At 45.5% G+C, this 129421-nt stretch overlaps 1 protein-coding gene across 3 annotated transcripts; it reads left to right on the top strand.

Moving 5' to 3' along the window:
• The first annotated feature begins 3946 nt into the window (after nucleotides 1-3946).
• Nucleotides 3947-110018, top strand: GLCE (glucuronic acid epimerase). 3 transcript variants are annotated; one of them, XM_038767370.1, is made up of 5 exons: nucleotides 3947-4070; nucleotides 50630-50721; nucleotides 97505-98100; nucleotides 101367-101612; nucleotides 106710-110018. In XM_038767370.1, the coding sequence occupies exons 3-5, from the start codon at nucleotides 97518-97520 to the stop codon at nucleotides 107732-107734; spliced, it is 1854 nt and encodes a 617-aa protein (XP_038623298.1). In that variant the 5' UTR covers nucleotides 3947-4070; nucleotides 50630-50721; nucleotides 97505-97517; the 3' UTR covers nucleotides 107735-110018. The 3 variants fall into 3 exon arrangements, with proteins under 3 accessions (XP_038623298.1, XP_038623301.1, XP_038623299.1); XM_038767373.1 differs by having other exon boundaries at nucleotides 106778-107455; XM_038767371.1 differs by lacking the exons at nucleotides 3947-4070; nucleotides 50630-50721 and adding an exon at nucleotides 89292-89319.
• Nucleotides 110019-129421: the final 19403 nt, after the last annotated feature.

The raw sequence follows: 129421 nt of genomic DNA on the forward strand, positions 1-129421 counted from the left end.
GGAGAGGAAGGGGAGGGGGAATTTTAGCTCTATGAGGTACATGGGGTCTGCTGCTCTGTGATCACAATGTGCGGCACTGGGGCCAGGGAATGTGGATGGCTCAATGCAACCCATCACTGCTACTGCTGAAGTCATCAATTAATCAATCAGTGGTATTGATTAGCTTAGCACTGTACTAAGCACTTGGGAGAGCGTAATATAACAAAATTGGTAGACACATTCCCTGCCCACAAGGAGCTTACAGTCTAGAGGGGGAGGTCCTACTGGTGATGCGACAGACCTTTCCCTCTTTTAATCACCAGGGTACCATGCTATTCAGGTGAACACTGTTCAGACCCTGGTTGTTAAAAACGTGTACTACTGTACTTTCACAGACAAAGTGTGCTAGGATTTTCTCCCAGTGACGCACTCTTAAGGATGAAGTCTCACAGTTGGGAGTGTTGCATGCAGTGTGTCACCAAATCCTGTCAGTTCGACCTTCCCTACATCGCTAAAATTAGCCCTTTCCTCTTCATCCAAACTACTACCCAATTAATCCAAGTATTTTTTGTATCACGCCTTGATTACTGTATCAGCCTCCTCACTGGCCTCCCTGCCTCCTGTCTCTCCCCACCCTAGCCCTTACTTCACCCTGCTGCCTGTACCATTTTTCTAGAAAAATGCTCAGCCCATGTCTCTCCACTCCTCAGAAACCTCCAGTGGCTGCCCAGCCACTTCCGCATCAAACAGAAACTCCTCACCATCGGCTTTAAAGCACTCCATCAGGTCTCCCCCTCCTACCTCACCTTGCTAATCTCCTACTACAGCCCAGCCTGCATGCTTCGCTCTTCTAACTCTAACCTGTTCACGGTACCTCCATCTAATCTATCTTATCACTGACCCCTGGCCTACATCCTTCCTCTGGCCTGGATCTCTCTCCCCCTTCATATATGGCAGATCACCCCTCTCCTTACCTTTAAAGCCTTACTAAAATTGTAGCCTAGTGAATAGATTCTGGGCCTGGGAGTCAGAAGGATTGGGGTTCTAGTCCAGACTCTGCTATGTGTCTATTAGGTGTGGCCTCGGGCAAGTCTCTGTGCCTCAGTTATTTCATCTTTAAAATGGGGGTTAAGATGGTGAGCCCCAGGTGGGACAAGGACTGTGTCCAACCTGATTAACTTGTATCTACCCCAGGGTTTAGAACAGTGCCTGGGACATAATAAGTGCTTAACAACATGGCATAGTGGATAGAGCATGGTCCTGGTAGTTGGAAGATCATGGGTTCTAATCCTGTCTCTGCCACTTGTCTGCTGTGTGGCCTTGGGCAAGTCACTTCCCTTCTCGGTGCCTCAGTTATTTCATCTGTCAAATGGGGATTAAGAATTTGAGCCCCATGTGGGACACGGACTGTGTCCAACCTGATTAACATTTGTGTACCTCAGTGCTTAGAACAGTGCTTGTCACCTAGTAAGTGCTTAACAGCATGGCATAGTAAGATACAACATGGGCCTGGGAGTCAGAAGGTCATGGGTTCTAATTTCTACCCTTCTCTGTGCCTAAGTTATTCCATCTGCAAAATGGGGATTAAGGTGGTGAGCCCCATGTGGGACAGGGATTGTGTCCGACCTGATTAACTTGCATCTATCCCAGTGCTTAGAACAGTGCTTGGCACAGGGTAAGCACTGAATAAGTACCATCATCATCATTATTATTATCCTTGGGGTGGGCAGGCATCCGTGGAAGCGACCTTGGGTGGCGGGAGGCCTGCAGGAGCAGAGCGGGGCGCGGACCCCACATTCATTCATTCATTCAGTTGTATTTATTGAATGCTTACTGTGTGCAGAGCACTGTACTAAGCACTTGGGAAGTACAATTCAGCAGCAAAGACAATCCCTACCCAGTCACGGGCTCACAGTCTAGAAGGGGGGAAATAGACAACAAAGCAAAAAAAAAATCAAGTAAACAGGCACCAATAGCATCCGTATAAATAAATAGAATTATAGATATATCGACATCATGAATAAAATGAATAGAATAATAAATATGTACATATATACCCAAGTGCTGTGGGGGTGGGGAAGGGGTTAGAGCAGAGGAAGGGAGTCTGGCGATATGGAATGCCCTCCCTCCACACATCCACTAAACTAGTTCTCTTCCTCCCTGCAGAGCCCTACTGAGAGCTCACCTCCTCCAGGAAGCCTTCCTTTATTGAGCCCCCCATTTTCCTCTGCTTCTCCTCCCCTCCCCATCGCCCCCACTCCTTTCCTCTGCCTTACCCCCCTGCCTCCCCACAGCACTTGTATATATTTGTACATATTTATTAACTCTCATTAATGATGTGTATATATCTATAGTTCTATTTATCTATCTCGATGCTATTGATGCCTGTCTACTTGTTTTGTTTTATTGTTTGTCTCCCCCTTCTAGACAGCGAGCCCACTGTTGGGTAGGGATTGTAGGGATTGTGGGGATTGTAGAGAAGCAGTGTGGCTCAGTGGAAAGAGCAAGGGCTTGGGAGCCAGAGGTCATGGGTTCTAATACTGGCTCCGCCACTTGTCAGCTGTGTGACTTTGGGCAAGTCACAACATCTCTGGGCCTCAGTTACCTCATCTGTCAAATGGGGATTAAAACTGTGAGCCCCACGTGGGACAACCTGATCACCTTGTATCCCCCCCAGGGTTCAAAATAGTGCTTCACACACAGTAAGCGCTTAACAAACACCATCATCATCATTATTATTATTGTCGCTGTTGCCGAATTGTACTTTCCAAGCGCTTAGTCCAGTGCTCTGCACACAGTAAGCGCTAAATAAATACAACTGAATGAATTAAGGGGGAGGGGGGCAGAGGCTTGTCTACCTGTTTTGTCTTCTGTCTCCCGCTTCTAGACTGTGAGCCCCTTGTTGGGGAGGGGCTGTCCCTATCTATTGCTGAAACGTACTTCCCAAGCGCTTAGTATAGTGCTCCGCACACAGTAAGCACTCAATAAATACGATTGACTGACTTTGAGACAGAGGAAAGGGCTAAAACCCATCTGTCCTGGCTATAATAGGACAGAGGGGTCCAATCTGTTCAGATCAATGATTATACCATATGATAATAATAATGATAATAGTATTTGTTAAGCACTTACTATGTGCAAAGCACTGTTCTAAGCGCTGGGGGGATACAAGGTGATCAGGTTGTCCCACGTGGGGCTCACAGTCTTATTCCCCGTTTTACAGATGAGGTAACTGAGGCACGGAGAAGTGAAGTGACTTGCCCAAAGTCACACAGCTGACAGTTGGCGGAGCCGGGATTTGAACGCCTGACCTCTGACTCCAAAGCCCGGGCTCTTCCACTGAGCCACGCTGCTTCTCTGTCAACTCATTGTACTTTCGAAGCGCTTAGTCCAGTGCTCCGCATCATCATCATCATTATCAATCATCAATCGTATTTATTGAGCGCTTACTATGTGCAGAGCACTGTACTAAGCGCTTGGGGAGTACAAATTGGCAACATATAGAGACAGTCCCTACGCAACAGTGGGCTCACAGTCTAAAAGGCACAGTCCGCACACAGTAAGGGCTCAATAAGTAGGATTGAATGACTGAGTGGAGGAGCGGGGGTGGGGGTGGGGGCTCAGTCCGGGAAGGCTTCCCGGAGGAGGTGAGCGGTGCCGCACTGTGCCGGGGCGCCCCCTGCCGGTCCCCGCCTCCGCAGCGCCTCCTTCCGGGCTCCCCATTGGCGGAGGGGGCCGCCTTTCCGCGGTTCCTATTGGCCGCCGGAGGAGCCCGCCCTCCCACCACCGCGCGGCGATTGGTGGGAGGGGCCGTCGCTCCGGAATCCCCGCCCCTCCGCGCCCTCCCCCCGGCCTGGATCTCGCGGGAAGAGGGGCGGGGGCGGGGCGCGGAGGGGCGCGGAGCGGAGGGGGCGGGGCACGGCAGGCGCGCTACATTGCGCGCCACAGTGCGCGGTGCACTGCGTGGGATGCTGTGGCCGGCGCTGCTGCCTTCTGGAGCTGCTGGAGCTGCAGCAGCCGCAGGCCCTTCCCGACCCCCATCCAGCCCCTGCTGCTGCTACCGTTGCTGCTGGTGCTCGGGGCCCGTGCAGGTACGGGGGGCGGAGGAGGGAGCCCAGCGGCCCCCGCTCCCCCCTCTGCTAAGGGAGGGAGCGGGGGAGCGGGGCCCCGGGGGCATGGAGCGCTGTAGGGAAAACTAGGGGCGTATCCGGGGGCAGGGGGCGTTGTAGTGAGGACTGGGGGTCTGTCCGGGGGGAGAGAGCGTTATAGCGAAGACCCGGGGTCTGTCCGGGAGACGGGAGCGTTGTAGCGAGGACTGGGGGTGTATGCGGGGGTAGGGGTAGGTGTAGCGAGGACCCGGGGTCTGTCCGGGGGAAGGGAGCGGTGTAGTGAGGACTGGGGGTCTGTCCGGGGGAAGGAGGTGGTGTAACGGGGAGCTGGGGTCTGTCCTGGGGGAGGGGGTGTTGTAGCGAGGACCCGGAGTCTGTCCGGGCGAACGGGGGTCTGTCCGGGGGGAGGGAGCGTTGTAGCGAAGACCCGGGGTCTGTCCGGGGGAAGGGAGCGGTGTAGTGAGGACTGGGGGGTCTGTCCGGGGGCAGGGGGCGGTGTAGCGAGGACCCGGGGTCTGTCCGGGGAAAGGGGCGTTGTAGCGAGGACCCGGGGTCTGTCCGGGCGAACGGAGCGGTGTAGCGAGGACTGGGGGGGGGGGGGGGGGGGGGATCTGTCCGGGGGGAGGGAGCGTTGTAGCGAAGACCCGGGGTCTGTCCGGGAGAAGGGAGCGTTGTAGCGAGGACTGGGGGGTGTGTGCGGGGGAAGGGAGCGGTGTAGCGAGGACCCAAGGTCTGTCCGGTGGGAGGGGGCGTTGTAGGGAAGACCCGGGGTCTGTCCGGGGGGAGGAGGCGTTGTAGGGAAGACCTGGGGTCTGTGCGGGGGAAGGGAGCGTTGTAGCGAGGACTGGGGGGTGTATGCGGGGGCAGGGGGCGGTGTAGCGAGGCCCCAAGGTCTTTCCGGGGGAAGGGGGCGGTGTAGTGAGCACTGGGGTGGCTGTCCAGGGGGAGGGAGGGTTGTAGTGGGGACCCGGGGTCTATCCGGGAGGAGGGGACGTTGTAGTGAGGACTGGGGGTGTATCCGGGGGCAGGGGGCGGTGTAACGGGGAGCTGGGGTCTCTCCGGGGGGAGGGGGCGTTGTAGGGAGGACCCGGGGTCTGTCCGGGGGAAGGGAGCGGTGTAGCGAGGACTGGGGGTGTATCCGGGGGTAGGGGATGGTGTAGCGAGGACCCAAGGTCTGTCCGGGAGGAGGGAGCGTTGTAGTGAGGACTGGGGGTGTATCCGGGGGCAGGGGGCGGTGTAACGGGGAGCTGGGGTCTGTCCGGGGGGAGAGGGCGGTGTAGCGAGGACCCAGGGGTCTGTCCTGGGGGAGGGAGCTGTGTAGCGAGGACCCAGGGTCTGTCCAGGGGCAGGGAGCGCTGTAGTGAGGACTGGGGGGTCTGTCCGGGGAGAGGGAATGCTGTACTGAGGACCAGGGGTGTGTCCGGGGGGAGGAGGCGGTGTAAAGGGGAGTTGGGGTTTGTTCCGGGGGAAGGGAGCGTTGTAGCGAGGACTGGGGGTCCATCCGGGAGAAGGGGGCGTTGTAGCGAGGACCCGGGGTCTGTCCGGGGGCAGGGAGCGTTGTAGCGAGGACCACGGGTGTGTCCAGGGGGAAGGAGCATTGTAGCGAGGACCGGAGGGTCTGTCTAGGGGCAGGGGCGGTGTAACCGGAACCGGGGGTCTGACCAGGAGAATGGGGCGTTGTAGTGAGGACCGGGAGTCTGTCCAGAGGCAGGGGGCCATGCAGTAAGGACTCAGGGGGTCTTCGGGGCAGGGGGCGGTGCAGCGAGGCCCCTGGGATCTGTCCGGGTGGGAGGGGGAGTTGTAGGGGAGAGTGGGGGTCTGCCCGGGGGGAGGGGGCGTTGTAGTGAAAACTGGGGGTGTATTTAGGGGGAGGGGGCGTTGTAGGGGAGAGCTGGGGTCTGTCTGGGTGGAGGGGGCGTTGTAGGGGAGAGCTGGGGTCTGTCCAGGGGGAGGGGGGCATTGTAGGAGAGACCTGGGGTCTGTCGGGGGGAGTGGGCGATGTAGGGGAGAGCTGGGGTCTGTCGGGGGGTGGGGGGCGTTGTAGGAGAGACCTGGGGTCTGTTGGGGGAGGGGGCGTTGTAGGGGAGAGCTGGGGTCTGTCTGGGGGGAGGGGGCGTTGTAGGGGAGACCTGGGGTCTGTCCAGGTGAAGTGGGGTTGTAGGGGAGAGCTGGGGTCTGCCCTGGGGGTCGGAGGGGAGGAGGGGGGCGATGCCAGCAGCCCCCCGTGCTAGACTCCTGGAGCCCGGCCAACCTGCTCAGAGCCGAGGAAAGGCCCCAGAAGTCTGCCCCCCATCCCTCCTACCTCTTCCAATCAATCAATCTATCGTATTTATTGAGCGCTTACTGTGTGCAGAGCACTGTACTAAGCGCTTGGGAAGTACAAGTTGGCAACATATAGAGACAGTCCCTACCCAACAGTGGGCTCACAGTCCAGAAACCTGGGCTGATGGACTCTTCAAAGTGCTGATGCTCCAAGCGCTGACCGCAGTGCTCGCACTCGTCAGTGCTCAATAAGTACTGTCGCTTGGCCGATTGAGGCTGGGAAAAGGGGGCAGGGGGAGGAGGAGTGGGCGCTGGTAAGGCCCCTCTTACAGGTGGCACGTCGGGATTTCAAGTCGTGGACCCAGGAGATGGGGAAAGCCGAGCTCGGCTGAAAAATCGTCTCCCTTCCGGCTTGAGGATGCGGAGGGAGACGGAGTTCTCTCCCTAATCTCATTCCTTCTGGGATCCGTGGTCAGCCTTCCTTTGGGATATTTGATTATTCCAAGAGGAGAAAGCTTGAGAGAGTTTGCAGCTCTTCGAGGGGACACCCAAGTTTATAGGAAACAAGCCCAAGGGAAAATTACCTGTTTTTCAAGTGATGAGCTGGTCAAGGGAGGATTTGGTATCAGGCTACTTGAAATTCCTACTTGCGGAATCAGTCAGTGGTATTTATCGAGTGCTTACCCTGTGCAGAGCACTGTACTAAGTGGTTGGGAGAGGACAGTACAACTGAGTTAGCAAAAGAGTGGAGTCCTGAAAATGGAGATTGAGGTAAAGGGCCGTCATGGTGTTAATTCTAAAATTTTGGCTTATAGACATATCTTCGAATTTCCACCCTTGCATTTCTGTTGGTGGCAGTTGCTAGATTGACATGCCAGTTGATGGGTTTAAGAAGATCTGTAGTGTCGACCGTGGAATTGGGATGTTTGGAAATATGAACAAATATAATCATTTTCAAAGCTTAATCAACAAAACTCAATCCACAGTGAAAACTGACAGTATTTTTTTTCTTAAAATGAGTTTTTCTCCTGTTACTAAAAACATTCAGGTACTCTGTTGAGCCATAACTATAAAAGGGCAAGACCAGTTCAGCAAACATGTGGAGGAGGACCCTTTAAATGTCTTTTATTTCGGCAGCTGTTGATGGTAATAGGGTAAAAAAGATTTTAATTAGTGGAAGAGATTTTGTAAAGTATGGGTGGTGTCAGTATTCTGTTTGGTTTATTTATTAGGCATCAAAACATGCTCGGTACAAGCAACTTTCTTATTATGATACCTCTTACTGTTTTTAATAAGATGGCAATAATGGAGAATGTATTTAGGAAGCTTCTTGATTGAAATGCAGTTGCGACTTTACACGAGGACGAAATACTATATTGTTTTTATGGTATTTGTAAAGCGCTCACTATAAACTAAACAAAACCTTGCTGCTCTTAGTTTTAATATGTACCAAATACTGTTTTTTGTATAGAAGCTGCAAAAAGCCTGGAATTTAAAAAGTACCAATATAAAATGACCCAGATAAAGAGTATGGCTTTGCTTTCTCTGGTTTATAGAGTATTGCTTTAGACAACTAACATGATTCTTTGATGTGTATGTAAATAAGGGCTTTTGAAGTGTCTTTAGAATCTCTGAGAGCCAAGCTAGATGCCCCTGAGCAGAGGTTGGCAAGGTAGCACTTGCCCAGGTGGTTAGACCACTTTAGGTTGGCTGCCTTAACCAGGAGATGTCGTGGTGGTGTTTGTTGCTTTTGGTAGTTGTAAAGCACCTTACTGCGTGCCCGGCACTGTACTAAAATGCTAGGATAGATACAAATTAATTGGGTTGGACAACACAGTCCCTGCCGTGTGTAAGACTCACAGTCTTAATCCCCATTTAACAGGTGAGTTAACTGAGGCCCAGAGAGGCAAAGTGACTTGCCCAAGTCACACAGCAGACATCGTGGCTCTGCCACTTTAGAACCGAGGTCCTTCTGTCTCCCAGGCTTTATCCACTAGGCTGTGCTTTTCCTGGCACCTGGGAAGGTGGGCAAGATGAGTGACGGCCCCGAGCTTGGCACTCAAACTTTGGCTACCTCGCCAGCCCAGGAAGAACCCAGCTGCCGGGTTATCCTGGGCATGAGAATTCCGAGTTCATCTTGTCGAGTCTCCTGCCTCTGAGCAAGAAACCAACCAATCGTTCAGGATAGCTGGCAGTTCTTTTCTGTAAGACATCCAGAGATGGCTATTTCTGTGATAGCCATGGTTCAGAGTTTGGTCAATGCATTTTTCCTTTCGGCCATCCCAGATTGCTTGCTTTTATTTCAGGCTCATTTCAGTTTGTTTAGTCGCCTTAGTCGATTATTGTCTTCTTCAAAAACCCCTTCATTTATTTGAAACAGTTGACACCCTTCAGCCTTTTCCTTTTCAGGAGAAGCCTCCCCAGTTCCTTTAACTTCTTCTGCCCTTAAAAACCCCATCACCTGACCCTTGTGAGTTTCAAAAACCAGGTCATTTTCCATAACTTACCCCAACTCCTTGTGTAGTGCAGGATGTATGTCCTTAGACTTTACCTATTTAAATACCTACCATTTTTCATGCTACCGTTATGCATTTCTTTCCCTGTTCTACTTCAACTTGCCATTCTTCCACCAGAAGAGGGACTGGTTTTGCTCAAAAGTTCACTGTTGATCTTTTTTGAGGAGAGTAGGGGAAGAAAGCCTTAAAAGTCTGTGTCTTCTCAGTCAACTGTTATCAGATTTTCTTTCCTGTCCATCAAGGAGATGACATTTTCTGTGGTATTCCTGGTTCACCTCTAACAATAGGGGGAGAAAAAAAACAACCTAGTGGCTTTTATATCTTAGTCTAACTGCAACTCCTTTCCAGCTTTTGCTCTACTAATCATTTCTCTACACAGCTGTGTTTATATCTTTATACTTCTCTTTAGTGATATGGCCTTATTCCTGCATTTTTAAACTTCCTCATTTTAATTTTTGACATTTTTAACATCATTCATTCATTCATATAATTGTATTTATTGAGGACTTTCTGTGTGCAGGGCACTGTACTAAGTGCTTGGAAAGTACAGTTCGGCAACAGATGGAGACAATCCCTACCCAACAATGGGCTCAGTCTAGAGAAGCAGCGTGGCTTAGTGGAAAGAGCACAGGCTTGGGAGTCAGAGGTCATGGATTCAAATCCTGGCTCCGCTGCTTGTCAGCTGTGTGACTTTGGGCAAGTCACTTAACTTCTCTGTGCCTGTTACCTCATCTGTAAAAGGGGATTAAGATTGTGAGCCCCACATGGGACAACCTGATCACCTTGTATCTTCCCCAGTGCTTAGAACAGTGCTTTGCACATAGGAAGTGCTTAACAAATACCAAAATTATTATTATTAGAAGGGGGAGACAGACAACAAAATCTCGGGTTTGTTGTGGGATTCACCATCCTGTTATTTTGTTACCCTCAGAGTAACTTTGCCGAGATAGATACAGTCCATTCTCCCACAGAGAGTGTTTACAGTACACGTTCTGGAGGGAAGGCGATTTAAGGAGTCGGGGAACGGAACATTCCTCTGTCATCACGCATCCATCTGGGTAGAAGGCGGATGTGGATCGTTTCGTTTGAGGTGCTTGCGCGGAAGTGGGAGCATTCCCCCTTTATGGTATTTGCTAAGCACTTACTCTGTGCCAGACACTGTACTAAGCGCTTGGGTAGATACAAGATAGGTTGGACGTAGTCCCTGTCTCACATGGGACTCACAGGCGAAATCCCCATTTTGCAGGTGAGGTGACTGAAGCACAAAGAAGTTAAGGTTTTTTTTTAATGGTATTTGTTAAATGCTTACTATGCGCCAGGCACTGTTCTAAATCTGGGGTAGATGCAAGATAAGCGGGTTGGATGCAGTCCCTGTCCTATATAGGGCTCACAGTCTTACTCCCCATTTTACAGATGAGGGAACTGAGGCCCAGAGAAGTTAAGTGACTTGCCCTGGGTCATGCAGCAGACAAGTGGCAGGGCCGGAATTAGAACCCAGATCTTCTGACTCCCAGACCTGTGCTCTGTCTACTAAACCATGCTGCCTTTGCCCAAGGTCACACAGCAGGGAAGTGGTGGAGCTGGAACTAGAACAAAGGTTCAAGATCATCCCCCTGCTGTTTTGAGGAAACTGACTGTGTTGCAACTGTTGCATTGGTTACAGGAGCAGAACCCTTTGGGACAGAATAGGATACCTCAGCGTGGTTTAGTGGAAAGAGCACGGGCTTGGGAGTCAGAGGTCATGGGTTCTAATTCTGTCTCTGCCACTTGTCAGCTATGTGACTTTGGTCAAGTCACTTAACTTCTCTGTGCCTCAGTTACCTAATCAGTAAAATGGGAATTAAGACTCTGAGCCCCATGTGGGACAATCTCATAACCTTGTCTCTCCTCCAGTGCTTAGCACAGTGCTTGGCACATAGGGAGCGCTTAACAAATACCATCATTATTACTATTATTATTATTGTTATTATTATTATTATTGAGGGGGGCATTCCCAAGATGGCTGAGTGTAGTTCTCAGAACAGATGAATAGCACTAGTCACTTCTTCTCCCTCCAGTTACCTGGTGGCTTGCAAAGTTGGCATAAACCGTTTGTGGCCCCAGGGACTTGGCTGGGAATGGAAGAGGGTGGGCTGAACTAAAGCAGGATCGCTGGCGACCATTTCAGCAGTCGGGTTTGGGGTATGGAGAGATGGGGAAGCAATGTGGCCTAGTGGAAGGAGCACAGGCCTGGAAGTAAGAGGTCCTGGGTTCTAATGCCAGCTCTGCCAGTTGCTTACTGTGTCACCTTGGTCAAGTCACTTCAATTCTCTGGGCCTCAGTTTCCTCAACTGTAAAACAGGGATTCAATACCTGTTGTCCCACCTACTTAGACTGTGATTAAGTCCCTGCTCTGATGCTTTGGAGAGTCTTCTGTTTCAGATCATTTGAAAATTTGCCTAGGGGATTGGTTGATTGGTTGTTTTTTTGTTTTTGTTTTTTAGTTTCACTGTGTGATCAGTCAGTAAGTGCTCAATAAATATATAGGGAAGCAGCATGGCTTAGTGGAAGGAGCACGGGCTTGGGAGTCAAAGGTCGTGAGTTCTAATCCCGGCTCTGCCTCTTGTCAGGTGTGTGACTTTGGGCAAGTCACTTAACTTCTCTGTGCCTCAGTTACCTCATCTGGAAAATGGGGATTAAGACCGTGAGCCCCACGTGAAACAACCTGATAACCTTGTATCTATCCTGGTGCTTAGAACAGTGCTTGGCACATAGTAAGCACCTAACAAATTCCACCATTAATTAATTAATTAAGGCATTTGTCTGTGCCTCAGTTTTCTCAACTGTAAAATGGGGATTAAATTCTACTCCCTCCTACCTAGAAAGTGGGACTGTCTCCAACCTGATATACTCCAGTGCTTAGAACAGTGTATGACGAGCTTGTGTGGGCAGAGAATGTGCCTGTTGTTGTATTGTGCTCTCCTAAGCGCTTAGTACAGTGCTCTGCACAGGGTAAGCGCTCAATAAATATTATTGAATGAATGTGAGCCTCATGCGGAACAGGGACTGTGCGTGACCTAATTAATTTGTACGTACCCCAACGCTTAGAATAGTGTCTGACACATGCTAAGTGCTTAACAAATACCATGAAGGAAAAAAAAAATTAGGATTCGGTAATGAGTTCAGCCTTTTCAAGGCCTGGTCCTGGATCGATGTTCTTGAAGGGTTTGCTCTTGAATCTGTAGAATTGCTTTGGGAAGAGCAGCCAACTACCATAGCCTCCTTTACCTCATTGGCCTTTTAATCTATCAATCCCTAACTTCAATCAATCAATCAATCAGTCATATTTATTGAGCGCTTACTGTGTGCAGAGCACTGTGCTAAGCGCTTGGGAAGTGCAAGTTGGCAACATATAGAGACAGTCCCTACCCAACAGTGGGCTCACAGTCTAAAAGGGGGAACTTCGTAACTTGGACTGTACCAAGGACTAAGCCTGTTCATACTCGTTTTCCTTGAGTTCATGTTTTTTAATCCTGCTGACTACTCCCCCTCCCCGTAGAATCATGTTTATATTCATCTTGCGATTGGTTTCACGAATCTGCTTTTGAATACTTTAGTAGGGAAATCAGGGAATTTTGTTCATGCATCTGTTTAAATAGCAGTACCTAAGGAATATTAGGAAGGGGATTATCTATTTAATGTGGTGTCCCTTGGAGGTTTTTTTTTTCCCTTTTAGCATTTAATCTGGAAAACTAAGTTGGTTTTGGTGGAGAAAATATTTTAAACACATAATACTATTCAAAGATGCATTGATGTCTGAAAGTTGTATCCCCATGTGCTTTTAATCTAATAATAATCATGGCATCTGTTAAACACTTATTGTGTGCTAAGCACGGGGATAGATGCAAGGTTGTCAGGCCAGTCACAATCCCTTTCCCACCTGGTGTTTATAATCTGTCTCATTCCCATTTTCAGGCCTCTAAATTCAGTCTCTCTGTGGGCAGGGATCGTGTCTACCAATTCTGTTGTACTCTCCCAAATGCTTAGTCCGGTGCCCAATGCACAATAAGAGCTCAAATATCATGGATTAGGGAACCGTGGCCTTAATTGGCAGTTGCGATTTGCCCAGGATCCCACAGTGGGCCAGTGACAGAGCTGAGACTGGAACCAAAGTCTCCTAATTTCCTGTCCCGTGCTGCTCAGTGTTGATAGAATCTAAACTCTGTTCTTAAACTGGCTATTGAGGTTGTTGAATCATCTGAGCATCCCTCTCCCCCTTAGGAAGTATCCCTTTTAGACTGAGCCCACTGTTGGGTAGGGACTGTCTCTATATGTTGCCAACTTGTACTTCCCAAGCGCTTAGTACAGTGCTCTGCACACAGTAAGCGCTCAATAAATATGATTGATGATGATGATGATGAGGTATCACCTAAACATCTTTGTAACTATATATTTAACCCTCTCCATTGCCAATAGGATCACTGGGAGGGTGCCCCTGAAGATGTTAGTTGCTGAGGCTCACCTGTTGGGTCCCCAGATCTTTTCTTTTCCACAGACAAGGTGCTGTTATGACATTCAGCCTCTTCCATCGGTATCGGGTTCAGTTCAGGGTCTCCTTATGCTGGATGGGCACTAAATTCCAAGCCGACGTTAGAGTCCAATATTCTGTAGCTTTAAAGCGGGAAGAGATAGCATGGTTTAATGGAAAAAGCCCTGCTCTGGAAGCTGGGTTGATGGGTTCTAGTCCTGGCTCTACCACATTCCTGCTGTGTGAGCTTGAGCAAGACAATTAACTTCTCTGTGCTTGTTTCCTCATCTGTTAAATGGGGATAAAATCCCTCCCTCGTAGAGCCCCACATGGGACAGGCTGTGCCTGATTTGATTATCTTGTAAATACCCCAGAGCTTAGCAAAGTGCTTGAGATATACATAATAGTAAGTGCTTAATAAATAGCATTATTATTATTTGTGAGGGTGAGTCCTTTCCTGCACCCATATTTACAATGCTTGAAGCTCCAGGGAGACTTGCTGTTGCCTCTGTGAACTACGTATGGTTTCAGTGAGCCCATTGCTAACCTAGTGTAGCAAGTCTGATATTGAAGAGGGATTGATGATGGTATTAAGTGATTACTGTGTCAAGCACTGTTTTAAAAGACTGTGCCACATCGGGCCCACAGTCTTCCACCCCATTTTACAGATGGGGGGACTGAGGCCCAGAGAAGTTGTGATTTGCCCAAGGTCACAGTGCTCACAAGTGGCAGAGCTAGGATTAGAACCCAGGTCCTTCTGACTCCCAGGGCCCTGGCTCTGACTGTGGCACTGGCCCCTTCCCCAAGTCCTCCCCACCCCTAGCAAGATCCTTAAGTATTCATCTGTTTAGGTAGATATTTCTGAGAGATTTATTTTGCTATTATAATTTTTAACACCCAGTCTACATTTTAATAGGTGTGATCTAAACATCTCTGAAAATTCCAGATGTGGAGCAAGACCTTTGTTTTGTTCAAGCAGTGCTTCATTTCCTGTTACTCAAATAAAAGCGAGGTTCCTCTAGCATTTTAGTCCCCAGAATACATGCTCTGTTCCGGCCGGTAAAATAGCCCACAGATGTTCTGCCCATCTTGTAGGCAGAAGTAATTGATTTAAAAATTTATCCCCTGTAGATAAAATGAGAGGAAGAGAGATTCTGCAGAAATTATCTTTAGTGGTGAGTGAAAAGTTGAGATTACATTCTTCAGTTTACCAGTTCGCTTTAACCCTAAGGAAAAAACGAGCCTTCTCTGTAGGCATCAGGTTCTTGAAAGTCTAAAGTGGTTTGTTAGAAAAAGAAAGAAACCTTAGGATACAGCTCATAAAATTTCCTCAGAAAGGAAGGGAAACATCATGGCCAAGCGGGCCTGGGAGTCAGAGGGCTTGGATTACAATTGTGGCTCTGCCTCTCATCTGCTGTAAAGTTTTGGGCAAGTCACTCTGTGCCATTTTTCTCATCTGTAAAGTGGGGATTAAATGTCTGTTCTCCCTCCCACATGGAGTCCCATGTGAGACGGGGACTATGTCCGACCTGATTTTTTTTTGTACCTACCCCAGCGCTCGGCACATAGAAAGCGCTTAGCAAATACCATTATTATTCTGACCACTGAACAGGCAACATGCTAGTCAATTAGTTAAGACCCATTCCCAATGCTCTCCGGACATGTGGGAACAATACTCTTCCCACAGTAAGCACTCAGTAAATACCATTGATTGGTGCAATGCAGGCATTAGAGTCAGCTGTATTGGATGGCCTACTCCATAGCGAACTGTGCATTGGGTGATTGGGGAAACAGAGAAACAAATTAAGTCGAGATGCCCCAACCCTTGAGGCATTTCCACAGAAATAGGGGAGAAGGTAAGCTTGAGTTGTTAAATTGACCCAAGTTAAGGATAAAAGAATTGTGGAGACACAAGGGAGTGAGTCAGTCAGTAGCAAAGGAGTAGGTAAGTCCTCAAGCCGCAGTGGGATGGATTGAGCTGGAGGAAGGTTGGGGAAATCAATCAGGGCATGCTGCCTGAAGGAGGGGGTGGGGATGGGGGGAGAGTCTCCTTGGGAAGGAGCATTGCAGATGGGGTTACAGATGTGTGTAAGCTCCCTGTAGACTGTAAGATTGTCCGGGCCAGGGAATGTGTCCATTTATTGTATTGTAGTGTACCAGTTACTTAGTACAGTACTCTGCACACAGTAAGCACTCAACAAGCACTCAACAAATACAACTGAATAAATTGAATGAAAGTCAATAGAGCCAAAGTGATTAGTCTGTAAGGCATCTTTTAAGCAGGACAAAAATGTGTGAGAAACTTCATGGCATGGCATTTTGCTACTCGGGGGCTTGGACCACTAATTTTTCAAGCCCTTATTTAGAAAGCCTTTATTCGAGCTTCCTTAGTCAAAACCATGTAGAATTCCATTTCTAGCTGATTGTCCAGGCCCCTGGCTTCTCTTTTTCTTTTCCCCTCTCTCCTGCTTTGCACACTTTTTGGCATTTTTTTTAGACTGTGAGCCCTTCTAGACTGTGAGCCCATTGTTGGGTAGGGATCGTCTCTATATGTTGCCGACTTGTACTCCCCAAGTGCTTAGTACATTGCTGTGCACACAGTAAGCGCTCAGTGAATACGATTGAATAAATTTTATTTAGCAATGGAATGACCAGTCAATCAATTGTATTTTTTGAGTGCTTACTGGGTGCAGAGTACTGAAGCACTTAGGGTAGAACAACAGGGTCGATAGATACGTTCCCTGTGCACATCGATCATACATTCTAGGGATGAGCCTACCATCAGAAGATTGGAAGGCAAAGTCGGGGGGAAAAGATGAAATACTATTTTACCATCTTCATCTGGTGAACCCTGGTCCTTGTCTACATCTGCCTTGACCATTTTGAACCCTTCTTGGACACAGACAAACAGGAAGTGTCCTTTCCGACTGTTCCATTTCTATTCCCTAGCAATTAGGATATTTTCTTTTCTCTTTTATAGTTTTGAAAGAATTTCTATAAATTCTCTAAGCGCAACTAGCCATCTAAAATGGAAATGCCAGGAAAAGCCCTGAATCTATTTCCAGTTAGCATTTTCTGTCGGTTATGTTTTGAAGTGATCTGTGCCAAGGCTTTCTCTAGAGCGTAGTACTAAGTGCTTAGTACAAGGCTGTAAACATAGTAAGCGCCCGGTAAATACCAGTGATTGAGCGATTGATTGGTGTTGACTGTGGCTGGGCAGAAAGAGGAAGGTCCGTTTGAACAGTTTCATGAATCAGAACAAATAATTACAAGAAATTTTTGTGAAGCTCAGCTTGGCCTAGTGGAAAGAGCGTGGGCCTGGGAGTCAGAGAACTTGGGTTCTTACCCCAGCTCTGTCACTTATCTGCTGGTTGACCCTGGGCAAGTTGCTTCATTTCTCTGGGCCTCATCGATAAAATGGAGATTTAGATTGAGCCCTATGTAGGATAGGGACCATGTCCAACCGATTCGATTGTATCTCCCCCTGTGCTTGGTACAGTGCCTGACACATAGAAAGCGCTAAACAAATACCATTGAAAAAGAGAGAGCAATAGCTTCATTTTCTTTACCTCTTTGGTTTTGATCACTAATGCCTCCAGATCAAAATTAATAGTTCAGATTGGGAAGAACAGACACATAAGCTTGTTGAGGGCAGGGAATGTGTCTGCCAACTCTGTTGTATTTTAGTTTCCCAAGCGCTTAGCTCAGTGCTCTGCACATAATAATCACTCAATAAATATCACCGATTGATTGATACTTAGTAAAGTAGGGAGGATTTAATTAGCGAAAGTCAATTTCCATTGTGGTGAACTGCAACTCTTGGGTGCTGTCCTGATGATGTTATTTAGTGGTTAAAATAGTCCCTACTTCCAGAGTGGGTCCTATTTATTCATCTTAAGACTTGTTGTGAAGTTTAACTTGAAAATTTTCATGCCTGTTGGCAGCTTTCAATTTTTGTCGATACTTCAAAAGACTCTAATTCGCATCTTGCATTCTTTAATTTCTTAGGTTAAAAAATGTGCTGGCTGTTCAAACTTGTTGGCTGATGGAGTGATATTCGTAGCTCAGTGTCTTGCTTAGCGACTGCTGTGCTCATTCAGTGTTACCAGTTAAAGAAGTACTTTTAACCTCAGCACATTTTGGTAGTTTTATGCTCCTCTTCGTTTTGAAATGGGATTGACTTTTCGGGCATTAGGATGGGTGGGATAGATGCTTGCAGGGGGAAAAATAAAAAAAAAAATAATCTCCCTTTTTGGAGAAAGAAGCTTCAGAAGGCTCCTGCCCTTTATTTTAAAGTAAAAGCCTCAGGTCCTTCAACTTGGATGAAGATCATATTATTTTGGATTTTTTTTTTAAATGACCAAGGCATTAGAAGGCTGTGAAAGAAAGTTCACTAAAAAACTGCCTGGGGAAAGCTGCCACAGATGTTATTGTGCACTATACTACATGGCTAGAAATTAGAAAAATGATTAGTATCTGGCCAGGGGCCCAGAAAGAAGAAAAGGCAGGGTCTGGCAACATTTGGCAGTAATTTTCTAGAAGACAAGTGGCCTTAGCTCTTTTTATTATCGAATCGATTCCTTGACAATAGCGCTTCTGTTTATAATCCGGAGTCTCCAGCGCCACTTCAGTAAGGAAAGCCGGGCTCGTGAAAACGAGCCAATTGGTACCTGATGGAGACTTTTCCAAGGGCGGGAAAAATGGTTCACCACCATTTGGGAAGGGGCAATCTTTGAGGGAGAAGATGAAGGGAGAATTGACTGACATACCTTTACATGCCTGTACATCTTGTGGCTTTGTTGGCTCAACGGCAACTAAGCACTCTGGGTCGAATTTCCATTATTTCATTGCCACCCGATTCAGTGAAAAGTTGGCTCGAATAACTGAAGGCAAAAATTAAGTGAACTTCCACACCCCATCCTTCTAAAGTAAAAATGAATGAACCAGCAGATAAGGCGATTCCTTTCATCTACCTCCTTTAGAAGATGTGTTTCTCAAAAAGGTTATTGTCTTGAAGGAGTTTCAGATTTTTCAGTAGCGTCCATGCTACCTTAAAGACTGTTTTGAGCTTCCATGGGGCTGTGTTTAAAAGGTTGATGATTTCAATGCCAGGAGCTTTGAGTGTTACTCAGATTCTCTAGAGTACCAAAGTTTCTGGGAAGAGAATTGTATTTTTTGGGGTTGGTTCTTCTTTGAGGATGCTAATACCTTGCAAGCTCAAATTTTTTGGAGCATTTAAACTCTTGTAATCAGGTCTGTGTTTCCATTTTGAAATGTTCCCATGAATCTAGTGCCTGGCACATAGTAAGCACTTAACAAATGCCATAATTATTATTATTATAATTATAATTGTTAATTTCTCAGAACTCTAAAGCACATTAACTTTTAGTGTTTTAAGGGAAAATGAGTCCCCCGCCCCCTTTTTTTTCTTTGTGGAATTTGGCCAAATTGGGAATGAAACTAAGGGTATTAAAACCATAGTAACTAGATTATGGACAAGACCATTCACTCAAATTCAGAGGGAAACCAGATTCAAATTAGCGTGATATGGGCCACAGGCTTTATATGGGGCCCTTCCAAAATTTGGTCCTTACCCCATACTAAAATTTTGCCTTTCATGACTTCCTACCTTCCCCAGCGGGATCAAAGGCTAAAATTTGCCTGAGTTGAGTTTGGCTTTCAGAGGATTAAGACCAAACTCTGAGTCCTAAACTAAGTGTTGTGGGCCTTGAAAAAAATGTTTTTTTTTAAGGCATTCCTAAGGCCAGGGTTGAGTCATTACTTAACGTGAAGAGGTGCTGCCCCTGTAGCTCTAGCCTGTTCTTACTGTATACCATATTTTGCTCAGTCTCTCAAATGATACCTTCATTTTCAAGAGCTGATGGTTAAACTACTTGACCTGGCCTCTTCCTCTGGCTTGCCAGTATTGGATTCAGCCGAGGCTACATTTCACCGGGTAGTTTTTCCTGAGAGTACTTTACTCTTGTTGGCACTTAATGGAAAGGGTGATTGCAAAGCCAGGGAATTATGGGTTTGAGCTTTGTTTTTATTGAGAGGTATAGGCTATTAATCTCTAGAGCTGTCACTTTGGAAACTTTCATATCATCAATTTTACTTTTCAAGAAAATAAAGTTGCAGAGGGGAATTGGAGGTTGGAAAACTACCGGCCTGTCAATGCTCAGAGAAGCTTTAAAGCTTGGAATTTCCTTAAGATTAGAGAAGAAAGATTTAGCAGAAGAGGGACCTAATTTTAGAAAAAGTTCATTTTTTTTTTCCTTTTGGAAAAGTGCATTTTCATCCAGTGAGTGGAATGCGTGTTGAAATCGCTGATCTTGGAAAGAACTTATTGGCAGAATTTTTTCTTTCGAATCACAGACCCACTTTACTTCCCAGATCTGGAATCAGAATGGGGATTTTGGGTGGGGTTTTCTGCTCATTTCACAGGGGATCAAGAAGACCCTCTGAGTAGTAGAGCTGGCGGGAGCAAGTGCATATCAATCGATCACTGAGAAGGAGCGAGGTCAAATGGATAGGGCCCAGGCCTGTAAATCAGAAGGGCCTGGGTTCTAATTCTGGCTCCACCACTTGTCTGCTGTGGGACCTTGGGCAAGTCACTTCACTTGTCTGTGCCTCAGTTCCCTCCTCTGTAAAATGGGAATGAAGACTGTGAGCCCCATGCAGGGCCTGCATTGTGTCCAACCTGATTAGCTTGTATCTACCCCAGCACTCAGTACAGTGCCTAGCACATAGTAAGTGCTTAACAAGTAGCATTAAAAAAATGTGAGTCAGTGGTTTTTATTGAGTGGTAAGTGTGTGCAGAGCAGTGTACTAAACACTTGGGAGAGTACAATTCAACAGATTTGGTAGAAATGTTCCCTGCCCACTAGAAGCAGCGTGACTTAGTGGGCAGAGCCCGGGCCTGGGAGTCAGAGGACTTCATTCACTCATTCATTCATATTTATTGAGCACTTACTGTGTGCAGAAACACTGTACTAAGTTCTTGGAAAGTACAGTTCGGCAACAGAGGAGACAATACAACAACGGGCTCACAGTCTAGAAGGGAGACTTGAGTTCTAGTCCCAGCTCTGCCACTTGTCTGCTGTGTGACCTTGGGCAAATCACTTAATAATAATATGATGGCATTTATTAAGTGCTTACTATGTGCAAAGCACTGTTTTAAGCGCTTGGGGGATACAAGGTGATCAGTTTGTCCCACGTGGGGCTCACAGTCTTAATCCCCATTTTACAGATGAGGGAACTGAGGCCCAGAGAAGTTAAGTGACTTGCCCAAAGTCACACAGCTGACAAGTGGCCGAACCGGCATTTGAACCCATGACCTCTGACTCCAAAGCCCAGGCTCTTTCCACTGAGCCATGCTGCTTCACTTAACATCTCTGGGCCTCACTTCCCGCATGTGGGAATTAAAAATGGGAATAAAGACTGAGTGACATATGGGGCATGAACTGTGTCCAAACTAATTACCTTGTTTCTACCCCAGCACTTAGAACAACGCCAGGAACATTGTAAACGCTTAACAATTATGATAAAAAAAAACCCCAAAACTTAAAGGGTACAGTCACCATTGGGCCATGCGTTGTGGACCAGGTGTTTCCAGGTCTGGGTCGGCCAGCTCTGGAGAGGCTTAGAGAGAAGCAGTCAGGGATGCCCAGCCTGGGCTGGAGTCTTCATTCATCCTTTCGACTGCATTTATTGAGCACTTACTGTGTGCAGAGCACTGTACTAAGCACATGGGATAGTCTTTTGCTGTCACGTTGTCTCTTACCCTCACTGAAAATCCAATTTCTAAAGAGATATTTAAAATTTATTTTCTTTAGGCTCGGAACTGAGAGGATCAACAGGACTGAATTTTACAATCTTTTATGATAAAGTTATCAGAGTAATAAATGTGAATGTGCTCAAGTTGTTCCCAATAGAAATGACTTAAGAACCAGCTGTGAATTGTAAAAAGTGATTGTATTTATTACTTTAAGTGTCTCTTTCCTTTTCTGCAGGAAGCTGTGTAAAGTTTGCTGATTGCCAGAGTTCATCAATTTATCAATTCAGTGGTATTTACTGAGCTCTTACTGGGTGCAGAGCACTGTACTGAGCGCTTGGGAGAGTACAGTACAAGAGGTGGTAGACACATTCCCTCCCCACAGAGAGTTGTTTACAGTCTAGAAGCTCATGCAGGATTTTCTCTTCACTTTCAACTGCTCTGATTTAGAACCAGTTATCTTAGTTAAAATACTACATGGGTAGTCCAATCTTTAAGGAAATGTGGATGGATCAACATCCCTCTATAAATCAAATCTGTTCTCCTTCCTACTTAAATGGTAAAGCCCCAAATGGGACCTGATTATCTCATCTCTTCCCCCAGCGTTTAGTACAGTCCCTGGCGCCTACTAAGCACTTAACAAATACCACAGTTATTAAATCAGAGAAATTAATATCAGTTGGAACCTGACCACGAAAAAGAGCCTGTTAACTTCTAGTTTAGCTTTCGTTCTATAATATGGCATTCTTTCCAGCACTTAGTTTGGTTCCTGGCACATAGTAAGCGCTTAACAAATACCATACTTATTATTTTCCTTCAAACATGCTTTAGGTCTTCCTCTGTCTTTTAATTTCATTTGTGGTGTATTAGAGTTGGAAGTTAAGCGGATAAATTGACAAAACGATGCAATGTCAACACAGGGAAATTTAATCAAACTCTCTCCGAGTTGAAGAACTTAAGGGAGAGAGTCAACATATCCTTCAATGTTGTGTGTCTTATGTATGATTCTAGTCTCCTGGTGACTGTCATTTCTGAGAATGGAATTTAATGGAAGTCGTGCGTGAATCTTAGGTTAAAGATTTAAATCTCTATGGGTTGAGTTGAAAAATACCATTCTGAAAGGAATTACTTGCTATTGTGCTATCATATTTTCAGGAAAATTGCCACCTGTTTAGGATGAAGAAGCAATTTTGGAGAACTGCAGTCAAACACCACCAATATGAGATTACTGAGTACCAAATTTAAGCAAAACATGCTCGACTGGTAAAGTTGAAGTTATTGATTTTTTTTCCTTGTATTTAAAATACCCAATTCCTCTTGGTAAATGAGAATCGGGAAGAGTGTGTGACGTCTTTGTTATTGGAGGTCTCTCATTTTCTCCTTTGAGTAATTTCCGACAACTGAATGTAGTAAGTATGTTCTTTTGCAACCAAAAAGGCCAACCTAATGTGGGACACAACAACAACAGTAATAACAACTGTGGTATTTAAACACTTACTAAACACTGTGTTAAGAGCTGGGGTAGAAACAAGATCGAGATGGACACAGTCCTTGTCCCACATGGGGCTCACCATTTAAGTAGGAGAGCAAAATCAGGTATTTAATACCTATTTTACAGATTAGTCAATCAGTGGTCATTGTGGGCAGGGAATGTCACTTGTACTTTCCCAAATGCTTAGTATAGTGCTCTGCACACAGTAAGCGCTCAATAAATATTGAATGAATGGTATTTGAGTGCTTACTGCATATAGATCACTGTATTAAGTGCTTGGGAGAGTACAATATAGCATTTGGCCAGCCCATAACAAGTTTATAGCCTAGACGATGAGGGAACTGGGGTACAGAGAAGTTGTGATTTGTCCATTGTCACACAGCGGGCAGGTGGCAGATCCAGGACTAGAACCCAGATCCTCTGAACCCCAGGCCTTTGCTCTTTCCACTAATCCATGCTACTCCTCTAATTGAAGACATTTTGTCACTGGGTAAGAAGCAGCATAGCTACTGGATAGAGCCCGGGCCTGGGAGTCAGAAGGACCTGGGTTCTAATCCTGGCTCATCTACTCGTCTGATGTGTGATTTGGGCAAGTCATTTCACTTCTCTGGGCCTCTACCTCATCTGTAAAGTGAGGATTAAGACTATGAGCCCCCATATGGGACATTCATTCATTCATTCAATCATATTTATTGAGCGCTTACTGTGTGCAGAGCACTGTACTAAGCGCTTGACAGGGACTGTGCCCAACCTGATTAGCATGTATCTACCCCAGCACTTAGAACAGTGCGTGGCACATAGTAAGTGCTTAGCAAATACCATTTTTTTAAATGTAAAACTACCGCATGCCCACACCTGGAATACTGTGAGGAATGGAGGGTTCCCCCATTTTAAGAAGGCTGTAGGAGTGTTAAAGAACAGAGAAAGGCAACAAGATGGTTGGACAACAACTGTGGCAGACTCAAAAGACCATTCATTCATTCATTCAATCGTATTTATTGAGCACTTTATGCAGAGCACTGTACTAAGCACTTGGAAAGTACAAATCGGCAACGTATAGAGACGGTCCCTACCCAAAATGGGCTCACAGTCTAGAAGGGGCAGACGGACAAAAAAAAACCCTCAAAACAAAAAACAAGTAGACAGGTGTCAATACCAACAGAATAAATAGAATTATAGCTATATACACATCATTAATAAAATAGAGTAATACATATGTACAAATATACACAAGTGCTGTGGGGAGGGGAAAGGGGAAGGGCAGTTGGGATGGGGGGAGGAGGAGGAGAGGAAAAAAGGCTTTTAATCAGTGGTATTTACTGAGCACTTATTGTGTGCAGAGCCCTGTACTAAGCACTTGAGAGAGTACAGTACAACAGAATTAGCGGGCATGTTCCCTGCCCCTAACGAGTTTACAGTCTAGAGGGATTAGAACTCTGCGGACCTGGAAAGTCGAAGGCCAAGAGTATACGTGACTGAAGCCCTCAGGAACACGAAGGAGGTGGGCAGAATTTATTGTTCTCTGAAGCAGTGGGGTCTGGGAGTCAGAAGTACATATACCAGTTGGCCAGCCCATAACAAGCCTACAGCCTAGACGGTGAGGGAACTGGGGCTCCACCACTTGTCTGCTGGGCAAGCCATTAACTTCTCTACGCCTCAGTTACCTCATCTTTAAAATGGGGATTAAGACTGTGAGCCCCACGTGGGACAACTTGATCACCTTGTATCCACCCCCCCCCCCCCCGCCAGCGCTTAGAACAGTGCTTTGTACTCAGAAGCAGCGTGGCTCAGTGGAAAGAGCACGGGCTTCAGAGTCAGAGGTCATGGGTTCGAATCCCAGCTCTGCCAATTGTCAGCTGTGTGACTCTGGGCAAGTCACTTCACTTCTCTGGGCCTCAGTTTCCTCATCTTTAAAATGGGGATTAAGACTGTGAGCCCCACGTGGGACAACCTGATCACCTTATACTTATTACAAGCACTTAGAACAGTGCTTTGCACATAGTAAGCACTTAACAAATGCCATCATTATTATTATTATATGGGACCTGGACTGTGTCCACCTGTTTAGCTTGCACCTACCCCAGTGCTTAATACAGTGCCTGGCGCATATTAAGCACTTAGCAAATTCCACAAAAAAACCCAAAAACGGACAAGCAGGCATTCCCCTGCAGCAGTGTGGCCTAGTGGATAGAGCATGGGCCTGGGAGTTAGAAGGACCTGAGTTCTAATCCTGGCTCGACCACATGTCTGCTGTGTGACCTTGGGCGAGTCACCTAACTTCTTTTTGCTTCTCTTACCTCATCTGAAAAATGGGGAAAAGAGTGTGAGCCCCTTGTGGAGCAGGAACTGTGTCCAACCTGATCAACTTGTACCTACCCCAGTGCTTTGAATAGGGCTTGGTGCATAGTAAGCGCTTAAGAGGTACATTAATTATTATTATTACCACCTGATTACCCTGGGCCGAAATCCTGGTTGAAAAGCTCAATTGTCCCAGCTCAACACCGTGGCATACAGGTTCCCAAGTGGTTGTGGAAAGTAGGTCAGTTATTTTCCAAGAGTCATGATTATTTCATCAGTGCCATTATGGTATAGAGACAACCTGGTTTTAGAGACTCATTATGACGGTTCAAAGTGTGATTACTAAAAAGTGGTGCCGACTCTTTGGAGAAGCAGATTTTATTATTATTATTATTATTATTATTATTATTATTATTATTATTATTATTTGTCTGGGAAATAGAGGAAGGCCATGGCACACAAAGGAAACACAGTATTTCTCATCCTAAGGCAGAGATGCTACACACAGGAGCATCTCCTTTAAAGACTGAGAGACGCCTCTCGGTTAGGTTTCTCTACTAAAACTTATGCTCCTTGAGGGCAGGGATAATAATAATAATTATTCTTTTTATGGTATTTGTTAAGCACTTACTGTGTGCCAGGCACTGTTCTAAACGGTGGATCCCATCTACCAACTGTATTGTTTTGTAAGTGTGGTATTTAAGCGCTTACTATGTCACTTGTCTACTGTGACCCTGGGCAAGTCGCTTCACTTTTCTGTGCCTCAGTTACCTCATCTGTAAAACAAGGATTAAGACTTGAGCCCCATGTGGGACAGGGACTGTGTTCAACCAGATTACCTTGTATATCTATCCTGGTGCTTAGTACAATGTTTGGAATATAGTAAGTGCTTCCCTGTTTCCTGTCTTGTACCCAGTTGTCATGCTTTTCCCGGAATGGCCTCAATTCTCTGCTGCCAGAAAAATGAACAATTCTACCTCCCAGGCTCCAGTGAGGAATGGGTGTGGAACCATAATAATAATGATGATCGTATTTGTTAGGCACTTACAATATGTCAAGCACTGTTCTAAGCTCTGGGTTAGATGTAAGCTAATCAACTTGGACGTAGCCCCTGTCCCACATGCGACCCGCAGTCTTAATCCCCATTTTACAGGTGAGGTTACTGAGGCACAGAGAAGTAAAGTGACTTGTTCACAGTCATGCAACAGCAAGTGGTGGAGGCAGGATTAGAACCCAGGTCCTTCTGACTCCCAGGGCCAGGCTCTATCCACCAGGCCATGCTGTGGGAGAGAGGCTTCTTGGAGTTGGAAGAATTGACTCAACATGGGATAGTTCAGAAGCGTTTCAGACCAGGAACGAAGTAGACCTAAGAGGTAAATGTTCCAATTCAAGGGGTCAAAAGCTCACTATGCTTCCTATACCTACTTAGGCCAGTTATCAATCAATGGTAATGATTGCTAACTGTGTGCAGAGCACTGTACTAAGTGCTCGGGAGAGTTGGTAGACACATTCCCTGCCCACAAAGAGCTTACAGTCTACCATTTTATTTTATTATTTTTATTACCATTATGGAGCTAGCATTCAGATGACCTATTGATAATACCAATTCTTTTTAAATCAATCACTCATTTATTGAGCGCTTACTGTGTCCAGAGCACTGTACTAAGTGCTTAGGAGAGTACAAGATAACAGAATTGATGACAACATTCCCTGCTCGCAACAAAGGTTTACCCTCCGCCGCACTCCAGTATCATTCCCCATTGAGGGTTTTTTGATTAGAACAGGTGAGAACCTCTGAGCTTGAAAGTATTTGTTGAAGTGACAGACCCTGTGTCCATCTTCATTGCATTTTTTTTAAATTAACCTCTCTGAGTGAAGTTTCCCTTTTGGCTTGTGCAGTCAGATCATGTAAAGGGAAGAAGTGTAGCTTAGTGGATAGAGCACAGGCCTAGGAGTCAGAAGGACCTGGGTTCTAATCCTGGCTCCTCCACTCATCTTCTGGGTGACCGTGGGCAAATCATTTCCCTTTTCTGGGCCTCAGTTACCTCATCTGTAAAATGGGGATTAAAGACGATCCCCATGTGGGACAGGGACTGTGTCCAACCTGATTACCGTGAATCTACCCCAGTGCTTAGAACAGTGCTTGACAAATAATAAGCCACTTAACAAATACAAGCATCATCATCATCATCCCAGGATACTACCTATGAGTCTGTAGAATCACTGAAAGGCTGGTTCTTAATAAATGTTCTAGTAGTGCCTAAAAAACAACATTCTTTAGTCTCTAAGTTGCCTTTGACAGGCAGCCTAAAAATAACCTTCCCCTCCCTAACTTTTAACTCAGTCCCTGCTCTGATGCTTTGGAAATTCTTCTGTTTCAGATCATTTGAAAATTTGCCTAGGGGTTGGTTGATTGTTTTTTTTTGTTTGTTTCACTGTGTGTGATCAGTCAGTCAGTAAGCGCTCAATAAATAAATAGAGAAGCAGCGTGGCTTAATGGAAAGTGCACGGGCTTGGGAGTCATAAGTCATGGGTTCTAATCCCGGCTCCACCACTTGTCAGCTGTGTGACTTTGGGTAAGTCACTTAACTTCTCTATGCCTCAGTTACCTCATCTGGAAAATGGGGATTAAGGCTGTGAGCCCCACGTGAGACAACCTGATAACCTTGTATCTGTCCTAGTGCTTAGAACAGTGCTTGGCACATAGTAAGCACTTAACAAATTCCACCATTAATTAATTAAGGCACTTGTCTGTGCCTCAGTTTTCTGAACTGTAAAATGGGGATTAAATTCTACTCCCTCCTACTTAGAAAATGGGAGTCTCCAGCCTGATATACTCCAGTGCTTAGAACAGTGTGTGATGAGCTCATGTGGGCAGAGAATGTGTCTGTTTGTTGTTGTATTGCATTCTTCTAAGTGCTTAATACAGTGCTCTGCACACAGTAAGCACTCAATACATACGATTGAATGAACATACCATTTAAAAAAAAGTTAAAACTCTTTGGGTAGTGATGTGAACATAAAGTTGGTAGAAAAAGGGAGGTGGAAATGCAAATGAACCTTTCAGCCTAGAGTAAACAATCAATGAATGGAATTTATTGAGCGCCTACTGTGTGCAGAACACTGGGAGAATACCTTATAACAGTTGGTAGACACAGTCCCTGCCCAAAACAAGCTTGGAACATGTACCCAATGCCACAAACCCAGTGTTAATTAGACAAGCTATGTTGAAAGCTGGCAGGTGACCAGAGTGCGTGAGTTTGTGCCAGCTTTTTGAAATGAAGCGATTGAATGAAAGAAACATGTTTTAGCTGTGAACCCCAGGTTCTCAATGTTTGCATGATGCTCAAGTCTCCACATAGTTAAAGCAGTTTTTGTTCTGAAGCTGTTTCAATCTGCTCATCTTTTGTGAATGGAAGCATTTCTCTGAGTTGCTAATTCATGGAGATGATTACAAACAAATTCTTGCACTGTAAGGTTGCAGAGAGGATATTTCTAACAATGAAAGAGGTTGATGACTTTTTCATTACCATTCTGCGATTTTTTTTTAACTTTTTTTTGAGACCTCAAAAAGCTTAATTGAACTGTGTTGGTTACATTTAAGTGGCATTTCACAAAATTATATGTAGAATTAAGTGAATGTGGGGGGTTTGGTTTGTTGGGTAGCTTTGGGGCTATCAAATTTTCCTGTTCAAGTATTTGGAACAAAGCTAATTTTGAGTGGAATGATTTGGAGCCAAGTAAAATGAAATGGGAACGGCTTTTGAGAGGATTTGGGTGAATGTCCTGCTTCTCAAAGTGGTTTCAAAGTGGTTGGAGAAGCAGCGTGGCTCAATGGAAAGAGCACGGGCTTTGGAGTCAGAGGTCATGGGTTCGAATCCCGGCTCTGCCACATGTCTGCTGTGTGACCTTGGGCAAGTCACTTAACTTCTCTGAGCCTCAGTTACCTCATCTGTAAAATGGGGATGAAGACTGTGAGCCCCATGTGGGACAACCTGATCACCTTGTATCCACCCAGCGCTTAGAACAGTGCTTTGCACATAGTAAGCACTTAACAAATGCCATTATTATTATTATTATTATTATTATTATTATTATTATTATTTCATGTTTTTGAGTTGCTGTTCATGTTGAAACATTGTACTTTCATGTGGTATGTTCCACAAAAGTAAAACTTCTCTCTCTGCTCTGGTCTTCTGTCTGGAACAGCTTGGAAAAAAAAGTGTTTGCTGTGCATATAGAGGTAGTTTACAGAGACCGTATCTAACTTAGTTTTCAGAAACCTTTTCTTGTTGCCTCACCATCGCAGAATGCAGTGCGCATTTAAACTGGAAACTTTTTTTTAAATTGAGCACTTACTATGTACCAGGCATGTACTAAGCTCTGGGGTAGTTACAAGCCAGTCAGGTTGGACGCAGTCAGTGTCCCACAGAGAGCCCACAGTCTTAATCCCCATTTTCCAGATGAGATAACTGAGGCCCAGAGACATGAAGTAACTTGCCCAAGGTCACACAGCTGACAGGTGGCGGAGCCGGGTTTAGAGCCCAGGTCCTCTAACTCCCAGGCCTGGACTCTATCCACTAGGCCACACTGCTTGTACGTGCTGCATCGCCTGCTTGTGAGGACCAGCTCAGAATGGGCAGGCCCAGCTTGTTGTGGACAGGGGATTAATCTGTTTATTGTTCTATTGTAATAATAATAATGATAGTAAATATGGTATTTGTAAAAGTGCTTACTATGTGCCAGGCACTGTACTAAGTCCTGGGGTGGATACAAGCAAATCCCGTTGGACATAGTCCATTTCCCATGTGAGGCTCACAGTCTCAATCCCCATTTTACAGATGAGGTAACGGAGGCCCAGAGCAGTGAAGTGACTTGCCCAAGGTCACACAGCAGGCAAGTGATGGAGCTGGGATTAGAACCCCTGACCTCCTGAATCCCAGACCCAAGCTCTAGCCACTCCACCATGCCCAAGCACTTAGTACAGTGCTCTGCCCACAGTAAACCCTCAAGAAATCTGATTGATGGGTTTGAGCCCATCTTACCTTTTGGATTCCATTGGTGGCTCAGTGGTAGAATTCCTGTTTGCCACGCAGGAGGCCCGGGTTCGATTTCCAGCCAATGCAACAATTGTTTTCTATAGAAAGCAGCGTGGTGTAGTGGCTAGAGCACAGGCCCAGGAGTCAGAGGTCATGGATTCTAATCCCGGCTCTGCCACTTGTCTACTGTGTGACCTTGGGCAAGTCATTTCACTTCTCTGGGCCTCAGTTACCCCCTCTATAAAATGGGGATTGAGACTGTGAGCCTCTTATGGGACAGGGACTGTGTCCAACCTGATTTGCTTGTATTCACCCTGGGGCTTAGTACAGTGCCTGGCACATAATAAGCACTTAACAAATATCGCAGTTATTATTAGTAGTATTATCTTCTCCAAGGCTTTAAAAGGCTTCCCCGTTTTCCCTGGACTCTTCCTAGCATTAGTGTCTTCTCCAGAGAACTAGTCCTCCTAATGATGTGTCCAAAATTTGCTAATCTAAGTTGAATCATTAGGCCTTCCAAAGACCACATTGGTTTAATTTGCTCCAAAATCCATTTGTTTGTTTTTCGGGCAGTCCGTGGTATTCACAAAAGCCTTCTCCAACACAACATTTCAAAAGAATCAATGTTCTTTCTATCCTGTTTTTTCACTGTCCAGCTTTTGGATTCGTTCACTGTCACTGGAAACACCATAGAATTGACAGTTTGTATTTTCGTGGCAGTTGTTACATCAGCACATTTCATGATTTTTTCCATGCCCTTCATAGCAGTCCACTGCTATTGCACATGGTGTTGGTTAAGCACTTACGATGTGCCAGGCACTGTACTATGCGGTTGGGTGGATGCAAACAAAGTGGGTTGGACTCAGTCCCTGTCCCACATGGGGCTTACATTCTCATTTGAGGCTGTGGTCAGTGGATCTTTAGCGTGGTCTAGTAGATAGGGCATGGGCCTGGGAGTCAGAAGGACCTGGGTTCTAATCCTAGCTCCGCCACTTGTTTGCTGGCTGACCTTGGGCAAGTCATTTCACCACTCTGGGCCTCAGTCACCACATCTATAAAATGGGGATCAAGGCTGTGAGCCCCAAGTGGGATATTGGTTGTGTCCAACCTGATTACCTCTGCCAACTGTCAGCTGTGTGACTTTGGGTAAGTCACTTAACTTCTCTGGGCCTCAGTTACCTCATCTGTAAAATGGGGATTAAAATTGTGAGCCCCCCGTGGGACAACCTGATCACCTTGTATCCTCCCCAGTGCTTAGAACAGTGCTTTGCACATAGTAAGAGCTTAACAAATGCCATCATAATTATTACCTTGTATCTATGCCAGCACTTAGAACAGTGCCTGGCACACAGCAAAAGCTTAACAAGTACTTAAAAAAAATTAGTGTGCCCTCCTGTTTTGTAGTCTTCAGCTCACCATAAAACAGGTTTTTGGGGTTTTGCCGGGGAGGCAGGGAGGGAGAGACTATCACCCATTTGTGTCATTGGTAAACTGACTGCATTCTACGTTCTTTTTTATTATTATTATTGGTATTTGTTAAGTACTTACTATAGGCCAGCTGCTCTTCTAAACATTATGGTAGACTCAGAATAATCAAGTTGGACACAGACCACGCCTCATAAGGGATTCACAGTCTTAATCCCCATTTTTCAGATGAGGTAACTGAGGCACAGAGCAGCGAAGTGATTTGACCAAGGTCACCCAGCAGAGAAGTGATGGAGCTGGGATTAGAACCCAGGTCCTCTGACTCCTATTAAGTGGCTCTTAAGGGACTGTACTAAGTGCTGGGAAAGAAGAGACACGGTCCCTGGCCCCATCGGGCTCTCAGTCTAAGAACAAGTGAGGACAGACACGTAAGTAAGGAGAGATGAAACCAAACTAGAGGGAGAAAAGGACTCCCAGGCCCATGCTCTATCCATTGGACAGCTCTGCATTTGCAACGTGATTAACGCTTGTTTTCCATGTCTTCTCATGTGGGTATCTCTCGAGCCTCAGTCTTCTGCTTTGCACAGTTACTGAACCACAATCTCAAAGACTTTTGAAGGTGCTCTTAGCCCATTGAGCTGGAAGAGATTCTAAGTGGGTCAGAAGCAGGGTTTGATTCCAACTTGCTGGTTTCCAGTTACATCTTCAAACAGTGGCCTCATAGAGTAGGATGATTTCATTCATTCAGTTGTAATTATTGAGCACTCACCATGTGCAGAGCACTGTACTAGGTGCTTGGGAGAGTACAATGCAACAATAAGCAGACACATTCCCTGCTCACAAGGAGCTTACAGTCTAGAAGGGGAAACAGACATTAATATAAGGCTAAGTCCCAACACCCAGCCTAGCTTCACTCTGACCGTAAATGGGGATAAGGCCAAGTGGAGGATCTTCAACGCTGACTCCATCAACCATTTTGTCATGAAGACATTGGCAAATTTCTCAGGACTGTCCGATTCACTTTTCAACCATTCTGTCTGGGTTGGAAACTAAGTGGCAGGGAGACGCTTAATAATGGGATTGTAGAGACTGTGTATTGAGTCTCTAAGTTGATCCATCTAGGCGGAACTCTAAATTCCATTAGGTTAAGTGGTTTTCTTTCATGTTTAGTAATCGGGAAAGCAGCCCCTGGGAACCCCGCATGATTGGATCCCTCATATAGTCCGTAATATATTATCTTGGTTTGAAACTTTACTGAAAAGATTACATTAACTCACACATAAAATTATAATCCCCATTTCATGATATCTTCACGCTTTAATATAAATGAAATGTAGTCCTTAAAAAAAGGCACCTTAAAGGAAAGCAATTAAATGAAATGTCGGCTTTAAACATTTTAAAATACAGCTTAATAATAATTATTATTAGCAATAATAATAATTATGGTATGTGTTAAGCACTTACTGTGTGCCAAGCACTGTACAAAGCACTGGGATGGATACAAGTCACAGGTTGGACACAGTCCATGTCCCACGTGGGCTCACAGTCTCAATCCCCATTTTACAGATGAGGTAACTGAAGCCCAGAGAAGTGAAGTGAAGACAAGTGGCATAGTCAGGATTAAAACCCATTACCCTCTGACTCCCGGGCCCGTGCTCTATCCACTACGCCATGCTGCTTAATCACAGACGGGAGAAATAATAGAGTATAAGGATATGTACGTAAGTGCTGTGCAAACTTGGCTTTTGTAAAATCCACCCAGACCATATTAAGACCACCTGCTGAACTTGTGGGAGTTTCATGTCCTGAAATTATTGCACAGCAATTTGTAGTAACTACCTTGTAAAAGTGCTTACGTACAAAAAAAGTTGGTTGGTATGTCTGTTAAATAAGCAGATGCCTGTAGTCAAAAGCATAGGTTTGAACTTTCATAAACAAAATAAGTCCTTGATTATGGCAATTTAATAAATGATGGCCTTTTTAGGCATCCTGTTATTGAAGGACTTTGGATTAGCCACGAATTTAGCATTGAAAATGGGCCCCTGGCACCAGTCTGATCCTTTCTGGGCAATTTTTGGTTCAGATTTTATTTGATCTACATTGGAAAGCACTTATGCACTTACTAGTGTTTGTGAATTAAAAATAGCCAACAAGGGGTGTAGCCTGTGACAAACATATCAGCATGTCAAGAGGCAATCCTTAAATGCACACAGTGAGGAATCATTCAGTCATTAATATTTATTGTGTGCCTGCTGTGTGGCTATTACTCTATTTATCATTTATAGATATGTACCTGAGTGCTATGGGGCTGAGGGTAGGGCAAGTAACAGATAGCCAAAGGGCACAGATCCAAATTGTTGAAGGGACACAACAGTGGTAAAAGACCCTGGTTCTGCCCTCAAGGAGGCTATGCCCTCTAGATTGCAAGCTCCTTGTGGGCAGGGAATGTGTCCGGTGTATTGTGTTGTACTCTCCCAAGCGCTCAGTACAGTTCCCTGAACACAGTAAGCGCTCAATAAATACAACTGATGGATTATGATCTAATGAGAGGGACAAAATAACTTCCAAGAGGAGAGCAAAGTGTTTCGACAGTAGAGTGTGTACTTTGCTATATATCAAAGAGCTACATTCTTTCATTCATTTAGCCGTATTTATGGAGTGCTTATTGTGTTCAGAGAACTGCACAAAGCACTTGGAAAGTACAACAGTACAGTAATAAAGAGAGACCATTCTTGCCCACAACGGGCTCACAGTCTAGATGGGGGGGTTATGCAAGAGGTTATGGGTGAAAAGTGCTGAGATCATAGTAGTTGAGATAATCTGATCTGAGGAGTAATAATAATAATAATGATGGCATTTATTAAGCGCTTACTATGTGCAAAATACTGTTCTAAGCGCTGGGGAGGTTATAAGGTGATCAGGTTGTCCCGGGGGGGCTCACAGTCTTAATCCCCATTTTACAGATGAGGTAACTGAGGCCCAGAGAAGTTAAGTGACTTGCCCAAAGTCACACAGCTGACAAGTGGCGGAGGCAGAATTTGAACCCATGACCTCTGACTCCAAAGCCTAGGCTCTTTCCACTGTGCCACGCTGCCAAAACTTGCTGCTGTCAGCTCTGGCCTTACAACTGACCAATAACTGTTTTTCAGAAAGAAGTCCCAGAAAGACTTTAAAATGAAGTAAATCTCATCATCTTTTTTCATAAACAATTTTGAAGAGAAAGCTAAGGATATAAACATAATCCAAAGTGAATCTGGAAAAACCTTCTGGAAGAGGTGGGATTTCAGAAGGACTTGGAAGATTGGGGAGAACCGAGGTCTGGTAGATTGGGGTTCTGGGCAGGAGGGGGAATGTAAGCCAGCTCTCAGAGGTGGGAGAGTTGAGAAAATGAGGCACAGTTACAAATTGAATTAATACGATGGATTGCAATGAATGAACTCCTTGGAAGACGTCACAAGACTCTCAAAATACGCTTGCTATAAATTGGAGGCCATCGTGAACTTTAACACCTTCCAGCGAAAAGGACGCCACAACACTCAAATATCTTCGCTGATGTATAATTGTAGGCTTTTTTTTAGAGGCTTGTAAAAATTGGTTCGCACCGCCTAGGCAATCATGGTCGAGTTCTGACCTTTTAAAATGAATGTAGTTCTCTGAAGTCTCTCATCAAAATTTTTTTTGTTCTTTAAATTTCCTCAGGGAGAGAGAAAGAAAGCGGAGGTGTAGTGATGCAGGCAGCGGAAAGAAGCTGTTAGCAGCCCCCCATGGGGGATTGAGCTCCGGAGCCTTTAGTGAAGAATCTAGAAATATCAAGGCAGTTTTTTTCCATTGAAGAATAATTTATAGGGGACATTTTACAGATCTTGCCTTCCTCTCTTGAACCTTTGAAGATGCCTCCTTCTCAGTCAAATGTCGGTGATGGCGATTTTCCCTTGTTCAGGGGAGAACCTTTGGCATCCCGGACGTGGGAATTGGGCTCAGATTTGATTCTTTTCCACTCCTATTTGATGGTTTCTCTGCAAGGCTCTCAGCCCCTCTTCAAAAAATCTGTTTTGCCGAGTGGTTCTTTTCTGTGATATTTCAATTTAGAGAGGGTTAACGTGTTTTGGGGAGTAGCTTGTTGTGGGCAGGAAACGTATCTGCCACTTCTGTTGTATTGGACTCTCCCAAGGGTTAGTCCAGTACTCTACACATAGTAAGTGCTTAACAAATACCATTATTATTATTATTAATAAATGATATTAATTTATTTACATTAATGTCTCTCTCCCCCTCTAGACTGTAAGCTCACTGTGGGTAGGGAATGTGTCTGTTTATTGTTATATTGTACTTGCCCAAGCACTTAATACAGTGCTCTACACACAGTAAGCGCTCAATAAATATGATTGAATGAATTAATTGATGGATTATTGGGTAACAACTAGGCATATGATGAATTTTCTTGTATTGTCTCAAACCAGAGAAAGCAAAAATTTGGAGGCATGTAAGATTTCTGTAGCTAATATGCGTTATTTAGAGAAGTAGCTTGGCCTAGTGGATAGATAACGGGTCTGGGAGTCAGAAGGATCTGGGTTCTAATCCTGAGCTGCCATTTTCTGTATGACCAAGGGCAAGTCACTTCACTTCTCTGCCTCAGCTCCCCTATCTGTAAAATGAGGATTAAGACAGCCCCATGTGGGACCGAGTCCAAACTGATTAGCTTGTATCTACCGCAGCACTTAGTACAGTGCCTGCCACATGGTAAGCACTGAACACATACCACAATTTTTTTTCCTTCTCCTTCCTCCCTCCTTTCCTTTTTGTAGTTATATGTTATATATTACCTTGTGGAATAATGTTTCTTTAATATGCTTGTTTATGGGATGAACAGAGAATATATACATGCATTTATGTATGTATATTTATACACACACATATATATGTATATAATAATAATAATGTTGGTATTTGCGCCAAGCACTGTTCTAAGCATTGGGGTAGATACAGCATAATCAGGTTGTCCCACATTGGGCTCATAGTCTTCATCCCCATTTTACAGATTCATTCATTCAATCATATTTATTGAGCGCTTACTGTGTGCAGAGCACTGTACTAAGTGCTTGGGAAGTACAAGTTGTCAACATATAGAGACAGTCCCTACCCAACAGCGGGCTCAAGGTCTAGAAGGGGGAGACAGACAACAAAACAAAACATATTAACAAAATAAAATAAATAGAATAGTAAATATGTACAAGTAAAATAGAGTAATAAATATGTACAAACATATATACGGGTGCTGTGGGGAGGGGAAGGCGTAAGGCAGGGGGATGGGGAGGAGGAGGAGAGGAGGGGGCTCAGTCTGGGAAGGCCTCCTGGAGGAGGTGAGCTCTCACTAGGGTTTGAAGGGAGGAAGAGAGCTAGCTTGGCCGATGTGCGGAGGGAGGGCATTCCAGGCCAGGGGGAGGACATGGGCCGGGCGTCGACAGCGGGGCAGGTGAGAACGAGGCACAGTGAGGAGGTTAGTGGCAGAGGAGCGGAGGGTGCGGGCTGGGCTGTAGAAGGAAAGATGGGAGGTGAGGTAGGAGGGGGCGAGGTGATGGAGAGCCTTGAAGCCGAGAGTGAGGAGTTTTTGCCTGATGCGTAGGTTGATTGGTAGCCACTGGATATTTTTGAGGAGGGGAGTAACATGCCCAGAGCGTTTCTGCACAAAGATGATCCGGGCAGCAGCGTGAATTATAGACTGAAGTAGGGAGAAACAGGAGGATGGGAGATCAGAGAGGAGGCTGAAGCAGTAATCCAGTCGAGATAGAATGAGAGATTGAATGAGTAGGGTAGCGGTTTGGATGGAGAGGAAAGGGCAGATCTTGGCGATGTTGCCTAGGTGAGACCGGCAGGTTTTGATGACAGCTTGGATGTGAGGAGTGAATGAGAGAGCGGAGTCAAGGATGACACCAAGGTTGCGGGCTTGTGAGACGGGAAGGATGGTAGTGCCGTCAACAGTGATGGGAAAGTCAGGGAGAGGGCAGGGTTTGGGAGAGAAGACCTTTTAGACTGTGAGCCCACTCTTTTAGACTGTGAGCCCACTGTTGGGTAGGGACTGTCTCTATATGTTGCCAATTTGTACTTCCCAAGCACTTAGTACAGTGCTCTGCACATAGCGCTCAATAAATACGATTGATGATAAGGAGTTCAGTCTTGGACATGTTGAGTTTTAGATGGCGGGCAGACATCCAGATGGAGATGTCTTGAAGGCAGGAGGAGACATGAGCCTGAAGGGAGGGAGAGAGAGCAGGGGCAGAGATGTAGATTTGGGTGTCATCAGCGTAGAGGTGATAGTTGAAGCCGTGGTAGCGAATGAGTTCACCAAGGGAGTGAGTGTAGATAGAGAACAGAAAGGGACCAAGAACTGACCCTTGGGGAACCCCTACAGTAAGGGGATGGGAGGGGGAAGAGGAGCTCGCAAATGAGAGATAAGAGGAGAACGAGGAGAGGAGATTGTGTGTGTGTGTGTGTGTGTGTGTGTGTGTGTGTGTGTGTGTACACATACACACACATTTTTAAAATGATATTTAGTGGTATATTCACACACACACCCTTCTCCACCGCACTTATGGACATATCCACAATATATTCTAATTTCTGTCTCCCCCTCTAACCTGTAAATTTGTTTTGGGCAGGGAATGTATCTACCAACTCTGTTGTATGGTATTCTCCCCAAGCGCTTGATAAAGTGCTCTGCACACAGTGAGCTCTCACATACCATTCATCGATTGATTCATTCAGTCAATCATATATATTGAGCTCTTACCATATGCAGAGTACTGTACTAAATGCTTGAGAGAGTACACTGTAACAATAAGCAGACACCTTCCCTGCCCACAATGAGCGTGCTAAGTATGTGTCGTCAAACACAATATCCCAGTGCCACTTTTCCTTAGCGAGGGCTTTTGCGAGAATACATCGCCATGTCCCAGGAGTATGGATTGATAGAGTCTCATTTTCCTTTTTGCTGTAATGATTTTCTGACCCTCCTTTAAAATGCTTTAAATGCCCCCTCGTTGTCTGATGTAGGTTGATGCGAGAACCCGTGCGGAATCGAGTCAAGAGTCCTGGGTTTTCTCAAGCCGGGAGGTGGCAGGGAGGTGCTTTAGCTCAAGACCTGGGCTCCATCCCATCTCCTGCTCCCTGGCCTCTCCGCTCTCTCCTTACCTCCTTTGTCTTTCTTCACAGCTGTGACAGAGCCATAGTACAGTGCTGTGCACACAGTAAGCACTCAATAAATACGATTGAATGAATGTGTGCAAAATCAACTGAGCCTGAAAACAATTCGACTGACCAAAAGGAATCAGACTGCAGTTCATTAAGAACTTTCCCAAATTAAAAATGAATCTTCATGTCACTAATGCTCCCAATCAATCAGTTGTATTTATTGAGCGCTTACTATGTGCAGAGAACTGTATAAGGATTTGGGAGAGTACAATACAACAATAAACAATTCTCAATTCCCTGCCCACAAGTACAACATAGCAGTATGCCACCTATTACTTTCAGGTGCACCACTAGAAAAGCAGCCAGGCCTTGTGGATAAAGCGTGAGCCAGAGAGTCAGAGGACCTGAGTTCTAATTCCAGCTCCGCCCTTTGCCTGCTGTGTGACTTTGGGCAAGTCACTTAACTTTTCTATACCTCAGTTCCCTCATCTGCAAAAATGGGGATTCACTACCAGTTCTTTCTTCTACTTAGACTGTGAGCCCCGTATGGGGCAGGGACTGTCTTGATTAATTTGTATCTACCCCAGTGCTTAGAACAGTGTTGTATGCAGTAAGTACTTAACAAATATTATAAGAATAAAAAAAAATATTAAGTATTAGGTAAAGGTGGAAAAGGCTACCTGTCCTCTACTTTATTGGACTACATCTCCTCCAGGAGGCCTTCCCTGACTAAGCTCCCCCACCCTTTCCTCTTCTCCCACCTTATTCTGCATCACCCTGACTTGCTCCCTTTGTTCTTCCCCCTTCCCAGACCCACAGCACTTATGTCCATACAGCATGGTGTAGGGGATAGAGGACGGGCCTGGAGGTAAGAAGGTCACGGGTTCTTATTCTGGCTCTGCTACTTGTCTGCTATGTGACTTGACTTCACTTTCCTGGGCCTTCGTTACCTAATCTGTAAAATGGGGAGGGAGACTGTAAGCCCTGCGTAGGACAGGGACTGTGTTCAACCCGATTTGCTTGTATCCACCCCACTGCTTAGTTCAATGCCTGGCATATAGTAAGAGCTTAACAAATACCCCAATTATTATTATTGATTTATTTATATTAATGTCTGCTCACCCCCCACCCCTTAGCCTTTAAATTCATTGTGGACAAGGAATGTGCCTGTTTATTATTGTAGTGTGGTCTCCCAAGTGCTTAGTACAGTGCCGTCCATCCGTTCATTCATTCAGTTGTATTTGAGTGCTTACTGTGTGCAGAGCACTATGCTAAGTGCTTGGAAAGTACAATTCGGCAACGGAGACAATCCGTACCCAACAATGGGCTCACAGTCTAGAAGGGGGGAGACAGACAAAACAAGTAGACAGGCATCAGTAGCATCAATATAAATAAATAGAATTATAGATATATACACATCATTAATAAAATAAATAGAATAATAAATATGTACATATATACACAAGTGCTCTGTGTATACGCTCTGCACACAGTAAGCCCTCAATAAATACGTTTGAATGAATGAATGACTAGTAGGCAGTTTTTATGTCAGCTGATAAACTATCTACAAATCTGATGGCTAGCCTGAAATTGGCAATCTCAGATGTGGCTTTTTGCCCTGGGCTTTGTCCCAAATCAAAGGGCTAATGGGACGCTAGCATCGTGTCATTCTCAGGAGATAGTGGAGTTGTCTTTAATGAGAGCCATTGGGTGAACAGCTGTACTCTGTCTCTGTTTATCTCTTCCAGAAGAAATAAATGCAGCAAAGGAAAAAACATTTGTTTGACCAAAAAAGTTGTTAATATCACTACCAGGAGTATTCAACACTGTTACTCTAGTAAAATAAGTCTGGCTATTGCCCTTGGCTACTACTCAGAAATCAGCCCTTGTATTCATTAATATTCGTGCCCATAAGCACGTCTAAAATCATCCTGTCAACCTCTGAACTTTCCCCATCAGTCAAGTTCTGGATAGAACATAGACATCAGGCCATTTCCAATTAGATGTCCTCCTGGCATCTCGTACTTATACCGATGAGGGTGATCCTGTTCCTTTTTTTTTTCCCCCTCAGAGCCTTCCCTGAGCTCAGTTTTGAGTTTCAGTGGGCAGATTCACCCTTTTGCCCACCTCATAAGCAGGAAATCTTCATTCCATTTTGGTTAGTAACTATCTTCCATCCTTCTGAATCCCACTGATGTGTTTGAAGCATCTAGTGTTTCTTTTCCCTTCATTTTCCCTACAAAAGTGTTCCACCAGCTACAGGTACCTTTTGTCAGTACTTCTTACCTCCCTTCTTCCCACATTCTCCATCCATGCTTACATTACCTTCTCATCAGTCTGTGAAGTTAAAGTGTCATCAACTTCAGCTTCTTTGACCATGTTCCACTTCTGGTTACATGCTTGTAGAAGGGAAGGTTGGGTTTTTTTTTTTTTAAATGGTATTTAGATGCTTATTGTAGAACAGACCTGGACATACATGCTGGGGATTAGCTGGGATTAGAATCCAGGTCCTCTGACTCCCAGGCTTATATAAGATCATTGTGGGCAGGGAAGGTGTCTGTTTATTGTTGTATTGTAATAATGATGGTATTTGTTAAATGCTATGTGCAAAGCACTGTTCTAAGAACTGGGGGTAGATGCAAGGTGATCAGGTTGTCCCATGTGGGGCTCACAGGCTTAATCCCCATTTTACAGATGGGTAACTGAGTCCCAGAGAAGTTAAGTGACTTGCCCAAAGTCACACAGCTGACAAGTAAGCACTTAGTATGGTGTCCTGCACACAGTAAGGGCTCAATAAATATGATTGACTGGCTGATAATAATAGAAGCAGTATGTTGCAGTGGAGAGAGCACCGGCCTGAGAGTTAGAAGGACCTGGATTCTAATCTAGTCTCTACCACTTATCTGCAGTGTGACCTCAGGCAAGTCACTTAACTTCTCTGTGCCTGTTACCTCATGTGTAAAAAATGGGGATTAAGAGTGTGAGTCCAGTGTGGGATGGGGACTGTGTCCATCCTGGTTAACTTGTATTTACCCCAGTGCTTGCAACAGTGCTTGGCACATAGTAAGTGCTTTACAAGTACCCTAATTATTATTATAATTCTAGCATTTGTGAAGTGTGTACTGTTTGTAAAGCACTGTACTAAGGGTTGGGGCAGGTACAAGGAAATCAGGTTGGGCACAGTCCCTGCTCCACGTGGGGCTCACAAGTCTCAATCCCCATTTTACAAATGAGGTAACTGAAGCACAGAGAAGTGAAGTGCTTTGCCCAAAGTCACACAGCAGGTAAATAGCTGAGCTGGGAGTAGAACCCAAGCCCTTCTGACTCCCAGGCCTGTGCTCTATCCACTAGGCAACACTGCTTTTCCCCTAGGGCTAGCTAATACATGAGCTCTTATCCTAGCATGGGGAAAGCAGGCAAATAGGAAATCTTCTGCACTGTAGCTTTCTCAACTGTGGCCTTTTTAGGAGAAAATTCTTGTTGAAATTGTGGTGTTGGTTAAGTGCTTACTGTATACCAACCAGAGCTTAGAACAGTGCCAGTGCTTAGAACAGTGCTTGGCACATAGTAAACGCTTAACAAATACCATCATTATTGTTATTATTATTAATAATAAGCACTGGGTTACGTAAAACATAACCAGATCAGACACAGCTCCTGTCCCACATGGGGCTCAAAATCTCAGTAAGATGGAGAACAGGCCTTAAATCTTCATTTTTAAAGATGAAGAAACTGAGGCACTGAGAGACTGCAACTTGCCCTGTGTCACGCAGCAGAGCCAGGATTAGAACATAAGTCCTTTGACCCCCCAGGCCCGTGCTCTTCCCACTAGGCCACATTGTTGCCCACACTGCTATGAAAATCTTTGAAAATAAATACCCTTAAAAGAAGTTAAAAAAAAAAAGTTGGAACTACTTTTGTTCTTTGAATTAGAAAGCCCTTGTCTTGAAAAGGAGGAAATAAGAATCTTGGCACATAGATGGTTTCATAACACAGTTTTGAACGTGCCGTTGTTATCCGACTCCACATTCCACAAAATATGAAGCGCTGCTGCTATAGGGAAAAGGAAATTTCCAGGTTCTGCCATCTTTTTCTCAGGGTGGCTTTTTTTTTGCCAGTTTATATAGGTTAAATGGGTGAAATCTTTCTTGAAGGTATTCCTTCCTTTGATCCAGCTTTTTCTTAGAAGTGAATCAACTGTTTTGTTTTCTCAATCAATAAGCAGCTTGGCTCAGTGGGAAAAGCACGGGTTTGGGAGGCAGAGGTAGTGGGTTCTAATCCTGGCTCTGCCACTTACGAGCTGTGTGACTTTGGGCAAGTCATTTTACTGCTCTGGGCCTCAGTTTCCTCATCTGTAAAATGGGGATGAAGACTGTGAGCCCCACGTGGGACAACCTGATCACCTTGTATCCACCTTGTATCCAGAACAGTGCTTTGCACATAGTAAGCGCTTAACAAATGCCATTATTATTATTATTATTGAGCGTTTACTGTGTGCAGAGCACTGAACTGAAATAAACACTGGGGAGAGAAGAGAACAATGGAGTTGGTAGACACATTCCCCTGCCCGCAGAGTGATAACTTCCTTTCCAGCCTTTCCTTAAGCATGACTTTCAAAGCAGTTCTTAAGTTGATGTTTTCATATTAATTTCAGTAGTGGCTTCCCAAGTGTCCTTTCCCCTCCCCTCCCACCAAAGCGTGAATTCTTCCTTTTAGCTTAGAAAGCAAGCATCTTAAAATCAAGGTGTTAATTAAATGCAAAGTCAACATTCAGTGTATTGATACATCTAGAAGCTTTGTTCTCTCTTTTCCAACTACACAGTCCATTGGCTACTGTGTACTTGCAAATACTGTGCTAATGAAGAGTAGGATTAGGTAGGTGATTAGAAAGCAATCCATAATTCTCCTATGGTCTCCTTTGCACTTTTCTCCATTAGCATTAAGAAACTCAATCAGCTCTCCCCCTTCTATTTAACCTCCGACCTCTCCCACTGCAACCCAGCCTTCATACTTCGATCCCCGAACACCAACTCACTTTCTGTACCTCAATCTCGTCTATCTTGCCGCCGACCCCTTGCCCATGCCCTTCCTCCTGCCTGGAGCTCCCTCCGTCCTCGGATTCTGACTGACCACCTCACTCTCCGTCCTGAAGGCCTCACTGAAATCCTATTTCCTCCAAGAAGCCTTCCCTGATTAACCTCTCTTCTCTCAGCTCTATTTTCCCTCCCTTCTGCCTCTCTCAGGCACTAGGGTCTCTGTCCTCTAAGCCCTTCAATACTCACTCCACCCTCAGCCCCACAGTGCTTATTCTCTGCCCCATCACTTATCTGCCTCCTCCACTTGATTGTAAGCGCCTTGTTAGCAGAAATCATGTCTAATTCAAGCACATATTCTAACTTGCCATGATTACTCCATCAGCCTCCTTGCTGACCTCCCAGCCTCCTTTCTCTCCCCATTCCAGTCTGTATTTGACTCTGCTGCCCGGATCACTTTTCTGCAAAACTGTGCAGTCCGTGTTTCCCCACTCCTTAAGAACCTCCAGTGGCTGCCCATCAAACAGAGACTCCTCACCATTATCTTTAAAGACTCAATCACCTTGTCCCCTCTTATCTTACCTAGCTGCTCTACTACTGCAATCCAACCCGCACACTTACCTCCTCTCATGCTAACTTCACTGTACCTCGATCTCTATCTCACCACCAACCCCTTGCTCATGTTCTGCCTCTGGCCTGTAATGCCCTCTCTCTTCATACCTTTCAGACCATCACTTTCCTCACCTTCAAAGGCTTATTGAAGGCACACTTCCTCCAAGAGGCCTTCCCTAACTAAGCCCTCATATTCTGTTCTCCCACTCCCTCCTCCTTCACCCTTGCACTTGGATATGTACCATTCATTTACCCCTCCCTCAGGCTTGCAGCAGCTATGTACATATGATAATATATTTATGTTAATGTCTTTCTTCCCTTCTAGACTGTAAGCTCATTTTTTAATGGTATATAAGTGCTTACTATGTGTCAGGCACTGTTCTAATGGGTTAGATACAAGCGAATTGGTTTGGACAGTCCCTGTCCCACATGGGGCTCACAGCTTTAATCCTCATTTTACTGATTAAATTACAGGCCCAGAGAAGTAAAGTGATTTGCCCAAGGTCACACAGCAGACAAGTGGCAGAGCTGGGCGTTCTGACTCCCAGACCCTTGCTCTAATTTCCATTGATTGATAATTACTGAGTGACTAGAGAAGCAGCATGGCCTACTGGATAGAGGCCAGGCCTGAGAGTCAGAAGGATCTGGGTTCTAATCCTGGATCTGCCACTTGTCTGCTGTGTGACCTTGGACAAGTTGTTTCATTTCTCTGGGCCTCAGATCTGTCATCTCCAAAATGGGGATTCATCACCTGTTCTCCCTCCTACTTATTCTATGAGTCTCATGTAGTACCTGATTGTCCTGTGTTTATCCCAGTGCCTGGTACAGTGCTTGACATATAGTAAGTGTTTCACAAATACTGCAGATATTATTATTTTAAATTAATGATATTTGCTGAATGCCTACTCAGGGCTCTCTACTATACTAAGTGCTTTAGGAGATCTCATACAGCAAACCCAAGACAACATTCCACTCAATCAGTAATGTGTAATGATCATACTCAGTGCCAGGCACTGTACTAAGCGCTTGAGAGAGTGCAGCAGTAGCAAGGCACATAGTCCCTATCCTCAAGGAACATCCAATCAAATAATAATTCTGGTATTTAAGTGCTTACTACGTGCCAGGCACTGTACAAGTGTTAGATGAAGGGGTGATGCTGTTTTAGAAAAGCTTTTAGAGAACCTAGTTCTGAGTATCTTAAAAATAAAGACGATTTCAGAGTTATGATTTCTTCTTCCTGCTGTGATTGAGAATGTGGGAGTGTTTTTTTCCCCCTGCTAGCTGCCGACTTAAATTAAGGGAGCTAAAAGTGAGCAGAATATGAGGTCCATCCTCGGATATGTGCACGGTATTGATTTGCTGTTTTTGAAAAGTTTCACTGCTTAACTTCTCTAATCTCAACCCTGCTGCTGCCTCCTCTCTTCATTCATGTTAGAGTACCTTGATGGCTTTCATAGAAAGAATGGTCTCTTGAAAAAACTCCCCCCCCACCCCCCCGCCATGCTCTTTTCCCTTCTCTATCTAGTTTGTAATTCAGTCATGGTAAGAACAGACTGGAACCACCTAGAAAGCTTGTGGAAGAGATGCTCTCAGTTAAACCACAAAGACTCTTCAGCCTTGCTGTGATTAATCTGCACTTCTTACCCCATTTCCTCTGCTCTCATCCCTCTGTGCTTTTCATTTTCCAAAGGGGGCGATGAATTAGTGGATTTTTTTATGGTATTTAAGTGCTTACTATATGCCAGATGTTGGGGTAGATACAAGCTAATGAGGTTGGATGCAGTCCATGTCCCATGTGGGGCTGACAGTCTTCATCCCCATTTTACAGATGAGGTAACTGAGGCCCAGAGAAGTGAAGTGACTTGTCCAAGGTCACATCCCAGGTCCTTCTGACTCCCAGGTCCATGCTCTATCCACTGGTACACCCTGCTTCTCAATTTCAGAGTCTGGACTCGGTGATCGTGTCGGTTGAAATCAAATCCAGGCCCAGTCCGATTCCTTCAAAAAGACTGTAATTATTTTTTTGCAGCGAAAGGTCAAGTCTCTGCAGGGGAAAGCTGCACTGTGGGCAGGGAATGCTTCTACCAAAACAGTTCTATTATCCTCTATGGTGCACACAGGAAGCGCTCAGTAAGTCCCACTGATTGATCTGCAAACCTGCAATCTGAAAGAGTTTCCACCATCCTTCTGGGATTGAGACATCCAGATGATGGTGCTGCTCAGAAATTTTGTGAAATGAAGCCATCTTGTTGAGAAAAAAACTGAGCTCATTCACAGACTTAATTGCAATGCCAGCAAGTGCGGAGGGGCTTGAGGACGGAATGGCTCCGTGTCAGTAAGAGAAAACACACACATACACACACAGACCCTGTCCCTCTCTGTTTCTCTCTCTGTCTCTTTCTCTGCTTTCTGTGTCCATCTCTCTGTCTCTCTGTCTTTCTCTCTGTGTCTCCCTCTGACTCTCTCTCTCTGTGTCTCTGGCTCTTTTAACAGTGCCGGCATTTTTCTTTCCATAGCAGGAGATGAGAAAACCATTTATTCACCAATTAGTCAATCCATGGGATTTATTAAGTACTTACCGTGTTCAGAACGCTGTACTAGGGGGTTAGGAGAGTACAGTACAATAGAGTCAATAAACATAAATGTTCCCTGCCCACAACTAGCTTACAGTCTGGAGGACTATCTTTTGGATCAGTAATGAACATTTAAGCCAACGGGTAGATTTCTGTTATGCTTGTTAATATATCTGAATTATATATATATATTTTTAAACTGGAAAAGACATTGGTACAAGAACATTCTGTAATCGACAAGAGTCAACTGTCTGGTGTTTTGACTTCCCTATGCCTTTTCTGGTTTGGAAAGCTGACTATAAAAGTATGCAGCCTAATAGCATTGGCTTCAATTTAGAAATAAGGCAGAAAACAGATGACTGTGAAAGCGAGTTAGCGCATTTTCAAAACACACTCCAGAAAAAGTGGCAATTTAACACACTGTAAGAGGTAATAATAACGATACTGCTGTAGTTTTACTTAATCCTTTCCAGTGGAGAAAGGGTCACTGTAGTTATCCACATCCAGAACACAGTCAGGCCAACGCCTGTGCTAAAGCCTTGGAGAGACTGAAGAAATTTAAAAAGAAAAAAAGCCACTGACAGGCAAGGCATATTTTTGAAAGAAAGATTGAAATGATTCAAGCTGCCTTCGTTTGGGACCTGGAGACTCTAGTGAGAAGGTTGCATGGGGAGTGGGCAGGAAGTGTGACCACAGACATCACTTTAAAATGGGTGTCGGAACGAAACGGACCTCAACATACTCCTGCAGTCAGTATGTGAAACCAGCTCCAAACTCAAAGAAAGCAAGCAAACAGACAAAAAAAAACACCCTTAAAAAACAAAAGTCAACACCTGGTCCCTAACGTAGGACTGCTTCATGGTGATATTAAACCCAAATTCTTGAAGGGGATCACTTTGTTTCCAATTGAAGGGCAATTAGGAAATTAGACGAAGGACTTCGGACAGCTAACTTTTTTGGTTTTTTATTATTTTTAATGGCAACTACAATAATAATAATTAATAATAATAATAATTGTGGTATATGTTAAGCGATACGTGCCAGGCACTCTACTAAGTGCTGAAGTAGATATGAGGTAATTAGGCTGCACACAGTCCCTGTCCCACATGAGTCTCCCAGTCTTAATCCCCATTTTATGGATGAGGTTAGCCGAGGTCCAGAGAAGTGAAGTGACTTGCTTAAGTTCACTTAGCCAACAAGTGGCAGAGCTGGGATTAAGACCCAGGTCCTTCTGACTCCTAGGCCCATGCTCTACCCTAAAGGGCATACTGCTTCCCGTTTCTTCAGTTTTGAGTCAAGGAAGGAGTGCAGATAACTGCAGTCAAGAAGAGAGAGCTAAATGAGTATATAATGAGAAGCAGCATGGCTTAGTGGAAAGAGCCTGGGCTTGGGAGTCAGAGGTCGTGGGTTCTAATCCCAGCTCCGCCATTTATCAGCTTGTGTGACTTTTGACAAGTCACTTCAGTTCTCTGTGCCTCAATTCCTTAAATCTGTGAGCCCTACGTGGGACAACCTGATTACCTTGTATCTACCCCAGCACTTAAAACAGTGCTTGGCACATAGTAAAGCGCTTAATAAATACCAGTATTATTATATAACTATGGCCGGATCTGCCATAGTGGACTTTAGAATTTAACTGGCTTAAGGGAAATAAAACTCTGTAGACTGTTCAGGCCGCCATGACTCAGGTCTGAGAAACTGGGAGCCAGGCGCGTTCCACCGCCCCTCCATAACTAGGGGGACCAAGGCTTGTGACACCGAGACAATTTTGTGTCCCCCCCCCCTTTTTTTTAAATTGTACTTGTTAAGCACTTACTATGCACCAGACATTATACTAAGTGCTGGGGTAGATGCAAGATCATCAGTTTGGACATAGTCCCTGTCCCACATGGGGCTCACAGTCTTAATCCCCATTTTACAGATGAGGGATCTGAGGCTCAGAGAAGTGAAGCGACTTGCCCAAGTTCACACAGCAGGCAAGTGGTGGAGCGGAATTAGAGCCCAGGTCCTTCTGACTCCCAGGCTTGGGCTCTACCCATTAGGCCACCTTCCTTCCAGAAAAGAAAGGAAAGGAAAGATAGTGAAATAAGGGATAGTCATCTGCTGTCCCCGTGGATGTTTAACAGTACTTTACAAGTGCTTAGTACAGTGCTCTGCATACAGTAAGTGCTCAATATATACAATTGAATGAATGAATGAATAAAAGATATATTTCTGCAAATATTTTCCAGAATCTGGAAAGGTCATTTGAAATAGCTTGAATAACACTTGAAATCAGCTTGATTTAGAACCTATCAATTAATAAATGGTGTATTTTATAGAGTGTTTATCGGGTATAGAGCACTGTACTAAGTACTGAAAGTTTCCTCCTGTTTAAACTGTAAGCTCGTTTTGGGCAGGGAATGTCACTGTCTTTTATTCTATTGTACTTTTCCAAGTGCTTAATTCAACACTCTGCACACAGTAAGTGCTCAATAAATACAATTGTTTGAATGAATGAATGAATGAATGAGTTCTGGTGGGAACCTCCGAATGAATCCAGCAATTGTGTGCAGGTAGTAAGAAATGAACTGCAAACAGTAAATAAGGGTTAAGACTGAGCCCCATGTGGGACATGGACTGTGTCCAACCTGATTACTTTGTATCTACCCCAGAGCTTAAAACAGTGTCTGGCAAAACAAAACAAAAAACCAGCAGTAGCTTGGAATCTGTTATCAGAGTAAATGACCAGTGTAATAATAATCATGAATGATAATTGTGGGATTTGCTTAGTGCTTAGTATGTGCCAAGCACTGGGATAGATACAAGCAGTTGAGTTGGTCACCGTCCCTATAATAATAATAATAATAGCATTTATTAAGTGCTTACTATGTGCAAAGCACTGTTCTAAGCACTGGGGAGGTTACAAGGTGATCAGGTTGTCCCACAGGGTGGGCTCACAGTCTTAATCCCCATTTTCCAGATGAGGTAACTGAGGCACAAAGAAGTTAAGTGACTTGCCCAAAGTCAAACAGCTGGCAGATGACAGAGCTGGGATTTGAACCCATGACCTCTGACCCCAAAGTCCATGCTCTTTCCACTCAGCCACGCTGGGATCCCAGTCTTAATCCCCATTTTCCAGATGAGGTAACTGAGACCCAGAGAAGTGAAGTGACTTGCCCACAGTTACACAGCAGACAAGTGGTGAAGCCGGGATTAGAACTCAGGTCTTCTGCCTCCCAGGGCCAGCTTCTGTAAAGAAGTTGTTTTAAATGGAAGCTGCTGTGAAACATCATATTCTCAGATTTGGTTCCTCTCAATCATTCTTTCACTACTCTCATCATTCTAATTGAGGGTGGGGGTTTTTTTTGTTTTGTCTCCAGAGTACAGAAAGGCCTTATTATTATTTTAGTTTTTCATTTTCAGAATACTCCTGCAACTTGAAATAGACCAAATAACCTTGGCTTTTTATTCCCCCTCCCTGCAATCCTCTAAATACTGGGTGGAAATCAGAATACTTCAGAATGTTTAATGAAAGCTCTGTCTTTGTGATGCCACTAAGCAGATGTCAGGATTTACTCTTCAATTAGGTGGGATGGGCAGGGGAAAGCAGATTAAACTCCTTTGCAGTTGATGAGCAGCTTGGAGGAACTGACATTTACGCAGGAGTCTCTGTCACTGATCCTGCGTTTCAGGGGATCCGAGTCTGGAAATTCGTCACTATATCTTAAAAGCAGACAGAGCAGAATAAAAGGATTTTTGCTGACTAAAATCTAAAGGACACAGTAAGCCAGAAAAAAAAAAACTGCCATCACTTAAAATCATTTTCCTTCTTTTTTTTAGGTGTTCAGATAGAGACTGATTATTTGATTCAAATCTACTTCGAGTTTGAAATCAGAGATGCGATAGAGTTTGGAGTCTTTCATTTGATTAAGGTAAGATGGTATTTCCAAACCGCATTTGGAAAGGCTAAATTTTCTGTGTAGTCTGTGTCCAGAGTGTGAGGTTTTTGAAGTGTGCTGTTGAAAATGAACCACTGAAATAGGTAATGTTCCATTTAATGGCCTCCAGCTGCAAGGAGAAGATGATTGTGTGTCCACTGAAAGGGCTTGGTGGTGATGACCAAACTCAGTTGCTCATCGGAATGAAAGTGAAATGCCTGCTTATCACCAGAGCTAAGTAATTATGGGGGATGCAAGATTGAGATACTGGTTGTAGTGTACAGTTGTTCGTTTTGAGCAGGAAACGTTTCTGCTCATTCTGTTATATTGTACTCTCCCAAGCGCCTACTACAGCCCTCTGCACATAGGAAGTGCTCAATAAATGCCATTGATTGATTTATTTGACTATCGTGTCTGAAGAGGATTTGGAGATTAAAAAAATAAGTATCGGAAAAACAAGACTGGTAAACTTCTGGAAGTGAAGGAATCATTCATATCTGATTCACTTTTATGTTATAAAGTATTTATATTAATGTCTGTCTCCCTTGTAGACTGTTAGCTCGTGGGGAGGGAACATGTCTCCTAACTTGGCTGTATTGTGCACTCTCAAGCGCTTAGTACAGTGCTGTGCACATAGTAAGCACCCAGTAAATACCATTGTTGATGATGATGATTCATTACTAAGCTAATTTTGTGAAAGGGAAGCGGTGTGGCTCATTGGAAAAAGCACGGGCCTGGAAGTCAGAGGACCTGGGTTTTAATTCCGGCTCCACCACTTGCCTTGATGTATGATTTTGGGCCAGTCACTTCCCTTTTCTGGGTCTCAGTTTCCCTCAATTGTAAAATGGAGATTCAGCGCCTGACGTCGCTCCTACATAGACTGTGAGCCCCATGTGGGACAGGTCCCGTGTCTGACCTGATGAACTTGTACCCGCCCCTGTGTTTAGAACAGCATAGTAAGCATTTAACAAATGCTATCACTATTAGTTAAGTTTTTATTAATAATAATGTAAAACGGGGTTGGGTAAGTTAGAATTAAAGATACAACAGTACAGTTACGTAAATATTAAGTGTGGGTTTTTTAATTGCTCCATATTTGTTTATTGGGGGTTTCATTGCTGAACAGGGCAAAATGATTGAACAGTTTGTAACTGCCATTTTCACCTCATTGCTCATATGAGGGAGTATGATTTTCTTTTATTTCCTGATAGACTAAAATGTAGCTTTCAGTTCATCTTTTGGAGAAGGACTTTGAAGTGCTTTTAAGCATATGGTTTAGGATAGAAGGTCTAGAGAAAGTGAAGATTTTAAAGAAAATGTGATAGCTTTTTTGGTGGTTTTTTTTTTTTGGTTAGTGATAACCTATACTTCAAATCTTGAGGAATAAACTGAGTATTGCTCACCTGTTTCAGGTACAGTATAAAACAAATATCTAGGGAAAAAGGCTAAATCATGAAAAGGAGAGCCTGAAAAAGATGTATGGAAATCATTTATCAGGCTTCTCTGTTATCAGATGGGTAAAAAGAGCACAGAATTGTATTATATCATTAAAAAAAGTCTGAATGTACTACAATGTAGTACTAAGGAACTCGCCCACATTTTCCAAGCAAAGTGAGACCGTAGAAGCTCTCTGCTGAATGCCAGCAACAGATTTTAGCCAAAATTAAGTGGGGATTTTCTTTAATCTTGACTCATAGGAAAAAAACATTGAAGAGAGCAGTCCTTTTAATCCTTGGTTTATGCATATATCTTGAGTCATATTGGATTTCCTAATTGGCTTGTATGATCTGTTGCTGTGCCTGCCTGCCTCCACATAAAATAAATTTAAACATGATGTTTCTATTTGTAAAATGCGGGGATCTGGAACGAGCCTCCATCAAGTCAGTGCTGTAGCTCTTTTTATGGTGGAAAAAAATCAAGCCGGTAACCAGGGTAATCTTAGTAGTAGCAACAGTAAGAAAAAAATGGTGATGAAAGACTGTTTCATAACCTCTCTTATTACACTACGTCTTATTTATGCCCTTTTGCATCTGATACGGCCGACGTAAAATTCCTTAGTGCAGCGACTGAAGTATATAGCATCCAATTGGTTTGATTTGTCATTCCTTCAGTAAGTCCAAGTCATTACTGACCTTTGCCAGAAACCTGCTCCCACATGGTTAGGCAAATAATTGTTTAGGGTGGGAGGTGGAGGGGGAAGGGTGTGTGCCCCCGATTCTACTGTAGTGTTAGGGTGGTATTGTTTCCGGGCCCTGCTATATAGGGAAATGGCATTTTTAAATTATTTTTATTGTTTTGATGGCATTTAAATGCCTACTATATGCCATAGTACGCTCTGGGGTGGACTCAAGATGTCAAGGTGGACACAGTCCCTGTCCCACATGGGGCTTAAACTATTAATCCCCATTTTACAGATGAGGGAACTGAGGCTCAGAGAAGTGAAGCGACTTGCCCAATGTCACACAGCAGACAAGTGGCGGAGCCAGGATTAGAACCCAGTTCGTTCTGACTCCAAGGCCCGGTCCCTAGCTACTAGGCCATGCTGCTTCTTGCGGCCTAGCACTCCCTCTGTGTTTGCCACAGACACGAGAGCAGCCATTCCCTCCGAAGCGATGTGGCACTGCTTCCGGACGAGACAACGCGTGTTGGAAAACAGTTTTCCCTAACTTTGCCCCCGTGTTCTGTTCTAGCCGAGCTGACTGTATAATATGTTTTAAATCGTTTTTCCCTCCCCCCCCCCCCCCGCCCCGCCATCATTGGGATAATGAAGTTGGAGAAGGTGTACTTTTTGTTAGAAAGTTTGGCTCTGGGTTCTTCAATGTGCTTTGCAATCTGCTTTCACGGGCATCATGAGTTCTACATTTAAATTGCAATGATTTGGGGATGAAAGTGTCTTCAGATTTGAATTGGGAGAGATGGGTGAAATTAATTGCTCAAGAGATGGGAATCTTGAGAGCTTTAGTGTGCTTGGCATTATACATATTTAGAAACAGTCTAGATTGAATCCTGTAGAAAACGTGCTGTTATTTGTAGGCTGGTGCCTTGAAAGAGTTTCCTTATAAATGATGGATGTTGCCAAATTTTAATATAAAACTACTCAAATTTTCCTGCCAAAGGAAAGGTCTCTTTTTCTTAATTGCCCTTCATTCAATTTCAGCTAAATATATTGTGAAATAGGGACGAAATAATAAGATACTTCAACTTTGCAGGTATATTTTTTTCTTCCATTTCATTGGGTTGTATTTTCAAATGTGGTTATTTTTTTGAAAACAGTGCTGTGAGTCATCTACAATGTGCAAATGAGAGAGAAATAGATTCGTGTGTGTGTGTTTCCTCTGGTGGAATCCTCCTCTATCTTAACAGCTAAGAGATACCTCAGTGAGAACAACCATAGATGAGGTTTTGTTGTTTGTTCTAAGTAGCATTGGTTAAGCACTTATGCATCAATCACGGTTCTAATTTCAGGGGGAGATGCAAGTTAATCAGGTCAGACACCGTCCTTATCCTACACGAGGCTCTCATTCTAAATAGGAGAAGCAGAGAGGCCTAGTGGAAATAGTATGGGCTTGGGAGTCAATGGACCTGGGTTCTGATGCCGTCTCTGCCAATTGCTTGCTGTTGGACAAGTTACTGAACTTCTCTGTTCCTCAGTTTCCTGTAAAATTGGGATTAAATCCTTCTTCCTCCTACTTAGAGTGTGAGCTCAGGTGAACAGGGATTGACTTGTATCTACCCCAGCACTTAGGACAGTGTTTGACACATAGTAAGTGCTTAACAAATATCACAAAAAAAGAGGGAGAAGAGGCACTGAACTCCCATTTTGTGGTTGAGGAAACTGAGGCACAGAGAAGTTGTGACTTGCCCAAGGTCAGCAGGCCAGTTTTCAGATTCTCCTTTCCTCACGTCCCCGGAGAGATTTTAAACTAAAAAAGAGTTCTAATTCCTTAAGCATTGCAAACCTTGATCTGTGTCAGTGTGGCTCCTTTGAAGCATTAAGGCTGCTGGCTTAGAAACCAGCCCTTGAATCTACAAGGAATTAGCCTCAAAGGAGATTTCTGTAATAGCAAGGCATTTCTTGCTTGCAGAGATTTTTTTTTTTAAACAAGGATCTTATTATTGTTTCAAATATGTTCTTATGTAACAGTCTTTTTCTGATGGCTAAAGGACCAGTTTTTCTTTTATAAGGATCTTATTAGTGTTTTAAATATGTTCTTATGCAACAATCTCTGGTTGTTAAAAGACCTGTTTTTCTTTTCATTACATATATTCTCTCTCTCTCTCTCTCTCTCTCTCTCTCTCTCTCACACACACACACACACACACACACACACACACACACACACACACACACACACTTTAAAGGAAGACTCTTCAAAAACAGGTGTTCAAATATCTTGTATCTAACCCAGTACTTAGAGCAGATCTCGACACACAGTAAGCACTTAACAAATGCCATTAATAATGATAGCTATTATTATTATTATTTTTAATTGGTCGGTTTGAAGGATATCTTTTCTGTAGAAGGGTATATAAACTCCAGGCATCGATCTTCGTTGTATTTACCCTAGGCCCAATAGAATAAAAATTTATAAGGCCTTTCCCCAGTCCAGGAAAAGTCCTCCTCTTCACCCCATTCCAAAATTCAGTCATGAAAGGTAGGTCTGTGTCCTGGAAGATTCTTGTAATTTTCTTTTGACACAACATGGAATCCAGTCTTGGGTCACATCCTACACATAGGAATCTTATGGCATGGCAGTTGGTTGGTGAGCTCTACCTGATGTTGCTTGTTCTGTGTTTTTAAAAGTGAACCTCCAGAAAGAAGCAGGGTTTCCTAGTGTTTAGAGCATGGGCCTGGGCGTCATAAGGACCTGGGTTCCAATCCCAGCCCTGCCACTTGTGTGTTGCGTGACCTTGAGTATGTTACTTATCTTCTCTGAGCCTCAGTTCCTCCATCTGAAAAATGGGGATAAAGATTGTGAGCTACATATGGGACATAGTCTGTGCCCATTCTGATTACTTTGTATCTACCCTCAGTGCTTAGAACAGTGCATGGCACATAGTAAGCACTTAACAAATACCATAAAAAAAGCAAAACAAAAAAACATTCATTCATTCGTATTTATTGATTTCTTATTTTGTGCAAAGCACTGTACTGAGCACTTGGGAGAGTACAGTATAGCAGTCAGTTTAACATCTCATTTTTCTGCATGTCTGGATACTCTTCCAACAAGATCTTCTCCAGCCTGTTATTGCTCTGTGCCAACTCCTTTATTCTAGACACTGAGACACATCTGGCTTAGGAAGAATTTGTCAGCAGGGAACACGTCTACCAATTCTGCTCTGATGTACTCCCCCAGGTGCTTAGTACCATGCACCCACAGTAAGCACTCAGAAAATATGATTGATGGAATGATTCATATTCTGCTAAGGTAACCCTCTCCTACTTTGTTTTTCTCCTTCACATCGTGGCCACTTCCCCCACAGAGCCAGCCACGGGACATCGAGGCTGGCACATTTGAATCATAGACAGTTTTCGGGCTGAAAATTACCTTCTCCCAAATGGGACTTCTCAGAAATGTTTTCAGCAGAAGGTGCTCCTACACAGAAATTTGCATCAAAGCCTGTTTGCTTTGATGTAGTGCGCTGTGCTTTGACTATTTCCCAGGGGAGATGAATCTGGCTGCATTTCAAGGGCAGCCACTGAGTAAACATCCCTGTAATTATTAGCATGCCACATCACCAGAATTCAGGTCCCCTGGAGGGAAAACTGTAACTAGAGGTAATTCAGTAAATATCGGACGAGGTGCCATGGAACTGAAACACTGGAATACATTTTTTTCCCAGTGGTATTTAAGTGCTTACTCTGTGTCAGGCACTGTATAAGCGCTGGGGTAGATACAAGATAATCAGGTTGGATGCAGTTCATGTCCCACGTGGGGCTCACAATCTTCATCTCCATTTTACAGATGAGATAACTGAGGTCCGGAGAAGTGAACTGATTTGCCCAAGGTCACACAGCAGACAAGAGGCGGAGCCGGGATTAGAACCCAGGTCCTTCTGACTCCCAGGCCCAAGCTCTATCCTCTGTGCTTCCCATTGGCAATTTCTGTGTGTTATCGTGGCACAAACAAGCCAGCAAACTGAAATCACCTTATCTGCTGTCACTTCACTTTTCTGGGCCTCACGTCCCAAATCTGTAAAATGCGGATTAAGACCGTGAGCCCCATGTAGGACCTGGACTGTGTCCAACCTGATTAGGTTGTTTCTACGCCAGTGCTTTGTACAGTGCTTGACAGAGTAAGTGCTTAACAAATACCATTAAAAAAAAAAGCCTGGCAAGGAAACAGGCGCAGTCAGGTTAGAAATCGGAGCATGAGGAATTAGGATTACTAATAGGCAAAGAAAAGCAATTGTGAAGGGAAATTTTGATTGAAATGTTTTAAACGTTGGAAAATGTGGCATGCATTTACCAGCTCTGTTGCACTGTACTTTTCCCAAGCGCTTGATACAGTTCTCTGAGTACAGAAAGTGCTCAAGAAATACCTTTGATTGATGGACATATCAGGTTGTGGGGGAATTGACTCCTTAAATCACAGTTGCATTCTTCCATTCTGGGAATAGGTCGATCTGGGCGTCTTTATTGTCTGCATCCTGAAGATCCGAGTCCTGTGAATCTTTCCTTTTCTCCAACTGGGAGATTACGAGCTCCCAAAGAGACAGGGACCAGGTCTAACTCCCAACTGTGTATTCTCTTTCCCAGCGATTAGTACAGTGCTTGGCATACAGTCAGCATTTAATTATGCTATTACTGTTACTGCTTTTGAGTCTCTGTTTTGTTGTGAACCACTGCTACGTTTCACCAACTGAAGAGTAACAGGATCATTTCAATCAGTTGTATTAAATGGGTACGTACTGTATGCAGGGCACTGGAGAGAGTACAAACAGCAATATAACAAGCACATTCCCTGCCCACAACGAGTTTACAGTCCAGAGGGGGGATGTAAAATGGACAGTAGGTAAAATATATCGTATTTTTCGTATGTAAAATGAATATTCCCTACTGGAAGTTGGGTGCGCTCTCACTAAAATCCACAGCCTCTTCCCTCGCTCCCTCCACCCCCACCAATATCCTTTCCTTGAACTGAATTAATTAGGGTGGTATCAAATACTTGTCACCTGGCTTTTTGCAAGTCAAAGCGCAGTGCTGAATAACATGTAAATTAGAACAGTTAATTGAATTTGGGGCTTAAATATAGCTTCTCAAGACTGAAGTAAAAAACAGTTTTGGTTTTAGGGGTAGGATCTGCAAAAAGCCCTTTGTTAAGCCTTTAGTGTACTTTATGAAAACATTCATTTTGATGGGAAAAGTCAAATGACCTTTACTCCTGGCAATAAGCCAGGGCGCTGGGGTGGATACAAGTTAATTGGGTTGGACACAGTCCCTGCCCGACGTGGGGCTCCCAGTCTAACTCGGGTGGGAGAACAGGTATCTCTTCCCCCATTTGACTTTGTTAAATGTTAAGCCTTTAGTGTACTTTATGAAAACATTCATTTTGATCGGAAAAGTCAAGTGACCTTTACTCCTGGCATTAAGCCTTTTGAAATTAATCAGCACAGAATAACTCCAACATGGTCTAGTATTCATTCATTCAGTCGTATTTGAGTGCTTTCTGTGTGCAGTGCAGTGTACTAAGCGCTTGGGAAGTACAAGTTGGCAACATAGAGAGGCAGTCCCTACCCAACAACTGGCTCACAGTCTAGAAAGCGGAGACAGACAACAAAACAAAACATGTAGACAGGTGTCAAAATAGTCAGAACAAATAGAATTAAAGCTATACGCACATCATTAACAAAATAAATAGAAGTAAAATAGAGTAATAAATCTGTACAAATATATACAAGTGCTGTGGGGAGGGGAAGGAGTTGGGGAGGGGAAGGAGGTAGGGTGGGGGGGATGGGGAGGAGGAGAGGAAAAAGGGGGCTCAGTCTGGGAAGGCCTCCTGGAGGAGGTGAGCTCTCAGTAGGGCTTTGAAGGGAGGAAGAGAGCTAGTGTGGTAGATGTGCGGAAGGAGGGCATTCCAGGCCAGGAGAAGGATGTGGGCTGGGGGTTAACGGTGGGACAGGCAAGAACGAGGCACAGTGAAGAGGAAGTTAGTGGCAGAGGAGTGGAGGGTGCGGACTGGGCTGTAGAAGGAGAGAAGGGAGGTGAGGTAGGAGGGGGCGAGGTGATGGAGAGCCTTGAAGCCGGGAGTGAGGAGTTTTTACTTGATTCGTAGGTTGACAGGCAGCCACTGGAGATTTTTGAGGAGGAGAGTAACATGCCCAGAGCATTAGTATTGCAACCAAAGCATTCTGATGTCATTCAGTAAATGGCTGCTTTCTAAAGTTTTCTCTCCCAATGCTAGGTATAAGATTGGCAAGCTTTGATGTGTGATAATAAAACAATATTACTGCTCACTTGAATTTATGTGGCATCCATCTTCCTAAGAGACCTTTGGCTTTGACACTACTTACTAGTAATAATAATAATAATGAGCACTTATTTGTACAAAACACTGTACTAAGTGCTGGGATCGATTAGATATTAGCATAATTGGACACAGTCCTTGTCCCATATGAGGCAGATAAAAAAAAAATAATAATGATGGCATTTATTAAGCACTTACTATGTGCAAAGCACTGTTCTAAGTGGTGGGGAGGTTACAAGGTGATCAGGTTGTCCCACGGGGGGCTCACAGTCTTAATCCCCATTTTACAGATGAGGCACCTGAGGCATAGAGAAGTTAAGTGACTTGCCCAAAGTCACACAGCTGACAATTGGCGGAGGCGGGATTTGAACCCATGACCTCTGACTCCAAAGCCTGTGCTGTTTCCATTTAGCCACACTGCTTCACTTCTGTGCCTCAGTGACCTCACTTGAAAATGGGGATTAAGACTATGAGCCCCATGTGGGACACGGACTGTGTTCAACCTGGCACAAAGTAGTTGCTTAACAAATGCCATGATTGTTTTTATTAGTAGTATTGTCATGCAGTAAGCAAGCAAGATTGAAACAGTGTCTTTCAGACTTCAGTGATAGGGCTAGCAGTGAACTCTGGCTGCATATGTTGTTGACTTGTGATTGTCTGTACTGGCATTTGTTTTTTAATGGCATTTAAGGGCTTACTGTGTGCCAAACAGTGTTCTAAGTGCTGGGGGACATGCAAACTAATCAGGTTGGACACAGTCCATGTCCACATGGGGCTCACAGTCTTAATCATTATTCATCTTAACCAAATACCATTTTCAAAAAACCTAATTAAGCAGTGGTATTTATTGAGTGCTTAAAGCATGCAGAGCACTGTACCAAGTGCTTGGGAGAGTACAGTACAACAGAGTTAGCAGTCACATTCCCTGCCTGAATTGAGCTTGCAGTCTAGAGGGTGAGACAGACATGAATGTTTGCTGTATGACCTTGGGCAAGTCACTTAACTTCCCTGTGCCGCAGTTACCTCATCTGTAAAATGGGGATTAAGACGGTGAGCCCCATGTGAGACAACTTTGTAACTATGTGCTTGGCACGTAGTAAGCCCTTAACAAATACCATAATAATAATAATAATAATAATAATAATTAGTAATGTATACTATATAATTTAAAGATATGTACATGAATGCAGTGGATTACCTTGTGTCTACCCCAGTGCATGGTACAGTACTATTGTTATTACATTATTATTAGTATTTGGAACACGGTTGCCTACGGGAAGTCACTGGTGTGCAGTGTGGGAGAGGATCAGTGAAAATACAGATTAAAATAAAAATCTGTCAAGCATCATTTCTAGAAGTAGAATCCACTTAGGGCAATAGAACTTTGTAATGGCTTGTAGTGTATTTGTTGACTTCCAATTGTATCTTCGGGGCTTGTATTTCCAAGGGGACAAGGGGGGAAAAAGGTTATTTTTCAGTTTATTTACCCAACGTTTCAAGGTAATTTATTTCAAGTTGGGAAGTGAGTGAGTTTAGAAGCCATTTAAGGGAATATATTCTCAAAACAGGAAATAGTAATTATTTGGAAAGGCCAAATAAGCCGGGAATGCTTCCCATACATTTTGAGACCCGCAGAAAGGGAGCTCGGGTGAGGCATTATACAGTTATAGCTCCAGCCCTGTGCAGTTTCCTCTCTCAACTCTAAAAGAGTGACAATTTTTGCAGGGCCTGGTTTTCTGATTGATACCGCAAGTTCCCCTGTAATGTCACTGGCGGCTATTAAGAATTCTCTTGTTAAACAGAAGTCACTCCCAAGTGCTGAGTTGGGATTAGGTATTAATGTCAGCCACACATCAGATCTGCTGGTCTGAAAGGCCTAACGAAGCATATTTCTGAAAGTGACTTTTTACAGTTTAATCTTAATTACACTCTTACAAATGGAATTGGCTACAGTATTTGCAAAACAAACTTGTATTTTTTTAGATAATGCTTTAAACCGTTTTGCCAATAAGCTCATTTTATGGCAGATCGATAGGTTCCATTTGTAGTGATTTAACAGTCTTTAACTTAATAGCTCTTTCCTCTCTGCCTGAAGAAATGTTATATTGTCAAGATTAATGGCTCAAGTATCGTATTGTTGTCAGTTTCAACACATTTTTGCTAGAAGTATTTTCATTAGACGAATGGCCTTATTGTCCTGAATATGCAAATTTGTCCCGAGCCCAGTTATGATGCATCGGTTTCTATAATATTTGAGATCTATTTAAAATTTACTAATAAATAAAATTGTTGCAAAATGAAATCCACTTATACATTTTTTAAGGGGCTGTAGTTTTCAAATGTCTCCTGCAGGATTGGTGTTAGACGGGGCGAGTGACTTTGTCTAGTTCGAAGGCAGGTTGCTTCGTACACCTCAGAGTTTGGGCTGATCTGCAGACCGGTTGTGGAAATGAATGGTTCTAGCCACTGGGCTGCATTGGACTGTAGAGAGACCATATTAGATGACCGTCTTGGGTCTCCTACCTTGAGCCAACCCTCTTCAGTTTTTCCATTACATCTCTTCCAAGAGGCCGCCTCCAGTAAGCCCTCATCTCTCTCCCTTCTGCCTCTCCTATGCACTTTAATCTGTGTCTGTTAAACACTGGATATTCACCCATCCTCTCATTCATTCATTCAGTCATATTTATTGAGCACTTACTGTGTGCAGAGCACTGTAGTAAGCTCTTGGGAAACTACAGCACAGCAAAAAAGAAAGACAATTACATTCACATCCATAGTTGACTTTAATGCTGGTCTACCCCTCTAGACTGTAAGCTCCTGGTGGGCTGTATTGAATTCTCCCAAGTTCTCTGTAAACACTTGGTAAATACCATTGATTAGTTGATTGGGGGGAGTTCTGAACCTCCTTGGCTAGGTTTTGAGGTAGGGTGGCAAACACGTTCCATTGGAGCCTAAACTAGAGAGGAAGTGGAGAAGACAGCAAGCACAAATCCCCTGTCCCAACTTCCTCCCAGCTCTGGAGTGACTATGATCGATCGTATTTATTGGCTCAGTGGAAAGAGCGCAGGCTTTAGAGTTAGAGGTCATGGGTTCAAATTCCGCTCCACCACATGTCTGCTGGGTGACGTTGGGCAAGTCACTTAACTTCTCTGAGCCTCAGTTACCTCATCTGTAAAATGGGGATCAAGACTTTGAGCCCCACATGGATCAACCTGATCACCTTGTATTCCCCCCCAGCGCTTAGAACAGTGCTTTGCATATAGTAAGCACTTAACAAATGCCATCATTATTATTATTATTTTTTTTTTACTAAGTGCTTAGGAGAGCACATTACCCCTATATGAGAGTTGGTATGCACAGTTCCTGCCCACAACAAATCTAAAGGGGGAGACAGACATTGATATAGATAAATTATGGCTATGTACATGAGTTCTAAGAGGCCGGCAGCTTTTTTTTTTTTAGGTATAGGGCTTACAATAACCAGGTATACTAAACACTGGGGTAGATAGAAACTAGTCAGATTGGACATAGTTCCTGTCCCACATTGGGCTCACAGTCTGCACCCCCATTTTTCACATAAGGTCCCTGAGGCCCAGAGAAATTAGGTGACTTGCCAAGGTCCCATAGCAGACAAGTGGCCGAGGTGGGATTAGAACCCAGGTCCTTTTGACTCCCAGGCCCATGCTCTGTCCACTAGGCCACACTGCTTCTTATGCAGAACCTTTCAGAGGAAGTGGGTGTTCACTGTTCCGGTCCTCTGGGAACCAGAATGCTGAGTCTGAGCCTCCCATACTGGGTCAGGATCCACTATTGTGTTGGGAGGTTTGATCACCCTGCTCCACCCTCCCTTTTTATGGCATTTGTAAACATTTATTATGTGCCAGGCACTGTACTAAGCACTGGGGTAGATCCAACCTAATCAGCTCACGTCCCACGTGGGGCTCATATTCTTAATCCCCATTTTACAGATGAGGGAACTGAGGCACGGAGAAGTGCAGTGACATGCCAAAGGTCACCGAGCAGACAGGTGGCAGAGCCAGGATTAGAATTTAGGTCTTTCTGACTCTCAGGCCTGTACTCTACCCCCTAGGTAACACTGCTTCTCCCAAATTAACCTTCTGTCCATATTTTCCCCTTTAACCTTCCGCCTCTCTCCTTTTGCTCCGACTGTCCCCTTAGTCTAGGATACCTCCCCACTCTCCTCGCCCAATCCAACAAACCACAGCTCTTCTCCTTGTTCAGAATCCTAAAGGCCCCCTTTCCCCAATAAGCCTTCCTCAGTTAATATTCAGCGTCCAAAATCTCTCCCAAGTGCTCACTCCAGTGCTCTGCACAGTAACTGCTCAATAAATAGGATTGACTACCAAAATCTCCTTTTCCCACTTATGTATTTATTTATAGCCTAATGCCTTTCTGCGTATATATGTGTGACCAAATGAATGGCTGACTATTTCATTCTGAAGACTGTATTTGCCAATATCTTTATGTCTGTTTCCCTGTTAATGTGGAAGCGGTTTATGAGCAGGGAACAAGACTCAGTCCTTCTATTGTACTTTCCCAAGTGTTTAATACAATTCATTCCCCTAAGGGGTTGCTCAATAAATACCATTACTATGACAAAATGCATGGTTTTTAATCGATTAAAAAGGATGCCAAATATAATTATTTCAGGTACAAGCTTTCAGGAGCCTACTTCAATCCAAATCAGTAAACGTTAGTCTGAAATGTGGTAGTTTAGTTGAAATACATATTAAGGATTAAGCAGTTAGCCTTCCAAATATTCCTTGCAAGTTGCAATTCTAGGGGTATAACTATGTGCAAGCTATTACCCAAGTCATTCACCTCTTCAGACCAAGCAAAGAAGACTAAAATCATCCAGTAGTATTTACTGACCGCTTACTGTGTGCAAAGCCCTGTACTGAGCGATTGGGAGAGTACAGTGTAACTACAGACAGACAGACAGACACATTCCTGCCCACACCGGGCTTACATCCCTAATACTAGAATTAGGGATAAGACAAGGTGTGTCTTCACACAATGGGTGATTATATCCAGCGCTTAGAACAGTGCTTGGCATGGAGTAAGCACTTAACAAATACCACCATTATTATTATCATTATTATTATTATAATTGAACTTGTTACCACAGGTTATTGTACAGACAGAAAATATCCTTTGATTTAAGAGGGTTTAGAGAATTTTTTAGAACGCTTGATAATCACCCCACCCTCAGCTAACGGCACGCACACACTCACACACAGACACACAGACACACACACACACACAATTTATTTTAATTGTGGACAAGGAATTTACCAACTCTATTGTATTGGACTCCCCTGAGCACTTTATGCAGTGCCCTAGCTCTAGCTCCTTGTGAACAGGGAACTTATCTACCAACTCATTCTGTTGTATTGGACTCCCCTGAGCACTTTACCCAGTGCCCTGCCCACAGAATGTGCTCAATAAATACCATTGATTGATGACTTAGAGGGTAGATTGTCCTTTTAGTGAGGCAAACAACTCATTTTACCTCCAAGCATCCTTCAAAGCCACTGTTGAAGTCAGGCTTCTGTCCTCAGTAGCCAAGTTTTGGGGCTAGTACGGCATTTCTTTTGTTTATTAAACCCTGAAAGTCAACTGAGCCAATAGGCAGCTCTTTTCCATTTGCCACTGAACATCCAGAGTTCTCAGAACCTCTGAAGGAGGAGATGATTCGCCTTAAAGATCTCGACCTGACTACACATTCCCCCTACTCCTGGCCCACCAGCTGAGCTGTTTGAAAAGTAATTCTGTAAAACTCTATCTGTTTTTGATTATTTTCCCCACCAATTATTTTGCCTTCCACACTACAAGGGAAAATGAGATAAATAAAATACAGATTCCCTGGGAGCCAGGCATTCATTCATTCATTCAATCGTATTTATTGAGCGCTTACTGTGTGCAGAGCACTGTACTAAGCGCTTGGGAAGTACAAGTTGGCAACAGATAGAGACAGTCCCTACCCAACAGTGGGCTCACAGTCTAGAAGGGGGAGACAGAGAACAAAACAAAACATATTAACAAAATAAAATAAATAGAATATGTACAAGTAAAATAAATAGAGTAATAAATACATACAAATGTATATACCTATATACAGGTGCTGTGGGGAAGGGAAGGAGGTAAGGCGGGGGGGCATGGAGAGGGGGAGGAGGGGAAGAGGAAGGAGGGGGCTCAGTCTGGGAAGGCCTCCTGGAGGAGGTGAGCTCTCAGTAGGTCCTTGAAGGGAGAAAGAGAGCTAGCTTGGCGGATGTATGGAGGGAGGGCATTCCAGGCCAGGGGGATGACGTGGGCCGGGGTTCAACGGCGGGACAGGTGAGAACGAGGCACGGTGAGGAGATTAGCCGCAGAGGAGCATAGGGTGCAGGCTGGGCTGTAGAAGGAGAGAAGGGTGGTGAGGTAGGAGGGGGGCGAGGTGATGGAGAGCCTTGAAGCCAAGGGTGAGGAGTTTCTGCCTGATGTGTAGGTTGATTGGTAGCCACTGGAGATATTTTGAGGAGGGGAGTAACATGCCCAGAGCGTTTCTGGACAAAGACAATCTGGGCAGCGGCGTGAAGTATGGATTGAAGTGGGGAGAGACAGGAGGATGGGAGATCGGAGAGGAGGCTGATACAGTAATCCAGACGGGATAGGATGAGAGCTTGAATGAGCAGGGTTGCGGTTTGGATGGAGAGGAAAGTGCAGATCTTGCCAATGTTGCGGAGGTGAGACCAGCAGGTTTTGGTTCATGTGGAATCCCAATAGAATGTGAGCTCCTTGAAGGTAGGATTTGAATGAGAAGTAGCATGGCGTAATGGATAGAGCACAAGGTTGGGAGTGGGAACATTATGGGTTTTAATCCTTAATGAATGAAGAAATGAAAAGATTCTCACCCAACTTAAAGTCGTTGCCAAATTGCCAACATTTAGGGGCTTACAGCTAATAATAATAATTTTGGTACTTGTTGAGCACTTATGTGCCAAGGGCTGTTCTAAGTGCTGGAGTAAATACAAGTTAATTAGGTTGGTCACAGTCCCTGTCCCATATGTGACTCATAGTCTTCATCCTCATTTTCCGATGAGGTAACTGAGGCCCAAGGAAGTGATCCTCCCAAGATCACACAGCAGACATGTGGCAGAGCTGGGATTGAGAAACTAGGTCCTTCTGTCTCCCAGGCCCATGCTGTATCCACTAAGCCATGCTGCGTGTAGATTGTACTCTGAAACTGCACGTGATCATTAGACTATGTTGTGAATCTAGGCCTTTCCCTCTAAAACACCTCATCTTTGAACAGGGTAGGGTTGGTAAATCTATTGGTTCAAATGCCACTTGGTTTCTTGATCTTCAACACTTCTGAACTCTGTTCCGTGAGTAACGGACATGACATTTAGTTGGCTTTGGCTGCGTTCCCAACCCTGCTGTTCGGCAGTGACAGGCCAGAGAGTGATGGGCATTTTGTAATGAAATTGGAGCACTCTCTGCCTGTTAGATTTCCTCCAAGTCACCGCACGGACCTTCACCTTCAGGTCAGTGGGAATGTCTTCATGCTGCTTCCGAACAGGAAGGGGGAAAGATGAGGTGTTACCTGGTCTAACAAACAGAGCTTTTAACCTCTTTTATAGAAATTTGCATGCTTGTTAATAAACTTTAGGGAAAACAGGCAGCCTAGGAACAATTGATCAATCAGTGATATTTATTGAGCGCTTTCTTTTTTTTATGGTATTTAAGTGCTTTTATGTGCCAGGCAGTGGGGTAGATACAAGGTAATCAGGTTGGACACAGTCCAAGTCCTTCGTGGGGCTCACAGTCTTAATCCCCATTTTACAGATGAGGGAACTGAGGCACAGAGAAGTGAAATGACTTGCCCAAAGTCACACAGCAGATAAGTGGCGGAGCTGGGACTAGAACCCAGGTCCTTCTGAGTCCCAGGCATGTGCTCTATCCACTAGGTGCAGAGTACTCTACGAAGCCTTTGGGAGTATAGTATATAGTATATAGTACTCTATAGAGTTGATAGACATATTTCCTACCTGCAACTAGCTTACAGTCTAGAGAGTACACATACCAAGAGAAAGTAGGTAAATGACTAAATCCAAGTCTAAAAGTTAGTTAAACTATGGCCCAGTTTATGATGTAAAGCAGAAGAAAGGCTAATTACTAATACATATTCCTAAATCTGCAAATATGAAATTCAGAATACAGTTTGCAGCCTACTTTATATAGATCTGCTGATTGGACTGTTCCTACTATACAATATTAGAGAAACATTTTGTGTTCTAAGCACCAGGGTTGCATTTGAACCAAATATTGTCCCTTTTAATCAAATTAATACCGGTCAGTTGTTTAAATATAGTTTTGTACCTGCACTCTGAAAAACAAATCTCAGTTAAAGGTGTGAATTTACAGTTTGAAAATTTACAGTTTAGAGATACACACCATCTGTGGTTAGGCTATTGGTGCATATTGTCCCTTAAATTTATTACCATAGTTTAAAAAAATAGTTTGACTGTTAGAGAAATTCCATGAGTATGTATGAATTGTAGGAAAAAGGGTTTCATATTAATGTCAACCACTCAGGATTTAGGTGACCATTAGAAATGTGACTTTTAAGGATATTCTAAGGATTGTAGCCTGTGTCCCCTGATTCGTAGCCTGGTTTCCTCATTTCTTTGTCTTAGTAGACATGTTGATTTTAGTAGTATTTTTAAATTTACTTAAAGGCAGATTGGAAGACCTGAGTGGGGCAGGGAATGTATCCATTTTACTTGATTATCTTCACTCAGTCAATCGGTGGTATTTTTTTTTTGAGCACTTACAGTGTGCAGAGCCCTTTATTAAGCACTTGAGAGAGAACAGTATGACAGAGTTGGTTTAGACATATTCCCTGCCCATAAGGAGCTTACAGTCAGGTTAGAGGGAAACTTTGAAGTTTTTATGCCATTCAACTGTATCTACAAAGTATATATTTTTTTTGGTATTTGTTAAGCGCATAGTCTGTGCTACTAAGCACTGAGGTGGATAAAAAAGCAACCAGATTGGACATAGTCCATATCCCACATGGGACTCACGATCTTAATCCCCATTTTACAGATGAGGGAACTGAGGCCCAGGAAAGTGAAAGGACTAGCCCAAGGTCACACAGCAGACGAGGGGCAGAGCTGGGATTGGAACTCTGGTCCTTCTGACTCCTCGGCCCATGCTGTATCCACCAGCGTGGCTCAGTGGAAAGAGCCCGGGCTTGGGAGTCAAAAGTCGCGGGTTCTAGTTCCGACTCTGCCGCTTGTCAGCTGTGTGACTTTGGATAAGTCACTTCACTTCTCTGGGCCTCAGTGACCTCATCTGTAAAATGGGAGTTAAGACTGTGAGCCCCTCATGGGACAACCTGATCACCTTGTATCCTCCCCAGCACTTAGAACAGTGCTTTGCACATAGTAAGCACTTAACAAATGGCATCATCATCACTAAGCCATGCTGAAGCAGTGTGGCCTAGTGGATGCTGAAAGCACCCAAAGAGTTAGTACTCGGTCTTTAAGGTCTAGAGATGTAGTCCACTAGACGGGTGTAGATGGGCTTTCTGGGCTCGAGCAGGAAGCACCAGTCCCCAAAATGGAGCCGCTGGAAGTGGTCTCCCTTGGATGGGTCAGACAAGGCCGCTGGCAGCAACTAAACAGAGCCACGATGAGGTGGGAAAGAAGAACGTCATGAATAGTCATCCTTGCGCTGGACTTGGGGAACTGTGGCAAGAAGCAGAGTCATTGCGTTCACACCTGATGGGGCTTTTTCACTTAAAACTTTGCGAAAAGATTATCTGTTGTTGTTGTATTGTACTCTCCCAAGCGCTTAGTACAGTGCTCTGCACACAGTAAGCGCTCAATAAATGTAGTTGAATGAGTGAAAGAGCCTGGGCCTGGGAGTCAGAAGGACCTGAGTTCTAATCCCAGCTCTGGCACTCATCTGCTGGGTGGCCTTGGACAAGTCACTTCACTTCTCAGGGCCTCAGAGACCTCATCTGTAAAATGGGGATTGAGACCATGAGCCCCAGGGGAGACAGGGACTGCATCAAAACCTGATTAACTTGGATCTACCCCAGTGCCTAGTACAGTGTGGCACTTAAACGCTTAACAAATACCATTTTAAAAATTGCCAATATGAGGAAGCACCAGGCCAGAGTGCCTTATTTAAACACCACCCGCCCTTTTCTTCCCAACCCGAAGCATCCCAGGAGTGTTGAGCCAGCCGAGACACATTCCCATTTTAATGGGAAATGACTCCTCCTTGGTCATGCTTGATTTAGTCATGCTTGATGTGGCCCTGTGGAGGAACAACACTTTAGGAGATCATTAACTAATTAACACTTGCCCTTGGAAAGTTCACGTCAGGAGCCGACTCCAGGGTGATCCGGTCTTTGTAAAAACGAAGCAGGGGATTTAGTCGTGTTAAGACCGGACTCTTCTCGTCCACCCTTTTACCTTTCTTGTGGTAGTTCTTTCTTTATCGTTTATTCTGCGAGGTGGGCCACCTTCCGGAGAAAGCACCTCAACCGTAACATCACGAGGATTGCCTTTTCCTGCACTGCCAGTCCTGAATAATCAGCAATTACAATGAGGCTGTCTTAGCCAACATTTCCGCCGCATCAGATCCCTCTAGCACCCTTGCCCTCTCTAAAAGTGTGCAGATAATCCAGTCAGACTGCTGACTGCTGAAATATCACTTTGTTTCATCACGGAAGAGCTCAGTCTTTTTAAATGGTTAGTTGATCCTGGACACTTGTATTGAATTTCCCCTGTAAAAGCTCTGACTGTGATGTAGCCTAGATTTCCCAGCTAGACTTCTTTGGTAATGCAGAGGGAAAAAATCAGGTAACTTAGCTCCAGACGGGAGGAAATTGTGTCTTGTCACTCGGATTGAGCCCTGCTTTTTCGTTGTGTCTTATAGATTTCTTTAAAGAGAACCCAGTAAAGGGGCTGTTTACCTCTCTTAAAAAGGAAAGCAGTGGGATGTCGAATGGTTTTCAATTAGGCCGTTAATTTGATTCCAACTACTCCTGGACAGAGTAGTGAGAAGTGAGAGAGACAGAGAGAAAGGAGAGGAGAGAAGAGAAGAAAAAAAAAATGAATTCCCTGGAATAATAATGATGGTATTGGTAAAGCGCTTACTATGTGCCAGGCGCTGTTCTAAGTGCCGGGGTAGATACAAGCAAATCAGGTTGGACACAGTCCCTGTCGCATGTGGGGCTCCAGTCTCAATCCCCATTTTGTAGATGAGGTAACTGAGGCCCAGAGAAGTGAAGTGACTTGCCCAGGGCATACAAGTGGCAGAGCTGGAATTAGAATCCTTGACCGTTTGACTCCAGGGCCCGTGCTGTATCCACTACGCCTTGGAGCTCCTTTTTCGGGGGGCGAGGAGGGGGGGAAGAGGTGTGTGTAGGTGTGTGTGTGTGTGTGTGTGTGTGTGTGTGTGTGGAGAGAGAACGAACGCACTCACGCCTGTAGGGACAGCTCCTTTGTTTCTGTCCGTGGAACTTTTCCAACTTGTTGAACAGTTGAGTGTCCCAGTGCATCCCCAATCATCAAAGATAAGATGTAAAGGACACAGCTGCTGCAAGATGCTGGGTTGTCAAAATGAGCAGCAAGATGTCACGGAAGGCAGAATTTCTGATTTTCCCATTGGTAGGCATTTTAAAAACTGGTGCTAAAGGGAAAATTTAAAGTCCTCTGTGTTGGGCACATTTCAGTGATCCAAATCAGGGCTGGAGGCACAAGTGGTCAGCGTGCCTTGAAATTGCTGTGTCTATGTCTCCCTAGTGAGAGCAAGGAAGCAACTACTCTCGTTTCCAGGGATTTGAGATATTATTTTACACCCCCATTTTACCTAAATGAAGTGAGGACTCGTCTGGCAATGGAATTTCCCTCTCAAAAATGATGGAGAGAGCCTATGAAGGGAGACTCATTTGAGAGTTTTGAATTTAAAATGTCATTCAATATAGTCATTTGGGGTCTTTTTTTTTCCCTGTATCAACTCTTATGAAGTGAAATCTTTCAACTTGTCACCAGACTTTGCCTAAACTTTATTGTTTTTTGGCCACTAAAGTTGCATCTGTTCTCAAGCTCAAGAGTTGGCACTTTTAGTACCCTGAGAAAACCATGGTCTAGTGGAAAGAGAACAGGACATGGAGCCCAGGAGATCTGGATTCTCATCCCGGCTCCACTGTGACTCAGTTTCCTCACCTGAAAAAAAAATACCTATTCTCCATTGCCTTTAGCATGGGAGCCCAGTGTGGGATGGGATGGTGTCCAGTTTGATTATCCTTATATCTTTTCAGCCCAGCATGTAGCATAGTACTTTTAATAAATAATGCATATGGTATTTGTTGAGCATGTACTGTGTGCCAAATATTATAAGAAGTGCTGAGGTAGATGCTGTACAATCAGATCAGACGGTCTCAGTCCCACATGGAGCCATTCCAAGAGGGAGGGAGAACAGATATTTGACTCCCATTTGACAGATGAGGAAACTCAGGCACAGAGATGTTAAATGACTGGCCAAATGTAGCATAGAGCTGACCTTTAAAGCCAGTAATGGAGAGCCTTGTCTTTAGGTCCAGCATAAAGCTTATACTTTTTTTTAAATGGTATTTGTTAAATGCTTACTGTGTGCCAGGCACTGTTCTAAGTGGTAGGATAGATACAAGCTAATCAGGTTGGGCACGGTCCTTGTCCCACATGGGGCTCACAGTCTTCATCCCCATTTGGCGGATGAAGTCACTGAGGCCCAGAGAAGTGAAATGACTTGCCCAAGGTCACACATCAGGCACGGGGAGGAGCCAGGATTAGAACTCAGGTCCTGCTGACTCGTGCTGTACTCGTACTTCTGACTCAGGTCCCGTACTCTAAGAGAGTTGGAAAACTTTCAGTATTTAGTAATTGGTTTACAAGGTGATTTGATGTAGTAGCATGTTAGAAGTATTTTTGTTACCAAATAAGTCAAACAATTAGATGGTAACTAAATTGTACCACTTCCAGAACTTACTGCTATCATTTCAGCAAAGTGCCCAACTAAGCAGGCGCTTGGTAAATAAATGAGTTGAGAGAGGAATCTCATTCTTCCCGGCTGTTTGATTCCTCAACTCATTAGGAAAACCAAGAGGAAAAAAAGCTTAATGATGTGTTTACTCTTTATAGTTCATGCATGGAGTGGGATTTGCTATGCAAATTGGTTGAAAAAATTCTAGGAACTGCCAGAGAGGAGCAGGCTGTTAATAGGCAATTTCAAAATGTGTTTCATTTTGGGACTTGGAATGACATGACAAAAAGTGAGAAAGTTCACCACTTGTTTGCTCCCAGAGGTAGCATAGAGAAAATCCAACAGCCAAGTATAAAATACCAAGTTTTGGGGGAAGGAGGTGAGATGTATGTGGTGTGTGGAAAGAGCCCCCCCCCCCCCCCCCCCCCCCACCTCCCCAAAGTCAATCAGGGCTATCAGATTCGACGTGTTCAGCAGTCCTTAAAATGACGAGAATGAAGGAGTTGTTCTGAAGGGAAACTGAAATTAATGCTAACTAATTGGTTGAATGAACAGACATGAAGAAGAGCCATGTTTGACCTTAATCCATCTGCTTCTTATGAAAGTTGGGAAAACTATTGTAGAATGTAGGGGCCCAGGTTTTGGAGAAACACTATATGTGCTTCTATTTTAGATACCCCTGCCCCGACTTTAGGAAACTTACTTGTTGAAAGAAATTTCAAGATTTTAACATTTACCTTTTCACTTAAGAATCAGAAGGGCCATTCCCACAAAACAGTGTCTCCGTCCATTCATCAATATTTATTGAATATGTTCCATGTGCAGAGCTGTGTCTTAGATGCTTGGGAGCAAATTATGGTCTAGGGGATAGAGCCCGGGCCTAGATATCAGAAGGTCCTTGGTTCTGATTCTGGCTCCGCCACTTGTCTGCTGTGTGACCTTGGGCAATTCACCTCATTTCTCTGTTGCTTCAGTTACCTCATCTGTAAAATGGGGATTAAGACAGAGCCCCCTGCGGGACTTGGACTGTGTCCAACCTGATCACTTCGTATCTACCCCAGTGCTTAGAACAGTGCCTGGCACCCAGTAAGCACCCAGCAAATACCCTAAAGGAAAAAAGGCTAATCTGCCCTCCCCATATCATGGTGTAGGTAAGGATTCCATACTTCATGCTGCTGCCCGGATTATCTTTGTCCAGAAACGCTCTGGGCATATTACTCCCCTCCTCAAAAATCTCCAGTGGCTACCAATCAATCTGCGCATCAGGCAGAAACTCCTCACCCTGGGCTTCAAGGCTCTCCATCACCTCGCCCCCTCCTACCTCACCTCCCTTCTCTTCTTCTACTGCCCAGCCCGCAACCTCCGCTCCTCCACCGCTAATCTCCTCACTGTACCTCGTTCTCGCCTGTCCCGCCGTCGACCCCCGGCCCACGTCATCCCCCGGGCCTGGAATGCCCTCCCTCTGCCCCTCCGCCAAGCTAGCTCTCTTCCTCCCTTCAAGGCCCTGCTGAGAGCTCACCTCCTCCAGGAGGCCTTCCCAGACTGAGCCCCTTCCTTCCTCTCCCCCTCGTCCCCCTCTCCATCCCCCCACCTTACCTCCTTCCCTTCCCCATAGCACCTGTATATATGTATATATGGTTGTACATATTTATTACTCTATTTATTTATTTATTTATTTATTTTACTTGTACATTTCTATCCTATTTTATTTTGTTGGTATGTTTGGTTCTGTTCTCTGTCTCCCCCTTTTAGACTGTGAGCCCACTGTTGGGTAGGGACTGTTCTATGTGTTGCCAATTTGTACTTCCCAAGCGCTTAGTACAGTGCTCTGCACATAGTAAGTGCTCAATAAATACGATTGATTGATTGATTGATTGATTTCCTCTTCCATTGAAATGCTTTTGGTCTGATTAAAACTTTACTTTTTGTGCAGTGTTATTTTCCCCTAGTTTTTATATGAGTTATAGCAATTGTGGTTATTTGTTAAGCACTTACTATGTGCCAAGCACCGTACTAAGCACAGGGTTAGATACAGGCTAATCCAGTCCCACATGGAGCTCACAGTCTGAGGGAGAACAGATATTGAATCCCCAGAGAAGTGTAGTGACTTGCCCAAGGTCATACAGCAGACAGAGCACCCAGGTCCTCTGACTCCCAGGTCCGGGCTCTTTCCACTAAGCCACCCTGCTCTCACTTTATCTTTACAGCATCTCTAGAACTCCAGGCTCCTGACCCCCAATTTCACACTTGTTCCCCTAGGCCATGCAGCCTCTACTCTTAATAAACTGACAGGAACAGCAGACCAAAAGACTGGGATTCAACATACTTAGTTCTTTCTGAATTTCAGGTCAAACTATGTACTGATAAAGAAAGAGTACTTCTTCACTCGAGTAGCAAAGTACGTTAGATTCTCACAGGCTGAAGGGCAGAATTAGCGGTGATTGCATTACATCGATGTTTGGTATGTTCTGCTTTTGAAAAGAGGAAATCTCTTTCAGATCAGCTGACATAATATGCCATGCATGGAGATCTTCCAAAGTAAGTAATTCTAGGGTAAAATAACATGCCTATTTAACTGTTTGCAAACAGGATCCATAAATGGGAAGGGCTGGACTAAATGTTGTTCTTGGATGGGGGGAAACAATATAGTACTTGTTAAGTAATTACTATGTACCAAGCACTGTTTAAACGCTGGGGTAGATACAAGCTAATCAGGTTGGACCCAATCCCTGTCCCACATGGGGCTCACTTTTTTAATCCCCATTTTGCAGATGAGGGAACTGAGACCCAGAGAAGTGACTTGCCCAAGGCCGCCCAGGAGACTTGGTGGGGCTGGGTTTAGAACCCAGGTCCTACTAACTCCCAGGCCTGTGCTATATCCACTAAGCAGTGCTGCTTCCAAAAGTTGCTCGTTTGAAGCCTTGCTCTTGATGCCTACTTGTTCTGTTTTGTTGTCTGTCTCCCCCTTCTAGACTGTTGCTGGCTAGAGATTGTCTCCATTTGTTGCCAAGTTGTACTTTCCAAACACTTAGTATAGTGCTCTGCACACAGTAAGTGCTCAATAAATGCAACTGAATGAATGAATGAAGCCTTCCAAGGCTGTAAACTCATTAAGGTCAGGGACCATTTCTTCTAATTCTGTTTCTCCCAAGTGCTTAGAACAGGGCTCTGCACAAAGTAAACACTCAGTAAATACTATTGATTGATTGAGTGTGTTTGGCCCCAAACAAGTCCCATCGTTATTATAACTACTGTTATATGATTATGTCATTATAATGTAATATTATTATAATGTATAGCATATTATAAAGACAATCATAAATGAGAAGGGTCTAGGCCAGACCTGCAGAGCCCTGCCCAGAGTCAGAAGGACCTGGGTTCTAATCCTACTCCTCCGCTAGTCTGCTGTGTGACTTTGGGAAAGTCACTGCGTTTCTGTGCCTCACTTTCCTCATCTGTAAAATGGGGGTGAAGACTGTAAGCTGTATGTGGGACACGGACTATATCCAACCTGATTAGCTTGTATCTACCTCAGTGCTTAGTACAGTGCCTGGTGTATTGTAAGCACGTAACAAATACCATAAATAAAGAAACAAATGTTCACCAATGAACAAGAAAGGCTAGCCTTTACTCAGTTCAATTGTAAAACTCTTTCTGCACTTTGGCGTTCTGTCGTCAACCACTTGTTCCTTGCCTTTCGTGCTGACTGTTGTAAGGCATTTTCCATTCTGTATTTGGTTTCTAAGCAACATATGCTTGGTATTATGTTTAATAAATATGTATTGAAATAAATCTCTGGAGAGGCATTTTTCTCCTGTACTAAAAAGCTTGCTCTAATGGGCAGGTGTCACAGAAGCTTAAAGTAAATAAAGTGTTTATTACGACTTCTCAGAAACCCTGGCCTTAACTTTAAAAATGGCTTTCCTCTCTAACTCCAAGTAAACAGAAGGGCCAACCTTCAAGTCTGTTTGGAGATTGGAGAAATTCTCTAAGGGCCAATCTTTTCTGTTAGAGTAGAAGCAAATTTCCTTCCTTCTCAATTCTCTAATGTTCGGAGACCTTGGGCATTTTTACTTGGGAGATTCAGTTAATACTACATGTTTACTATCACATCTGTCTGTCCTCTAGGATGGAGCTAACTTTTGAGGTGTACATGTTTATAGGAACCTTTGAATCCTCGATTTTTCTTCATTTTCTTGCTCCAGCCACAATTTTTGACATTCTGAATGGAAACTAACTTCCCCAAACTGGTGCTTTTTGAGTAGGGTTTAGCCCTCGGTGGAAGAGAATCCTCAGTGTGGTTTTTGGAGGGGGGAGTTGAAGGAGAGGGTCAGGAGGAGTTGAGTTGAGGAGTGAGGAGGTGGGCTTCAAACGGGAAGCAGCGTGATGTCGTGGAAAGAGCCCAGGCCTGGGAGTCAGAGGACCTGGGTTATAATGCCTGCTCCACCACTTGTCTGCTGTGTGACCTTGGGCAAGTCACTTGACTTCTGTGTACCTCAGTTCCCTCATCTGTAAAATGGGGATTAAGACTGGGAACCCTGTATGGGACAGGGACCGTGTTCAACCTGATTAGCTTGTATCTACCCCAGCGCTTAATAAAGTGCCTGGCACATACTAAGCACTTAACAAATTTTTTTAAAAAAAAAGCTGGAGGATGCCCCTCGCTGGCATGGGGGCAGGGGTTCAGAGACCTCCCTGCTGCCATGTCACAGCAGAATTGAAGGGCATCTCTCCCCCTGCCTTGAAAGCCTATTGAAGGCACATCTCCTCCAAGAGGCCTTCCCTGACTAAGCCCCCCTTTCCTCTTCTCTCACTTCCTTCTCCATCGCCCTGACTTGCATCCTTTATTCATCCCCCCGTCCCACAGCACTTATGTTCCTATCTGTCATTTATTTATTTCGATTCAAGTCTGTCTCCCCGGCTCAAGACTGTAAGCTTAGTGGACAGGGAATTTGTCTGTTTATTGTTGTATTATACTCTCCCAAGTGTGTAGTGCAGTGCTCTGTACAAAGTAAGCACTCAATAATTATAATTGTATGTATGAATGAACGAATGCTAGGATGTGATCTCTCTTGGAAGGTCAGGGCTGGAAGGGGATTCATTTTGCCGCCTTGAGGGTCTTCATGGGCCAACACTTGTTGCTAAAATTAGACTCTCTGTAGAAAGGCAAATCTGTAATGTCGAACTTTTAATACTGCTCTGAAATTGGAGACCCCTCCTCCCTTACGTGTAGATTGAGACCTCTTTGAGGGCAGAGACGGACTAATTGTCTTAAGTGCTTAGTACAGCACATCGTGCCTATGGGTGCTCATATAATAATAATAATAATAATAATAATAATAATAATAATAATAATGTTGGTATTTGTTAAGCTCTTACTATGTGCCAAGCACTGTTCTAAGCGCTGGGGCAGATACAAGGTAATCAGGTTGTCCCATGAGGGGCTCACAGTCTTCATCCCCATTCTACAGATGAGGGAACTGAGGCCCAGAGAATAATAATAATAGTAATGATGGCATTTATTAAGCGCTTACTATGTGCAAAGCACTGTTCTAAGCGCTGGGGAGATTACAAGGTGATCAGGTTGTCCCACGGGGGGCTCACAGTTTTAATCCCCATTTTACAGAAGAGGTAACTGAGACACAGAGAAGTTAAGTGACTTGTCCAAAGTCACACAACTGACAATTGGTAGAGCCGGGATTTGAACCCATGAACTCTGACTCCAAAGCCCGTGCTCTTTCCACTGAGCCACGTGACTTTCCCAAGGTCACACAGCTGACAAGTGGTGGAGCCGGGATTAGAACCCACGACCTCTGGCTCCCCAGCCCGTGCTTTTTCCACTGAGCCATGCTGCTTCTCTATACCATTATTACTGCTACTCTGTAGAGCCCCCAAGGGTCTACTTGAGCATTCTGCACAATGCAGGCACCCAGGGAAATGAACTGAAACTGGATATTTAGTTAAAAAAAAAAGCTAGAAGCTGAATGAACTGTGGTTTTCTATGTTATACTCTCCCAAGCATTTAATACAGTGCACTGCACATAGTGCACACTCATAAATACCATGGATTGATTGATTTGGGAGCAATTTTCTAGGTATAGCACATTTGATTTCCGGTTGAGGTGGTGGTCCCAAGAGGGTCTGGGGAAGAGAAAGGCCATGGAGGCTGAGTCTTCCACGGTGAGGACCCTGGAGAGGGAGGGAAAGGAGCAGTGTTGTCTAGTGGTTAGAGCACAAGCTCTGGGAGTCAGAGGACCTGGGTTCTAATCCTTACCCCACCACTTATTGGCTGTGTGACTTTGGGCAAGTCACTTCACATCTCTGCACGTGGCATAGTGGATAGAGCCCAGACCTGGGAGTCAGAAGGTCATGGGTTCTAATTCCAGCTCTGCCACTTGTCTGCTGTGACGCCTTGGGCAAGTCACTTTTCTGTGCCTCAGTTACATCATCTGTAAAATGGGGATTGAGACTGTGAGCCCCACATGGGAGAGGGACTGTGTCCAACCCATTTTTTTTGTACCCACCCCAGCGCTTAGTACAGTGCCTGACATGTAGTAAGTGTTTAACAAATACCACCGTTATTATTATTATTACAATGCGGATTAAGACTGTGAGTCCCATGTGGGACATGGACTGTGTCCATCCTGAATAATAATAATAGTATTTGTTAAGCTCTTACTATGTGTGAAGCACTGTTCTAAGCACTGAATAATTATGGTATTAAACACTTACTATGTGCCACTCACTGGACTTAGCACTGGGGTGAATACAAGGAATTTTTTTTAAATGGCATTTATTAAGCACTTACTATGTGCAAAGCACTGTTCTAAGCACCGGGGAGGTTACAAGGTGATCAGGTTGTCCCACGGGGGGCTCACAATCTTCATCCCCATTTTACAGATGAGGTAATTGAGGCCCAGAGAAGTTAAGTGATTTGCCCGAAGTCACACAGCTGACAAGCAGCAGAGCTGGGATTTGAACCCATAACCTCTGACTCCAAAGCCCGGGCTCTTTCCACTGAGCCACAATGCTTCCCCAGTTGGGTTGGACACAGTTCCTAGCCCAGGTGGGACTCACAGCCTCAATCCCTATTTTATATATGAGATAACTGAGGCACAGAGAAGTGAAGGAGCTTGCTCAAGGTCACAGAGCAGACAAGTTGGCAGAGTGAGGATTAGAACCTGTGACCTTCTGACTTCCAGGCCTATGCTCTACCCACTAGGCCATGTTGCTTCCCCTTACTAACAAATATGATTTTTTTTAAAAAAAAGGATTTAGTGGATCATCCTTAAGCAAGCATCATGTTTTCTCCCTTTTCATCCCTCCCAATCCCCCAGGACTGCCACAAGGTGGCAGTAGTTAGTAATGGTATTTATTGAGCGCCTACTAAATACAAATGCACCGCCGTGAATGCGTGGTTAGTACCACATTCATTCATTAAGTCGTATTTATTGAGCGCTTACTGTGTGCAGAGCACTGTACTAAACGCTTGGGAAGTACAAGTTGGCAACATATAGGGAAGGTCCCCACCCAGCAACGGGACAGAAAACCAAGAAATGTTCCCTGCCCACGAGGAGCCTATGTTGTCCTGGGGGAAACAGACCTAAAATATTCACAAGTAATAGAATCAGAATGAATGAAATTGAATGAACAATCGACCACGCATATATGAACAAGTGCCGGGAACAGACAATCAGTTATCCTTTCATTCCGGGAAGAGTCAGCCAGAGAGTTGGGCTTAGTGATCTCAAACGTACCTCAGTGCATAGTACGGTGCCTGGCACACTCTGAACGCTTAACAGATTCTACATTTATTACAAATCTTAAGATTTGAGGTGCAAACAATTATTAACTAATAATGTTAATGGTATTCGTGAAACAATTACTATGTGCCAGGCACTGTACTAAGTAGTTGGGTGGATACAAGCAAATCAGGTTGGACACAGTCCCTGTTCCATGGGGGGCTCACAGTCCCAACCTCCATTTTACAGATGAGGTAACTGAGGCACAGAGAAGTGATGTGACTTGCCCAAGTCACACAGCAGACAAGTGGCGGAGCAAGGATTAGAACCCATGACCTTCTGACTTCCAGGCCTGTGATCTATCCATTACGCCATGTTGCTTGCTTCTCCTCGGGAAAGGCTCAGAGGAAAAGTTTGAACTTGAATTCCCATGCCCAAGAACGTGCGAGCTCCACTGTACGGTGCTCTGCACACAATGAGAGCTCAATAAATACCATAAAATTATTGTAGCTATTGCGCATTCTAGGTCCCAAAAGGGTCTAGGTAAGAGAAAGGCCAAGGCGGTAGAGATTTCCATGGGGAGGATCAGGGAAGGTGAGGGGGGAGGATCAGGGAAGGTGAGGGAAAAGGAGCAGTGTGATCTAATTGTTAGACCACAGCCCTGGGAGTTAGAGGATCCAGATTCTAATCCCAGGTTGATTGAGACTGCGTCCCCAGCTCTTATTTTCCCATATTTAGTTACGCATCCCCCGAGCTCTTTCCTTCTACAGCCCAGCCCGCACCCTCCGCTCCTCTGCCGCTAACCTCCTCACCGTGCCTCGTTCTCACCTGTCCCGTCGTCGACCCCCGGCCCATGTCCTTCCCCTGGCCTGGAATGCCCTCCCTCCATACATCCGCCAAGCTAGCTCTCTTCCTCCCTTCAAAGCTGTACTGAGAGCTCACCTCCTCCAGGAGGCCTTCCCAGACTGAGCCCCCTCCTTCCTCTCCCCCGCCTCCCCCTCCCCACCCCCCTGCCCTACCTCCTTCCCCTCCCCACAGCACCTGTGTATATATACATATATATATGTATATGTATATGTGTTTGTAAATATTTATTACCCTTTATTTTACTTGTACATATTCTATTTATTTTATTTTGTTTGTATGTTTTGTCATCTGTCTCCCCCTTCTAGACTGTGAGCCCGCTGTTGGGTAGGGACCGTCTCTATATGTTGCCAACTTGTACTTCCCAAGCACTTAGTACAGTGCTCTGCACACAGTAAGCGCTCAATAAATATGACTGACTGAATGAATGAATATTTAGGCCATCCCTGGTCAAGAGCATAACGCTAAACTTTGGAATGGGCTTTGGGGTTGGGCCACTGAAGTAGCATGGCAGAGTCAATAGAACACAGGCCTGGGAGTAAGAAAGTCATGGGTTCTGATCCCGGCTTCACCACTTCTCTGCTTGGACAAGTCCTTTTACTTCTCTGGGCCTCAGTTGCCTCATTTGTAAAGTGGGGGTTGAGACTTATTTTATTAATGATATGTACATATCTGTTATTCTATTTATATTGACACTGTTGATGCCTGTCTACTTGCTTTGTTTTGTTGTCTGTCTCCCCCTTCTAGACTGTGAGCCCATTGTTGGGTAGGGATTGTCTCCATCTGTTGTCGATTTGTAATTTCCAAGCACTTAGTAAAGTGCTCTGCACATAGTAAGTGCTCAATAAATGCAATTGAATGAACGAATGAATGAATGAATGAACTACTGTGAGCCCCACATGGGACAAGGAACAATGTCCAACCTGAATTGCCTGTATCCACCTCAGCACTTAGTAGAGTATGTGGCACATAGTAAGCACTTAACAATACCATTATTATTATTGTTATTATTATTATTAACAACCATGCTCTTCGCACCGTCAAAGCTTTATTGATATCCCATCTCCTCCAGAGGCCTTCCCCCACTAAGCCCTCTTTTCCCCTACATCATTTCCCTTCTGCATTGCTCTTTCATTGGATCTGTCCCCTTTAAGCACTTAATTCATTCATTCAATCATTTATTGAGCAACTGAGGCCCAGAGAAGTAAAAGGACTTGTCCAAGCAGAGAAGTGGTGAAGCCGGGATCAGAACCCATGACTTTCTGACTCCCAGGCCTGTGTTCTATCGACTCTGCCATGCCACTTCAGTGGCCCAACTCCAAAGCCCATTCCAAAGCTTAGCATTACGCTCTTGACCAGCGATGGCCTAAATATTCATTCATTCATTCAGTCGTATTTATTGAGCACTTACTGTTTGCAGAGCACTGTACTAAGCGCTTGGGAAGTACAAATCGGCAACATACAGAGACGGTTCTTACCCAACAACGGACTCACAGTCTAGAAGGGAGAGACAGACGAAAAAAAAAAAAACAGAACAAGTATTCACCCCACCCTCAGCCCCAGGAGGACGTTAGTGTAGCCCACTGGATAGAGCACAGACCTGGGAGTCAGAAGGACCTGGGTTCTGATTACGGCCCTTCCACTTGTCTGCTCTGTGATCTTGGGCAAAGTCACTTCACTTCTCTAGGCTTCAGTTCCCTTGTCTCTCAGCCCCAAGTGGAACAGGGATTGGGTCCAACCCGATTAGCTTGTGTCTACCCCAGCGCTTAGTACAGTGTCTGGCACATAGTAGTAAGAGGCCTTCCCAAACTGAGCCTCCCTTTCCTGTTCTCCCACTCCCTTCTATATCACCCTGACTTTCTCCCTTTATTCATCCCCCCTCCCAGCCCCACAGCACTTATGTACATAGCCATAATTTATTTATATTAATTTCTGTCTCCCCCTCTAGACTGTAAGCTCGTTGTGGGCAGAGAATGTGTCTTTTTATTGTTACATCGTATTCTCCCAAGTGCTTAGTTCAGTGCTCTGCATACGATAAGTGCTTAATAAATATGACTAACTGGTACAGTAAAGTCTTAACAAATACCATAAAAATTAGCATCTTCAAACAATAGTAAAGTACAGCAGCTTGGTGTTGAGAGGGGGAGCGGGGAGAGGAATTAAATTGCCCTGCTTAGCATATATGAAGACATTCTGAATTTATGAGGCAATAAGCAAGCTCGCTCTGTTGAATGCAAACCAGCGCTGCAAACTCAGGGGTTCCATCAGCAAATTCCAGAATCTATTTTTGCTGAATTTGGTGGATATTGCAGTTTTCTGAAGCAGGTCAAGCACAGCCCAACTTTTAGGAGGGTTCATCTTTCCTGCCACTCTGGAGAGTGACGTCAACGGCACCATAACATAGTGGACACCCCAAAAATAATGTTTGTGAGGAAGGATGGAGCAGTGTGGCCTAGTGGAAAGATCCCGAACCTAGGAGTTGGGGGACCTGGGTTCTACTCCCCGCTCTTCCCATTGCTTGCTGTGTGGCCTTGGGCGAGACACCTAACTTTTCTGTGCCTCAGTTAGCTCATCTGTAAAATGGGGATCAAGACTGTGAACCCCATGTGGGACAGGGACTGCGTGCAACCTGATTAACTTGACCAACCTGAGGATTAAATCAAGGTGTTGCATAAGATGTTTTCCGTTCACTAGGGGAAGGTTGACGGGGTTTAACATTCCGTTTTTAAATAAGGCCATTTCTCCATTCACTAATCTGGTATCTGTGTTCAGTTTACCAGCGGAATGAGCATGGGCCTGGGAGCCAGAGGACCTGGGTTCTAATCCCAGCTCCACCACTTGTGTGTTGTGTGACTTTGGGTAAGTCACTTCACATCTGTGCCTCAGTTTCCTCAAGCATAAAATGGGGAGAGGAGACCTGTTCTCCCTCTCCGTTGGACCATGAGCCCCATGTGGGATGGGGATTGTGTCCGATGGGCATATATTTTATCTACAGCAGTGCTTGGCACATCTGTGACTCAGTTACCTCAGTTGTAAAATGGGGATTAAGAGTGTGAGCCCCATGTGAGAAGCAGCATGACTCAGTGGAAAGAGCACGGGCTTTGGAGTCAGAGGTCATGGGTTCAAATCCCGGCTCCACCAATTGTCAGCTGTGTGACTTTGGGCAAGTCACTTAACTTCTCTATGCCTCAGTTACCTCATCTGTAAAATGGGAATTAAGACTGTGAGCCCCCCGTGGGACAACCTGATCACCTTGTAACTTCCGCAGTGCTTAGAACAGTGCTTTGCATGTAGTAAGCACTTAATAAATGCCATCATTATTATTATTATTGTTATGTGGGACAGGGATCATGCCCAACGTGATTAACTTGTAGCATGGCTTGATGGATAGAGCACAGGATTGTGAGTCAGAAGGTCCTGGGTTCTAATTTTGGCTCCACCACATGTCTGCTGTGTGACGTTGGGCGAATCACTTTACTTCTCTGGGCCTCAGTTCCCCGAAAATATTTTCCGCCTGTCCTACCAACTCAGCGGGCAGGTGCCCTCTGTCCAGCTTTGCTACTTACCTGCTCTGTGACCTTGGGCAAGTCATTTTATTTCTCTGTGCCTCAGTTCTGTCATCTGAAAAATGGGGATTGAGACTGTGAGCCCCATGGTGGGAGTGGGGGGACTGTGTCCAACAAGATTTGCTAGTAACCATCCCAGCGCTTAGTACAGTGCTTTGCACACAGTAAGTGCTCCATAAATACGACTGAATGAATGATTGCCCAACTGCTGATGTCTTTCCAGGTGCCAAACTCGACTGAACCCTTTTAATAGCATTGAAATGCTTGGACAGGTTTTAATGTTGTCAGGGTGCCAGATCAGTTTATTTATTTATTGATCTATTTGTTGTTGGGTTTTTTTTATATTAATGTCTGCCCTCCCCCTTTAGATTGTGAGCTTGTTGTGGCAGGAAAGTCTGTTGTTATATTATCCTCTCTGAGGGCTTAATACAGCTTTGCATACAGTAAGCGCTCAGTAAATACGATTGAATGAATGAATAAATGCCGAGGTCTGACCAGGACCTACTTTGGGCTCTAGTCCAGCAGTAGAAATTGGCCAGCCAACATGACGAGTGCAAATTGTTTATTCGGTGCAAAGTAAGCACTTAACAAAAACCATTTAAAAAATTAGCAGGACTAGTTCTGGATTCTGTTAATGAGCAGATACCCCCTCTTCCCCCAACCATCCCTATCCCCCTTCTCTCCCCTCCATCCCTAAATTATTTTACTGGCTGACTTCTGCTGTTGACTTTAAAGTCCCGGTGGGCTGGGATTGCGACTCCCAACTCTGTTTTTATTACACTTTTTTCCAGCGCTTTTTATTGTTGTGTTGTACTCCCCCGAACACTTAGTACAGTGCCCTGCACACAGTAAGTGCTCAATAAATACAACTGACTGATTGATTAGTACAGTGCTGTACACACAAAAACACTCTTTAAAATGCCATTGATTCCTTCTTCCCAGTGACAGGCTTAGCTCCACTGACACCATCCTCTTTCCTTTCTGGTTACCCATCTGTCAATGAATCAGTGGTATTTATTGTGCGCTTGCCGTGTGCAAAGCACTGTACTAAGCGGTTGGGAGGGTACAACGCAGCGGAGTCAGTAGACATGTTCCCTGCTCACAGCGAGGATCTGTCGAGAGGATCTGTCCCCCATCGAATCATTTGTAGAACCTCTTTTGCACTGGCAAATGGAGAATGAAGTTCCTTGTGATAGTAATAATAATAATAATAGTACTTGTTAAGTGTTTACTATGTGCCAGATACTATTCTAACAGACAAGTGATGGAGCCAGGATTAGAACCATTAGGATCCTCTGCTTCACAGCTGTGTGGAAACCATGCACATTCATCCTGATTCTCTCCCTTACCTCGAAGGATTGATTTGAAGCCAAACCATCTTTCATAGGATGAAAGAGTCTGCAAACTTCTGCCTTTTGGGCAGGACTTCCCTGCCCCTGGCCCATTTTTTTTTTTTTCCAGTTGATAACCAGTGATGACAAAGCCTTGGGCATTCACCCTTGGGAAACAGCAGAGTTTGGTGGAGAGACTCTTGTCCCTGCCCTTCTCCTGCCCTGCTGTGTGATCTTGAGCAAGTCACTTAGAGAAGCAGCATGGTTCAGTGGAAAGAGCCCGAGCTTGGGAGTCAGAGGTCATGGGTTCTAATCCCAGCTCCGCCACATGTCTACTGTGTGACCTTGGGCAAGTCACTTAACTTCTCTGAGCCTCAGTTACCTCATCTGTAAAATGGGGGTTAAGACTGTGAGCCCCACGTGGGACAACCTGATCACCTTGTATCCCCCCCCAGCGCTTAGAGCAGTGCTTTGCACATAGTAAGCGCTTAACAAATGCCTTCATTATTATTAACCGCCCTGGGCTTCAGTTCCCTCATCAGTAACATGGGGATAAGACTCCTGCTTTTCTTCCCTCCTGGACTGTGAGCTTCATGTGGGCCATTCATTCATTCATCCAATTGCATTTACTGAGCACTTACTGTGTGCAGAGCACTGTACTAAGCACTTGGGAGAGTGCAATACAACAAGAAGCAGACACATTCCCTGCCCACAGTGAGCCCACAGTCTAAAGGACAGTGTCTGATCTGGTCGCCTTGTATCTACTCCAATGCTTTACCCAGCGAATGGGATGTAATAAGGGCTCAGTACATATCGTTGAGATAAAAGAGAAGCAGCGTCGCCTAGAGGATAGAGCATGGGCTTGGGAGTCAGAAGGCCCTGGGTTCTAATCCTGACTCTGCCACGCATCTGCCGAGTGACCTCAGGCAAGTCACTTCATTTCTCTGGGCCTCAGTTTCCTCATCTGTAAAATGGGGATGAAGACTGTCAGCCCCAGGTGGGACAGGGACTAGTGTCCAACCTGATCAGCTTGTATCTACCCGAGTGCTTTAGAACAGTGTCTGGCACATAGTAAGTGCTTAATGAATACCATTAAAAAAAATACCATAATAAATACTTGAAGGCGGTGTTGCCTGTCTGTGTGCTTGCTCTACAGCCCGACTTGGCCCAGATCCCAAACTCGCAGGCGCTCTGAGAGATTAAGGAGTGACGTTCTGTATGAGCTGCCCATTTCAGTGCTTAGTGGGCACTTTGCCACCCTAAAGAGCTCGCAAGGGCTCCAGTTCCTAATCACACAAGCTCCTCTTACAAATCCCCAGTGAAGCCGTGCTGTCAAACGGGGATTCCAAAGCCAGCGGTTGCTCCGACAGCAAATCCCGGGGGTGGCTGGGAGCTGGGCTTTCCTTTCTAATAAGGGTAATGATGATGATGTTGATCGGCACTTAATACGTGTCAAGCACTGTATTAAGCGCTGGGGTAGTTGCAAGGTCATCGGGCTCACAGTCTCAAGTAGGCGGGAGAACGGATATCGAATCTCCGTTGTACAGGTGAGGAAACTAGGCTGAGAGGAGTCAGGTGGCTTTTTGTAAATGGTATTTGTTAGGCGCTTGCTATGTGCCAGGCACTGTACTAACCACTGGGGTAGATACAAGCTAATCAGGTTGGATACAGCCCCTGTCCAACATGGGGCTCACTGTCTTTATCCCCATTTTACAGCTGAGGTAACTGAGGTGCAGGGAAGTGAAGTGAGTAGACCAAGGTCACACGCAGCAGACAAGTGGCAGGGCCGGGATTAGAACCCTGGTCCTCCTAGGCCTGGGTTCTACCCACTAGACTACACTGCTTCTCCGACCTGCCCAAGGTGGCCCAGCAGGCACTGGCTGTCTCCCCGGAGGACTTTGATTGAGTGACCAAGAAGTCTGGCATCTTTCCTCTTGTCCTTGGCCCCCTCTAACCTCTCTCCCCGCCCTACTTTTTCCTCTGTAAATGGTATTTGTTGAGCGCTTACTATGTGCCAGGCACTGTTCTAAGCGCCAGGATAGATCCAAGGTAATCAGGTTGGACCCAGCCCGTGTCCCACGTGGGGCTCACAGTCTTAACCCCATTTTCCAGATGAGGTAACCGAGGAACAGAGAAGTGAAATGACGTGCCCAAAGTCACAGAGCAGTCAAGTGGCAGAGCCAGGATTAGAACCCAGGTCTTTCTGACTCCTAGGCCCATGCTCTATCCATTAGGCCACACTGCTTCTCTGTAGTAACCAATACCAATGCCAACTGTGATATTTATTAAGCGCTTGTTATGCGGAAGCACTGTACTAAACGTTGGAGTAAATACAAGATAGGTCCCACCTTGGGCTCACAGTGCAAGTAGGAGGGAGAAAGGCAGGTGGCGTGGGATTAGAACCTAAGTCCTCTGACTCCCAGTTCCATGCTCTTCACACTATGCCACGTGGCTTCCCCAAACCGCCAATCCCAACTCAGAGTAACTTATCATTGAGCTCTGGATAGGCATTCTTTGGGAGGGGCTAGGGGGCCCCCTTTATGGAGACCCAACAAAGCAAATTGCTGGCCTTCAGCTATGGCAGCATCGTGACCCAGAGGAAAGAACATGGTCTTGGGAGTCAGGGGGCCTTGGTTCTAATCCTAGCTCTGCTTACTGCGTGACCTGAGGCGTGTCACCTGATTTTGCTGGGCCTCAGTTTCCTCACCTGTAAAATGGGAATTAAGTACCTGTTGTCCCTCTACTTAGATTGTGAGCCCCATGTGGAAAAGCTGTGTTTGACGTAATGAACTTGTACTTACCCCATTGCTTAGAACAGTGATTGACATACAGTAAGCACTAAAAAATACCATAAAAAAATAACTGACTCTGAGTCCCATGCAGGACCCGATTAGCTTGGTCTACTCAAGTACTTAGTACAGTGCCTGGCACATATTAAGCGTTTTAAAAATACCACAGTTATTCTGTGCTCATATAGGTCTTACCAGGTCCCACTTCCCACCATAAGCTATTTATTGAATTCCTGCAGGGTGCAATGCACTGTACTAACTGCTTGGGAAAATCCTAGAGACTGTAAGCTCATTGCGGGAAGGGAATGTGACAGTTATATTGTTAGATCGTCATCTCCCAAGCACTTACCACAATGCTCTGCACACAGTAAGCTCTCAGAAAGTATGATTGAGTGACTGACTGACTCCTGCAGAAACCCAAGACATATTCCTTGGCTTCAAGGAGATTCTACCCAAGTGGAGGGAGCTGATATGGACAGAATTTACAGAGTGGAATTGGAATAAATAATTGATTATTCAATTGGACATTACCTCGTTTGGAAAGACTTTGGAAAGAGAGCAGTTGGAGATTTTCCCCTAGTTCTGGAATTTGGTTTGCTTAACGTGTCCTTGTAGTGCAAATGTGTTTACTTCAGGAAAGGCAGGGTGGAGCGGATCCGAGGGTCAAAGAACGTTTGGCTTTCCAAGCTGAGAAGCAGCGCAGTCTAGTGGATAGAGCACGGGCCTAGGAGTCAGAAGGACCTCGGTTCCAATCCCAGCTCCACCACGTGTCTGCTGGGAGACCTAGGGTAAGTTACTTCCCTTCTCTGGTACTCAGTCATCTCAGCTGTAAAATGGGGATTAAGACAGCGAGCCTTACGTGGGACAATCCGATCAGCTTGTATCTACCCAGCCCTCAGTACAGTGGCTGACATCTACGAAGCACTTAACAAATACCATTTAAAAAAAAATAAGCTAGCCCTCTGGCCCTGAGGTCTGTTGGCGGAGGGGGATATTTTGTACATTGCTGACTGCTCAAAAAGATTTCCTTCCCTTTCTCCGAAGCCTGAGAAGACCTTTTTTTTGGCTTTTTTTTTTTTTAACAGACTGGCACCTTAAGTCTCTAACTCAGTTTTTAGGTGCGATTTCCGTCGCTTATTTTCTTAGCTGTTAATAAGAGAGCATCAAATGGTTTCAGTAATTTTCAGTGTTCTCTGACATGAAAGGTATGCCACAGGGCCAACAAACACTGAATAATTCTAGTGTTCTTTTGCACAGAGTCATACAACTGTGATTAGTCATTTATAATTCATAGCATGGACCTCTAAGATTTCTTTGCTTCCAGATATCATTAATATGACAGCAGTAGCAGGAATAGTTTTAGTGTCTCTAAGAGGTTTGGTTTTTTTTTTTTTTTGTCCTGTTTGCAAAACAGTTTGACATACCATTTGCATCATATCAGTTTTAAGTAAAAGGATGAATTGCTTCAAATGTTATCCATTAAGTCGCTTTGAAGATCAATTGATTAGTTGGCCAGCTAGCACCGTATGACTTTGCGTTGCATTTTAATTGGAAGTCTGAAAAGAGATTTATGTAAAAGGAAGCCTAGGTTAACTACTTCTAAAATGTGTTTATTGAAATGAGTGTACATGATTTACAAGGCTAATTTGAGTTTTAACATTATACACCCTGTAGTAGTTAAGGAAAGCACTGTATGCACTGAAACTCAGGCAATCCTGGATTTCAGGTCATTCTTCCCTTCCCTTGTCCTGTTTGTTTCTTCAGATTAAGAACTAGTCATTTAAAACAAATCGTGTCAATCTAATATAAAGGCTCCTTCCACCCCAACCCCCCTCCCTCTCCCTCTCCCCCCCCCCCCCCCTCCCTCTCACTCTCTCTCTCTCTCTCTCTCTCTCTCTCTCTCTCTCTCTCTCTCTCTAGCATGGCCTACTGACAAGTGCACAAGCTTTGGGAGTCAGAGGACGTGGGTTCTAATCCTGGCTCCGCCACTTGTCTGCTGTGTGACCTTGGGCAAGCCACTTAACTTCTCTGGGCCTTAGTTACCTCATCTGTAAAATGAGGATTAATAATAATAATGGCATTTATTAAGCACTTACTATGGGCAAAGCACTGTTCTAAGCACTAGGGACATTACAAGGTGATCAGGTTGTCCCACAGGGGCTCACAGTCTTAATCCCCATTTTACAGATGAGGTAACTGAGGCACAGAGAAGTTAAGTGACTTGCCCAAAGTCACACAGCTGACAAGTGGCGGGGCCGGGATTTGAACCCATGACCTCTGACTCCAAAGCCCAGGCTCTTTCCACTGAGCCATGCTGCTGAGCCCCACATGGGACAACCTGATTAGCTTGTATCTACCCCAGTGCTTAGAGCAGTGCTTGACACATAGTAAGCACTTAACAAATACCATTATTATTATTACTATTATTATTATTATAACAATGCAGCAATAAATAGATACATTCTCTGCCCAGAGCGAGACCCTATCCCTGCTTTTCTGACCTCCCCCTTCCTCCCTTCCCCACACAGAGAGTACTAGAATGGAGATAATCAGGTAATCAAATTGGACACCATCCAAGTTCACAGTCTAAATACAAGGGAAAACAGCACGTCTGCCTTTATCTGTAATTTATTTCTTTATATTATTGTCTGTCTCCCCACCTCGAGACTGTAAGCTCGTTGGTGGGAAGGAAATGTGTTTATTATTGTGTTGTACTCTCCCAAGTGCTTAATACAGTGGTCTGCACACAGTAAGCGCTCAATAAATATGATTGAATGAACAAACAGGTATTGAATCCCCATTTTACAGATTAGGAAACAGAGGCACCCATAAAATGGGGATAAAATACCTGTCCATCCCCTTAATTAGGCTGTGTGAATCACATGTGGGGTAGGGACTGTGTCTGATGTAATTATATTTTATCTGCCCTTGTGCTTGATACAGTGCTACAGGGCTTGGAAAATAGTAGGTACTCAAATACTATCAGTATTACTATTGTTATAAGGGTGGGTGTACCCTTCTTGATTTTAATTGCAATTTGTTACTTTTAAGCCTTCCCCCCCTTGGAAAAAAAAAAGCAAAAAACAATTTTCAGGTAAGGTCATTCATTCAGTTGTATTTATTGAGTGCTTATTGTGTGCAAAGCACTGTACTGAGTGCCTGGGAGAGTACAATACAACAACTAACAGGCACATTCTCTGCCCACAATGAGCTCATAGTCTAGAGAGGGAGACAGACACTAATATATATAAAGACACCCAGAGACTCCTGATCGTGCATTACCAGGGCATTATTATAGTTTATCTGGGACTCTAAGCACAAAAAGCGTTTAATCTCCCCTAAAATGAGGCTTCATCCCCAGGTTGTAGTTGCAGAGTGTTTATTTTTCCCACAACCCAGATGGAAATGCTGTCACAAAAATGGACATTTTTATTATGAGGAACTAAGCGAGTAGGAAATATTATGCTCTATGTAAAAGTGAATTATCTCTTTGTGTTAAAGAAGTAAAGCTTATTTGTTGAGGTCATCCTGAAGGCGTAATCACTAGAAATGATCTGCTGAGGCAGAAAATTGGATTTATTCTTATGTTAGCATTTCCATAAAAATACAATTATATAGAAATTGATATTCACTAAAAGCTTGCAGTAAACCAGCTTTTCAGACAATCGGACACGAACCATTTAAAGTCCAGTTTGAAATGACCAGATGGAACGTTAGTGTGGAAGCATAAAATTAGTGAGAGAGAATTTGTTGTGTCCATTAAAAGGGTTAGGGGGAGGAAGGATGTTTTTCATTGGGTTAGAAACTGATTTGTGCTTTACTCTGTCACGATAATGTCTCTTCCCGCAAACTTCTGCTGGTCACCTCCAACTTTGTACTTCCACAGTGGCTTCTCTCTCTGAGAATATCCAAATCCTTTAGAATGATTAATTCTGCAAACTCAAGTGGCTCTTCTGAAGTAGGTTTAGGGATCACATTTCACCACTGAAATGCCACAATTTTGGGAACGGAACTCAGGAACTACTGAACATACAGAGCAGCAGTTGAGGGCATGGAGTGAATAATGCGGTACTTATTTAAAAGCCATAATAAAAAAAGAGACCCGAGAATTAAAAGAGGGAAGCCAAAACTGTGAGCCCTTTAGAGCCGACAATAAGAAGCTTCTGTTTTTGAGGCGGAGGTGGTTGGGCATAGGGAATAGGTAATATTACCTCGAATTACCAGCAGACAGAATCATAGGATAAATTTATGTAGTTGTTGATTGTTTTGCAGATGAGAGTCAGTTCAAATCATGGGTCCCTTTAGGAACCTATCATTTTCTTACCACTGGTGTCTTGTAACCTATTTTTTCATGGTAGTTGTTAGCACTTACTACGTGCCAGGCACTGCACTAAGCACTAGAATAGATAAAAGCTGATCAGGTTGGATCCGGTCCCTTTCCCACACTAGGACTCACAATCTTAATCCCCATTTTACAGATGAGGTAATTGAGGCCCAGAGAATGATGACCATGATGGTATTTGTTAAGCACTTACCTATGTTCCAGGCACTGATCTGAGCAATGAAGTGGATACAAGCAAATCAGGTTGGACATAGTCGTTGTCCCTCATGGGGCTAAGAGTCTTAATCCACTTGCCCGAAATCACCCAGAAGTCATGTGACAGAGCCTGGATTAGAACCCAGGTCCTCCTGACTCCCAGGCCAGTGTTCCATCCAGTAGGCCACACCACTTCTCAGTTATTGACTTTAACTTCCCTGGGCCTCAGTTACCTCATCTGTAAAATGGGAATTAAGACCGTGAGCCTCACGTGGGACAACCTGATGACCTTGTATCTACCCCAGTGCTTAGAATGGTGTTTGGCACATAATAAGCACTTAACAAATGCCATCATTATTATTATTGACAGTACAGGGACACATAACTTCCATCACCCTAGATTTTTAGACACCTGCATTGGGTATCAGAATAAAGACCTCATTTGGAAATTGGAAGTTGGGACGGGGACTGTGTCCAACCTGATTAGCTTGTATAATAATAATGGTTTTTAAGTGCTTACTATGTGCCAAGCACTGTTCTAAGCGCTGGAGTAGATACCAGGTAATCAGGTTAACCCACGTGGGGCACACAGTTTTAATCTCCATTTTACAGATGAGGTAACTGAGGCACAAAGAAGTTGTGACTTGCCCAGTCACACAGTTGACAAGTGTCAGAGCTGGGATTAGAACCCACGACATCTGACTACCAAGCCCGTGCTCTTTCCACTAAGCCACGCTGCTTCCTTATCTACCCCAGCACTTAGTACGGAGCCTGGCTCATAGTAAAACCTAAACAGATTCCATAAAAAAAGAAAAAAGAAAAATAAGTCGAAAGGAGACTTCTCTAGCTAACATCTGCACTAATAGAGTAAATTGCAGGCTAAGAGAACCTTGATTTGATTTTAATTTTGTCCCATCTGAGGAGGTGTCCAACACTTTCTCTTGTTACTATTGATCTGTTGCCCTCCAAGGCCAGGCTCTTGACCTTCCAGAGTAAATATTTCTGCTTTGCAGGCAGGGTTTCTTTTGTAAGAGATGTGGGCTTGACATCTTTGCTCTCAAAGCTGCAGTAACTCCTTTCCACTGCTTTGTTCTTCCCTCATTTACATGATTTCTCTTGCTCTCCCACTCCCGCTACCTAAGCTGATGAGGGTGCTTTTAAAAATAGAGCTATTAAAGAAATCTTCAAATTACTCTGAAATCCATGATAGTCAAGCTCTCTTGAACTGATTCCGTGAATCTCTATTACAGAAACAGAGGTGGGAAGTTAAAGTGGGAAGATCTTTGCTTTAATGAAAAAAAATAACAAAAAAACATCAGTACATTGCAAGTAGGAGTGGTGCCCTAAAGTTATGTTTTAAAAATGTTTTTCTGTTCTCTAGTTCTGCTACTGTACAGCTGTGATTTAGTTGTCTTCCAAAGAAGAGAGATGGTTGGGTCGGTTGTCGGGGGGGGGGGGGGGGGGGGGGGGGGGGGGGGGGGGAGAGGGGAGAGAAGGGGGAAGGAAAGGGGAGGGGAGAGAGAAAATGAGAAGGAATCAGAATGGGACCCGGAATTTGAAACTGAATCCAAATTTCCTTCATTTATCCCTTTTGTAAGCTAGGAGTCACAGAGCTTAACTCTGACTGTTTGAGTGTTGCAAAGTCTGAATGTAGAAGGGATAAGTTAAAATTTGAGGTCATGCCTTTTTAAAGGAAGTTTGGCGGGTAAAAAATCAATCTACACAACGGAAAAGGTCAGCACAGCCTAGTGGAGCGAACATGGGCCTGGGAGCCATTAGGTCCTTGTTTCTATTCCTGGCTCTGCCACTTGTCTGCTGTGGGTGACTTTGGGTTAGTCGCTTCACTTTTCTGTGCCTCAGTTACCCCAGCACTGAAATGGGGATTAAAACTGTGACCCTCATGTGGGACAGGGACTTGGTTCAACCCGATTAGCTTGTACCTACCCCAGCGCTTAGTAAAGTGCCTAGAACACAGAAAATGCTCAACAAATACCATAAAAAAGAGGGTAGGAAAAGAGCAGGATACAGGGATGGCCCACTAAGACGATTGGTACAGTTGAGGCAGTCAAAAATGGGTTGGGTCTGTTTATTGTTCTGTTGGACTCTCCCAGGTGCTTAGTACACAGGAAGTGTTCAGTAAATTCGATTGAATCAATGAATATTAGAGCAGAGATGTCAGGAAGTCGGAAGCACCAAATAGAAGCTCGCTTTTTTGGTGTGGGGGGGTATTCATTAAGCACTATGTGTCAAACACTGTTCTAAGCAGTAGAGCAGGGACATGTTAATCAGATCGGATACAGTCTCTGTCCCACATAGGGCTCACAGTCTAAATAGGAAGGAGGACAGGTATCCAAACTGAGGGCCAGAGGAGTTAAGCGACTTGTACAAGGTCACACGGCAAGTAGTTGGCCTAGCTGGGATTAGAACCCAGTCCTTCCAACTCCCAGGCCTGTGCTGTTTCTGATATATATATACACACACATATATATAATAATGATGGTATTTGTTAAGTGCTTACTATGTGCAAAGCACTGTTCTAAGCGCTGGTATATGTTTATATATATTGGTGGTATTTATTGAGTTGTGACTGAAGAAAGAACACTGTACTGAGGGCTCAGGAGAGCACAGTAGAGTGGGTAAACCCAATCCCTGCCCTCGAGAAGCTTACAATCGTAGAATATGTAATCAAGTGATAACGTCAATTGATTCCTGTTTTTGCTGTCCCCTAATATGTACTTTCCAAGTGCTTAGTACAGTGCTCTGCACACATTAAATGCTCAATAAATACGATCGAATGAATAATAGCCTTTGTCCGACTCCCTCAACAAATTACAAGCCCCTGGAGGGCAAGGAATGGGTGTCTTAGTTTGGTGTCTAACACTCAGAATGTTGGACACTGATTGATTGAATACAGAGACCAAAGCAAAATCATCGGCAGGCTCTGCACTTAGCCAGTGCACGTGAGCACAACATAGGTTGGCTTTTATTTTAATGTCTTTCTCCCCCTCTAGACTGTAAGATTCTTGTGAGCAGGCAATGGGTGTACCAGTACTGTTCAGTTGTACTCTCCCGAGCTCTCAGTACAGAGCACTTCATGCAGTAAGCTCTCAATCATGACTCTCGGTTGAATGAAATAACTTGCCCCCCAGAACACAGAAATAAAATCACCGAAAGCAGAAACGATTCCATTAAGGCCGTGTATTGTCATTGTGGATTTATCGCCATCTTGTGACGGCTCTTAATGCAGTAACTTAATTTAGGGTTCGCCTGAGATTTGATCCCCGCTTTGGGATCGAAATGCTTCTTTGTGCTGCGTCTGGTATTTGAGATGGTGAGGTCCTTTGGACATTCGATATTTAATATTTCCCCCACAGCCCTTATGTCCACATCTTTAAATTATTTTAAATTACTCCTTCATATTAATATCTGTCTCCCCCTCTAGACTGTAAGCTCGTTATGGGCAGGGAATGAATCTGCTAATTCTGTTGGATTGTACTCTTCCAAGTGCTCAGAACACCACTCTGCACATAGTAAGCGCTCCATAAATGATCAATGATTGACCAAACTCATTTTCCTGTGGAAAAATACTTCGCAACGCCAGCTCTTCAGGCAGCCAGCTGCTGAGTTAGCTGGCAGCATGCCTTCCTGGGACCGCCTGGCTTGACTGGAAAAATAAGGTGTCAGAAGCCATTCCCCAGTTCCTGGAATTCTTGGGCCAGCCCAACCTCAGCCTCCCAAGTGGGCTGAATTGTTTTATGCTTTATCTGAAAATGTCTACAAGGCCCTAGGTTTCTAAACCTAACTGTTGAGGAATGTCAAATTTGGGAGTGTCATTTTGGAGTCTGTGGGGAAAGCTCGGGAGTTGAACAGGAAGAAGATTGCCCATGTTGCCTAGTGGTTAGAGGACGGACCTGGGAGTCAGAAGGACCTAGGTTCTAATCCCAGATCCGCCATCTGGCTGCCATGTGTGACCTTGGGCATGTCATTTCACATCTCTGGGCCTCAGTTCCCTTATCTGTAAATTGGGGATTATGACTGTGAGCCCCATTCATTCAGTGGTATTTACTAAGTGTTTACTATGTATAGAGCACTCTACCAAGCACTTGGGAGAGTACAGTACAACAATAAACAGTCATATTCCCTGCCCGGATTTCAACTCTAGAGTGGCAACTTTTGACAATTCAACCTATGGCTACCTACTATATTACATAAAACCCCCTGGGCCCTGAAACTAGTCATCCAGCGGCACAGGGTTGGGTAGAAAGAAGACAGGGATTGTGTCCAATGTGATTACCTTTTGTCTACCCCAGCGCTTAGAACAGTGCAGGCGCTTAACAAATACCACAGAAAAAAATCCTAGATCTGTTTGTTTCCGGCAAAGTTTTCCATGAACGTCTTTGCCCTTTTTTCCACCCCCACCCCTGTCTGTCCGGCAGGTATGGTGTGAATATGCGTTGCTTGGCAGCTCGGGTGAACTATAAGACTCTGATCGTCATCTGCGCCCTGTTCACTCTGCTTACTGTGCTCCTGTGGAACAAATGCTCCAGCGAGCGGCCCGCTCACCTCCCGCGCCAGCCCGGCCCCGGCCCCCGGGCGGACGGGCCCGACCAGCGGGCGGTGGCGGCCGCCCAGAGTGCCGGCTATCCTCACGGCCCCGCCGGCGGCCAGCGGGACGAAGAGGCGTCGCCCCAGGAGCAGCAGAGGGCACCCCCCGTGGCCGGAGCACCGGACGGTCGCCGCGGGCCAGGCCTCAGGTACGAGGAGATCGACTGCCTGATCAACGAGGAGCAGACCATCCGGGGCCGGCGCGAGGGGCCCGAGGTCTACCTGCCCTTCAGCTGGGTGGAAAAGTACTTCGATGTCTACGGCAGGATCGCCCAGTACGATGGCTATGAGCGCTTCGAGTTCTCCCACAGCTACTCCAAGGTGTACGCCCAGAGGGCCCCCTACCACCCGGACGGTGTCTTCATGTCCTTTGAGGGCTACAACGTCGAGGTGCGAGACCGAGTCAAATGCATCAGCGGCGTGGAAGGTGGGTGCTTGGGGTTTTTTTTTAAAGGTAGGTTTGTGGTGGTATTGGTTAAATGCTTTCTCCTCTGCCAGGTGCTCTACAAAGTGGCTTATTCACTCATTCAATCGTATTTAATTGAGCGCTTACTGTGTACAGAGCACTGTACTAAGCGCTTGGGAAGTACAAGTTGGCAACATATAGAGATGGTCCCTACCCAACAATGGGCTCACAGTCTAGAAGGGGGAGACAGACAACAAAACGAAACATGTGGACAGGTGTCAGGTCATCAGAATAAATAAAAATAAAGCTAGATGCACATTATTAACAAAATAAATAGAATAGTAAATATGTACAAGTAAAATAAATTAATAGATCTGTACAAACATATATACAGGTGCTGTGGGGAGGGGAAGGAGGTAGGGTGGGGGGATGGGGAGGAGGAGAGAAAAAGGGGGACTTAGTGGATGCAGGATCATCTCTGGACACAGTCTCCGTCACTCAATCATTTGATGGCATTTATTTGATCAGCACTTTCTATGTGTGGGAGCACTGCAGTAATAATAATTATGGTATTTGTTAAGCGCTCACTGTGTGCAGGCACTCTGTTAAGCACTGGGTTTGGATATAAGCAAATTGGGATGGACACAGTCCCGGTCCCACATGGGGCTCACAGTCCCAATCCCCGTTTTCCAGATGAGGTAACTGAGGTGCGGAGCAGTGAAGTGACTTGCCCGAGGTCACGCAGCAGACAAGTGATGGAACCGGGATTAGAATCCATGACCTTCTGACTCCCAGGCCCGGGCTGTATCCACTACACCATGCTGCTTCATCCGTCAGGTGTGAATTGTCTTTGCTGGAGAATCTAAAGGTTTAGTTAATAATGATGGTATTTTTGAAGCACTTACTACATACCAAGCACTGTTCTAAGCACCGGGGTAGATACAGGGTAATCAGGTTGTCCCACGTGGGGCTCACAGTCTTCATCCCCATTTTACGGATGGGGGAACTGAGGCACAGAGAAGTGAAGTGCCTTGCCCAAGGTCACACAGTGGACAAGTGGCAGAGCTGGGATTAGAACCCACGTTCTCTGACTCCCAAGCCCGGGCTCTTTCCACTAAGCTATGCTGCTTCCTGTTTAGTTCAGGAATCAGAACCCAGTAAACACTCAATAAATATGATTGATTGATGGAAATCAGAAATTCACTCATTCAATCATATTTATTAAGTGCTTACTGTTAAGCACTTATGACCAGCTCATGGTGTATTATTATTATTATTATTATCATTATTATTATTATTATTATTACTGTATTGGTTAAGTGTTTACTGTATGCCAAGCACTGTTCTAAATGCTGGGATAGATACAAATTTATCAGGTTGGACACAGTCCCTGTCCCACACGGGACTCACAGAAGTTGGAGGGAAAACAGGTATTCCCCATTTTACAGGTGAGGAAACTGAGGAACAGGGAAGGTACGTGACTTACCCAAGGTCACAGAGTAAGCAGTTGGCCTAGTGGAAAGAGCCTGGGCCTGGGAGTCAGAGGACCTGGATTCCAATCCCAGCTCCACTGTTTGCTTGCTGGTGACCTTCTTAACCTCTTAACTGTATGCATCAGTTTCCTCATTTGTAAAATGGGGATTACAGCCTACTCTCCCCTCCTTGGACTGTGAACTCCATGTCAGACAGGGACTGTTTTCAACCTGATTATCTTGTATCTACCCCACCGCTTAGTACAGTGCTTGGCACATAGTAAGCACTTAGCAAGTACCATAATTACTATTACTAATTGGCAGAGCCGGGATAAGAACCCAGACCCCCTGACTCCAAGGCCTGTGCTTAAAGATGTCATGGCTTCAAGTAAGTAGTTTTCTGCCGAACGATTTCACTGTGCCTCGGGAAAGGAGGAAAAAAGAAATCAGTGAGCACCAGTCATTGATATTTCCAAGTTGGTTTGAGCATGACATGATGACTTAACAAATATTTTTATCACCAGCTAATAAACTTGGCCAATTATTAGACCATATACTGACATTGGAAGGAGAGAAGAGTAATTAGGGGGGTGCTTAAATACAGTGTTCAGTAAAATTGCAGAAATGACCCTCTGCGAACAGCCTCTGTAGTAATATTAGGCATGAGGATCTCAATTTCATGAAATTTAAGTGTATCAAGCAGGATTCTATAAAACCTAACATCTGTGGATAAAATTAATGGCCCCGAGGGAAGACTCGTCTGTCCTTAGAAGATCGTGTAATTTATAAATAGGCTTGCTGTGCCATAAACAATTAAATGGCCATGTAGAGAGAACTACATTTTGCTTTTCACGTCTGGTTGATTTTTACACTGGTTTCTGGTAGCTTCAAAGACCTCTGGATAAAATGAAGTCATTTACCTTGAGGAACAAGGTCTCTTTCTTTCCCAGTGCTGTGGTCCGATCCGCAAATGGCAAAGGTTTCTTATCCCATGACATTCACTAGAAATAAAACAGCTGCGGGGGGACGGAGCAGGTGGCTCAGTGGACAGAGCCCAGGCCTGGGTGTCAGAAGGGACCTGGGTTCTAATTCTGGCTCCACCACTCGTCTGCTGTGTGACCTTGGGTGAGACACTTCACTTCTGTGGCCCTTAGTCCCTCATCTGTAAAATGGGTGTTAAGGCTGTGAGCCCCTTGTGGGACAGGGACTATGTCCAACCTGATTAACTTGTATCTACTTAGTGCTTAGAACAGTGCTTTGCAAATAGTAAGCACCTAATAAGTACCATAATCATTATTATTGTTGTGGTCTGCTGTGCGACCTTGGGCAAGTCACTTCACTTCTCTGGGCCTCAGTTACTTCATCTGTCAAATGGGGATGAAGACTGGTGAGCCCCATGTGGGACCTGGACTGTTTCCCTTGTAACTACGTTCAACACTTAGAACAGTGCGTGGCACACAGTAAGCGCTTAACAAATACCATAAGTATTATTATCATTATTAAGTGGCGGGGCCACGGGCCCAGGAGTCACAAGGACCTGAGTTCTAATCCTGGCTCAACCACTTGTCTGCTGGATGGCCTTGGGCAAGTCACTTCACTTCTATGGGCCTCAGTTACCTCATCTGTCAAATGGGGATGAAGATTTGTGAGCCCCGTATGGGGCAGGGACTATGTCCAACCTGATTACCTGGTACGTACCCCAGTGCTTAGAACAGTGCGTGACACACATTAAGCGCTTAATGAAAACCATCTCTCCAGAAGCCAGTTTGAGCTGTCCAGACGGCTTTAATTGAATTTGCTCTTTCTCCTTCCTAGGTGTACCCCTCTCCACCCAGTGGGGGCCTCAAGGCTATTTCTACCCGATCCAGATCGCCCAGTACGGGCTGAGCCATTACAGTAAGAACCTGACGGAGAAGCCCCCTCACGTCGAGGTGTACGAGACGGCGGAAGACAAGGACAGAAATGGCCGGACCAACGAGTGGATCGTCCCCAAAGGGTGCTCTTTGGTGAGCGTGGCAGACAGATCCAAGTTCACTAACGTTAAGCAGTTTGTCGCTCCAGGTAGGTTTTTCCTCTGCCAGCTGAGCTAAGTTACGTGAAGATTCATAGCAGATATGAATCTCACCATACCTCGATCTCGTCTATCTCGGCCCTGACCTCTTACCCACATCTTACCTCCGGCCTGGAACGCCCTCCCTCCTCATATCACCCAGATCATTGCTCTCCCCTACTTCAAAGCCTTGTTGAAGGCCCATCTCCTCCAAGAAGCCTTCTCTGACTAAGCCCTCCTCTCCTCTTCTCCCACTCCCTTCTGTGTCGCCTTGACTTGCTCCCTTCATTCATCCTCCCTCCGAGCCCCACAGCACATGTGTACATATCTGTCATTTATTCATTTCTATTAATGTCTATCTCCCCCTCTAGACTGTAAGTTCATTATGGGCAGGGAACATGTCTGTTATATTGTTCTATTGTACTCTCCCCAATGCTTAGTCCAGTGGGGAAGAATGATAGGAATGGCATTTACTGAGTGCCTTCTGAGTTTTAGGCAGTCTGCTAATAATGATAATAATAATGATGGCATCTGTTAAGCGCTTACTATGTGCCGAGCACTGTTTTAAGAGCTGAGGTAGATACAAGGTAATCAGGTTGTCCCACGTGGGGCTCACGGTCTTAATCCCCATTTTGCAGATGAGGTAACTGAGGCACAGAGAATAATAATGATGATGATGGCATTTATTAAGCACTTATTATGTGCAAAGCACTGTTCTAAGCGCTGGAAGTCAAGTGACTTGCCCAAAGTCACACAGCTAATCAGTGGTGGAGTCAGGATTAGAACCCATGACCTCTGACTCCCAAACCCGTACTCTTTCCACTATGACATGCTGCTTCTCTGTAAGCAGGCAGTGGGGTCCACCTACTTCTGCTTCTACTAAGCAGGTGGGAGGGTATAACGATAGGTCCACATTCTCTCCTGGGACTTACCATCCAGTGGCCAGGAGTGTGAGACAGATGGTATTTATTGAGTGCTTACTGTGGGCAGAGTACTGTACTACGTACTCGGGAGGACAAATACAACAGACTTTGGTACCCACATTCCCTGCCCACAAGTAGTTTGCAGTCTGGAGGGGAAGGCAAGATGTGAATTCTGCATGAGCTTCGGCCCTGAGACTTACGGCGGTGTTATATAATGCTCTCCCAAGAGCTTAGTACAATGTTGTCCACGCAGTAAGCACCCAATAAATATGACTGAGTGAATGCATGAAAGAGCCACAGAGACCACGGGGCTGTGAACCCCACCTCTTGGGGTATTTTGAATCAGGCGCTGAGTACAGTGCTCTGCACACAGTAAATGGTCAATAAATATCCCTGATGGATTGGTTGATTTGAATTGAATTGGAGAAGGAATCTCAGGTGCCTGTACCTAACTTTGGAAAATCTCAACCTGTCTCTTCCTGGTAAAACTGTAACACTTGTTCACGCATCCGTAATTTCTTTAAATGTCTATCTCTCCCTGTAGCCTGTAAACTCGAGGGCAGGGGACGTGTCCACCAACTCTATTAAATTGTACTTTCCCAAGCGCTTTATATCGTTTTCTGTACAAAGCAAGCGCTCAATAAGTACCATCGATTGATTGAAAATAGGTAGATCCATTGCCCGGAAGAACGATTAATGCTCTTCTTTGCTTTGCCTTTCTACTTGCTCTGTTTTGTTGTCTGTCTCCCTGCTTCTAGACTGTGAGCCCGTTGTTGGGTAGGGATTGTCTCTATCTGTTGCTGAATTGTACTTTCCAAGGGCTTAGTACAGTGCTCTGCACACTGCAAGTGCTCAATAAATACAATTGAATGAATGAATTAGTTAAAGAAACCCCAAGTGCTAGGATCTGTTAATGATTTCTATTTTTTTTTCTGGAGTCACACGTAACCAATACTGACAAACATTTTTGAGTTAGTGTCAAAAATTCTCGCTTGTATTTTCACACATCCTGCCCTTCATCTTTGTCAAGCGACTAGCATTTTAAAATATCATGCCAGCCAGACTTTGACCTAGTTTCTGCCATTTTGTAATGCAGTCTGGGGCATCAAACTTTTCCTATGGATTTTCATTAGCAGAATAAACCATTAATAAAGCAAAATTCATTTTCTGCAAACATTTCCCTCTTTAGTAAGACAGCTTCATTAATACAGATGCAACGTCCTTTTTTTTCTATTTAATCAATATACATTAGAATTAATGAGTCCATTACTTAAAAAGACAATGAAAGTACTTTGTCAGCACCTTGGGCTGAGGTCTCTAAGGGGAAAATTGTCAAGAACACCTCAAATCTTGGTAGTAGGTAAATAAAAAGTGCACAGAGGTTGGAGGAGCTCTTTTGCATTCTCGCCTCATCTTTTATTGATGGCAGGGTAATCTTCAGACCTTGAAGGCCACAGTCCAAATCCACTCATCTTGGATAGCCTCAAGTCATGGATTTGCGAGTGCTTAATGCAGTGCGAATAACGGGCAACTTTGTGTTTTTTATTTCATTCCTAAAAAATTCATTCATTCAATCGTATTTATTGAGTGCTTACTGTGTGCAGAGCACTGTACTAAGCGCTTGGAAAGTACAATTCAGCAACACAGTCCCTACCCACGTTCTGCCTCTCATGGCATCCTCGAGATCCCTTGATCATGTTGTTTGTCCTCTAGACTGTAAGCTCACTTTGAGGAGGGAAGGTGACCGCTAATTTTGTTGTAGGGGACTCTGCCGAGCATTTAGTACTATGCTTTGCACAGAGTAAGCGCTCAAGAAATACCGTTGGTTGGACATTTGGGTGGGGTAGCAGTAGCAGCAGCAGCAGCAATGATGACGGTATTTACTGAATGCCTGCTGCATGCCTATGTACTGAGCGCTGGGGGAGTTTGAAGCGTGTTGTCTAGTGGTTAGAGCACGGGTCTGGGAGTCAGAAGGACCTGGGTTCTAATCCCAGCTCCACCACTTGTCTGCTGCGTGACCTTGGGGAAGTCACTTCACTTCTCTGGCCCTCAGTTACCTCATCTGGAAAATGCGGATGAAAACCATGAGCCCCATGGGGGACAGGTTTTGTGTCCAACCTATGTTGTATCTACCACAGCGCTTAGTACAGTGCCTGGCACATAGCAAGCTGTTAACAAATACCATTTAAAAAAAAAAAGCCTAAGACACGTCATGCCCACTAGACTGCAAGGTTGCTGTGGGTAGAGAATGTGTCTGTTTATTATTATGTTGTATATTATATTGTATATTATATTGAACTCTCTCAAGTGCTTAATTCAGTTCTCTGCACACAGCAAACACTCAAATATGATTGAATGAATGAAAGAGCTTACACTTTGATAGAAAAGAGAGACATAGGAATATCAAATTCCCACTGTTGGACGTGCACAGAAAGTATTGAGGGATGTTAACTTGAGGGCCAATCAAATTGCTTGGTTTAATTTGGCACTCTTCTGCATGAAACTTCATCGTGCATAGAAAGTCTTTCCAAACTTGGAGGAGATAAGAGCAACTAAGCAGGAGCTCTTTTTGGGTTTCACCCTTAAAGAGGACACTTTGAAAATGTTTTTAGAATTGGGTAATGTGCAGGAGAATGTTCTTTTATGTCTTATCGCATGGTCATTTGTTAAACGCTTACTGTGTGCCAAGCACTTTACTAAGCGCTGGAGTGGATACAAGCTAATCAGGTTGGACACGGTCCCTATCCCATATGGGGCTCACAGTCTGAGTCCCCAATTTACAGATGAGGTTACTTAGGTACAGAGAAGTGAAGTGACCTGCCCAGGGTCACCCAGCAGACAAGTGGCGGAGCGGGAATTAGAACCCAAGTCTTTTTGACTCCCAGGCCTGTGCTCAACCACTAGACCAAGTTGCTTCGTATGTTTTATGGCTACCAGATCTGTTATATTTTTTTTCTCCCAAGCGCTTAGTACAGTGCTCTGCTTCCCATAAGTGATTGATTTATCAAGTGCTTGCTATGTATCGAACACTGTTTCAAACACTGGAGTTAGATCCAAGCTAATCAAGCCAGACACAGTACTTGTTCCACATGGGGCTTGCAGTCTGTGGAAGGGAGAGTGGGTATTAAATCCCCATTTTACAGATGAGGAAACTGAAGCCCAGAAGGGTGTCAGTGACTTGCTCAAGCTCACACAGCAGGCAGGTGGCAGGGCAGGGATTAGAACCCTGATCCTCAGACTCCCAAATGGGAATTTTTTTCCCAGGCTTATTTCCCAAGTAAGGTGGCTGTTTTGCCAGATGCCCTGGAGCATTTGAGCTTCCGGGCGAATGTCCGTGAGTTCTTTGAGAAGCGAGAGGTCCTGAACACTCCCTTGAGCTGCACTTTCCTTCTGACCTGCCCCTCTCCCTGTGGAGGGGTAAACTGGCTCCTCCTGGGCTAAAATCCCACTCTGGAAAAGGCCCAGAATGTTCTCAGGCCAGCTGATGTAGAGGAAGCTAAAAGAGCCCCCTCAGCTCCCACCTTGACTGCTCCTTAAAACCAGACAGTCACGTCTTTCTCATGTGGATGAGGCCAGCTGAAAAAGGAAGGCTTCTTTCTAATGTTCTAAAAATCAGGCCTGAGTCACTAACTTTATCATTTGTGTATACTCAGCAATCAGCTAGGCCGAACGGACACTAAAAATGGAAATACCAGTTTTGATTCAGGCCGAACCCTGAGAGGGTTTGCTTGCACACTTCACCTGGCCAGCTAATTAGGTGGTGTGGTTTTATGGTTTTTTGTGGTGGTTTTTTTTTTCCCCCAATGGGATTTGTGAAGTGCTTACTGTGTGCCAGGCACTGTACCAAGCGCTGGCGTAGGTACAAGATAATCAGTTTGGACCCAGGCACTGTCTGACATAGGGTTCGCAGTCCTGATCCCCATTTGACAGATGAGGTGACAGAGGCACCGAGAAGTGAAGCGACTTAGCCAGGATCACACAGCAGACAAGTGGCGGAGCTGGAATTAGAACTCGGGTCCTCTGCCTCCCAGACCCGTGCTCTTTCCACTGAGCGCTTTTCACTGCCTCTCCAAATTTTCAGACAAAGTGTCTGCAAGTGTCCAAGCATTTCATCTGGGCAGCTCTCTGATGTATCTGTGTTGCTCTTTGTACTCTCCTCTCCCCTGCCCCCTCCCCTACCTCCAGAAAGTACCGAGGGGGTGTCTCTCCCGCTGGGGAACATGAAGGACTTCATCATTTCTTTCGATCTGAAGTTCCAGACGAACGGGAGCGTGTCCGTGGTCCTGGAGACTACAGAGAAGAACCAGCTGTTCACGATCCATTATGTGTCCAACACCCAGCTGATCGCCTTCCGGGACCGGGACGTGTACTATGGGATCGGGCCCCGGACAGCCTGGAGCACGGTCACCCGGGACCTGGTCACGGACCTGCGCAAGGGCGTGGGCCTGTCCACCACCAAGGCGGTCCGGCCCACCAAGATCATGCCCAAGAGGGTGGTGCGGCTGGTGGCCAGGGGGAGGGGCTTCCTCGACAACGTCACCATCTCCACCACGGCCCACATGGCCGCCTTTTTCGCCGCCAGCGACTGGCTGGTGAGGAACCAAGATGCCCGGGGCGGGTGGCCCATCATGGTGACCCGCAAGCTGGGGGAGGGCTTCCGGTCGCTGGAGCCGGGCTGGTACTCGGCCATGGCCCAGGGGCAGGCCATGTCCACCCTGGTCCGGGCCTACCTGTTGACCAAGGACCGGGCCTTCCTCAGCGCCGCCCTGAGGGCCACCGCCCCGTACGGGCTGCCGGCGGAGCAGCGGGGTGTGAAGGCCGTCTTCCTCAACAGGCACGACTGGTATGAGGAGTACCCCACCGCCCCGAGCTCCTTCGTCCTCAACGGCTTCATGTACTCCCTCATCGGGCTCTACGACCTGAAGGAGACAGCCGGTGAGAAGCTGGGCCGGGAGGCACGCGCCCTGTACGACCGGGGCATGGAGTCCCTCAAGGCCATGCTCCCCCTATATGACACAGGCTCGGGCACCATCTACGACCTGCGTCACTTCGTGCTGGGCACCGCCCCCAACCTGGCCCGCTGGGACTACCACACCACCCACATCAACCAGCTCCAGCTGCTCAGCACCATCGACGACGCCCCCATCTTCAAGGAGTTCGTCAAGAGGTGGAAGAGCTACCTGAAGGGAGGCCGGGCGAAGCACAACTAGAGTGGCCCAGCCGAACCTTCTGGGCTCCCCTGCTCCCTCTCCCCCTCTCCCTCACCTCAACGTGGGGCCATTCGGATGGGCCTCCTTCCGGGCCTTTTCTCCAAAATGGCCCACGAGAACCACGCCCAGGGCCGTCGGGAAGCATGGACGGCAACCAGCGCAGGAGCGAGCCGGGTCGAGCGGACGAAGGCGGGCCCGGTGCCCCTTGTCTACCGGACTTCTGGCGGGGACTGCCGTCTCCCCAAGAAACCGGGCGCTCGGGTGCCGGGGCGGGCCGGAAACCTGAGTCCGTGGCCTCTTCCGATTCTGACCTTGTACTTGGGTGTACGTTGAGGGCCGAGTAACAAATCACGCGATGTGATCCAGCGAGCGTGGATCAAGGTGTCACCCAGGGAGAGGACCGGGCTCCACTTTTCAAAAGATGTTCCTTTTCAGCCGACCGTCAGTCTCTCACGAGAGGGACGGGAAGCGGAACGTTTATTCAATCCGCAGCTCTTTTAAGCTTAGGGTTTTCTTTACCAAGTTTCAAGGGAAAACCCAAGGTCTGTATTCGGGCTTCAGAGTTCTTTAACGGAAGCACAACTAAAAGTGAAGCTAGTCGACTGCCCAAGATTTGCGGATGCACCATCTCTTTTGCGAAACTCCACCTGACAGGCGCTGGAGATTTGATAATTGTTCCACATTCCCTCCCGTCCCACCCTTTCCCTCCAACCCCCTGTTGTGATGGGTGTTTTTTGTTGTTTTTTTTTCTCTTTTTGGTTATAGTCTGGAATTTTGTATTGTATTTCAAATGACGTCTGAGAGTTCGGAATATTTGGGGGAAACTTTATTATTACTCCAGATTTGTAAATGGGGCTCATTTCTGTAGCTCATGGTGAAATTTTGTTTCCACTGATTTATATCGGTCCGGGTATTTTTATGTTTCCGTGTCGCAGTTAATTTGCGGGGCTTTTTGTTTTTGTTTTTTAATCAGAGCTGTTGGGTGGTATTTATATAAAAACAAATCTAGATGAAGCATTTTAAGTGGAAAATGCCTCTGGGCATTGGCATTCTTTGCTCATCCTTGGGCATCAACGTCCTAGGCTGTTGGCTTACATAAAATGAAATGTTTCTTTTTTTGTATCTTTCAATCTGAATTATTTCAAACTGAGGGCAGGAGGTCGGAAGAGAAACGTCTGGGTTTACCTGTGTGAGGGGCACCCGACACGTCTCTGTCCCGCTAGCATCCCCTGTTCCGTGTCACATGAACAGCTTTTGTGGCGCACACCTGAGACCCAGCATGGGAGTCGAACCCTCTGATTGGAAGGGAAAATCACAGGCTGCTCTCAGTGTGACACTTCGGAAATCCCTTTTGGCCGGTTTAAATTGTAACTTCCGTAGTCACAGGTTAGCCGCATGCTCTAGTGTGGGTAATCCACTGTGACACCAACAGACACTAGTCATTCAGTCCACAGTCCCAGGGAAATAAAGTCAGACAAAAGATGGGGTCATTTAGTCACGAGTCCTGCAAGATGGCCACCAGCTGTGTCTCAGCCATCCCTCAGAACAGAGAGCTACTTGTAGAGTAGAACGAGTCTGTGGTTCGGAGCCCGGGGTGTCGAGGCAGGGAGGAAGGGCATTTGCACTGAGGACAGGGCGGACCCGGGAGGCGATGGGGTAATCGTGTGGAGGAGGGATGACCAACCACGTTGCTTCGCTTAGCCTAGAGTGGAAGGAAACCAATCTGGGGGGCCGTGGGGGGGTTCTGAACTGAGCCCACTGGGAGGATGTCAAAGTGGAAACCCCCTGACCACCTTGGTCTCGCCCTTCCCTCGCCCCCTCTATGCTCCTCTGGATCCGTCCCCACATTGGGGTGCTTCTTCGGTGACCTGTGACCAGTGCCTTAATTGGGCCCAGGCCCTTCCCCGGAAAGGAGGGGGCCACTGGGAGAGAATCATCTGCAATCCCTGCTTGCAGTTTCTGCCCCAAAGGCCCCACTTTACATTCCGTAGTGTGCAGGCGGCTCCCTCCTCTCCGCTCCGAACATGAGGGAAAACGGAGCCCTGGTCATTCAGTCCTCTGGCTTTCCTCAATGTCTCCCCTCCCCCTCCCCCTCCACCATGTGTGAGAGGGAGAGAAAACACCTCGGGTGTGGGTGGTCCCCATCTTCAGAGCTTAGAGAAAGGCAGGGGTCAGCGGGGAGGGGAGTGGCGTCCCCACTAGCCTTGGGTTTTCAGTCATTCATTCAATTCAGTCATATTTGTTGAGCGCTGTGTGCAGAGCACTGTACTAAGCACTTGGGAGAGGACACTACAACAATAAACAGACACATTCCCTGCCCACAACGAGCTTACAGTCTGGGCAGGGAGACAGACATCATTACAAGTAAACAAATGACAGATATATACAGAAGTGCTGTGGGGCTGGGTCCTGGGGATAACCGAGGGAGCAAATCAGGGTGACGCCTTTGGGAGCGGAAGAAGAGGAAAGGGGGTTGCTTAGTCTGGGAAGGCCTCTTGAAGGAGACGTGCCTTCGCTTGTGGACCAACTCTCAATAGAGGGCTTCAGGATGAAGGTCGAGTTTGACCCAGTGACGGGGAGTGGTGCACGAAGATGGTTCCCTGGGCCGCACTTGGGGCATGTGGGTAATATGCACAACAGCGGTGGCACACAAGCACAACCGTACAAAGGCCGTGACGCTCTCCCGCTTGGCGTGCGAGACCTCTGCCGAAAGCTGCTATTTTCACTCACCTTGTAACTTTTGTTTCTTTTCCATCTCCTCCATGTGTTAAATATGCAATACAGTGTTTACCGGATGTCCCCTTTTGAAGGGTAGTCCTTTGTAAAGCTATAAAGACTTTGCGGTCTAAGCACAATGTGCACATGTTAGTTTTCTATACGGCAAAACTTGATTTTTTGCAGAAGGGAGAGCTATTATGTTTCTATACAAAGTAAATGGATCATTTGTGCTTCGTGTAAAGCTGCTTTATAAAACTGTAAAATAAAAGTTTTTATCTTGAGAGGTCTCGGGGTGGTCTGTGCTCGGACACTTGTGAGGGAAGGGCGGGGGGCTCCCGGGGCTTGGGCCACTGCTGAGCGGGGAACAAATCGCCGGGGTAATCGATCCATCGTATCTATTGAGCGTTTACTGGGGGCAGAGCACTGTGCTAAGCGCTTGGGAGAGGATGGTATAGCAGAGTTGGTAGACACGTCCCCCTGTCCACAAGGAGCTTAGAGTCAAGAGGTAAATAGAATAAGAATTCTTATTATTGTATTAAGCATTTACCCTGTGACAGGCCCTGTTTTAAGCGCATATATGGTTTCGCTCGCCCAGGGGCTGTCAGCCTTACTCCCTCTTATATTAATATTAATATTTCTAATAATAATGTGTGCAGATCACTGAGGAGGATACAAAATAAATCACAATCTCCTTCCCACATTCAGGCATGCACTTTGTAGTAAGCACTGAGGTGGTTAAAAAATAGATCACAGTCCCCGTCCTACATAAGACACACACTTTGTGCTAAGTGCTGAGGTGAATACAAAATAATCAAAGCAGCATGACAGTGGATAAAGCGTTTAACAAATACCACCATTATTGTTGTTATAGAGCGTGGGTCTGGGAGTCGGAAAGTCATGGGTTCTAATGCCGGCTCTGCCACTTGTCTGCTGGGTGATCTTGGGCAAGTCACTTCACTTCTCTGTGCCTCAGTTACCTCATCTGTAAAATGGGGATTGAGACAGTAAGCCCCAGCTGGGACAGGTTTAGGACAGGACCTGGCACATAGTAAGTTCTTAACAAAATACCACAATTATTAGTAGTAGTAGTAGTAAGCACCAGGGTGGATACAAAATATCAAATTACAGAGCCCATCCCACAGTAATAGTAATCAACTCCAGCACCTAGAAACTTTCTCTAGGGAGACCCTTGACCCTCAGCCTCCCCTCCTTCCTTCACTCATTCATTCAATCGTATTTATTGAGCATTTACTATGTGCAGAACACTGTATTAAGAACTGGGGAGAGTACAAAATAACAGACAGGTTATCTGCCCAAAATGAGCTTTACAGTCCAGGGGGGGGAGACAGACATTAATAGAAATAAATAACAGATATGGACATAAGAGCTGTGGGGCTGGAAGGAAGCTTTGTAATAATAACGATGGCATTTATTAAGCACTTACTATGTGCAAAGCACTGTTCTAAGCTCTGGGGAGGTTACAAGGTGATCAGGGTGTCCCACATGGGGCTCACAGTCTTCATCCCCATTTTACAGATGAGGTAACTGAGGCACAGTGAAGTGACTTGCCCAAAGTCACACAGCTGACAAGTGGTGGAGCCGGGATTTAAACCCATGACCTCTGACTCCAAAGCCCATGCTCCTTCCACTGAGCCACGCTACTTCTCTTCGAATAAAGGGAGCAAGTCAGAGCGACACAGAAGGGATTGGGAGTAGAGGAAAGGAGGGCTTAGGGAAGGCCTTTTGGAGGAGATGTGTCTTCAATAAGGCTTTGAAGGCAAGGAAGATAAATTGTCAGATTTGAGGAGGGAGGGAGTTTTTTCCAGATCCATTGCATTCCCCTACCAGATCCCTGGAAACATGGGTTCTGTTTCCAACTCGGGCATAGGGAGGGAGGGAAGGAGGATAGGCTTTGGTCTTGACCATTCGCCCTGATGCTAATGCCCCTCTTGCCTACCACCTGCACCTATTCAGCACCCAGAAAGCAGAGAAGCAGCGTGTCTTAGTGGAAAGAGCACTGGTTTGAGAGTCAGAGGGCCTGGGTTCTAATCCCGGCTCCACCACTTGCCTGCTATATGATCTTGGGCAAGCCACTTGTCTGTGCCTCAATTACCTCATCTGTATAATGGGGATGAAGACTGTGAGCCCCACAGGGGACAACCTGATTAACTTGCATCTACCCCAGAGCTTAGGATGGTGCTTGGCACATAGTAAGCACTGACCAAATACCATAATTATTATCATTCATTCACTCAATTCAATCGTATTTATTGAGCGCTTACTGTGTGCAGAGCACTGTTCTAAGTGCTTGGGAAGTACAAGTCGGAAACATATAGAGAGGATGCCTACCCAACAATGGGCTCACAGTCTAGAAGGGGGAGACAGACAACAAAACAAAACATGGAGACAGGTGTCAAAATCGTCAGAACAAATAGAATTAATGCTGTATGCACATCATTGACAAAATAAATAGTGAATATGTACAAGTAATAAATAGGGTAATAAATCTGTACAAATATATATACAGGTGCTGTGGGGAGGGGAAGGAGGTAGGGTGGGGAGATGGGGAGGAGGAGAGGGAAAAGGGCGCTCAGTCTGGGAGTCTGGGGCTCAGTCTAATGATGATATTATCATTATTTTCTAATTCTCGGGATTTGAAGCTTCCTAAATAGAAGACAAAAAAATGTTAAGCCCTTTAGAGATGTGGGTGTCCACGACCTCGCCGTGTCTCTTGGATGTCCCAATTAGAATCCGCTTCCCCCGTGGCCACGTCTTTCCACTCTCATGACCTGAACGTGGGGCCCCGCGATGAAGCAGCGAGGTGAGAATCATGAACCAGGCACTCATAACAAGACACGTTCGGAAACTGTCACAGTTTAAACAGCAGTAACAACCAAAAGCGACAGGTGGAGTCTGCGAGAGACCCGACTCTCCATTATTCTAACAGATTAAAAAAGATCTTCCTTGTAGAGTTGAAACTATTGATTTTTGTGGCAGCAATTCATTATGGGTGTTGAACTGCAAGCAGGGAATTTGAATGTGGGCTGGGTGATGAATTTGAAGGTTTCTTGCTCAGACTGTGGGGAACGGAGATACATTTACCGTTGGCCTAGCTTGATGGATAACTGGCCTATGTGGGCTGTTTCCCGCATGTTAAAGAGCAGCAATTCTATAATTTCACTAATCCTTTTCCAGCTGTGGAAGAAATGATTTAAATAACAATACTGAGAAGCCAACTGACTAAAGAACAGTGACTCAAAAGAACAGTGGGAAGGAAGAAAAAATACTGCTATCGATCGGAGAACAGCACGTGTGAGGTATTTGTTAAACACTATATGTCAAGCACTATAATAAGTGGCGAGGTAGAAACAAGATAATCAGAGCAGTCAGTCAGTTGTATTTATTGAGCACTTACGGTGTGCAGAGCACTGTATTAAATGCCTGGGAGAGTACAGTAGAACAGTATAACAGACACATTCCCTGCCCACGACGAGCATACAGTCTAGACTGGGAGACAGACAGTGATAGAAATAAATAAATTACAGATGTGGCCACAAGTTCTGTGGGGCTGAGAGGGATGAATAAAGGGAGCAAGTCAAGGTGAAGCAGAAGGGAGTGGAAGAAGAGGAAAGGAGGGCTTAGGAAAGGATTTTATTCAGGTCCCGCCTTGGGCTCACAGTCTAAGTAGGAGAGAGAGAAAAGGGATTGAATCTTCACATTGCAGATGAGGGAACTGAGGCACAGAGAAGTTATGTGACTTGCCCAAGGTCACACGGCAGGTAAGCGGTGGAGCTGGGATTAGAACCCGGGGCCTCTGATTCCCAGGCTAGTGCTCTCTCCATGCTTCTCATTTACTACTATAACCAGACAACTTAGATGCGGTGTTATTAGGGTGTTGAAAGATTGTTGTACCAAAGACTTCACATGGCCCATAGACATGGCCCATATCAGGGGCCACCACCCTTTGCGAGAAGGGAAAGTGCTGCTTCCATCCCAGTTCAGAAAATCCAGCAGAGAGTGTTAATCTGAGGGGTTGGCAAAGAAAATCAATTCAATTCGGTCTCTGTTTATATGTAAACAGAGAAGCAGAGTGGCTCAGTGGAAAGAGCACGAGCTTTGGAGTCAGAGGTCATGGGTTCAAATCCCGTCTCTGTCAATTATCAGCTGTGTGACACTGGGCAAGTCACTTCACTTCCCTGGGCCTCAGTTACCTCATCTGTAAAATGGGGATGAAGACTGTGAGCCCCCCATGGGACAACCTGATCACCTTGTAACCTCCCCAGCCCTTAGAACAGTGCTTTGTACATTGTAAGTGCTTAATAAATGCCATTATTATCATGATTATTATTAAATGTGGTGTGATTTTAATTTGGTGTCAAATGGGGGTGGGTCTCTCTAACATGGGAAAATGCAGGCAGTTTTAGAGTATGTTCTTCTAGCAGGAAAAAACGGTTTGAGTCCATAACTGACTATCCCTTTTGCCTTTCTCCCCTCTTAATTCCTGCCAGGGATGGTACGCAATTTCCCCTTCCCAAACGTGGTTTGGATTGACAGAGGAGTTTTCTCCAGGGCTGTAGTCTGCACATGCCTCCCCATTCCTCAAAAGCCTCAAATCAGTCAATCATATTTATTGAGCACTTACTGTGTGCAAACTACTGTACTAAGCACGTGGGAGAGTACAATACAACAGGAATAGTGTGGCATAGTGGAAAGAGCCCGTGTCTGGGATTCAGAGGACCCAGGTTCTAATGCTGGACCTGCCTCTTGTCTGTTGTGTGACCTTGGGCAAGTCACTTCACTTCTCTGGGCCTCAGTACCTTCATCTGTAAAATAGGAACTAAGACTGTGAGCCCCATGTGGGATATGGATGTGTCCTACCTGATTAGTTTGTATCTACCCCAGTGCTTAGGACAGTGCCTGGCACATAGCGCTTAACAAATACCATAAAAACCAAACAAGCAAAAAAACGACAACACCCAGACAGTATCCAAGCACAGCTGATTGAAGGCCAAGTCAGGTGAGGGGAATTTCTAATAATAATAATAATAATACTTGTTAAGCTCTTACTATGTGACAAGCACTGTTCTAAGTGCTGGAGTAATAATAATAATAATGATGATGGTATTTGTTAAGCATTTACTATGTACAAAGCACTGGGGAGGTTACAAGGTGATCAGGTTGTCCCATAGGGAGCTCACGGTCTTAATCTCCATTTTACAGATGAAGTAACTGAGGCGCAGAGAAGTTAAGTGACTTGCCCAGCTGACAGTTGGTGGAGCAGGGATTTGAACCCATGATCTCTAACACCAAAGCCCATGCTCTTTTCACTGAGCCTTGCTGCTTCTCTGAGTACTTCCCAAACATTTAGTACAGTGCTCTGCACACAGTAACTGCTCAATAAATACAATTGAATGAATGAATAAGCCCTCATTTCTCCTTTGCCCACTCCCTTCTGCATCGCCTTTGCACTTGGATTTACATTCTTTATTCACCCCTCCCTCAGTCCTATAGTACTTAAATCCTAATCTATCATTTATTTATTTATATTATTATCTGTCTCCCCCTCTCGACTGTAAGCTTGTTGTGAGCAGGGAAAGTGTCTGTAAACTCTGTTATATTGTACTCTCCCAAGTGCTTAGTACAGTGCTCTGCCCACAGTAAATGCTCAATAAATACAGTTGATTGATTGGAGAGTGGGCTGAAGTGCATAGGTGACATGGTTTGGCAGGGGCGGGGGGGGTGACATAATAAGGTGGGGAGAGGAGAAATTAGTCAGGGAAGGCTTCCTGGAGGAGAAATGACCATTTCATTGCCTAGAATGGAGCCTCTGAGAAGGAGTATGGCTTAGGGGAGAGAACATGGGCCTGGTTTGTTAATGATGTGCATATAGCTTTAATTCTATTTGTTCTGACAATTTTGACACCTGTCTACATATTTCGTTTTGTTGTCTGTCTCCCCCTTCTAGGCTGTGAGCCCAATGTTGGGTAGGGACCGTCTCTATATGTTGCTGACTTGTACTTCCCAAATGCTTAGTACAGTGCTCTGCACACAGTAAGTGCCCAATAAATACGATTGAATGAATGAACGAATGAAAGGTCATGGGTTCTAATCCTGACTCTGCCACATATCTGCTCTGTGATCTTGGACAAGTCACTTCACTTCTCTGGGCCTCAGTTCCCTCATCTGTAAAATGGGGATTATGAGTGTGAGCTCCATATGGGACAGGGACTGTGTCCAACCTGACTAACTTGTGTCTACCCCAGCACTTAGAACAGTGCTTGGAACATAGTAAGCGCTTAACAAGTACCATGATTATTATTATTGGGGTGTTTTCCCCTTCTTGGTGACTGGCTCCTTCCATCCCTCATCTCCCTGGTCTGGCCCCTGAAGACGCTTCCCCAGCAATCTCTGTTCCTGCGTCTTTCAGAACAGTTGTGAAGCAGCATGGCTTAGGGGAAAGAGCTCGGGCTTTGGAGTCAGAGGTCATGGGTTCAAATCCCAGCTCTGCCGCTTGTCAGCTGGGTGACTTTGGGCAAGTCATTTAACTCCTCTGGACTTTGGTTACCTCATCTGTAAAATGGGGATTAAGATTGTGAGCCCCACATGGGACAACCTGATCAACTCATATCCTCCCCAGCTCTTAGAACAGTGCTTGGCGCATAGCGCTTAACAAATACCAAAATTATTATTATTATTATCATGTCCTGGAGCAGAGAAGCCTATCCCGTCCCCTCAGTGGGGTCCTGGGTTCGGAGGCTGTTATCTTCAGGAAACACCTCCTCCTTCCCCCACGCCCACCCTCCCGCTGCGGATGGAATGACCACAGCCCACTCTGTCTGAGATGACGACCCGGACCAGAAGAGAACTGTCCTGTTCGTGGCAGACCGGAGGAAAACATTTTTTCACACAGCAGGTGCAAAGGTGTTATCAGAAGAACAGCAGGAAACTGCAGCGGGGTCAAGAGGTAATAATCATCATCATCATGATATCATAATAATCATATTATTAACAATAATAATAATAGTATTTGTTAAGTGTTTACTATGTGCCAGGCACTCTAGTAAGCGCTGGGGTGGATACATGGGTGGGAGCCATCCCATGGCTTAGTGACAAGAGCACGAGCTTGGGAGTCAGAGGTCGTGGGTTCTAATCCCAGCTACTGCCACTTGTCAGCTGTGTGACTTTGGGCAAGTCACTTAACTTCTCTGTGCCTCAGGTATATCTGTAAAATCAGGATTAAGACTGTGAGCCCCAAGTGGGACAACCTGATCACCTTGTAACCTCTCCAGCACTTAGAACAGTGCTTTGCACATAGTAAGTGCTTAATAAATGCCATTATTATTATTATTATCATTATTATTATTATTATTATTAGAACAGTGCTTGGCACATAGTAAGCACTTAACAAATACCATCATTATTATTTTACAGATGAGGTAACTGAGGCACAGAGAAGTGAAGTGACTTGCCTGAGGCTAAGCATTACTGTATGTCAAGCACTGTTGTACGCTCTAGGGTAGAGACAAGCTAATTAGGTTGTACACAGTCCCTGTCCCACATGGGGCTCACAGTCTTCATCCTCATTTCACAGAAGAGGTAACTGAGGCCCAGAGAAGTAAAGTGACTTGCCCAAGGTCACACAGCAGACAAGTGGTAGAGCTGGGATTAGAACCCAGGTCCTTCTGCCTTCCAAGCCTGTGCTCTATCCATTAGGCCATGCTGCCTCTTAATCTGACGCTGGCTCTGCTACTTGGCTTCTGTGTAACCTTGAGCAAGCCACTTAACTTCCCCGTGCCTCACTTCCCTCATCTGCAAAATGGGAATTTGATACCTGTTCTTCATCCTCCTACTTATACTGGGCCCCACCTTATAATAACTGTGGTATTTGTTAAGTACTTAGTAAGTGCCAGGCATTCTTCTAAGCACTGGGGTAGATACGAGGTATTCAGTTCAGACACGGTCCCTGCCTTAACCAGTGTTCACATTCTAGAATTGTATTCAACTCATGGTTTGACACATAGTAGGTACTTAACCAACACAACCATTTTTTTAATGGTATTTGTTAAGTGCCGTCTATGTGGCAAGCACTGTTCTTAACTGTGGGGTAGATACAAGTTAATCAGTTGGACACAGTCCCTGTCACGGGGCTTGCAGTCCGAGTAAGGGGAAGAACAGGTATTGAATCCCCGTTTTACAGTCGAGGAAACTGAGGCCCAGAGAAGTGGCTTGCTCAAGGTCCCACGACAGCAAGTAATAATAATAATGGTGGTATTTGTTAAGCGCTTACTATGTGCAAAGCACTGTTCTAAGTGGTGGGGCGGATACAAGGTGATCAGGTTGTCCCACTTGGGGCTCACAGTCTTAATCTCCATTTTACAGATGAGGTAACTGAGGCACAGAGAAGTTAAGTGGCTTGCCCAAGGTCACACAGCTGACAAGTGACAGAGTCAGGATTTGAACCCATGACCTCTGACTCCCAAGGCCACGCTCTTTCCACTGAGCCACACTGCTTCCCCCAGTAGTGGAGTGGAGTTGGGTTTAGAATCCAGGTCCTCTGATTATTACTACTGTTATCCAGCAAGCACCGGGGCAGAGCTGATCCTGGAACCCCGGTCTCTCGATTCCCAGCCCCATGTTCTCTCTGCTAGTACACACTCTCCTCAGAACTGAATCCCCCTAGAGAGCCCAGTGTGTCAACATTAATGATGTGGATGAATAGCGGTAATTAGAGGGTTTGCTCCCTTGTTTAGAAAGTTATTAGTTTTACAGATGGGCTCTAAATCAATTCCCAACGGTCGCGCCAGTGACAAAGTCCTAGGTCTTACATGCTCTGTAAGCAGCTCTTGTCAGCACATTAATATTTTTAATTACAGAGTGAATGAAAATAGATTGGCTGCAGTGAGGCGGCAGGACAGTTCTTGGAAGAGGGCAGTCCTGCCCCACACCTGCTGTCTGTCTCCTCTCAATCAATCAGTGGTATTTATTGAGAGCTTACTATGAGCAGAGCACTGTACTGAACACCTGGGAACGTACAATAAGAAACACGTTCCCTGCCCGTAACGAGCTCACAGTCTAGAGAATGAGTTTACAGTCTCAATCTCCCCAAATCCTTTAGGAAATGGCATGGTCTAGTGGAAAGAGCCCCGGCTTGGGAGTCAGAGGACCTGGGTTCTAATCATGGCACCACCACTTGTCTCTTGGGTGACCTTAGATAAGTCACTTATATTTTCTGTGTTCAGTTCCCTCATCTGTAAAATGGGGATTAAAGCTGGGAGCCCCATGGGGAACATGGACTGTGTCCAACCTGATTATCTTGCATCTACCCCAGCACTTAGTGCAGTGCCTGGTACATAGTAAGTGCTTAACAAATACCATTGAAAAAACACCACTGGTCAGGCTGCCTTGGGTGTTTGCTGTGTTTAAACTAGTTGTCTCCCCCCAGCACCTAAACCATCCCAGCTAGGCAGCTGCCCTGCCTTGAAGAACTTCAGGAGAAGAGATCCTGAAGAAAACCCTTGGAATCTGGAAGTGCTACTCAACATCTACCTCAAATCTCTCCTGCTGTCACCAGAGCCGGGTTTTTCTGGCCCAAGTTTGAGAGGAGAGCAGGTGGAGGGCCTGCAGCCTCCGAGACCCCTGCGATCCCTGTGGCCCCTGAGATCCCCGTGAAACCTGTGATAATAATAATAATTGTAGTATTAAGCACTTACTATGTGCCAGGCACTGTACTAAGCGCTGGGTTGGGTACAAGCAAATCAGTCTAAACACAGTCCCTGTCCCACATGGGACTCACAGTCTCAATCCTCATTTCTAGCTTGTGAGCCTGTTGTTGGGCTGGGATTGTCTTTATTAGTTTCTGAATTGTACTTCCCAAGCTCTTAGTACAGTGCTCTGCACACGAAGCGCTCAATAAATATGATTGAATGAATTTTATAGATGAGGGAACTGAGGCCCAGAGAAGTGACGTGACTTGCCCCAGCTCACCCAGCAGACAAGTGGTGGAGACGAGATTAGAACCCAGGACCTTCTGACACCCAGGCCCGTACTCCGTCCACTCCCCAATCCCCGTGGCAGAAAGGGCACCTCTTTCCCACCTGCAAGAGAACCAGAGCGGCTTCTCTCCGGCCAGGGAGAACAGGGCTCTGAACCCCACACTCAACCTTCCAGTCCCCCTTCGCCCACCATCGCCTCCCTTCACCCTTTCTCCCCATCTCCCTTCTCCACATCTCCCTCCTCTCCTCCCATCACCCTTCTCCCCATCTTCCTCCTTTCCTCCCATCACCCTCCTACCTATCTCCCTTCTCCCCTTTCCATCTCCCTCCTCCCCATCTCCATCTCCTGCCTCCCCATCACCCATCTTCCCATCTCCCTTCATGAAAAGAACAACCAACCTGAACTTATTGGAATGAACAGTTTCATACAAGCAGCAGACAGGGTTGGTTGTAATTTGTGACATTCTTGAATAATAATGTAAAAAAAATGGAATGCACTTAATTAAAGATCTTGGCTTATGGCTAAATGAAATATTTACCCAGATTTCACTTCCTTCTCCCTTTAGAGGCCTTTGTGGAGGACTAAAATATTTAACAGAGTATTTCCGTATGTAATTTAGAGTTCAGAAGCTTCCCATACATGCAGAAGGGTGAGAAAGTTCTGGGAATTTTCAGGCTGATTTCAATGTTTGAAACCAACTCAGATCCCTATTCTCTCGAGGTTCAAATTGCTCTTCTATGGAATTCATTCAATCGTATTTATTGAGCACTTACTGTGTGCAGAGCACTGTACTAAGTGCTTATTGTGTTGTACTCTCCCCAGTGCTTAGTTCAGTTCATTGCACAAAGGGGGTGCTCAATAAATACGGTCAATTGACTGATTGATTCTGGCTCAGAACATTTGAGTAAGATATTTAATTCGATTAGGTTTTTTTGTTTGTTCTGTTTGGAAAACAAGAGGCTTTGAAGCCTGTATTTCTTTCAGGAAACCATTTTTTTAAGGTATTTGTTAAGTGCATATTATGTGCCAGGCACTGTACTAAGCACTAGGGTAGATACAAGCTAATCAGGTTGTCACAGTCCATGTCCCACATGGAGCTCAAGGAATCAATCCCCATTTTACCAATGAGGCAACTAAGGCACAGAGAAGTGAAGTGACTTCCCCAAAGTCACATAGTAGACAAGTGGCCGAGCCAGGATTAGAAACCAGATCCTTCTGACTCCCAGACTGCTGCTGCTACAGAGAATGCCAGCAGTGAGATGAGGAGCTGGAAGCCAAGTGCAAACGAAGGAAAGCCTGAAATGATCCTTGGGATCATTGAGTGCTATTGATTTAGCACCTACTCTGCTCAGAGCATTCTGCTCAGAGCACTGCCCCAGTCACTTGGGAGAGTATGAGAGTGAGTGCTTTAAGGCACTCAATCCCCTTGCCCCCTCCTAACCTCACCTCTCTACGCTCCAACTACAACCCAATTCTCACACCTTACTCCCCTAATGCCAACCTTCTCACGGTGCCTCGATCTCATCTAACTGCTGACCTCTCACCCGTGTCCTGCTTCTGGCTTGGAACACCCTCCCTCCTCATATCCAACAGACAATCACTCTCCCCCACTTCAAAGCCTTATTGATGGCACATCTCCTCCAAGAGGCCTTCCCTGACTAAGTCCTCCTTTCCTCTTCTCCTATTCTCTTCTGCTTCACTCTAATTTGCCACCTTTATTCATCACCCCTTCAGTCATGCAGCACTTGCATACATGCCCTTAATGTATTTATATATATATATATATATAAATGTCTCACTCCCCCTCTAGATTGAAAGGTCATTGTCAGTCAGTGAATCATATTTATTGAGGGCTTACTGTGTGCAGAGCACTGTATTTAGCTCCTCCTGGGAGAGTACAGTACAACAATAAAAGACACATTCCCCGCCCACAGTGAGCTTACAGTCCAGAGGGGGAGACAGACATTAATATAAATAAATAAAAGGGAATGTGTCTACCCACTCTGTTATACTGTGCTCTCCCAAGCTCTTAGTCCAGAGTTCTGCACACAATAAACAATCGATATGTATGATGATTGATTGATGATTCCTGCCCCCGAGGAGTTTACAGTCTAAAGGGAGACAAGGATTCGGTTGTGGAGTTGGCCTCAGCTGGGCCACCCATTCATTCATTCATTCATTCGTGTTTAGTGAGAGCATTTATGTGCAGAACAGGGCACTAAGCACTTGGTAAGAGTACAATACAACAATAAACGGATACACACCCAAACCAGAGAAAGCAGGGGTTGGCAGGAGTAGGAGGGAGAAAGTAGCAGTGGCCAGATGGACGTGGGAGATACTGGAGAGCGTCCTTTAGTTAATAAATAATCACCAGACAAATGAAATGCAAAGCAGTGTCTGTCTCCCCTCCCCCCCCCAGACTGTAAGCCCATTGTGGGCAGGGATTGTCTCTCTTTATTTCTGTATTGTACTTTCCAAGCACTTAGTATGGTGCTCTGCACACAGTAAGCACTCAATAAATACGATTGAATGAATAAACAGATAGAGCACAGGCCTGGAAACCAGAAGGACCTGGGTTCTAATTCTGACTCCACCACTTGTCTGCTGCATGATGTTGGTCAAGTGACTTCACTTCTCTGGGCCTCAGTTACCTCATTTGTAAAATGGGGTTTGAAGACTGTGAGCCCCATGTGGTGTCTTTAGTAATAGATTCTGTATGCTACCCATCCATAAATAAATACATTTATACATTTAAATAAATAAATAAATTACAGGTATGTACATTTACTCATTCATTTATTCATTCAATCATATTTCTGGAGCGCTTGTTATGAAGAGCCTGGAAAAAGTCATGAAATGTGCTGATGTAACAGGATAGAAAGAACATCAGTTATTTTGAAATGTGTTGGAGAAGGCTTTTGTGAATACCATGGACTGCCCGAAAAACAAAAGAATAGATTTTTGGAGCAAATTAAGCCCAAGTGGTCTTTGGAAGGCCAAATGACTCGACTTAGATTAGCGTATTTTGGATAAATCATCAGGAGGACTGATTCTCTGAAAGATACACTAATATTAGTAAAAGTCCAGGGAAAACGTGGAAGAGGCAGCCCAGCAGCTAAATGGATAGAGGCCATAACAACGATAATGGAAGAACCATTAGCAAGGTTACAGACTATGGCAGAGGACAGGAGGTTCTGGACAAAATATATCCATAGAGTCGCTATGACTCGGCAGCACTTAATAATAATACCATGTACAGAGCACTGTACTGCGCTCTTGGGAGAGTACGATACAACAATAAGCAGACACATTCCCTGCCCAGCAAGCTTACATCTAGAGGGAGAAGCAGACATCAATCATATTGATGGTTGGGTGGCAGCTTCAGGGTGGGGTGACACTGAGGGGAATGCAGTTGAGGGGGTTTGAGAGGAAAGGCCCAATCCTGGGGTGGGTACCTGCTGGGTTACGGAGGAGAGTGGGAGTCCAGGGGCCACCCTCAGGGGAGCTAACCATTAATGTGTCCTCCAGTCCAGAGGTGGGTGGCTAGGAATGAGGAAACATTTCAGAGTTGCCATTTTCCAGCATGGTTGACCTCACTGAGCTGGCTTGGAGGTGAGGAGAGAGAGAGGGAGGGAGCTGAGGGACTGGGGAGAGTCATTCATTCATTCAATTGTATTTATTGAGCACTTTCTGTGCACAAAGCACTGTATTAAGCACTGGGGGTTGGGGGTAGGAATGAGGAAGGGTTCCAGTGCTGCCATTTTCCAGCACAGTTGACCTCAGTGAACCAGCTTGGAAAGGAGGAGGGAGGGAGGGAGGGAGGTGAGGGTCTGGGGAGAGCTATTTATTCATTCAATAGTATTTATTGAGAGTTTACTGTATGCAGAGCACTGTTTTAAGCACTTGGGAGAGTACGGCAGAACAATATAATAGGCATATTCCCTGCCCACAGTGAGCTTACAATTTACAGGGGGAGACAGGCATTAACAGAAATCAATAAATGACAGATATGGACATAAGCGCTGAGGGGCTGGAAGTGGGGATGGGATGAATAAAGGAAGCAAGTCAAGGTGGTGCAGAAGGGAGTGGGAGAAAAGGAAAGGAGGGATCAGTCAGGGAAGGCCTCTTGGAGGAAATGGGCCATCAAGAACACTCTGAAGTGGGGAAAGTCATTGTCAGTTGGATAACAAGAGGGAGGATGTTCCAGGCCAGAGGTAGGATGTGGATCAGAGGTCGGGGGAGACATAGATTAGATTGAGGCACAGTGAAAATGTTGGCACTTACTAAGGTTAAGCACTTACTATGTGGCAGGCTCTGTGCTAAGAATTGGAGTAATTACAGGCTAATCAGGTTGAAAACAGTCCTGGACTCACAGTCTCAAGCCCCATTTTGCAGATGAAGGAACCGAGGCACAGAAAACTGAAGTGACTAGCCCAAGGTCACACAACAGACAAGTGGCAGAGCCGGAATTAGAATCCGGGTCCGTCGGACTCCGAGGCCCGTGCTCTATCCACTAGGCTACACAGCTTCTCTGTTGTAGTAAGAGAATTCTCTGGATGACTTTCTCTGGGATCTGAATCTGGGGAGCTGCTTAGACAACATCAGGAAGAGAGTGTTTGGTTTTGCCAACCGCACTTTCTTGTCATGCTCTCTCTGATGGGGAAACAAAGCGTGACAAGCTGGAGTCCATGGGCTCTACTCCCTTCCGTTTGTGGCTTGAGGGGGCTGACTTTTCCTGCCCGGAAGTGGGAGGAAAGGAAGTAGTCAAGTTAGCTTTGATTTGGGGTTTCTAGAGGAACACCTTGTTCTCTGGAGCAGACGGCCCTGGATGTGAAGCAGCATGGCTCAGTGGAAAGAGTTCGGGCTTTGGAGTCAGAGGTCATGGGTTCAAATCCCAACTCCGCCAACTGTCAGCCATGTGACTTTGGGCAAGTCCCTTAGCTTCTCTGTGCCTCAGTTATCTCATCTGTAAAATGGGGATTAAAACTGTGAGGTCTCCCCGTGGGACAACCTGATCACCTTGTAACCTCCCAAGTGCTTAGAACAGTGCTTTGCACATAGTAAACGCTTAACAAATACCATCATTATTATTATGTGGACCACCTGCTCCTTCCTCCTCTAGCTGGACAGGTGGGGGAAGTTGGGGGACTAGTGAAGGAGGGGTCAAAGAGAAGACACTACTGGACAGAGAAGGGGGTTAGTCTGTTATCAGCTAAGTCCTTGTTCTGTGAGTCTGTTGGGGGCCTCCCTGGAGAGAGAGAGAGAGAGAGAGAGAGAGAGAGAGAGAGAGAGAGAGAGAGAGAGAGGGAGAGGGAGAGAGAGAGAGAGGGAGAGGGAGAGGGAGAGAGAGAGAGAGAGAGAGAGAGAGGGAGAGGGAGAGAGGGAGGGAGGGAGGGAGGGAGAGAGAGGGAGAGGGAGAGGGAGAGGGAGAGAGGGAGAGAGGGAGAGGGGGAGAGGGAGAGAGGGAGAGAGGGAGGGAGGGAGGGAGAGGGAGAGGGAGAGGGAGAGGGAGAGGGGGAGAGGGAGGGAGGGAGGGAGAGAGAGAGAGAGAGAGAGAGAGAGAGAGAGAGTGTAGGGAAGGGCTAGCAGGGAATCTAGACTAGATTCAGCTGATAGAGTCACAGTTCTCAGGTATTTCTCAGCTGGCATCTGGACTGTTGTAAGGGGAGTGGGAGAGGGAGTACAGCCACCACCTAAATAGGTCTCTACCACCCAGAGATATGCCACCTCCTGGGGATGTGCCCACCACCCAGAGATGTGCTAACACTCAGAGATACTGAGAAGCAGCGTGGCTCAGTGGAAAGAGCCCGGGCTTGGGAGTCAGAGGTCATGGGTTCTGATCCTGGCTCCACCACACGTTAGCCATGTGACCTTGGGCAAGTCACTTAACTTCTCTGAGCCTCAGTTACCTCATCTGTAAAATTGGGATGAATACTGTGAGCCCCATGTGGGACAACCTGATCATCTAGTATCCTCCCCAGTGCTTAGAACAGTGCTTTGCACATAGTAAGCACTTAACAAATGCCATCAGTATTATATGACATTACCCAGAGATATGCCACCACCCAGAGATGTTCCATCATGCAGAGATGCCTCTACAACACTATGTCCCTACAACCCAGAGATGTGCCAGCATCCAATCATGTGCCAACACTCAGGGATGTGCCAACACCCAGAGATGTCTCTACACCCCTGAAATGTCTCTAAAACCTTGAGATGTGCCACCACCCAGAGATGGACCACCACCCAGAGATGTCTCTACAACCCTGAGATGTGCCATATTCAGAGACAGGCCACCACCCAGAGATGCCTCTATAAGCCCGAGATGTGCTACCACCCAGAAATGGGCCACCACCCAGAGATGTATCTACAAGCCAGAGATGTGGCCTCCCTCGGAGATGTCTCTATCAGCAGAGAGGCTTGGGGGCCGCCCCTGTGAGGGAAGGTCTGGGGGCTACCCTGAAGGGAGGGGGAAGGCAAGGTGATGGAAGCAGTAAGGTGGATGAGGCAGATCTTGCTTGGGCCTTCACTCATCTGGCCCTGCCCCTACCCTGCCCCTGCCCCACCTGGCCTCCTCAACCTCTTGGGGTTCACCCCCGTGTCCAGGGCAGTACAGGCCGGGGCAGTGGGCACTGCACTAACCCCCTCCCGAACTTCCTTCTAAATGTAATAATCCTCATATCCCCCAGACGGTTACTCTCCCCCCTCCCCTTCTCCCTTCAAAGCCTTACTGAAGGCCCACCTCCTCCGAGAGGACTTTCCGGACTAAGCCCTCCTTCTCTCTTCTACAGGTCCCTTCTGCGTGGCTGTGACAGGCTCCTGTAGTCCCCCCTGCTCCAACCTCTCGGCACTTATGTCCTTAGCTGTCATTTCTTGACTTATTCCTATTAAATGTCCATCTCCCTGCCTCTAGATTGTCAGCTCGTTGTGGGCAAGGAACGTGTCTGTTTGCTGTTGGATTGTCCTCTCCCAAGCGCTTAGGACAGTGCCCTGCAAACAGCAGCATGGCTTGATGGAAAGAGCACGGGCTTGGGAGTCAGAGGTCTTGGGTTCTAATCCCACCTCCGCCACTTGTCTGCTGTGTGACTTTGGGCAAGTCACTTCACTTAGAGAAGCAGCGTGGCTCAGTGGAAAAAAGCATGGGCTTTGGAGTCGGAGGTCATGGGTTCAAATCCCTGCTCAGCCACTTGTCAGTTGTGTGACTTTGGGCAAGTCACTTAACTTCTCTGGGTCTCAGTTCCCTCATCTGTAAAATGGGGATTAAGACTGTGAGCCCTCTGTGGGACAACCTGGTCACCTTGTAACCTCCCCAGTGCTTAGAACAGTGCTTTGCACATAGTAAGTGCTTAATAAATGCCATTATTGTTATTATTATTATTATTCTCTGGGCCTCAGTGACCTCATCTGGAAAATGGGGATGAAGCCCGTGAGCCCCACAGGGGACAACCCAATGATCTTGTATCCCTCCCAGTGCTTAGAACCGTGTGGGCACATAGTAAGCGCTTAACAAATACCAAAATTATCGTTATTATTATTAGTAGTAAGCACTCAGTAAATACGATTGACTGTCTGACAACGGACTGTCATGTGTTAAGCTCTTCCCATGGGCCAAGCACTCTCTTCCTCCCTTCAATGCCCTACTGAGAGCTCACCTCCTCCAGGAGGCCTTCCCACACTGAGCCCCTTCCTCCCTCTCCCCCTCCTCCCCGTCCCCATCCCCCCGCCTTACCTCCTTCCCCTCCCCACAGCACCTGTATGTAGGTATATATGTTTGTACGTGTTTATTACTCTATTTATTTATTTTACTTGTACATATTTATTCTATTCATTTTATTTTGTTAATATGTTCTGTTTTGTTGCCTGTCTCCCCCTTCTAGACTGTGAGCCCGCTGTTGGGTAGGGACCGTCTCTATATGTTGCCAACTTGTACTTCCCAAGCGCTTAGGACAGTGCTCTGCGCACAGTAAGCGCTCAATAAGTACGATTGAATGAATGAACTAAGCGCTAGGGTGAGCGGCCTTCGAGTGTCCCCGCCCCCGATTGGCCACGCCCCTCTCTGACCACGCCCTGATTGGCCACGCCCTGACTGTGAGCCCACTGTTAGGTAGGGACCGTCTTTATACGTTGCCAACTTGTACTTCCCAAGCGCTTAGTACAGTGCTGCGCACACGGTAAGCGCTCAATAAATACGATTGAATGAATGAAGGACTGGCCACGCCCCTCTCTGACCCCGCCCCCGATTGGCCACGCCCATCGATTGACACGACCCCGATTGGCTCCACCCTCGCTGGACCCGCCCCTTGTTGGCCCCGCCCCCCGATCGGCCCCGCCCCTCGATAGCCCCGCCTCGATTGGTCAGTCCCTAATTGGCCCCGCCCCTCCGACGGCAGGCCCCGCCCCCTGGTCCCCGCCCGCGGTCTCCCTCCGCTGACCCCGCCCCCCGCGGCCGGCCCCCGCCTCCGATTGGCTCCGCCTTCCTCTGGCCCCGCCCCCCGCGACCGGCCCCCGCCTCCGATTGGCCCCGCCCATCGCTGACTCCGCCCCTCCCGGGCCCGGGCCCGCCCCCTCGCGGCCGGTCTGGGGGTCCGGGGGTCCAGGGGTCCGGTCCGGGGCAGGGGCGGGGCCGCTCCGCCCTCTCGGGCTCCTCCGCTTCCCGGGCGGCCGGAGCCCCCGCCGCGCTCAGGTAAGGAGGGCCGGGGTCCGGGGGTCCGGAGGGTCGGGGGCCAGGGGTCCGGGGGTCCGGAGGGCTGGGGCCGTTTCCTCCTTCCCTCTCCGTGGGATCCCGGCCGGGGAGGAGGAGGAGGAGGAGGAAATCCGAGCGGAGCAAACGCAGCCCCGCCTGCCCTCATTCATTCCATCGTCATCATCATCAATCGTATTTATTGAGCGCTTACTATGTGTAGAGCACTGTACTAACCGCTTGGGAAGTACAAATTGGCAACATATAGAGACAGTCCCTACCCAACAGTGGGCTCA

Source organism: Tachyglossus aculeatus, chromosome 26, assembly GCF_015852505.1.
Source record: "Tachyglossus aculeatus isolate mTacAcu1 chromosome 26, mTacAcu1.pri, whole genome shotgun sequence".
NCBI classification, from domain to species: Eukaryota; Metazoa; Chordata; class Mammalia; order Monotremata; family Tachyglossidae; genus Tachyglossus; species Tachyglossus aculeatus.

Bases quoted from the DNA above. Each gene is read 5' to 3' on its own strand.
- GLCE (XM_038767370.1), top strand. From the start codon at position 97,518: ATGCGTTGCTTGGCAGCTCGGGTGAACTATAAGACTCTGATCGTCATC. The intron at 98,101-101,366 runs GTGGGTGCTTGG...TCTCCTTCCTAG, and splicing joins ATGCATCAGCGGCGTGGAAG to GTGTACCCCTCTCCACCCAG. The intron at 101,613-106,709 runs GTAGGTTTTTCC...CCCTACCTCCAG, and splicing joins TAAGCAGTTTGTCGCTCCAG to AAAGTACCGAGGGGGTGTCT.